Genomic DNA, 144,179 nt, shown 5'->3' with positions numbered 1-144,179 from the left:
TGCAGACTCCGCACAGACAGTGACCCAAGCCGGAATCGAACCTGGGACCCTGGAGCTGTGAAGCAATTGTGCTATCCACAATGCTACGTGCTGCCCTTGAGAACAAATAAATCTACACTATATCATTTTACCGTAATCCATGTACCTATCCAATAGCTGCTTGAAGGTCCCTAATGTTTCCGACTCAACTACTTCCACAGGCAGTGCATTCCATGCCCCCACTACTCTCTGGGTAAAGAACCAACTCTGATATCCCTCCTATATCTTCACCTTAAATTTATGTCCCCTTGTAATGGTTTGTTCCACCCGGGGAAAAAGTCTCTGACTGTCTACTCTATCTATTCCCCTGATCATCTTATAAACCTCTATCAAGTCGCCCCTCATCCTTCTCCGTTCTAATGAGAAAAGGCCTAGCACCCTCAACCTTTCCTCGTAAGACCTACTCTCCATTCCAGGCAACATCCTGGTAAATCTTCTTTGCACCTTTTCCAAAGCTTCCACATCCTTCCTAAAATGAGGCGACCAAAACTGTACACAATACTCCAAATGTGGCCTGACCAAAGTTTTGTACAGCTGCATCATCACCTCACGGCTCTTAAATCCAATGCCTCTGTTAATGAACGCGAGCACACCATAGGCCTTCTTCACAGCTCTATCCACTTGAGTGGCAACTTTCAAAGATGTATGAACATAGACCCCAAGATCTCTCTGCTCCTCCACATTGCCAAGAACTCTACCGTTAACCCTATATTCCGCATTCATATTTGTCCTTCCAAAATGGACAACCTCACACTTTTCAGGGTTAAACTCCATCTGCCACTTCTCAGCCCAGCTCTGCATCCTATCTATGTCTCTTTGCAGCCGACAACAGCCCTCCTTACTATCCACAACTCCACCAATCTTCGTATCGTCTGCAAATTTACTGACCCACCCTTCAACTCCCTCATCCAAGTCATTAATGAAAATCACAAACAGCAGAGGACCCAGAACTGATCCCTGCGGTACGCCACTGGTAACTGGGATCCAGGCTGAATATTTGCCATCCACCACCACTCTCTGACTTCTATCGGTTAGCCAGTTCGTTATCCAACTGGCCAAATTTCCAACTATCCCATGCCTCCTTGCCAAGTTTCCCTTTGGGATACTGCTGCCTCACGGCGCCGAGGCCCCAGGTTCAATCCCGGCCCCGGGTCACTGTCTGTGTGGAGTTTGCACATTCTCCCCGTGTTTGCGTGGGTTTCACCCCCACAACCCAAAGATGTGCAGGTTAGGTGGATTGACAACACTAAATTGCTCCTTAATTGGAAAAAAAATAAATTGGGTACTCTAAATTTTTTTTTTTTGAAGTTTCCCTTTATGATTTGATTAACACGGCAATTACCACCAGCCAGATCATAACAATAAGTGAACAGGATATGATGTGAGTAATGATGGGGGCAGTAGAGTTTTGGACAAGTTTGTGTTTATGGAAGGGACGGGAGACTGGTCAAGAGAGTATTGAGATAGTTGAGTTTTGACGTAACAAATGCATGAAAGAGAATTTCAGAAGCAGATGCATCAAGGCAGGACTGGAGACAGGTGACTTCTGCAAAGGAGGAAATGGCAGTCTTTGTGAGAAACATAGCTCAAGGTCGGTGAGAAAGTCAAGATCATAAACAGTATCAATAACTTAGATGAGAAGATCAATTGTAATATATCCAAGATTGTTGATCGATACAAAGTGGGAAAGTAAGCAATAAGAAGGATATAAAGAGGCAGAAAAATAAGGACCAGGTAGATAAGTGATTGGACAAAAAGGTGATAGATGGAGTATAAAGTGAGGAAGTGTGAAAGTATCCACTTGGAAGAATGGAAGGGCAGATTATTCTTTTTTCTTAATTTTTGTTTTTAAATTTAAAGTAGCCAATTATTTTTCTTTTTCCAATTAAGGGGCAATTTAGCGTGGCCAATCCACCTAACCAGCACATCTTTGGGTTGTGGGGGTGAAACCCACGCAGACATGGGGAGAATGTGCAAACTCCACAAGGACAGTGACCCAGGGCTGGGATTCGAACCTGGGTCCTCAGCGCCGCAGTCCCAGTGCTATCCACTGTAACACATGCCGCTCTTCAGATTATTCTTTTAAAGATGGGAGGCTGATAACTATTGGGATTCAGATGGATTTGGGGATAGAACATAGAACAATACAGCACAGAACTTTCATTAAAAATTAATCTTTATGGATTTGTTGGCCAGGCCAGCATTTGTTACCCATCCCTAATTGCCCTTGAGAAGATAGTGGCGAGCTGCCTTCTTGAACCACTGCAGTCCATGTGGTGTAGCTATGCCCACTGTGCTATTCGGAGGGAGTTCCAGGATTTTGACCCAGCGACAGTGAAGGAAGGGCAATATATTTCCAAGTTTTGTAAGGGCCACGAAGAATCCAGCACGAGTTTAAGGATACAAAGTAATAACATTTATTTACAATAACATATATAACAGCAGCAGCAACTTCCCTTGCTGCACACTCCTTCCTGCTGGTTCCTAAACTGGCCAGCTTTATTTATACTTGGAATTTACTAATGGTTTCTCCGCCCTCCTCATTGGGGAAGCTCATACCCCCACAGGATTGTGGGATTGTCATTAGTCCCCAGCCAATGGTAAGCAGGCAGGTTATAACACCAAGTTAGGGACTGCACGGTGGTGCAGTGGTTAGCACTGCTGCCTTACCGTGCCAAGGATCCGGGTTCGATCCTGGCCCTGGGTCACTGCCTGTGTGGACATTGCACATTCTCCCTGTGTCTGCCTGAATCTCACCCCCACATCCCAAAGATGTGCAGTGCAAGTGGTTAGCCATGCTGAATTGCCCCTTAATTGGAAAAATTTATATATATATATATATATATATATTTCCATGTCAGGATAGTGAGTGACTTGGAGGGGAACTTCCAGGCAGTGTTGTTCCCAAGAATCTACTGCCTTTTGACAAATCACAAAAAGTTAACATGTAGGTACAATTAGGCAGGGCAATGATATGTTAGCCTTTATTGCAAGGAGGGTTGAAGTATAAGAGTGAGGAAGTCAACTGCAACAATTTGCATTTATATAGCGCCAGGGACCGGGGTTCAATTCCGGCCTCGGGTGACTGTCTGTATGAAGTTTCCACTTTCTCCCCATTGATTTTGTCCCCCAGTCCAAAGATGTGCAGGTTCGGTGGATTAGCCACGATCAATTGCTCCTTAGTACCCCTTTGTGTCCAAACATTTAGGTTAGGTGGAGGTACTTCGTTAAGGGGATAGGATGGGGGCCTGAATCTAGTAGGGTACACTTTCAGAGGGTCGGTGCAGACTCGATGGGCCGAATGACCTCCTTCTGCACTGTAGTGATTCTATAGTAAGACGTCCCAAAGAGCTTCATAAGTGCGCTGTCAAACAAAATTTGACAATAAGCCTCTTAATGAGATATTAGAGCAGATGACCAAAGGTTTGGTCAAAGAGTTAACCCAATAATGAGCAGATGGAGAAAGAGAGATGGGAGCAGAGAGCTCAACGAATGATTTTTAATTTGTTTGAACTAAATGGATGCCATTGAAAGCCCCGGAGAGAAGCCTGAAGTGGTTGCAAAAACTGTGTGATGTGCCATAAACAAAATCAGCAGTGGACCCTGATGCTGTTGTATTTCTTAAATTGCAAATTTAGCAAAACCCTTCTGAAATAAAGACCACCCAGCACATACACAGAATAAATAGTTGTAGCATTATAGTTGTTAAATGCATTGTATGGACATTATAATGAGGTGCACACTCATTGTTCATAGTTTCAGTGTACAGAAGTATGAAATCAGATTAGATTTAGATTTATTGTCACATGTACTGAGGTACAGCAAAAAGTATTGTTCTGTGTTCAGTCCAGGCAGATTGTTCCATACATGAAAAACATAGGACATACGATAAATACACAATGTAAAGACATAGACATAGTCATTGGGTAAAGCATATGGAGTGCAGTGCTACGCAGTGGAGAAGATGCGTGGAGAGATCGGTTCAGCCCATAAGAGTGTCATTCAGGAGTCTGGTAACAGCAGGGAAGAAGCTGTTTTTGAATTTGTTAACAATAATCTTTATTAGTGTCACAAGTAGGCTTACATTAACACTGCAATGAAGTTACTGTGAAAATCCCCTAGTCGCCACAATCTGGCGCCTGTTCGGATACACTGAGGGAGAATTCAAAATGTCCAATTGGCCTAATAAACATGTCTTTCGGGACTTGTGGGAGGAAACCGGAGCACCCAGAGGAAACCCACGCAGACACGGGGAGAACGTGCAGTCTCCGCATAGACAGTGACACAAGCCGGGAATCCCTTGCGCTGTGAAGCAACAGTGATAACCACTGTGCTACCATGCCACCCATAGTCCGGGTTCTCAGACTTTTATACCTTCTGCCCGATGGAAGATGTTGGAAGCCAGAATAACCCGGGTGGGAGGGGTCTTTGGTTATGCTGCCCGATTTCCCAAGGCAGCGGGAGGTGTAGACAGAGTCAATGGATGGGAGGCGGTTTTGCGTGATAGACTGGGCTGTGTTCACGACTCTCTGTAGTTTCTTACGGTCTTGGGCCGAGCAGTTGCCATACCAGACTATGAAGCAGCCAGATAGAATGCTTTCTATGGTGCATCTTAAAGTGTTAGTGCGGGTTTACATGCAGTTATGTTTCTTCCTATCATAAGTCTGGCCTCTGTTTGCACAAAATAGAATTAATTTATTTTCAAAGCACAGATTATTGAGAAGTCCACCTGTGTTCAGCCTATGACGGTAAATGCTTCTTTTTATGAAAGCTTGAATGACACAATAAATAGGCATCTTTCACAAGTGTACTTTGGCTGATTTGCTCCTTGAGTAAACCTCTTTGATTTGCTCATGTTAGCTGCAGTGTTTAAGCAAGAGGCTGGGTTGAGGCAGAGCTATTTCATTACAGAAGGGTGTGTGCTGCAGCATTAAATTAGTTTGCATGACTTTACACAGGTGCCCTGTGATACACTACTTCGGCAGAAAGTCGTAAATAATTTCCGTCCATCGAACACTAGCTTTCTTTCACAACTGAGCACATTGGGAACCATATGTGAACAAATAGTGTGTCCATAAAGGCTGACTCAGTAACTGAAAAATTACCTATTAGGTTTCTTAGGAGTAATTTAAACTCATGAGGCATCTGGATGAGCAGGGACTGATTGTACACTTCCAGTTCATCCACCAAAGATCTAATTTCTTGTTCATCATCTGCTAATTTGTACCAGCTATTCCTCTTGGATTTTTAATCACCTTATAGATTTTCTGTCATTTACCTAATTAAATCAATATGTAGACCATCACGTAAATGACTTAAAACCTCTAAGCTGATTAAAAACCTGAGCAAAATAGCTGATGAGAGTTGGCAGATGATCAAAGCAGGACTGCTGTCTTTGGAACACTGACCAACAACAATAATTTGTATTTATATAGTGCCTTTAACACAGTTCCAATGCAATTCACAGGAATGTTATCAAACAGCGAGCCACAAAATGAGATATGAGGACAGGAGGCCGAAAACTTGATTGGCAGTGAAGCAAATAATTCTCTCCAATCATCTGGTTAATGCTTTTGTCGGGATCTGGTTCGGCCTGGATGAGACAAGATGGATAGGCACAAACAAATGCAGAGCTAAAAGCATTTGACCTTCTCAAAGCTGGTGGAAGCGGTTGCAATCATTCTTTCAAAAGAAGCTTGAATAGGTACTTGAGAGAAATAAACTGGAGAGAATGACTGAGCGAATTGCTCAACAGAGAGCTGTATGGACTGAATGGCCATAATGATTCTATGCATAGAATCTTCCCAATCCTTTTTTTTTAAATTTAGAGTACCCAATTCATTTTTTCCAACTAAGGGGCAATTTAGCGTGGCCAATCCACCTACCCTGCACATCTTTGGGTTGTGGAGGTGAAACCCATGCAGACACGGGGAGGATGTGCAAACCCCACACGGACAGTGACCCAGAGTCAAGATCCAAACTGGGACCTCGGCACCATGAGGCAGCAGTGCTAACCATTGCGCCACCGTGCTGCCTGAATCTGCCCAGTCCTGTGGAGGTGGGCCTCAAGGGAAGACTAGGAAGAGATTCACAAGTCTGGGTGTTGGGTCAATGGTAGGTAGTCAATTTGAATAGTTAAATCCACATTTGCGGGCTGATTAGCGACGCCGCTGAGCTCTAGCCAACAGTAGCAGCAGCACATCCCCAACATCCCATGCCCCCAGGCCAAAAACAAGTTTCTGAATTCTGAAGTGGTTCACCAAACCTGTGAGGTCTCCCGTTCTTATCCCCAAGGGAGCAGCATTTATCAGCGAGCGGACTTAAGCTGCAGCCACCGGCCATCCTATGGAGGGGTTTCCCTCTGCCTGCTGGCGGGCCAGTATGTGCAGGGTTAGGACCCAGAAATGGGCCAGCTGCTCGATCATTTAAAAGATATATATATTTTTATTCTCCTTTTTCACATTTTCTCCCAAATTTACACCCACCAACAATAAACAATAATCAGTAACAAATATGTCAATCCCCATATCAATAACAACGATCCCATCCTCCCACCAAACCCCAAACATTAGCCCGCATGTTCACACAAACAAATGACAAAAAGGAATTAGGGATCACCCATAGTCGCCATTAACACACACAGCCCCCCTCCCCCCAACCTTCCCACCCACATGCCCCCAACTAATGTTGGTTGTTATCCAGTTTTTGAAAGTGCATAATGAATAATGCCCATGAATTGTAGAACCCCTCCATCCTTCCCCTCAGTTCAAACTTAACCTTTTCAAGAGTCAAGAATTCCATCAGGTCCCCCCACCACGCCAGGGCACAGGGTGGAGAAGGTGCTCTCCAACCAATCAGGATCCGCCTTCGGGCGATCAACAAGGCGAAGGCTACAAACCTGCCTCCGCACCCGTTTCCAACACTGGCTAGTCCGACACCGCGAATATGGCCTCCCGGGAGCCCAGGTCCAGTTTCACATGCGCCACTTTAGAAATTACCCTAAAAACCTCCTCCCAGTAACCTTCTAGCTTTGGACAGCACCAAAACATATGAACGTGATTAGCTGCCCCCCCCCCCCCCGGCAACGTTCACACACATCTTCTACTCCTTTAAAGAATCAGCTCATCCTCGCCCTTGTGAGGTGTGCTCTGTATACCACCTTCAGCTGTATCAGCCCCAACCTCGCGCACGAGGTGGAGGCATTCACTCTCCGGATCACCTCACACCAAAACCCCTCCTCCATATCCTCTCCCAACTCTTCCTCCCACTTTGCTTTGATCCCTTCCAGTGGTGCCTTCTCCTCTTCCAAAACAGCTCCGTAAACCGCCGACACTGCCCCCTTCTCCAGCCCCTGTCGTCAGCACCTCCTCCAGCAATGTGGAGGCCGGCTCCACTGGGAAGCTCTGTATCTCCTTTCTGGCAAAATCTCAAACCTGCATGCATCTAAACATTTCCCCCTGCTCCAGCCCATACTTCGCTTCCAGCTCCTTCAATCCTGCAAACCGACCCCTAAGAAACAAATCTTTTAGTGTCTTAATCCCCTTCTCCTCCCATTTCCGAAAATTTCCATCCCACTTCCCTGGCTCAAATATGTGGTTCCCCCGAATCGGCATTTCCCTTGGCCCTGCCCCAACCCGAAGTGTTGGCGAAACTGCCTCCAAATTCGCAATGAAGCTATTAATGCCGGACTCCCTGAGTATTTCCCCGGGGCCATCGGGAGCGGTGCTGTTGCTAGCGCCTTATATCCCGACCCCCTCCACAAACTCTCCTCCATTCTGACCCACTGGGAATCAACCCCTCTGACCCAGCTCCGCACCTTCTCCACATTCGCCGCCCAGTAGTAGTACAACAGGTTCGGGTGACCCAAACCCCCTGCCTGCCTTCCCCTCTGTAGCAGCACCTTTCTCACTCTGGCCACCTTCCCTCCCCATATGAACGAGGTAATCCTTCCCTCAGTCTCTCTCAAAAAAGCCTTTGGCAGGAAAATCGGTAGGCATTGAAAAATAAACAGAAATCGTGGCAACACGTTCATTTTAACCGCCTGTACCCGACCCGCCAGTGACAGAGGAAGGCCATCCCACCTTGCCAGATCGGCTTTCACTCTCCCCACCAAACTAGAAATGTACCTGCGGAGACCCCCCACTCCCGGGCAACCTGCACCCCAGGTACCTAAAGTGAGTCCCTGCCCTACGGAATGGCAGCCTCCCCACCCCTGCCCCCACCCCCGGCCGAGACACCACAAAATACTCACTCTTGTCTAGATTTAGTTTGTACCCCGAGAAAGACCCAAACACTCGAAGCAGCTCCAATATTCCCCCTATCGACACACTCGGTTCTGGCATGTATAACAGCAAGTCATCGGCATATAAGGACACCCTATGCTCTATCTCCCCCTGCACTATTCCTTTCCATACCCCCGAACCTCTTAATGCGATGGCCAATGGCTCAATCGCGAGTGCAAACAGCAGGGGGGACATAGGACATTCCTGCCTAGTCCCACCGTGGAGAGAAATGTATCTCAAACTGATGTTGTTTGTGCGGACACTCACCCTCGGCTCCTTATATAGTAGCTTTACCCAGTTCACAAATCTTGGTCCAATGCCAAACCGCTCAGAACTGCCATCAAGTACCCCATTCTACCCGGTCAAACGCCTTCTCAGCATCCAATGCCACAACCACCTCTGTTTCCTTCCCCTCTGTGGTGCCATAACGACGTACTAGCGTTTCTAATATTTGAAAACAGCTGCCTCCCTCTCACGACCCCCATCTGATCTTCACCTATTACCTTTGGGAGGCATTCCTCCAGCCTACCCGCCTTCGCCAATACTTTTGCGTCCACATTCAGAAGTGATATGGGCCTATACGACCCGTCGGATCCTTATCTTTTTTTAGCAACAGGGAAATCGATGCCTGTCCCAAAGTTGGTGGCAACACCCCGTTCCCTATCGCCTCTTCAAACATCCCCACCATCAGGGGTGTCAGCTTACCCTTGAATTTTTAATAATATTCCACCGGAAACCCATCCGGCCCTGCCACCTTCCCCGACCTCATCCTCCCAATCGCATCCTTTATCACCTGCTCCATTATACGATCATTTTTAAAGGGGACAAGACTTTGCATTACGACTCTAAATAGTAGCTTACATGAAGCAGCAAAGTAGCTCTCCAGTAGGGAAAACAGACCTCTGTATTTCTTTACAGAGTGTGCAATCTAGAATGTCCATGCACTTGGCCTGACCAATCTGTACATTTGTAATGACAACCTCCAATGGAACCAGAAAGCTTTCTACATCAATTACACCTTGCAAACTGTGGAGAAGTCATACTTTAGAAAAGGTTTTCGTTATCAGTCCTTTGCCAATAATGGATATGCTAGGAACTGTCTACAAATTGAGCTTGGGCGCATGATAGCACAGTGGTTAGCACTATTGCTTCACAGCTCCAGGGTCCCAGGTTTGATTCCCGGCTTTGGTCACCGTCTGCACATTCTCCCCGAGTCTGTGTGTATTTCCTCCGGGTGCTCCAGTTTCCTCCCACAGTCCAAAGATGTGCAGGTTAGGTGGATTGGCCATGCTAAATTGCCCTTAGTGTCCAAAATTGCCCTTAGTGTTGGGTGGGGTTACTGGGTTATGGGGATAGGGTGGGGATGTTGACCTTGGGTAGGGTGCTCTTTCCAAGAGCCGGTGCAGACCCGACGGCCCGAAGGGCCTCCGTCTGCACTGTAAATTCTATGATCTATGACCAGGAGTGCACGGTAGAATTCTTCCAACGATTCCCCAGGGTTTGTCGCCTTGTTGCAAGCAGGTGCCGGGCGTAGACCTGGTTCATTGGGCGAATATAGTGTCCTTTTAGCAGCTCTATTGCTGCATCGAAGTCTTCCGCTTCCTCGATGAGGTGTAAATCTGAGGGCTCACCTTTGAGTGCAGGACTGACAGTTTTTGCTCTCCTGTGGGTGTGTTTTCGCCCGTCCCGAGATACCCTTTGAAGCACGCCAGCCAGTGCTTGAAGATTGCCGCTGAGTTCGCTGCGTGGGGGCTGAGTTGCAGGCACTCCGGCTTGATTTGGAACTCCATCCTTTCTTCTTAAAAAAAACTAGCTTATTAAATTGATGCACGATCAATGACCACTAAAGCGAGATTGTAATCCAACTGAAGGCTTTAATTTTTTTTCTTCAAAAAATATACTTTATTCATAAAATCTATCATAAACATTACAGAACATTTTGAATTGTCTTGACTGTATATTTCCATCAGAGTTACACATTCCCTTGACTTTCTTCCATTCAATTTTGATAACCTTACACACATATCGCTCTTTATGTTACAATTCCTTCTTAAACATTTACAATGTCATGTTTCTTTTATACATTGGAGTGTTCATGACCCAGATCGAGGGGGGTGGGGGGGTTTAACACTGTGTTTCCCTCAGCAGCTCAGGTACAGAATGAAGGCTGCAGGGGCGGCACGGGCTCTTATACTCCGCCTAGCAGGGCGGAGCTACCATACATCCTAACCAATAGATAGCATACAGTTTCCACCAATGGTGCTCCAGCCTATCAGGTACCGTAATACCTATAATACCACAGCCCCGTACCTATTATTTTTCACAGTGGCCGTTTAATTCTGGCCCTTGATTTCTCCGCCTATTACTTTTCTTCTTCCCCTTTCTGTCTTTAGTTCTTGTCTGTGTTTCCCTTGCATACAATGTTTTGCTGTTTATGCACAGTAAGGCCCCCAGGTTTTGCTCACCCTTTAATAGCAACTGCTCTGAGACACTGGTCCCACTCACTCGGTTACTTCAGCTCTAAGCTCTGCAGATATTTCTTCCATTTCTCATCTCCTTCTCATTGACTGATTGATTGATTTATTGTCACATGTACCAAAGTACAGTGAAAAGTATTTTTCTGCAGCCAAGGGAACGTACACAGTACGTACACCGTAGACAGAAAGAATAATCTACAAAGTACATTGACAAATAGTACATCGACAAATAAGTAATTGGTTACAGTGCGGAACATGGGCCAAACAAAGCAAATGCGACATGAGCAAAAGCAGCATAGGGCACTGTGAATAGTGTCTTACAGGGAACAGATCTGTCCAAGGAAAAGTTGTTGAGGAGTCTAGTAGCTGTGGGGAAGAAGCTGTGCCTATGTCTGGATGTGCGGGTCTTCAGACGTCTGTATCTTCTGCCTGATGGAAGGGTCTAGAAGAGACAAAGCCTGGGTGCGATGGGTTTCTGACAATGCTGTCTGCCTTCCTGAGGCATCGGGAGGTGTAGACAGAATCAATGGGAGGGTGGCAAGCTTGTGTGATGCATTGGGCTGAGTTCACCACACTCTGGAGTTTCTTGCGATCTTGGGCCGAGTAGTTGCCATAGCAAGCTGTGATGCAGCCGGATAAATGCTGTATGGCATGCCTGTAGAGGTTTGTGAGAGTTGATGCAGACATGCCAAATTTCTTTAGCATCTGAAGGAAGTAGAGATGTTGTTGGGCTTTCTTGACTGTTGCATCAACGTGAATGGGTCAGGACAGGCTGTTGGTGATAGTGACCTTTCAGGAACTTAAAGCTATTGACCATCTCCACTTCGGATATAGATGGGGGCATGTGTCATACAATGCTTCCTGAAGTCGATGATCAGTTTCTTGATTTTGCTGATATTTAGAGAGGTTGTTTTCAGTACACCATGCAACAAAGTGATCTATCTTCCTTCTGTAGTCTGACTTGTTGTTTGAGATACGACCCACCACAGTCGTATCATCCGCAAACCTATAGATCGAATTGGAGTTATATCTTGCCAGTCGTGTGTGTATGGGGAGTACAGTAGAGGACTGAACACATCTTTGTGGGGCCCTGGTGTTGAGGACTATTGTGGAGGAGGTGCTGTTACCTATCCTGACATATTGCGGTCTGTTGGTGAGGAAGTCAAGGATCCAGCTGCTCAGGGAAGGGTCAAGTCCAAGATTGCAGAGTTTGGTTATAAGTCTTATCGGGCTAATGGTGTTGAAGGCGGAGCTGTAGTCTATGAACAGCAGTCTGACGTAGGTGTCCTTGTTGTCAAGGTGTTCGAGTGTTTATTGTAGGGCCAGGGAGATAACATCTGCTGTGGACCGACTGCGAGTCCTTCATTATCTCTAGCCTTCATTCCTTGCTCTCCATTCAACCCTAGAGCCGTAACCCCATTCCCACTCTCCCCATGCAGTGATCCCCAAAGCCTGTTCTCCTTCTCGCCAATCCTCATCTCTCTGCTTTATTTCTGTCACCTTCCCCTACCATCTCTCTCTGCTCCAGTGCCCATTCTCACTCATCCCCATCCTCCATCATTCCCCAACATCCATTACCTAGTTTCCATTACGCTCATCTCCACAACCCCTAGTTTCTCTTTTTCCCCAACTCCGAAGCAGAATTGCAAATGTTTCTGCTACAACAGCCAGGGGTAATCCTACAACAAATGTTCTGGGTGGATGGACAGTCAGGGGTAGTTAATGGCACAACCAGAGAAGGGAGATACAGTGGCAAGAAATATGAAGCATAAGGACCTCCTGAGCTTCTCACAGTGGCTCCGAGGGGAGCTTCTCACAGTAGCCCAAACCTTATCCCTTCTGATTCTTGGAACCTCTGGCACAACAGCTACTGACATGAAACCACAAGAAAAGAAACTTGACTGTGGCTCAACCTTATACTGCAGCAACATTTGCAGATGGTCAGAACATCATGTGTGATCAGAAATGCTTCCAGCCAGGGCAGCACAGTGGTTAGTGCTGCTGCCTCATGGCACCGAGGTCCCAGGTTCGATTCTGGGTCACTGTCCGTGTGGAGTTTGCACAATCTCTCCGTGTTTGTGTGGGTTTCACCCCCACAACCCAAAAGATGTGCAGGGTAGGTGGATTGGTCATGCTAAATTGCCCCTTAATTGGAAAAAATGAATTGGATAATCGAAATTTTAAAAAAATAAATAGAAATGCTTCTATAATAGAATATAATGTAAAAGAATAGAAATGCCAGAGGGTGACCCTTAAATGAGTCAGGTTTTGCTGGTTTTTGAAACTGATGTTTATGGACGCCGCACTACTACTCGAAACCCAGCAATATCTTGAGAAGCCACTCAGCTGCTTTCGGTCACAAGTGTGGTATAGGCCATGTTTATTTTTTTAAAACAAAATAATTTCCACTTGATGAGATAATGAATGTTTATTTTCCTATACCTCTGTCTTGCTGTAATTGTTAATTTTTGAAAAAAATCTTTAACAGGCAACATTAGAGATGTGCAACAGTTTCCAATGGTGGAAAACATGAACATTATTCTGTTGTCTGCCGCAGACTTGGCAGCGAATTCGAATGAGAACGAGACGGAATCGCGGGTCCCCGTTGCCAGGGCAACTGCAGGTTGTAGGTTGTCCGGCCCGGGCTGCCGTCGGGCGGGAGCCACCGGCCCGCCGTTCGGATCGGCAGATTCGCCGACGGCGGCGGCCGTTTGTGTGGAGATTCAGGCAGAAATTAATATTGATAGCAATGATTTTACTTTGTCCTCCTCACTCCCCGATGATGTGTTGGAGGAGAGCGTGGATTTACCGGGGGGGGGGGGGGGGGGTTAAGTGGCGAATGTGCGGTTGTTGGGGGCGGCGGTAGTGAGCGGCCAGGCCCCGGGCTGCAGGGAGGAGGAGGAGGCGCGGCGCTCAGCTCGCAGCCGCCAAGCAACTCTTCCCGACGGCCGGTGGGACCGCTGAGTTGATCCAGGCGGGGAGGTTCCGCTCCCGGGTGATGCAGCAGCTGGAGCGGGGATGGAGGCGCCGTCGACGTGGGACCTCGGGCTCTTCTCCCTCCTCCTGGAGCGCCTCGTCTCCTTCTGCGGCGAGTTCGCCCAGGACTGGAGCAGCAACGACATGAGGGTGATCATCTTCAAAGTCCTCCTGATCTGGCTGCTCGGCAGCTTGGTGGCCATCCACATGGCCTGGAAGTTTTACGGCGCCACCGTCAATGACATGTACTACAGGCAAGGTGTGTGTTTGTGTGAACGCCTACGTGGGCAAGGGTTGCTAACCCTCCAGGATTGGCCTGGAGTCTCCAGGAATTGAACATCAATCCCCAGGATATTGTTCTGTGCAACCCCAGGGGGGGAGAAAAAAATCACCTGGCCATTAAAAGAAGATTGTTTTTTATGTCACTTTCTTTGATAATTTCTCTTTACCAATTATTAGAAATATCGAAAATAGGGAGGGGCTGGCTGATTGCACCATCCAATTGGGTAATGAGCCTTTTTGCTTTCCAATTGGCGGAGGAAGGCAGCGTGTCACAAGGATGGATATGTCGGCCGACTAATGACGAGGGTGGGAGCAAGTTATGATCATAAAATCCCTACAGTGCAGGATGCGGGCAGGTTGTTTCCATTGGTCGGGGAAAGCAGAACTAGGGGGCATAGCCTCAAAATAAGGGGAGGTAGATTTAGGACGGAGTGTAGGGGGAACCTCTTCACCCAAAGGGTTGTGAATCTCTGGAATTCCTTGCCCAGTGAAGCAGTTGAGGCTCCTTCTTTAAATGTTTTTAAGAAAAAGATAGATGCCTTTCTAATGAATAAAGGGATTTGGGGATATGGTGTACGGGCCGGAGAGTGGATCTGAGTCCACAAATATCAGCCATGATCTCATTAAATGGCGGAGCAGGCTCGAGGGGCCAGATGGCCTACTCCTGTTCCTAGTTCTTATGTTCTTATGCAGAAGGAGGCTATTCAGCCCATCGTGTCTGCACTGACCCTTTGAAAGACCACCCTACCTAGTCCCAATCCCTCGCCTTGTCCCTGGAACCCCACCCAACCTTTGGACACTAAGGGGCAATTTAGCATGGACAATCCGCTTAACCGGCACATCTTTGGACTGTGGGAGGAATCCGGAGCAACTGGAGGAAAGCTACTCAGACACTGGGAGTGTGGGCAAACCCCATACAGACAGTTACCTGAGGTCGGAATCAAACCCGGGACCCTGGTGCTATGAGGCGGCAGTGCGAACCACTGTGCCACCATGCTGCCTCTTAGTTTATGTGACAAACCCGCCAGGAATACATGTAATCACAGTTGATTACATGTCTGGTGGTGTTGAGGATGGGCGATGAGGGACATTTTCTAATTTTACCATGCTTGATCTGAGTCATCGCCCCTGGCATCAAGTTACTGCTCTGCAAATTAATGCCCAGGGCTTGTGCACTTTAAAGTACAGGTGACCGGAAACATCGACAAAACACAATGCTTAATGTACGTGTTCAAGAGGAGAGGCATATTGGACTCAGAATGTTAAATGATAGTGACTTGAGCTCAGTCCCAAGTGCATTGGTAGACTCTGTACAACTGGTCACTTCCCACAAATGTAGTTGGATAATGAAGAACAAAGAAAAGTACAGCACAGGAACAGGCCCTTCAATACTCCAAGCTTGCGCCGAACATGCTGCCTGTTTAAACTAAAATCTTCTACACTTCTGGGGTCCGTATCCCTCTGTTCTCATCCTATTCATATATTTGTCAAGACGCCCCTTATATGTCACTATCCTACCTGCTTCCACCACCTCTTCTGGCAGCGAGTTCCAGTATCCTCTGTGTAAAAAAACCTTACCTCGCACAACTGCTCTAAACTTTGTCCCACCTTAAACCTATGCCTCCTAGTAATTGAGCCCTCCACCCTGGGAAAAAGCTTCTGTCTATCCACTCTGTCCATGCCCCTAATAATTTTGTAGACTTCTATCAATTTGCCCCTTAACCTCTCTCACCTCAGCAGTAACAGACCAGGTTTATTCAACCTCTCCTCATAGCTGATGCCCTCTATACCAGATAACATCCTGGTAAACCTCCACTGCACCCTCTCCAAAGCCTCCACATCCTTTTGGTAGTGTGGTGACATTGTATGTTTCAGTGAGATCACCTCTCAATCGTCCAAACTCCAATGAAAATAGGCCCACCTTCCTCATAAGAGAACCCCTTCATCTCAGAAATCAATCCAGTGAACCTTCTCTGAACTGCCATCAATGTGAGTATATATATTGCTCCTTAAATAAGAGCAAAACTACATGGTACTTTAGGTGTTGTCTCACCAACACCCTGTGCAATTGTAGCAAGACCTCTGTACTTTGATACTCCAATCCCTTTGCAGTATAGGTCAATATTTAATTTGCCTTCCCAATTATTTCCCGTATCTGCATGCTAACTTTGTGTTTCATGTACGAGGCCATTAAGATCCCTCTATACTGCAGCATTCTCTAGTCTCTCTGCATTTCTTTCTACCAAAGTGGGTAACCTCATTTTCTCCCACATTCTGGAAAATTTTGCTAAGGTAGTAATGCAGAGGTTATTACACTTCTGGTTCTGCCTCTTAATTTAGCCCTTAGCGTGTGTCAGATGGGGAATACGCAGCTTCCTCCCAACAGGGAATCTGGTATGTTCAACTAGTAATCGGTGCAACCGACTCGTGCCGTCAAGGGGAAGAGGTAAGAGACACGCACGGGAACTGTGTGTGGCCCTTTATTTCTTCCTTTCATTGCCAGAGACTTTGTCAAGAGTCTCTTCCTTAATTCTACCAGTGATACTTACATGGACCACGGCAACTCTTCACAGGAAATGACCATCTCCGAAAAGAGAGAATCCATCTCCCCATGACATTCAATGTCCTTACCATCACTGACTCCCCCACTATCAACATCCTCGGGGTTACCCTTGACCAGAAACTGACTGGACTAGACATATAAATACCGTGGCTACAAGAGCAGGTCAGAGGCTAGGTATCCTGTGGTGAGTAACTCGCCTCCTGACTCCTTAAAGCCTGTCCACCACCATGAGTGTAATGGTATACTGTTGCTGGATGAGTGCAACTCCAGCAATACTTAAGCTCAACAACATCCAGCTGCTTGATTGACAACACTTCCATAAACATTCACTTCCTCCAACACTGATGAACAGTGGCAGCCATGTGTACCATCTACAAGATGCACTGCTGGAACTCACCAAGTCTCCTTCGAGAGCACCTTCCAAACCCAAAACCGCTACCATCCAAAGGACAAGGACAACAGATACATGGGAACACCACTGCCTGGAAGTTCCCCTCCAAGCCACTCATCACCCTGACTTGGCTATATATTGGCTATTCCTTCACTGTCGCTGGGTCATAATCTTGTACTCCCTCCCTAACAGCACTGTGGGTCCACCTACACCATATAGACTGGAGCAGTTCAAGAAGGCAGTTCCACCTTTTCAAGAGCAATTAGGGTTAGACAATGATAATTGTCTAGCCAACGAAGCCCACATCCCGTGAATGAATTAAAAAAAGTCCCTGCTCTTGTCCATACAAGCTCCAAGAAATATTTGTATTTGGAATTATAATTTAATTGTACATCTTGATCTTTTCATCTTGAATTTAGTGCACAAGCATTGAGCCAACCAGTGGTTAATTATATAGTTTTAAAAGTGCATTTGTATTGTCATGTGCTCAGGGTATCTTATAATGCTCATAATTAATTTTTTTTGGAGCATAGTCATTTTATAAGCAAATGCAGCAGCCATTTTGAGGACAGCAGGATCCCTGAAATAACAATGGGAGGAATGAGCAGGTAATATGTTTAGTTTGTGTAAATTGAGGTTATATTGGGCAGCACGGTAGCATTGTGGATAACACAATTGCTTCACAGCTCCAGGGTCCCAGGTTCGATTCCGGCTTGGGTCACTGTCTGTGTGGAGTCTGCACATCCTCCCCGTGTGTGCGTGGGTTTCCTCCGGGTGCTCCGGTTTCCTCCCACAGTCCAAAGATGTGCAGGTTAGGTGGACTGGCCATGTTAAAAATTGCCCTTAGTGTCCAAAATTGCCCTTAAGTGTTGGGTGGGGTTACTGGGTTATGGGGATAGGGTGGAGGTGTGGGCTAGGGTAGGGTGCTCTTTCCAAGAGCTGGTGCAGACTCGATGGGCCGAATGGCCTCCTTCTGCACTGTAAATTCTATGATATGTTGACTGGCACCCTATAGAATTCCCTGCACTTCAAGGCAGTGTCATGGGATCTTCCTTCAAACACCTGAACGAGGAGACTGTTTTAATTTGTAATCTAAAGGAACTAATTTGTAAAATAATGCAATACTCTTCCAGCCGTGCACTGAGAGTCAACCTGATTAGATGCACAGGTCCTGAAAGGAACTAGGGGGCATAGCCTCAAAATAAGGGCAAGTAGATTTAGGACTGAGTTTAGGAGGAACTTCTTCACCCAAAGGGTTGTGAATCTATGGAATTCCTTGCCCAGTGAAGCAGTAGAGGCTCCTTCATTAAATGTTTTTAAGATAGATAGTTTTTTGAAGAATAAAGGGATTAAGGGTTATGGTGTTCGGGCCAGAAAGTGAAGCTGAGTCCACAAAAGATCAGCCATGATCTCATTGAATGGCGGAGCAAGCTCGAGGGGCCAGATGGCCTACTCCTGCTCCTAGTTCTTATGTTCTTATGAAAGTAATATTTTGTGTCTACAATTTGTGAGCTTAGCACTGACAAATATGAAATAAATTATCACATTAATTATCTGAAAGCACCCAACTGACCATTGTCGGCTTATGTAGTAGGATCTCCATCAGATAAAAAACTTGGCATGCAAACAGAAAAGAACACTGCACAAACACCTATTTTCCCCTTCCAAAAATAAATGGGTGAAGAAAAAGTCTGTGAATCGGAAGAAAGCAAATACGGTGTAATTGAAGAGAGAGAAAACTCACCAGGAAAAGACAATACTTTGTCATTTGTAACACCTAGTGAGAGATATCTGCATAACTCTGAGAAGTTGAGCCAGGCTGTCTACCCCTGTCACTTGCTGAGTGAAGCATAGAAAAGCTTTTCATAAATTTAAATAACAAATTTGTAAGAGGAAACTGTTTCTCTCATCCTATTTAGGCACAATGAATGAGTATTTAGTGAATCTCCAGCTCCCCTCTGATATAGTTTCTGCAAAGAAATATAAACAGATTACGAGAGTGAAGAGCAAGATGGCAGATGGAGTATAATATCGAAAAGTGTGAAGTTATTCACTTTAGTCGGAAGAACAAAAATGCAGAATATTTTTTAAAAGATGAGAAATTTATAAGTGGTGTTGTTGAAAGAGACTTGTGTGTGTGCTTCACTCAAAGGGTTGTGAATCTTTTGAATTCTCTACCCGAGAGTGCTGTGTATGCTCTATCGCTGAATATATTTAGGCTGGGATAGATAGATTTTTGGTGTCTCAGCAAATTAAATTATATGGGGAGCAGGTAGGAAAATGGAGTTGAAGCCCAAGATCAGCCATGATCATGTTGAATGGCGGAGCAGGCTCGATGCACCGTGTGGTCTACCAATTTTTTATGTTCTTAGTTGGCAAAGGAGCTTTGTAACTAAACCATAAGAATCTTAGGCAGGTGTGCTGGTTTAGCCTTTCTCCAGGATAATATGTAAGGATCCTTCCTGTTTATTCCTTTATTTCCTATTTTATTTTTGCTGTTAAATTTTTGACTCATGGATGATTAATGAACATGTGTTTTTAAGGCAAGTGGCCTGTGCCTTTAATTCAAGCAGAGGATTTGAGCAGTAGGAGAGATCACTGTGTTATCCTGTGCTGGTTCAAACTGGAGCTGTAGTCTGACTGGCACCAACTGAGGTTGGCTGAGACTCTGCTTAAATGATTTCGTTGGTGGCTAATGAATTGGTCCAAAAGGCTGTGCTCTGCCTGGTAAGAGGTGTTGATTGGATCTGGTCCCACTGGAATGTTTTTCAAAGCTCCAAGGATTGAGTTTGGTTTCAGTTTTGATGCCTCTTCGATTTCCTCCAGAAAGACTGTATTTCTGAACTGGCAGAGAGACTGTCTGAATCTATGTACAAACCAAGTCCAGAACCAACCAACTCTCTCCTGAAAGGCAAAGGCCGAACCGACCAACTCTACAGGAAGATAAGAGGCCAGAATCCGAATCTGAAGCAAAGACTTATCTTTTGACCTTTGTCTTTATTTTATTTTACCCCTTTCCATCCCTCTGTGTTTGTCTGGCGTGCGTGGGTGGATCGTGGGACCGTTAAAGTAGGTAGTAGGTATTAGCTTGTCATTAACCAGTTGTATTTATTTCCTATTTCTTGATAATCCTTATAAATAAACAATAATTGTGTTTACATTTACAAAGCTGGTGACTGTAATTAGTAGGCAGCCAAGGGCCAAACCTTTGGGTATTTTTATCAGAATTATTGGTTAATTCACTTGTGTTGTGACTCCGGGATTGGAATTGACCACGCACTTGCCCAGGGTGTCATAAGAAACAGTAGAAGATCGTGCAGAGAGAGCAGGCAAAATCCACTGCTTTCCATCCATGATCCGTTCCTGGAAAATGAATGTACGTGGAACACAAAATGGAATTTAGCCTCTGAGAAATTGTGGACTTATTATGGACTTTTAATAATGGCTTTTATGGAAAATTAAAACAACAGACTTGGAAACCCTAGATTTGGATCTTTTTGATATCTTCTCTTGTTGGTTAAATAAGGACTATGGAACCTCATGTCAGGTTTAGGCTCACCTGGGAAACATGGGATGGTTAAAGGAATGGGCTTGGACAAAGGGCAGAATTTAATTCAACTTAGTTAAAATCAGAATGCATAATGGTTTGTGCTTAGTGTCTATGAAAGAAGCTACAAGGCAAGGGCAACAATCAATCTTTTCCATACTTCTGAAGGACAAGGAGAGATAAAGAAACATATCAAAAGACAGCTGCATCCACAAACTGAAAAGAGAGGGAAAAGAGACTTAAAAACAGCTATATTTATGTTTTCAAGGAAACTGAACCAGGAGCGGTTCAAAGAAAACTTCCTCCCATCTCTATCTCTAAAATCTGTCCCTTAATGCCATTAAAACCAATTGTTTAGAAATGTTTTCAGCCTAGTTATCCTTGCCTCCAGTACCACAGCATTTGTCTGTGTCGTCAGGAAAGGAGGAACAGAGAAAACTGCTTAAAAAGGACTATGGAAGAAATTGCATGTACAGTCTCATCTGAAGGTGACAGGCTGAGGTGTAGTACCATCAGCACTCGCAATCCTTCATTACTCATGTGGCTTTCCTCATGTGTGAGAATGACTGATTGTTGACTAGCTACACTTTTGTGGGGGAATCACAATGAGCTTGCTTCACATCTTGACGAATGTTCACACGAGCATTTTAAAGAAAGGAAAATGTTGAATTTCTATCACAACTTTCAGAACATCAGGTGATCCTAAAGTGGTTCTTGAGCAACTAAGTACTTTTGAAGTATACCTCCAGACTTAACTATTCCAACACTCTTGTGGCCAAGCTTCCATCTTCCACCATCCATAATCTTCAGCTCATCCAAAACTCTGCCTCTGATCCAACTTGCATCAAGACCATTACGCCCAGTGCTTGTTGACGTACTTCTGGTTCATCAATACCTACATTTTGAAATGCTTATCCTTGTTTGCAGATTCTCCTCGAAAATCTGTTGTGCTCCTCCAATTCTGGCCTCTGCCATTGGTGGTAGGCTTTCAGTTACCCGGGCCTAAACTCTGTAATTTGCTCCCTCAGTCTATCTGTCTCTCTCTCCTTTAAGATGCTCCTGAGTTCTCCCAGTGAGCCAGAGAAGACAGAGCCAGGAGTGAGACACAGCTAAGAGTGAGTTTGGGAATTTGAATCTAGGTGGGAATTGAATTAAATCAGTAAAGCAGCTCCTTTTAAATTTCAGGAGTTTAAATTAATTTAAATTAAGCTAGTATTGTGCAGTGTGGGTTAACAAGGGCTGCCCCACCCACTCACATAACTGGTTGGCAGTTAAGTGTCAGTCACTTAAATCTACCGTGATCTAAAAGCAGGTGGGGGAGGGGAGTCAATTCAGGACAGTTTAAAAAGAGAAACTTGTAAACTCACTCCCAGTGAGTTCTCCCAGAGAAGACAGAGCCAGGAGTGAGACACAGCTAAGAGTGAGTTTGGGAATTTGAATCTAGGTGGGAATTCGAAGCTGGGTGGGGAGGAAATGCTTTTTATCCCTGGTAAGTGACTGGTAAGTAGTGTTTCTGTTTTTCTGTTTCTTTTCATTGGTATATTTATTTTTTCTTTGTTATTTTTTTGTTGAAATTGTAGTTGTTGAAGTTAACCGAAGGTTTAAGGCATGGCAGGAGATCTCAGACCCGTGTCATGCTCCTCGTGTGCGATGTGGGAGCTCAGGGACACGTCCACTGTCCCTGGCTCCTTCACGTGCAAGAAGTGTGTCCAGTTGCAGCTCCTGTTAGACCGCTTGACGGCTCTGGAGCTGCGGATGGACTCACTTTGGAGCATCCGCGATGCTGAGGACGTTGTGGATAGCACGTTTAGCGAGTTGGTCACACCGCAGGTGAAAGGTACTGAGGGAGATAGAAAATGGGTGACCAAAATACAGAGCAAGAGTAGGAAGGCAGTGCAGGTGTCCTCTGCGGTCATCTCCCTGCAAAACCGATATACTGCTTTGGATACTGTTGAGGGAGATGGCTCACCAGGGGAAGGTAGCAGCAGCCAGGTTCATGGCAGCATGGCTGGCTCTGCTGCGCAGCTGGGCAGAAAGACGAATGGCAGGGCTATAGTGATAGGGGACTCAATTGTAAGGGGAATAGACAGGCGGTTCTGCGGACGCAATCGAGACTCCAGGATGGTATGTTGCCTCCCTGGTGCAAGGGTCAAGGATGTCTCGGAGCGGCTGCAGGACATTCTGGGGGGGGAGGGTGAACAGCCAGCTGTCGTGGTGCACATAGGCACCAACGATATAGGTAAACAACGGGACAAGGTCCTACAAGCTGAATTTAGGGAGCTAGGAGTTAAACTAAAAAGTAGGACCTCAAAGGTAGTAATCTCAGGATTGCTACTGGTGCCACGAGCTAGTCAGAGTAGGAATGTCAGGATAGAGAGGATGAATGCGTGGCTCGCGAGATGGTGCAACAGGGAGGGATTCAAATTCCTGGGATATTGGAACCGGTTCTGGGGGAGGTGGGACCAGTACAAACCGGACGGTCTGCACCTGGGCAGGACTGGAACCGATGTCCTAGGGGGGGTGTTTGCTAGAGCTGTTGGGGAGAGTTTAAACTAATTTGGCAGGGGGATGGGAACTGATGCAGGAAGTTGGAAGGTAGTAAAACAGGGACAGAAATAAAAGGCAGTAAGGAGGAAAGTGTAAGGCAGAGAAGCCATAGTCAAAAATCAAAAAGGGCAACAGTACAAGGTACAGTGACTGAGGGGAGCTCAGTGAATAGGACCAGGAATACTAAAAGAAATAAAACGGGAAGTGAAAACATTAATGGTAAGCGACGCGGCAGGTTGTTACATGAAGATATGGGTTCAATGTCAAGGAAAATTAGGAGAAAGGTTAAGAGGAAATATAACTTAGGAGAGGTTACTGATCGAGGTGTTAAGATTCAGAACAGAGGTAAAAAAAAAGCCAACATAAGTGTACTTTACCTGAATGCTCGTAGTATTCGGAATAAGGTAAATGAGTTGATGGCGCAAATCATCGTGAATGACTATGATTTAGTGGCCATTACTGAAACATGGTTAAAGGATGGTCACGACTGGGAGTTAAATATCCGAGGGTATCAAACTTTTCGGAAGGACAGTGGATGGTAAGGGAGGTGGTGTAGCTCTGTTATTTAAGGATGACATCCGGGCAACAGTAAGGGATGACATCGGTGCTATGGAGGATAAGGTTGAATCCATTTAGGTGGAAATCAGGAATAGTAAGGCGAAAAAGTCACTGATAGGAGTAATCTATAGGCCACCAAATAGTAACATTATGGTGGGGCAGGCAATAAACAAAGAAATAACTGATGCATGTAGAAATGGTACAGCAGTTATCATGGGGGATTTTAATCTACATGACGATTGGTTTAACCAGGTCGGTCAAGGCAGCCTTGAGGAGCAGTTTATAGAATGTATCCGCGATAATTTCCGAGAACAGTATGTAATGGAACCTACAAGGGAACAAGCGGTCCTAGATCTGGTCCTGTGTAATGAGACAGGATTGATTCAGGATCTCATAGTTAGGGATCCTCTCGGAAGAGCGATCACAATATGGTGGAATTTAAAATACAGATGGAGGGTGAGAAGGTAAAATCAAGCACTAGTATTTTGTACTTAAGCAAAGGAAATTACAATGGGATGTGAGAAGAACTAGCTAAGGTAGACTGGGAGCAAAGACTTTATGGTGAAACAGTTGAGGAACAGTGGAGAACCTTCCCAAGTGATTTTTCACAGTGCTCAGCAAAGGTTTATACCAACAAAAAGGAAGGACGGTAAAAAGAGGGAAAATCGACCGTGGATATCTAAAGAAATAAGGGAGAGTATCAAATTGAAGGAAAAAACATACAAAGTAGCAAAGATCAGTGGGAGACTAGAGGACTGGGAAATCTTTAGGGGGCAACAGAAAGCTACTAAAAAAGCTATAAAGAAGAGTAAGATAGATTATGAGAGTAAACGTGCTCAGAATATAAAAACAGATAGTAAAAGTTTCTACAAATACATAAAACAAAAAGACTGGCTACGGTAAATATTGGTCCTTTAGAGGATGAGAGGGGAGATTTAATAATGGGAGATGAGGAAATGGCTGAGGAACTGAACAGGTTTTTTGGGTCGGTCTTCACAGTGGAAGACACAAATAACATGCCAGTGACTGATGGAAATGAGGCTATGACAGGTGAGGACCTTGAGAGGATTGTTATCACCAAGGAGGTAGTGATGGGCAAGCTAATGGGGCTAAACGTAGACAAGTCTCCTGTCCCTTATGGAATGCATCCCAGAGTGCTAAAAGAGATGGCTAGGGAAATTACAAATGCACTAGTGATAATTTACCAAAATTCACTAGACTCTGGGGTGGTCCCGGCGGATTGGAAATTAGCAAACGTGACACCACTGATTAAAAAAAGAAGGTAGGCAGAAAGTGGGTAATTATAGGCCAGTTATCTTAACTTCGGTAGTAGGGAAGATGGTCGAATCTATCATCAAGGAAGAAATAGCGAGGCATCGGATTGAAATTGTCCCATTGGGCAGACGCAGCATGGGTTCATAAAGGGCAGGTCATGCCTAACTTATTTAGTGGAATTTTGTGAGGACATTAACAGTGTGGTAGATAACGGGGAGCCAATGGATGTGGTATATCTGGATTTCCAGAAAGCCTTTGACAAGGTGCCACACAAAAGGTTGCTGCATAAGATAAAGATGCATGGCATTAAGGGGAAAGTAGTAGCATGGATAGAGGATTGATTAATTAATAGAAAGCAAAGAGTGGGGATTAATGGGTGTTTCTCTGGTTGGCAATCAGTAGCTAGTGGTGTCCCTCAGGGATCAGTGTTAGGCCCACAACTGTTCACAATTTACATAGATGATTTGGAGTTGGGGACCAAGGGCAATGTGTCCAAGTTTGCAGACGACACTAAGATAAGTGGTAAAGCAAAAAGTGCAGAGGATACTGGAAGTCTGCAGAGGGATTTGGATAGGCTAAGTGAATGGGCTAGGGTCTGGCAGATGGAATACAATGTTGACAAATGTGAGGTTATCCATTTTGGTAGGAATAACAGCAAAAGGGATCATTATTTAAATGATAAAATATTAAAACATGCTGCTGTGCAGAGAGACCTGGGTGTGCTAGTGCATGAGTCACAAAAAGTTGGTTTACAGGTGCAACAGGTGATTAAGAAGGCAAATGGAATTTTGTCCTTCATTGCTAGAGGGATGGAGTTTAAGACTAGAGAGGCTCTGCTGCAATTGTATAAGGTGTTAGTGAGACCACACCTGGAGTATTGTGTTCAGTTTTGGTCTCCTTACTTGAGAAAGGACGTACTGGCACTGGAGGGTGTGCAGAGGAGATTCACTAGGTTAATCCCAGAGCTGAAGGGGTTGGATTATGAGGAGAGGTTGAGTAGACTGGGACTGTACTCGTTGGAATGTAGAAGGATGAGGGGGGATCTTATAGAAACATATAAGATTATGAAGGGAATAGACAGGATAGATGCGGGCAGGTTGTTTCCACTGGCGGGTGAAAGCAGAACTAGGGGGCATAGCCTCAAAATAAGGGGAAGTAGATTTAGGACTGAGTTTAGGAGAAACTTCTTCACCAAAGGGTTGTGAATCTATGGAATTCCTTGCCCAGTGAAGCAGTAGAGGCTCCTTCATTAAATGTTTTTAAGATAAAGATCAATAGTTTTTTGAAGAATTAAGGGTTATGGTGTTCGGGCCGGAAAGTGGAGCTGAGTCCACAAAAGATCAGCCATGATCTCATTGAATGGTGGAGCAGGCTCGAGGGGCCAGATGGCCTACTCCTTCTCCTAGTTCTTATGTTCCTCAAAACCGATCTCTCTGACAAAACCTTTGGCTATTTGCTCTAATGACTCCTTTTGTGGCTGGTATCAAATTGATCGGACAACCATTCCTTAGAAGTGCTATGGCGGGCAGCACGGTGGTGCAATGGTTAGCTCTGCTGCCTCCCGGCACCGAGGACCCAGGTTCGATCCCGGCCCCGGGTCACTGTCCGTGTGGAGTTTGCACATTCTCCCCGTCTGCATGGGTCTCACCCCCACAACGCAAAGATGTGCAGGGTAGGTGGTTTAGCCTGGCTAAATTGCCCCTTTATTGGAAAAATTAAATATAAAAAAGAGTGCTGTGGGGCATTCTACTCTTGAAGGCACTATAAAAATGCGAGGTGTGTAATTCCTGTTGCAATTTAAGGCCACTGAATAATCAGTAGTGGAGCTCTATAAATTCCTTGTAGTTTACCCCCAAAGCAAAAGCAGATGTGCTAAACACAGTATCCCCAGTGCTGCCTTGGTGGCGATCAGCTAACTCAGTTCAGGCCTCATTGGACTGATTACAGTTAAATGTAGGAAGGGGACAATGCAGTTGCTTTGACTAGTTTGTGAGTATTGGATTGATGTTGGTTGAAACATGAAACAACACTGAACTCTGTATAGTGAGGAAAGGGTGAGCAATTATTAAAAATCATGAGGGGTTTGAACAGAGTAGATAGCGAAAACTGTTCCCATTAGTGGAAGGATCAAGAACAAGAGGGCGCAAATTTAAAATACTTGGCAAAAAAAGTAATGGCGACGCGGGAAAAAACATTTTCACACCGCAAGTGGTTAAGATCTGGAATGCTCTGCCCGAGAGTATGATGGGGACAGGTTCAATCAAAACATTCAAGATTATAATCTGAAAAGAAAGAAGGTGTAGGGCCATGAGGAGAAGGCAGAGAGTGGCACTAGGTGAATTCTTTGGAGAGCCATCGCAGACACAATGGACCAAATGGCCATCTCTTGCTCTGTAATTGTGATTTTGTGAATTATGTGAGAAGTGGGAAGGATGAACTGAGGCTAAATTTGAAACTCTCACTGTGTAACTATGATTCAGATTGTTCCCATTAATTATGTGGTAAATGTGTTCTGTAATGTACCTCTGGGATCTATAGCTATGAATATTGTATTGAGAGAATAGATACATTATAATACTTAATATGGCTTAGGCTAGTAATGCTGCCACAGATGTGTGGCTACCACAGATGTGTGGCTACCACAGATTTGTGGCTGCCCCTTTTGTACAAAATACAATTGATCAGAAGAACTGAATCAAATATTTCCTCAGGTTGGGGTATCCAGGGCTTTGAGTTTGGATCATGTAAGAATTAAATCGGAAGCAGTTCTTCACAAGGTAGATAATAGAAATCTCAAGCACTTATTCTCTTTACCGACCAACTCTTTCCTCCCCCAAATCTTGCTAAAAAGAAGGCTGGGGATGCTGGGCCAATCGTCTCTTTCGAGACTGAGATAAATAGTTTTTTGTTGAGTAAGTAGAGCAAAGGGTGAAGGTTAATATAAGTTCAAGTACAGATCGGCCATGATCTAATCGAATGGTAGATCAAACTTGAGGGGCTGAGCCACCTACTTGTGTTCCAATGTGCTTAATAGTGACTATACTTTAAAAAGTAATTAATTAGCTGTAACGAACTTTGGGACATTATGTTGACTTGCAAAGCAAGATTGAACTTTGGCAGCAATATTTCAGTCATCAGCATTAGATTCCCTTGCCTTTCTCTATAAACAAAAGCAGCTACTAATCAAAACTCATTGCCAAACATTTGGAATGTATAACATAAAGTTAAATTTTCACTTTTCTTATCAGTATGTCATTGAACCCGTCTCAGATGGTGTAATATCAATGATGTTCACAGAATTGATTGTGACATACATAGGGACTGGATAGTAATGTTGTAATATTTCATAAGTTTTTTTCGTTTTAATTTAACAGACCACTAAAAGTGCTCAGAAACTATTAGGGATCCAGTGTAGAATAAAGTAATCTGGAACCTTTTAGAGTTTAAAAAAATAAATTTTGAGTACGCAATTCATTTTTTCCAATTAAGGGGCAATTTAGCGTGGCCAATCTACCTAGCCTGCACATCTTTGGGTTGTGGGGGCGAAACCCACGCACACACGGGGAGAATGTGCAAACTCCACACGGACAGTGACCCAGAGCCAGGATCGAACCTGGGACCTTGGCGCCGTGAGGCAGCAGGGCTAATCCACTGCGCCACCGTGCTGCCCTGGAACCTTTTAGAGTTATGTAGTATAGACCAGTGTTTGTCTTCATAACCAAGGCTGATACTTGGCATATTACAGATCGCATTTTACCATGTTGTTCTGTTCTGTTGGTTCAGGCTGGATGGTAAACGATCCTGTGGCATTATTCGAAGAAGAGCGGAATGTTGTCCATGCCAACGTTTTCCCTTACCTCCACCAATAATTCATCTCATTGGCTTTTGTGTGATAATTGTTGACACTGAATGCCTTGGTTAACTAATATATTGGTCACATTGTCTGATGCATGCTGTGATGCCACAAAGTAGTGGGAAAATGGGGAAAGTGTTCAGGGAGTGGGGAAGTAATATAATCGGAGAAGGTGGGGAGAGGAATGGAATCAGTGTCTTCCCAATGTTTGTCGGAGCAAATTGTGGATAACCCAAGACTGGATGTCAGAGAAGCAGTCTGATGGTACAAGCAGTGGAGGGGTCAAGGTGATAGAGAGGTACAGCTTGGTGTCATCAATATCCATTTGGAATATGAAGCAATTATCATTTGCTGCATAAAAGGAAAAGTTCTACCTCACTCTTCTTTCCTCCACCCACCACCCCCCCATTATTTTGCCCAAACCCTTAAATCTGTTTCCTTTTTATCTACAGCCGATGGGCACAGCTTTTCTTCATCTGTCCAGTCTGAACCTTTCATAGTCTTTATACCTCTCAGTCTTGTTTTGTTCCAAGGAGAACAATAGACTGCTTCTTGATTCTAAATTTGTTGCTAAATTCCCTCATCCCTGGATTAATTTTGGTGAATCGTCCTCTGCACCTTCTGGCAAGTAGAACTGGATACAGTACTCTTGCTGTGAGATAGAGCTTTATAAAAGTTCAGCATAAATTCCCTGCTTTTGTACTCGATACCTCCTATTTATAAAGTAAGAAGTCTTACAACACCAGGTTAAAGTCCAACAGGTTTGTTTCAAATCACTAGCTTTCGGAGCACTGCTCCACATCATGCCTATTTATAAAACCCAAGGTCCTGTATGATTTGCTCACTACTCTTTAAAAAGAAAAGGGGCGGCACAGTGGTTAGCACTGTTGCCTCACGGCGCCGAGTACCCAGGTTCGATCCCAGTCCTGGGTCACTGTCCATGTGAAGCTTGCATATTCTCCCCGTGTCTGCGTGGGTCTTACCCCTACAACCCAAAAAGATGTGCAGAGTCGGTGAATTGGCCACACTAATTGCCCCTTAATTGGAAAAAAAAGAATAGGGTACTCCAAATTTATTTTTAAAAATTACTCTCTCAAAATATCCTGGCACCTTCAAAGATGTATGTGCATGAATGAATCGGAACGTAACTGTTAGAAGTAAAATTTTTGCTATACACACCACGAATTGTTAATAAAGTAAAGAATGAGAAATATCACAGGATATTGTTATTGACCCATTACTGATTTATTTTGTTTGTGAAATAGTTCATTAGATACATAAACATAATTGAGAATATTCTCCAAACTTCTGAACATGATAATTTTGTATTTCTTTTGTATGTTTTATTCCTCTTTTCCACAAGTCATTATTTGCTATCCCTCGATATGAGGATGACATCTACTTAGGGTCATAAGTTTTTGCCATGGGTCTTAAAGTAAACAGGCTAATTCTCAACCCAGAATCTTTGGACACATGGGGCAGTACATCCAGCAAGCTAGTGGGATCCAGAGTGCAGGATTTGCGTCCTTTTCTTTCCTTCTTTGCCTCATCATTAAGCTAGTCCCAGTAATGGTGACCGCAGAAGTAATAGAATGAAGTCTTATTTGAAGTGGCTCACTAATGTCCTTTAGCGAAGGAAATCTGTCGTCCTTACTCAGTTTGGCTTATGTGTGATTCCAAATCCACAGCAATCTGGTTGACTCTGTATTGTACTCGGAATGGTTTGCAAGGCCATTTCAGTTATATAGAGTTGGGCAATATTGCTGGCCTTGCAGGTGATACCTGCATCCTGTGAATGACTTTTTCTTCTGGGAATAAAGTATCTCCCTGTAAAGTGAATGGAAGAGGGAAATTGTATGAGAGGCCCCTGGAGATGCTCTTGTGCATTCCAACCACATAAAACGGGAGTTGTGAATTTTTTTTTCTTTGTGTGGTGGAACAAGCTGTTTGAATTTGAGTTTATTTTCCAGGTAGCGGAGGTCAAAATGGAGGCACTCCAGATGGCTCTTCAAACTTTACTAGTTGGTATGTTTCCTTTTAATGAAACAATTGGAGATGCAATACATCGTGCATTATAAAATGCTGATTAGATGGACATTTTTACAAAATAACTAATGTGCAATTTTTGCATTAAACGAAAAGCTAATTTTCTTAAAGATCCTAATATGTTCCTTCAGAATTTCTACCTAGGTACACACGTAAAGTAGACCAGCTAGCCTGAAGATGCTAGTGCATTCAGGAACTTTATTAAAGATGTCTTCTTCTATGAGGGTCTATTTTAAGCACTTGAGCTCCTCAGGGGCACATTGTGGGCGTCTGGAAAATAGTCACAAATGTGAACCCTCATTGATTTATTTTATCTCCCTTCCAAACCAGTAAAGCTAAGCCCAATTGTATTGCCTCTACTAACTCTCAAGTTGAAATCATCCAATTGGACAGAGTCTAGAGATTGAATCATGGACTTTGCTCAGTGGTACTCTATTTTAAGTGATGGCCATTGGCAGAGTTCTCCCCTAGACTTGATGGGTTACTGTTCCACAAGTGCAACCAGTCTTCCAGTATTTCATCTAAATTGGCATTCTTTGTTTAGTGAGTATACAGGTAATTGGATAAAAGAGCATGCATAATGATGCCTGATCATGTTACACTCCCAGCAAATGCAGATGCACTGTGCAGCAGGGTCACTTGACAGCATCAGGAGTGGCTTTACTCTCCCCACTCTACCCCAGAAATGATGAGGCCAGTTGTAATTTCACCATCTGAGATTAACACAAACAAATGAATGAATGTGAAATCTGCAAGCTCTTTGTAGTGCAGTTCCAAGCTAAGTAGCAAAGTTACCAATGAACCATCAGTGGAGCAATGATCTCATGTTTTGATTTGCTTTCTTCAGCAATTTTTTGACCTCTGTCTTTCATAAAGATTTTCACTGCTTGCAACTGCAGCAGTCCCTTTTGCTCACCCAAACCCCACTCCATCCTTATTGACACTTTTGATAAATACAAGGGTAGCATTATTGAGTGACATAAATCAAGACACTCCAAGGTTTGCTCCTTGATATGTCATGAGGTAACTGGTGCAGACTAAGCTGCAGTGGGGACTGCAACAAATAGTTGTAGTGTAATTCAATTGAGGAGAGAAAAATTGGGCAGGATTTCTGTTCCTGGTCACTCTTTAAAAATGTCTCTGTGGGGAATTTGGATGGTGGAACCGTGGTTCTACTTCAGGAAAGAAGGCTGAAAGTAGAAACTTGAGAGAAGAAGCAGTGACTTATTACACTTTTTTAAATAATGCAATTGTCTAATGAAATTCTACCAATTTTAACTCCTAAAATATTTTTATTTATTCCTGCAGGGAAAATGCCAGCGGCGAGTCAATTAAAAGTCACAGAGAGTGAGTGACGAAAATGTGTGAAGTCTGCAGCCGAGACATGCGGTGATTTGCTGTGTGGAGTAAAGTTGTTGTGAACTCGGAATGTTTGAACTGGTGTTGGATGCTAGACTCTTCAAAGTTTCGAGTGTTGCTGCCTGATAACTTGAAATGTGCCATTGTGACTTAGTGCCCATTAATTTGTTTTTACTTTTTAATATTCTTTGGCTTTGCCGAGTATCTGGGGACGTTTATATTGGCACGCGTGTTGGTTATAAAGTACCAGTAATTAAATTACCAGTAGCTGATTTGAACCGAGATGTGCTGGGCTCCTCAGGACTCCTTGGGATTCAGAGCAGTAGTTGAAAATGGATTTTATCTGAAGGAGAAAAAGAATCAATCCGATTCTGGTGGACAAGAGTAAATTCAAGTTTGTTTTCAAATGGGGTGTGGGCTTCGCTGGCTAGTCCAGCATTTATTGTCCATCCCTAATTGCCCTTGAGAAGTGGTAGTGGGTGTCATTATGAGCCCAGCAATAGATTATCAAAGAACTCGCAAGTGTTTAATCGACTGTTCCTCATGTCACAATGTTGTCCAATAGCAACTTGTCAAGGGTGTGCTAATTTGGATTGGAAAACTCCAATCCAGACCATTTAGGTAGAATGGTTGTATGCTAATCCTTAAAGGCCATCAAACTGCTTCCAAACTGATGCCAAAGTGCAACAGGACAGTTTGTAGATCTGAAGGGTATTGTTAAGGATTAACTTGTAAAACAGAGCAGTTTCAGATTTTGATATCCCACATATTTTGCTTTATACTTTGTCATCTGTGTACTTGCAAATATTGGCCGGACCCAAATTTGTTTGTGTCTAGATCTGGTCAGCAAAGTTTAACCTCAGCATCATTAATAGGAAGTTGGACTGACCTTTGAGGGAATTAAATAAAGTAAAACGTTGTTGCCTGAGGCAGTTGTTCAGCGTCCCTATGACGCTCCCAGCAGGGAGCATTTTTTAGCAACCTTACGTACTGAGTGAAGCTAATGGCCTATAACCTGATGGTAATCTACAGCTTGAATTTCAATTTAAATAATTAAATTGATAAATTCAGGAACAAATTTTACTTGGTGTTCATAATTATTGCGTAGCACATTAGTATGCCAATATGATGTGCCATGATAGTAGAATTGTGGGTTCATGTTGGGAACCTCCCCTGTGAGCTAAATTACTAATCTTGATCTTGCCGTCAGGAAAGATTTTGGGGAAAACTTTCAACTGGTGGCGACCTGTTTCTCACCTGAAAATCAGACGACTAGCTGTTGGCAGTGCATCTTGTGCACCCATTTTACTGCCTTGAGTCAACTCCGCAGGCATGCCATTAAATAAGTGCTTGCACAATGACCTAAAACAAGTGGGAGGTAGTTTACACATTCAAATCAGGATCCCACGCCTGTTGTAGAACGCAGCTTTCAAAGAGAAATGAAGCAGAGCTCCCACAGTGCACTAATTCTATTTGTCTATGCTTTGGGGAGCCTAACTGATTATTCTTAAGGAAGCCCTTTCCAAAAATGTAATTTTTAAAATAGTGTAGTGGACCAGGAGAAGCAGGAATGCACCATTGAGTCTTACAAAAATGATGTAGTGTAGCCCACTGCTGGCCTGTTTCACTGCCAATCACACGTCCTTCCCATTGGTCATCAAAGGCAGCACATTTTACTTGCCATTCAGATTTTTTTTGCCACAGTAAACCAGTGAGCTGAAGTGGACCCTCTGTTTGTTAGCCATGGTTTACTGACAGAATGTCACTGAATCACAAAATCTTCACAGTGCAGAAGGAGGCCATTTGGCCCATCATGTGTGCTGGCTCTCTGAAAGAGCATTTTACCTAGTCCTGTTTTCCCTTCCTTATCCCCAAAAGTTTATCCTTACCTGAGATCCAAACCAGGAAGGAGGTCTTTTGAGCCTCCTAACCGCCACATTGGGAGCACTGTGCGAGGAGCATCACCAATATTGGGCCTGTTTGGAACCCAAACTGAAACTCTACTCCAATTTGGTGACAGTCAACATTGCTTTCCCAGAAGGAGATAAACCATTAGCTTGGGTTTGTCAAACATTTTGACAGCCGGTTCAGGAATTGGATTCGATGAGACCTTGGATCAACTCACCCTCTTCCCCAAGGTTTAATGTAACACTTCCCAATCAGCTGACTAGATTTTCATGCACTTGACTACCAGGTTTAGCATTCTCTGGGTGATATTAACTTTATAGTGTCTGTGAGACAGGTGTGCCATGAAAGTAACCTATCTTGAATACAGCGAGAGCCTGAACTGCTAGAAGTCCACAGTATTCTACATTGAGAAATGCTCAACTTTATGTGGATAATCAGGAATAGGAATCCACAACTACAATTAACTTTCATTCATTTTTTAAAAATCAGTTAGGAGTGATAATTAAGAAAATTGTCCTAGCCTAAATAGATAGGTGTTGGTGGACTGTTAATCACCATTAATCTTGATCTCTGTGTTTCCACTTCAATCACAGGTTGCAGTTTACATTTTTCTGTTTTTGGCAATCTGTCTCCAGTTGTCACACTTTTCTACCGGGCTTCATAAAACGATTACGGAAATTGTGACACAAAATGCTGTTATGTGGCAGTATAACAGAATAATACGGTTACCTTGCACCAGAGTGGGTATCCAAATCCGTCCAATTGGGGTAATGCAATACTGTGTTTTTAGAACATGTTTCTTGGCAGTCATGGTAAATTGTATATTTTCAAAACAAAAATTCTTGAAGGAAAATTCAAACTTTCGTCCAAACAAAAGCTTATCCAGGTTGAGCGCAGCTAATGAAGTATGCTAAGAGATTCAGCTTTGTGTTTAAACCAGTCTGTCGAAATAAGGATTGAAGTTTGGGATGTATACAGGCAACTTCTGCTTACATGTTGCTGGAAAGAATTGTTAGTTAAAATATCCAACAGCAAATACAAGATACCAAAATTTAATTTTTAATTTCTTTTAAAAAAATTACATTTAGAGGACCCAATTCATTTTTTCCAATTAAGGGGCAATTTAGCGTGGCCAATCCACCTACCCTGCACATCTTTGTGTTGTGGGGGTGAAACCGACGCAAACAAGGGGAGAATGTGCAAACTCCACATGAGACAGTGACCCAGAGCCGGGATCCAACCTGGGACCTCGGCACCGTGAGACAGCAGTGCTAACCACTGCGCCACCATGCTGCCTAAATGTTTAATTTCATGGTGCTCAGTATGAGCCTTGGCATTTTTTACATTATAATTGCAATTGTATTGTGCTACCTTCTTTCCAATAAGATCCAGGAAAAGGAAGCAATATGGTTTGATTCTAAGTTTACCCGATAGCTCAGCATTCAGGAAAATGATCATTATTCAGGAGGAGGTTGATCATTCCAATGGAGATTTTGAAATATATAAATATTTATGGGAGTCTTGTCAATTAATTATACTCCAACTTAATTTATTCCCTCTTTCACATATATAGGTGGCACAGTGGTTAGCACCACTGCCTCACAGCTCCAGGGAGTCAGGTTCAATTCAGGTGATTGTGTGGAGTTTGCACTTTCTCCCCGTATCTGCATGGGTTTCCTCCGGGTGCTCCGGTTTCCTCCCACAGTCCAAAGATGTGCAGGTTAGGTGGATTGGCCATACTAAATTGCCCCTTTGTGTCCAAAAGGTTAGGTTGGGTTATGGGGATAGGGTGGAGGAGTGGGCTTAAGTTGAGTGCTCTTTCCAAGGTCTGTGCATGGCCTCCTTCTGTACTGTAAATTCTATGATTCTAAACCGGAGTACTTTTACAGTGTCACTAATTAAGTGCATGTGCATTATTAAATCCCAAAGAGGACATGTGGAATCCCTTCTTTCTGCTGTCTGAACGTGTGAAACTCCAAGGTCCATATCCAGGCCTTTATTGAAGTTCTGTGCATATAGGTGCATGTACAAATAGCCATTTCTTGATTCAAAGACCTTTGGTATCCTTAAATTGATGTGTTTGACAACAACCAGCTTTCGGTAGAATATAAGTGCTTCATTTCCGAGTTTAAAAGATAATTTGGGAAATGGTACTAAGATAATTTCTTCTATTTTCTGAACCTGCTGGGTTCCAATGCTAGCATCTGCCAATATTAAAGGACCTGGATTCTGTGCCTCCATTGACATCCAAGAACTGAGTGTCTGTTTATGGTAAACATACCACCAGCAGAAGACGTACACACCCTTGTTCTATGTCATAGCAATTAGGTGTGGTGAAAGCAGGGAGAGATTTTTATTGCCTAGTATTGTGAAGGTATTTTGTTTCCTTTTTCCTACTCCCTTTTTAAAATCTTTTTCTAATTTCTTTCGTGCTTTTTCTACCCTGAAAATGATGACTAATGCTGTGTTTGGCCATCAGCAGCACCTGGTATTTTGCCAGAGTGAGGTTGGTGAGTGCTAATCCTCACAGAAATCGGAGTGGGGGAGAGAATGGCCTAACCATCATGCCTTATCCTGTCCTTACCTATTGTTCTCTCACTTGCATTTTCCTCAGGATGGCAGTCAACAACATAACAACCACCCCCTCCCCTTCCCCGCTCCAGAGGGCTTTGTAAAGCTCCCACTAACTGAGATGAAACTTGTGTTATTCTGTCCTATTATTCCGTTGATACAGGAAAGCACTCCACCACCACATAGATATCTTGTTTTTTCATTTCCTCTCCCTCCTTTCCTAGGTTCCTTTTAGCTATGCATCTCAACAGGCCCAAGAGGTTAACATGTTTGTTTGCACTTTTATCAAAGCCTTTGTTAAACTGGATACCAGCTCACCAGCTCTGTGCAGATATATACCTCTCCACTCTGGAAGTACTTGGCCTCTGCTTGTCAATATCCTACGCAGCAGAGGCAAGATAAATCACCCAATGCCTGCGTGTGTTATTGTGATTATTGTGCTACCATATTGCATAGGTTTTTGGGGGTCTTTTCCCACTGCCAACACTTTGCAGATGCACCTCAGTAAACATTGGTCACAAAAATGGCTGAAACAGAAATGGCGGGGCGGGACGGTGGTGCAGTGGTTAGCACTGCTGTCTTACGGCGCCGAAGACCCGGGCTCGACCCTGGCACCGGGTCACTGTCAGTGTGGAGTTTATACATTCTTCCCGTGTCTGCGTGGGTCTGACCCCCACAACCCAAAGATGTGCAGGGTAGGTGGATTGGCCATGCTAAATTGCCCCTTCATTGGAAAAAATAATTGGGTACTCTAAAAAATGTTTAAAAAGAAACAAATAAAAAATGCGCCCTTTGGATTTAAGGCACAAAGAGCCATGTTTTGTCACAGTCTTATAATGTAACATTTTACACAAACGCAAGGATAATTTATTTGTTTTAGTGTCCTTTTTGTACTGTAACATTGCTACACCCTCACTCTAATACAGTAAAAATAATAGAACTTTGGATTTGGACAGCAGTATGCCAAAAGTTGATTTCAAGTCTCGCAGAGCCTGGGTTGATTGTACTGAAGTAATGTATATTCTACTGAAATACATTTTTCTAATAGAAATGTTTTGTACTTAAACAGTACCATTTTGTAAATCACTGTAATCCATAAATTGGACAACCTCTGTAAACTTGTGCCCCTGCAGTTGATTAACTTATATTTATGTTTGGAAATGGAAAGGTTTTCTTGACTGCTGTACATTGGAAGAACTGCTGTATGGGTGTATATATGTATATTTAGCCTTAATTTTGTTTTGGGAGGGACTGTATTTGATTAAGTTTTTAAACTGTATTAAAGGAGATGCAGAAACAAAAAATGACTTTGTACTAGATTCTTCTGTTACTGAAGGTCACTACCTGCGCAGTTTACTAAAATGCCAAATCACACCACTTACAAATTACAATGACTCTAATCACCTCCAACATAAAAAAGACAAGCTAGTGTAAATGATCTAGAACATCAAGCTCCTACTTCCATCAGGGGCTTGATCATTTGTTTCTGATGGGCTTACCCCACTGGATGCTGGCTATGTAGGTGGTTTGACTGGATTAGTGAGCTGTAGTAAGGAGTGAGACTTATTGAATACTGCTGATTTTAAAAGCATGAGAAGTTGGTCCCTGAGGGAGAAAAAGCCAAGAAACTTTGGCAAGCACTGCAAAATAAGGAGACTAGCAGCCGGATCTTTGTAACTCACCCTCTTTAAGCTAGTTTGAACTTTCTTCCTTGAGGATGAACTGCTTTGGTTTTTAAAATCATCAATGTGCTTCTTATTGCAAAATTGTAGTTTTATGATTGGTATTTGTTCTAATGAGAATTCCACACATTCAAAACTTTTAAAAAAATGTTCTTTGAAAATTTTCATTCTAAACAAAATAATATAAAACAATCAACCCAAGTTACAATATCAACGAACAAGACAGACAAGCAAAAGCTGAAAATAACTTAATCCCCAAAACTAAATGCCTCAACAACTGACGGTGACTAGCTCTTTGAAAAAGGAAATGAATGGCTGCCATCTCAGGTAGAACCCTTCTACCCACCTGTTACGGGCCAGGGTTTAGAAACTCCAAAGTATATTATGAAGTCCACCTGACTGACAACCTTTATGTTGAATTTGGCTAGGCAGAGCACAAGAGTCTTCCCTTCAGGTGTGATTGAACAGTTTTCCCAGACACTTTAATCAAACAAACTTTATTCTAATAACTTAGTTAACATTTATATAAACACACAGCAAGAATTTGTTTTATCAATTACAAACATAAAGACACCACCCAGCTACAGTAATCTATGTAGAACACTTAATGAATTCCCCCTTAACTGTTCCAATTCAAAAACAAAATCCCATAAACCAAAAACCCCTTTTCAAGGACGTGGCCCAGCACTCTGCATTCTCACTTGAATAAGAGTGACTTTCCCTGAGATTCTGACCCCGTCTCACCAGCAGGTTTAAATCCTTCCGGAAAGCAAATTATATCTTTTAAGTTACCAAAACAGGTAGCTATAATCAATGGGGTTTTTTCTGGAAGAACTCTTTAAAATGAAAGTAGAGAGAGACAGGCCAAAACACTTATTTTCTCTGTAGTCTACAGCAGTCAAAACTGAAAGCAAAAGTAAAACAACCCTTCCAGCCACAGCTCAGCTCCACCCACAAAATGACATCACTGAAGCCATGTGATAAGATAAAAACCTTTCTTAAAGGGACACTCCCATGACACCATCCGAATGGTGTACTTAACCTCCAAATGTATGAAAAACATGAGGTGGGCAGCACGGTAGCACAACGGATAGCACAGTTGGTTCACAGATCCAGGGTCCCAGGTTTGATTCCCGGCTTAGGGCACTGTCTGTGCGGAGTCTGCACGTTCTCCCCGTGTCTGCGTGGGTTTCCTCCGGGTGCTCCGGTTTCCTCCCACGGTCCAAAGATGTGCAGGTTAGGTGGATTGGCACGCTAAATTGCCCTTGGTGTCCAAAAAGGTTAGATGGGGTTACGGGGATAGGTTGGAGGTGTGGGCTAAGGTAGGGTGATCTTTCCATGGGCCTGTGCAGACTCGATAAGCCGAATGGCCTCTTTCTGCACTGTAAAGTTTATGTCTATGAGGTCACCCAACCATGCTGAGGCACTGGATGGAGTAAGATTCCTCCACCCAAGCAAAACTCACCTCTGGGCTTTTAACAAAGGTGAGGACATCTGCCTTCACTCCAGTCTGGAGAACCGGCGAGTCTGACACCCTGAAAATGGCCACCAGCGGACATGGCTCCAAATCAACGTTGAGTATCTCTGACATAAAGAAACTCAAAATCTTACTAACTTGGGACAAGACCAGAACAGTCGTTAGCCAGCTCCCAAGAACTACCTGTCCTCCACCCCATGGACGAATCTGCTCATCCTCACTGTAGTCCGATGCGCCCTGTGCACCACCTTGAATTGGATCAAACTAAGCCAAGCACATGAGGACGTGGAGTAGACCCTGTGAAGAGCCTCACTCCATACTTCATCCAGAATAGGACCCAATTCACCCTCCCATTTCACCTTTACCTCATTCAACGGAGCCGACTCCACTGATAGGATCTGGCCGAAAATGCACAAAATAATCCCCCCCCACCAGACCCGGCCAAAGACAAAATCACCTTCAATGGAGGAGGGTAGTGCCAACGAGAAATAGGAAAAAGCCTTCCGCGAAAAATTGCAAATCCGAAAGTATCTGAACAGAGTTGAAATTTTTCCCGACAGCTCCTTAAAGCTGGCAAACCTTCCCTCCACGAATAGGACCTCAAAACTCTCCAACCCCCAACCCCCCCCACCCCCGTCCAATGATCTAAACGTTGAGTCCAATTCCACGGGCAACAAAAAGGTGATTATTGCAGATAGGGGCCAGCTAAGACATGGAACTAAGTTTAAAATGCTGTCTGAATTGCTTCTAAACTAGGTAGAGCCAAGCCGCCGGATTACCTATCTCTCTGAAGGAAAGACCCTCGGATCCTTGGGGTCATCCCTGCCCAAATAAATACGGACTCTAATTTATTAGCTTTGACAAAAAAGGACTTGGGGAGAAAAGTGGGGAAGAAAAGTGAAACGAAATGAAAATCTCAGGAGTACATTCATTTTAATAGTCTGCACCCTGCCTGCCGAGGACAGGGGGAGGTTGTCCCACTTCAGCAAGTCAGATGTGACACCATTAACCAGACTAATATAATTTAGTTTATGAAGCGAGGCCCAATCGTGGGCCACCCAGATTCTCAGATAACGAAAGCTAGATCTGGCCAGGCGAAAAGGAAACATCCCCAGATAGGCTCCCTGGAGTTTAACCGGGAAGTGTTCACTCTTATCCAAGTTCATCATATACCCAGAGATATACCTTCACTCACCATCTGGGAGCAGAGACAGCCTGACTTGCGAGGGACAGCTATAAGAAGCTGCTGTTAGGGATTGTGTTTAAATAATTTAAATTAGTAAAAGGGAGTGTGTTTAAATATCTTAAACTAGAAAAACGTAACATTTAAAAAGAAGTAGCTCCTTGGATTTCATAAAGGAACACTGGCAATAGGGAAGTAAAGTTAAATCAAGTCAAAGTGAAACAAAGTAATAAAATAAACAAAGTAAGATATATTTAGCGTAAATGTAGTAAAGTTACCCAGTAATTTGTTTTACTCATTGTATTTACGCTAAGTGTAATAAATAGTTTTTAGAGTTACAGAATGGCAGGTCAGCTCGGACAAGTGGAGTGTACATCCTGTGGTATGTGTGCAGTCGTGGAGGCAGAGGACTATGTGGATAGCATGCTTAGAGAAGTGGTTACACCGCAGGGCAGAAGTGTGCAGCCAGAGAGGAAATGAGTGACCGCCATGCAGACTAAGACAACCAGGTAGGCAATGCAGGAGTCCCCTGAGTATCCTGCTTGTGAATTGGTTTTCCATTTTGGAAGCTGATAAGGGCGATGATTCCTCAGAGGAATGTAGCTAGAGAGCCAAACCTGTGGCACCATGGGCGGTTCAGTTGTACAGTGGAGGAGGAAGAAAGGAATGGCAATAGCGATAGGGGATTCCATAGTCGAGGACAGACAGATGTTTCTGCCGCAGCAAACGTGACTCCAGGATGATGTGTTGCCTCCCTGGTGCCAGGGTCAAGAATATCATGGTGCGGCTACAGGACATCCTTCCGTGGGGGGGGCATCCTTCCAGGGGTGGGGAGGGGGGGGCGGAACAGCCAGAAGTTATGGTCCACATTGGTAGGAAGAGGAACAGGAGTAGGCCATTCAGCCCCTCGGGCCTGTCCCGCCACTCTGATCTGTGGCCTAACTCCATATACCTGCCTTTGACCCATATTCCGTAATATCTTTGCTGAACAAAAATCTATCTATCTCGATTTAAATTTAACTTTTCTTGTTTCAACTGATGTTTGTGGGAGAGAGTTCCAAACCTCTACCACCCTTTGAGTGAAGAAGTGCTTCTTAACATCTCTCCCGAACGATTTCACCCTAATCTTTAAGACTATGCCCCCCAGTTTTAGAATCTCCAACCTGTGGAAATAGTTTATCTTTATCTACCCTACCTTTCCCTGTTAATATCTTAAACACTTTGATCAGAGTATACAGGGTTGGGATGAGGTCCTGAAAGCAGATTTCAGGGGAATTAGAAAGCAGGACCTCAAGTGGTAACCTCAGGATTACTTCCAGTTCCACTTGCTGGTGAGCATTGGAATGGGAGGATTGATCAGTTGAATATGTGGCTGGAGAAATGATGTAGGAGGGAGGTCTTCAGATTTCTGAGGCACTGGACAGGTTCTTGGGAGGTTGGGGCCTGTACAGGTTACATCTTAACAGGCTGGCACTATTACACTCGCAGGGAGAACATAGAACATATAGTGCAGAAGGAGGCCATTCGGCCCATCAAGTGTGCACCGACCCACTTAAGCCCTCACTTCCACCCTATCCCCGTAACCCAATAACCTCTCCTAACCTTTTTGGTCACTAAGGGCAATTTAGCATGGCCAATCCACCTAACCTGCCCGTCTTTGGACTGTGGAGGAAACCGGAAAACCCGGAGGAAACCCACGCAGACACTGGGAGAACGTGCAGACTCCGCACAGACAGTGACCCAGCGGGGAATTGAACCTGAGACCCTGGGGCTGTGAAGCCACAGTGCTAGCCACTTGTGCTACCATGCTGCCCAACTAGATTTGCTCATGCTTTTGAGATGGGTTTAAATTAGCTAGTCAGGGAGGTGGGAATCTGAAGGATGGCCCAAATTGTAAAGTTGGTAACAGGAAGCAGTAGTGAGGCTAGAAGACAGAAGAAATAGAGCAAAGCATCGTGTATGCGTCAAATGCGGAATGACGTCAAAAAGATAAACCTAAATGTGCACGGCCTTCATAACAAGATAGATGACCGAAAAGTACAAATAGAGGTAAATGGATATGATAAAATTGCCATTGTGGTAACATGGCTGTATGGTGACCAGAACTGGAAACTGAATATTCAAGAATATTCGACTTTTAGGAAGGATAGACAAGAAGGGAAAGGAGGTGGAGTTGGGTTGATGAGGTCATTGCAGTCGTAAGGGAGGATCTCAGATTGGAACGACAATGTGTGGAATCTGTTTGGACAGAGCTAAGAAACAGCATTAGAGAAATTAATGGGACTGAAAGTTTTTTAAAATAAATTTAGAGTACCCAATTCTTTTTTTTCCAATTAAGGGGTAGTTTAGCGTGGCCAATCCACCTACCCTGCACATCTTTGGGTTGTGGGGGTGAGACCCACGCAAACACAGGGAAAATGTGCAAACTCCACACGGACAGTGACCCAGAGTCGAACCTGGGTCCTCGGCACCGTATTTCCAATTTGTTTTTGCCAGTCCCAAACCACTTCAACCCAAATCCAGATAAAGCTATCTGCTCCATGAATAATTGCTGGTTAATGTAAATGTGTAACATTTTATTGGACATTTGAGTAGCATTTTTACATATTGTGATTGAAAAATGCATACAAAATGCAATGATACCGTTAACTTACAAAAGCAGCTCCAACACTGTGGTTACCTGGCAGTGGAAAATTGCCCCGATATATCCTGCACCACTGTGCCACCCAATGGGACTGAAAGTTGATAAATCCCCAGGACCTGATATGATGATCCAAAAGTTGAAGGAGGTTGCTACCATGCACATCTTTTTGGGATCCACGCAGACACAAGGAGAATGTGCAAATTCCACATGGACAGTGATCCGGGGCCGTGATCGAACCTGGGTCCTCGGTGCCAATATGATATACTTGGGCATAGTCAGCATGGGAAATCATGTTTGATGAACTTGTTGGAGTTTTTTGAGTATGTTACTGACAAAATTGATAAAAGGAGTGTCGATGGATGTAGTATATTTTGGTTTTCAGGAGGCTTTAGATAAAATCCCCCACAGGAGGTTGATTAGCAAAATAAAGCACATAGGAAAGGGGTCAATATACAGGCATGGATTAAGGATTGGCTAACAGGCAGAAAACAGAGGGTAGGAATTAATGGGTCATTCTTGCGTTGGCAGGCTACGAGTGGGGTACCACAAGGATTAGTGCTTAGGCCCCAGTTGTTCACAATATATGTCAATGATTTGGATGTTGGAAACAAATGTAATATTTACAAGTTCGCGGATGATACAAAGGTAGGCAGGAATGTGTGTTGTGAGGAAGATGCAAAGCAGCTAAAGGAGATTTAGCCAGATTTAGTGAGTGGTCAAGAACATGGCAGATGGAATATAATATGGAAAATGTGAGGTAATCCACTTTGGTAGAAGGAACAGATGTGCAGTGTATTTCCTAACTGGTAAGAAATTAGAACGTGTAGATGTACAAAGGGACCTGGGTGCCTTTGACCGTAAGTCACTGAAGGATAACGTGCAGGTGCAGCAAGCAATTAGGAAGACGATTGGAATGTTAGCCTTCATTGCAAGGGGTTTTGAATACAGAAGTAAAGTCTTGCTTCCAATTGTATATTAACTTGGTTAGAGTACTTTGTGCAGTTTTGATCCCATTACCTTAGTAAGAATGTTATTGTCCCGTGGAAGTGCAACAAAAGTTCACCAGACTCGTTCTGGGGATGGTGGGAGTGACTTCAGAAGAGAGATTGTGCAAACTGGGCCTGTATTATCTCGAGTTTCAAAGAATGAGAGGTGACCTCATTGAAACCTACAAAATATTTAAAGGAAAAGACAGGGTGGATGTTTCCCTTGGTTGGGGAGTCTGGAACCAGAAAGAACCATTTCAAAATAATTGGGAAGCCTCTGAGGACTTAGATGAGGAGAAATTTCTTCAAATAGAAGGTTGTGAACCTTTGGAATTCTCCAGTCCAGATTGTGTTGGAAACTCAGTCATTGAGTATGTCGAGTAAGGTAGAGATTGATAGATTTCTGATTAACGTAAAGGGTTACGGGGATCTGTGTTGGTAAAAGGCATTGAAGTAGCCAATCAGCCTTGATCGTGTTGAATGGCAGAGCAGGCTCGGTGGGCTGAATGGCCTACTCCTGTTCCGAAAGATTCAGACCAACATTTCATTTGATTACCTTCGACCCCCAACAACTTCCTTAAGGTATGAGCAGGTAAAAATCAGCTCTCAGGTGTCAGCTAATGCCATTTTTAATCCCTTCACAGAAAGTGAACAAGCAAAGCTTGGGTAACTCAGTCACTGATTTGTACTTGACAGTCCCTCACCTGTCTGAAAATTCCTGATGTCGAGTCAAAGCTTCCCCAAAGTGACATGGCTAAGATTGGAAGCCGAGGAGTGCATTCCTCTCCACAAATAAAACTATCCTCATGACATAATATTTTTGTTAGTGATAGGATTACAAATTTCAGACTAAACATTAGGCTTCAATCCAGCTCATTTATCATATGTTCTTGGGAACCTTTCGACCAAATGGAAAAAGGTACTGCATTTGCTTCTCAAAATCTGTCTTGTAGATTTCTGCTCTGGATCCTTGCAAGTATATTTGCCATCTGGGAATTGGGATACATTTAAGACTGATTCCAGGTTTGTATCCTTTTTCCCCTCAATTCTAATATTTCTTTAAATTAAAAGGCACGATTTCTGGAATTGCAGACCTGACAAAAATTGGAAACCTCATTGTGCAAGGTACAATGGATGATTGTGGATTACGAGCGATGTTGCCTCTTTTCTGCATGGTGAAATTCACATGTTATAAATTGTACAGGTTTTTTGTGGCCTGCCGATCTTGAGTTGTGGCATATGCACTGGGGTGAGTGAACCTTGCATGTCCATTGCAACCTCTGCGCGTTATTTGCCATAAATGCCTTGTTCAGCAAATGTTGGCAAGAGCGTGCATTTTGTGCCACTGTAGATTTAGCTCAGCATTCAATGTTAGCTTCATGTCATTGTTTAAACTCAGTGAACTTTGCTTATGTCTCAGGTGCTGAATTTAGTCACGGGTTTGGAGCCCTTTCAAAACAGAAAGATCTACGTGCAAAGTTAGGTTCTCAGGATATGTCTTTGTTGGAAATCTTTGCTGTGAATGGGTTTTGGCACTTGTGTGTGGGGTTGAAGGAATATCACAAGAATTGTGTCAACTATTAATTCCGCACAGTAGGATACTATACATTTGTTTTGATAATTTGTGCAGAACTAATAAACTTTTATGCATGTTGAGTATTTTCTGGGTAAACACCCTAGACGCGATTCTCCACTCCCACGCCGGTTGGGAGAATCGCCTGGGCTGCCAAAATTTCCGAGGACACCGGTCCGACGCCCTCCCGCGATTCTCCCAAGCGGCGGGAACGGCCCGGTCGAGTTTCGCAGGCCGCAGAACCACCGGAGACACCCAAAATGGCGACTCTACGGCACCCCCGCTATTCTGAGGCCCGGATGGGCCGAGCGGCCAGGCCAAAACGGCGGGTTCCCTCCGGCGCTGTCCACACCTGGTCGCTGCAGTCGTGGGCGGTGCGTGAACGCTGGGGGGCGGCGTGTGGGGGGAGGGGGGGGGGGGAGGGGGGGATCCTGCACCGGGCTTCACCTGGAATGTGGGGTGGCCCGCGATCGGTGTCCACCGATCGTTGGGCCGTCCTCTCTGAAGGAGGACCTCCTTCCTTCCGCGGCCCCGCAAGATCCGTCCCCCATCTTCTTGCGGGGCGGTTGACGTCCGTTATGCGGCGCTGGCCGCGTCATCTATGCGGCGCCGCTTTTACGCGGGCGACAAGGCCTGGCGGGTGTAGGTGACGTGGTCCCGATACTGGCCCATTGTCAGGGCCTGAATCGGGTGGGACCGGGGCCGTTCCGCGCCGTCGTGAACCTCGACGGCATTCACGACAGCGCGGCCACTTCGGCGTGGGAGTGGAGAATCCCGCCCCCTGGCTCTGTATTAATCATATGCATTTTAAGATCAGACAGGAACCTACTTTTAAACCTTAGCAAATGGTGGTTTGAATTATCCATTTGACAGTGGCCAAGAAATGATGCTCCATCAACATTTTTTGCTTTGAGTATTCTGGGAGGATTACACCCACATGGGTCGCACTTTCTCATTGCAACATGGCAGAGATGAGGAATCAAGTAGTTTGGGTGGTAGAAAACACTGTCAGATTATATTGCTATTAATTTTAAATTTAGCATGGGTGTCATCACACATTGATATGGCACTCGCTAACTGTTGGTGTGGGCATAATAACTGATCACAATTTTATGGCATAAGGTATTTCAAGATTGTAATCTTGTCTCAGGATTCAAGAGACACTTATAAACTGGCAGCTGCTCTATACTTTTCGATTCTGTTTTTGACTCCTGTAGCCACCTTGGTTGGCCAAGTCCCGATTTAAAATGAAGAACAGCAAAGGCTGAAGGGAAATTCAGCCAACACAGGCTGAAACCAGCAGGTGCAAGTTACTGTGTATTAAACTCTGCAAAAGCCCAGACAGCATTGATACCAGCAGCCATCTGCATAATAATGTAGCAGCCATCTACATACTAATGCACGATCCCCGGGAACAATTGCAACATTTGGGACAAACAAAGCTAAGCCAGACTCCCCGGCGCCAGCAGGAGCCAACACAAAAGAGGTTAACGGACACCTCAAGACCGCTCATCGATCAGGGAACCGCTCCAGTATTGGAGAAATCGAACCAAGCGATTGGAACGAAGTCCAATCACCTGGAACCAGGTACAGGGTCCGTCTCGAAAGGCAGGAAGTCCCTGGGGACTATAAAGTTAAGCCCCCAAGTTCAAATCGTTCTTCTTGACCGGGTCACTCAGCAACGCGAACCAACCCTTGACCGTGACCGGTGCAGCTGCCGCCGATATCCAGTAAGTCTTAAGTCAATGCTCGCTACGAGATAGGTGCTCCTAGCTACCAGTCCGTACCAACTTCGAATCCCGCAGACTCAGAACCCGAACGAAAGGCCATTTGTTCCCCTGACCTGGTGGGCCAGTCCGAAGCTAAGTATAGGCCTGTTAGTTGTAGAAGTAGCTTGGAAGTAGAATTTGTGCATGAGTAGCGATTACTGTGTATAATAAATGTGCTTTGATTTGAATCTTATTAATCGGTGTATTGAGTTATTGATCATTACTTGAACTTGAACCTCGTGGCGGTATCATAAAGATACCTGGCGACTCGAGAGCAAAGGTTATAAAACAGAGCAGTTGAACCAACCAAAAGTTAGCAACACTCCACTCCCAAATCAAAAGGAAGAACAAATATCTTGTGCGTCATATCTACTGAAGATACACATCCCGATCTGGGGGAACCTAGAACTGGAGGGCATAATGTAACAATATCAACCTCCCATTTAAGACGGAGATGAGGAATATTTGTTTTCTCTGAGGGTGTTTGGATTTAGAATTCTCTTCCACAGAGCAGGATGGGTCATTGAATACATTCAAAGCTAAATTAGATTTCTGATCGACAGAGGAACCAAGGGTAATGGTGGACAGGCAGGAAAGTAGAGTGGAAGCCACAACAGATCATTGTGGTCAATGGCGGAGCGGACTGGAGGGGCCAAATGGCCTACTCATAGAACAATTTCGTAAGAACATCACCAGCTAACAATGGAGTAAAATGCAAAACATTTGATCCCTGTGTTCAGAAGAAATATTTTTAAAAATTTGGTGGGGAGAAACGTAAGCAATTTTTCAAAAGAATCAGCCCTCTTCATAAATGTAAAACAAAGATATAATTGGGGGGGAATTTACTCAGATGCCTGCCTTTATATTTTAAGTCTATTATACTGTGAACCAAGCTGAAACGCATTTGATTAATGAAAAATAATTTCAATTGATTCTTAATATATACTTTTCTCCTGAATATTTTTGGGTCCAGATTCCCAGTCAAGATGAGCTGGATGAACCCTCGGGTGCCCACGCTCTCACAACACGGGAATTGCCCGAGAAGCTTGGACTTCCGAAGGGCAATTATTCTGCGGTTGGAACCCTCTGGAAAAGTCGATTTTGGATGGTGCCAATTTACTAAGCAGAATAGCTACCTAGGTAAAGTTAGAACGACTAAAACCCGTTTGAACTCCGGCTGAACCTGCCCACTCACTCAGCCTGTCCAAATCTCGCTGAAGCATCTCTGCATCCTTCCCATAGCTCATCCTCCCATGCAACTTTGTATCATTTGCAAATTTGTATCATTTGCAAATTTGGAGATAATACATTTAGTTCCAAATCATTAATACATAATGTGAAGAGTTGGGGTCCTCGCACAGATCCCTGCAGCACCCCACTAGTCACTTCCTGCCAATCGTAAGAAGACCCATTTATTCCAAATTTTTGCTTCCTGTCTGCCAAGCAGCTTTCTTTCTTTTAATTTAGACTAATTATTTTAATTTAGAATACTCCATCTTTTTTTCCAATTAAGGGGCAATTTAGCATGGCCAATCCGCCTAGCCTGCACATCTTTGGGTTATCGGGGTGAGACCCATACAGACACATGGAGAATGTGCAAACTCCACACGGCCAGTGACCCGGGGCCGATATCGAACCCGGGTCCTCAGCATCGTGAGGCAGCAGTGCTAATCACAGTGCCGCCCGTTGACAATCAGCTTTCTATCCATCTCAAGACACCACCCGTAATCGCATGCGCTTTAACTTTATACAAGGCACTTCCGGGTGTGGCGATGACCAGCTGAGTCGCACATTTCGGCAGCTCCCAGTGAAACGGACTTTTGGGCTCTTGATAGGAGCCCCAACGGCAATTTTGACGGCTAAAAACACTGCGGTAAACCAGAGGGAATCTCCCCTGGATACGGATGAGAAAAGGAGAAAGTAGCCGGTTTGCAGTGGATCCTTTAGAACAGCGGCAAGGAAGGCAAGCAAAAACCAAGATGGCGTCGGAAGGTGGCAGTTTAACATGGGGCCCTGAACAACAAGAGTTCTTGAAATGCTGTGTGGAAGAGATAAAAAAGGAAATGAAGAAAGAGCTGTTGGCCCCGATACTACAGGCGATCGAAGGGCTAAAGGAGGAACAAAAGACCCAGGAGCGGGAGCTTCGGGTCGTGAAGGCAAAGGCAGCCGAGAATGAGGATGACATACAGGGCCTGGTGGTGAAGACGGAGACGCATGAGGCACATCAGAAACGATGTGTGGAAAGGTTGGAGGCACTGGAGAACAACGCAAGGAGGAACAACCTGAGGATTCTTGGTCTTCCTGAAGGTGTGGAGGGAGCGGACGTCGGGGCATATGTGAGCACGATGCTGCACTCGTTAATGGGAGCGGAGGCCCCGGCGGGTCCGTTGGAGGTGGAGGGAGCATACCGAGTGATGGCACGAGGACCGAGAGCAGGAGAAATTCCCAGAGCCATAGTGGTGAGATTCCTCCGTTTTAAGGATAGAGAAATGGTCCTTAGATGGGCAAAGAAAACTCGGAGCAGTAAATGGGAGAACGCGGTGATCCGCGTTTATCAAGACTGGAGTGCGGAGGTGGCGAGAAGGAGGGCGAGCTTTAATCGGGCCAAGGCGGTGCTTCATAAAAAGAAGATAAAATTTGGAATGCTGCAACCGGCAAGACTGTGGGTCACATATCGAGGGAGGCACCACTACTTTGAGACGGCGGATGAAGCGTGGACTTTTATTGTGGAAGAAAAACTGGAATGAGCGGGTTATTAAAAAGAACGTTTGAACAAAGTGGTGGGGCGAATGTGGGGGGCAAAGAGGGGGGTTAAAAAGGGGGGAAAGAGGAGTTTTATGTACTAATCCTGCGATGTGGTAACTTTTCTCTCTCCCACAGGTGGTGATGGGGGGAGGAGGGGAGGTGGAGGAGATGGGGCGTTGGCCATTGGGGGCGGGGCCAAGGGAGAAGCGCGGGCTTGGTTCCCGCGCTATGATAATCATGGCGGGAATAGAGAAGCAGGAAGGAGGGGGCGTCGCACGGTGCGAGCCGAGGTCACGGGGGGAAGCCGAGGTCGGCCAGAGTTTGCTGACTTCTGGGAGCAACATTGGGGGAGTAATTACGCTAGCGGGGGATCCAGCGGGGGGGGGGTGGGAGGGGGGAATTACTGGGTTGCTGCTGCTGGGGAGAGGGGGGAGCTGGTATGGGAGAGGATGGGCGGGGGGGCACCGCCTGGGGGAGATACAGCTGCGTGGGAACCGGGTGAGGAGCTGGAAAAAGGTGATGGCTAATCGACAAGGGGGGGGGTTAGGAAGCCCCCCAACCCGGCTGATCACGTGGAACGTGAGAGGGCTGAACGGGCCGATAAAGAGGGCACAGGTACTCGCACACCTTAAGAAACTTAAGGCAGATGTGGTTATGTTACAGGAAACGCACCTGAAACTGATAGACCAGGTTAGGCTACGCAAAGGCTGGGTGGGGCAGGTGTTCCATTCGGGGCTAGATGCGAAAAACAGGGGGGTGGCTATATTAGTGGGGAAGCGGGTAATGTTCGAGGCAAAGACTATAGTGGCGGATAACGGGGGCAGATACGTGATGGTGAGTGGCAAACTACAGGGGGAGACGGTGGTTTTGGTAAACGTATATGCCCCGAACTGGGATGATGCCAATTTTATGAGGCGGATGCTAGGACGCATTCCGGACCTAGAGATGGGAAAGCTGATAATGAGGGGAGATTTTAATACGGTGTTGGAACCAGGACTGGAAGGAGGCCGGCAGCAGCCAAGGTACTTAAAGATTTTATGGAGCAGATGGGAGGTGTAGACCCGTGGAGATTTAGCAGACCTAGGAGTAAGGAGTTCTCGTTTTTCTCCTATGTCCATAAAGTCTACTCGCGAATAGACTTTTTTGTGCTGGGAAGGGCATTGATCCCGAAGGTGAGGGGAACGGAGTATATGGCTATAGCCATTTCGGATCACGCTCCACACTGGGTGGACTTGGAGATAGGGGAGGAAACAGGAGGGCGCCCACCCTGGAGAATGGACATGGGACTAATGGCAGATGAGGGGGTGTGTCTAAGGGTGAGGGGGTGCATTGAAAAGTACTTGGAACTCAATGATAATGGGGAGGTCCAGGTGGGAGTGGTCTGGGAGGCGTTGAAGGCGGTGGTTAGAGGGGAGCTGATATCAATAAGGGCACATAAAGGGAAGCAGGAGAGTAAGGAATGGGAGCGGTTGCTGCAAGAACTTTTGAGGGTGGACAGACAATATGCGGAAGCACCGGAGGAGGGACTGTACAGGGAAAGGCAAAGGCTACATGTAGAATTTGACTTGCTGACTACGGGCACTGCAGAGGCGCAATGGAGGAAGGCACAGGGTGTACAGTACGAATATGGGGAGAAGGCGAGCAGGTTGCTGGCACACCAATTGAGGAAAAGGGGAGCAGCGAGGGAAATAGGGGGAGTGAGGGATGAGGAAGGAGAGATGGAGCGGGGAGCGGAGAGAGTGAATGGAGTGTTCAAGACATTTTATAAAAAATTATATGAAGCTCAACCCCCGGATGGGAGGGAGAGAATGATGGGCTTCTTGGATCGGCTGGAATTTCCCAAGGTGGAAGAGCAGGAAAGGGTGGGACTGGGAGCACAGATCGAGGTAGAAGAAGTGGTGAAAGGAATTAGGAGCATGCAGGCGGGAAAGGCCCCGGGACCGGATGGATTCCCAGTCGAATTCTATAGAAAATATGTGGACTTGCTCGCCCCGGTACTGACGAGGACCTTTAATGAGGCAAAGGAAAGGGGACAACTGCCCCCGACTATGTCTGAAGCAACGATATCTCTTCTCTTAAAGAAGGAAAAGGACCCGCTACAATGCGGGTCCTATAGACCTATTTCCCTCCTAAATGTAGATGCCAAGATCCTGGCCAAGGTAATGGCAATGAGAATAGAGGAATGTGTCCCGGGGGTGGTCCACGAGGACCAAACTGGGTTTGTGAAGGGGAGACAGCTGAACACGAATATACGGAGGTTGTTAGGGGTAATGATGATGGCCCCACCAGAGGGGGAAACGGAGATAGTAGTGGCATGGATGCCGAGAAAGCATTTGATAGAGTGGAGTGGGATTATTTGTGGGAGGTGTTGAGGAGATTTGGTTTTGGAGAGGGGTATGTTAGATGGGTGCAGCTGTTGTATAGGGCCCCAGTGGCGAGCGTGGTCACGAATGGACGGGGATCTGCATATTTTCGGCTCCATAGAGGGACAAGGCAGGGATGCCCTCTGTCCCCATTATTGTTTGCACTGGCGATTGAGCCCCTGGCGATAGCGTTGAGGGGTTCCAAGAAGTGGAGGGGAGTACTTAGAGGAGGAGAAGAACACCGGGTATCTTTGTATGCGGACGATTTGCTACTATACGTGGCAGACCTGGCGGAGGGGATGCCAGAAATAATGCGGATACTTGGGGAGTTTGGGGATTTTTCAGGGTATAAATTGAACATGGGGAAAAGTGAGTTGTTTGTGGTGCATCCAGGGGAGCAGAGTAGAGAAATAGAGGACCTACCGTTGAGGAAGGTAACAAGGGACTTTCGTTACCTGGGGATCCAGAGAGCCAAGAATTGGGGCACATTGCATAGGTTAAATTTAACGCGGTTGGTGGAACAAATGGAGGAGGATTTCAAGAGATGGGATATGGTATCCCTGTCACTGGCAGGGAGGGTGCAGGCGGTTAAGATGGTGGTCCTCCCGAGATTCCTCTTTGTGTTTCAGTGTCTCCCGGTGGTGATCACGAAGGCTTTTTTAAAAAGGATTGAAAAGAGCATCATGGGTTTTGTGTGGGCCGGGAAGACCCCGAGAGTGAGGAAGGGATTCTTACAGCGTAGCAGGGATAGGGGGGGGGCTGGCACTACCGAGCCTCAGTGAGTATTATTGGGCCGCTAATATTTCAATGGTGAGTAAGTGGATGGGAGAGGAGGAGGGAGCGGCGTGGAAGAGATTAGAGAGGGCGTCCTGTAGGGGGACTAGCCTACAGGCTATGGTGACAGCCCCATTGCCGTTCTCACCGAGGAACTACACCACAAGCCCGGTGGTGGTGGCTACACTGAAGATTTGGGGACAGTGGAGACGGCATAGGGGAAAGACTGGAGCCTTGGGGGGGGTCCCCGATAAGAAACAACCATAGGTTTGCCCCGGGGGGAATGGATGGGGGATATGGAATGTGGCAAAGAGCAGGAATAACGCAACTGAAAGATCTGTTTGTGGATGGGAAGTTCGCGAGTCTGGGAGCGCTGACCGAGAAATATGGGTTGCCCCAAGGGAATGCATTCAGGTATATGCAACTGAGGGCTTTTGCGAGGCAACAGGTGAGGGAATTCCCGCAGCTCCCGACACAAGAGGTGCAGGACAGAGTGATCTCAAAGACATGGGTGGGGGATGGTAAGGTGTCGGATATATATAGGGAAATGAGGGACGAAGGGGAGACTATGGTAGATGAACTAAAAGGGAAATGGGAAGAAGAGCTGGGGGAGGAGATCGAGGAGGGGCTGTGGGCAGATGCCCTAAGCAGGGTAAACTCGTCGTCCTCGTGTGCCAGGCTAAGCCTGATTCAGTTTAAGGTATTACACAGGGCGCATATGACTGGAGCACGGCTCAGTAAATTTTTTGGGGTGGAGGATAGGTGTGCGAGGTGCTCGAGAAGCCCAGCGAATCATACCCATATGTTTTGGTCATGCCCGGCACTACAGGGGTTTTGGATAGGGGTGACAAAGGTGCTTTCAAAAGTAGTAGGGGTCCGGGTCGAACCAAGCTGGGGGTTGGCTATATTTGGGGTTGCACAAGAGCCGGGAGTGCAGGAGGCGAGAGAGGCCGATGTTTTGGCCTTTGCGTCCCTAGTAGCCCGGCGCAGGATATTGCTAATGTGGAAAGAAGCCAAGCCCCCGGGGGTGGAGACCTGGATAAATGACATGGCGGGGTTTATAAAGCTAGAGCGGATTAAGTTCGTCCTAAGGGGGTCAAGGGTTCACCAGGCGGTGGCAACCGTTCGTCGAATACCTCGCAGAAAGATAGACGGAATGGAAAAAAGAAGGCAGCAGCAGCAGCCCAGGATCGGGGGGCGGGGGGGGGGGGGCGGGGAGGAGGAGGAACCAGAAGGACTCTCAGGGTTGTTAATATATACTGTATAATATGTATAGGTCGTTGCTACAGATAATTATATATTGGACTGTTAAATTATATTTTTGGAGAGTGTTACTTGTGACAAAGCAGTTGCCAATTAGGGCTAGTTTTCATTTTTGTTATTTATTATTTATTCATTTTTTGTTTATAAAATAGGTCATTGTTATTTGTGTTGGTATAATATTGTGTAAAGGATGCACAATGTACTGTGTTGGTTGACCAAAAATTTTCAATAAAATATTTATTAAAAAAACTTTATATAAGGCAGCACGATGGTGCAGTGGTTAGCACTGCTGTCTCACGGCGCCGAGGTCCCAAGTTCAATCCCGGCTCTGGGTCACTGACCGTGTGGAGTTTGCACATTCTCCCCGTGTTTGCGTGGGTTTCGCTCCCACAACCCAAAGATGTGCAGGGTAGGTGGATTGGCCACACTAAATTGCCCCTTAATTGGAAAAAATGAATTGGGTACTCTAAATTTATTTTTAAAAAACTTTACACAGTAATCTGCCATGTGAGACCTTGTCGAAAGCCTTCTGGCAGTCTAAATAAATCACATCCACCAGTTCTCCCTGGTCAATTCTACTAGTACGTCGTCAAAGAATTCTAGTAGATTTGTAATGTAATGTAAAATTGTAATGTAAAAAAAACTATAAAATTCTCAATTTTATAAAAATTAAATGCTCAAAATAATTTCACCATATTTTGTGACATCAGCATTTCTAATTCATACCTACACATTATTTACATAACCTAAATTACCGATAAATACCTGCATATCCTTTTATATGGCAGCTATTTCTCTGTATATTTGTGAACTCCATCTTCTCATCGATTTATATCAGATTTGGAAGAATAGGTCATTTGTTCATTTACAATTACTTTAAAGTTTGGTTTTAATTCCAGACTTCAGGTGGTTTTGATAATTGGTGAACTGTGAAATCTGCTCGACAAAGATTGTTTGTGCACTAACTTTAGATAATTTGCCGCTGTTGAGTTAAATTTCACAGTAGTAAACCTTGCAAGACTGATTGCCTTTGGTAAATAGAGAGTTCAATGCTGTGCTCGCATATTTTGGTGCTGCAAATTTATTTATTTATTTTCTAAAAACATTTTAGAGTACCCAATTATTATTTTCCAATTAAGGGGCAATTTATAGTGGCCAATCCACCTACCCTGCATATCTTTGGGTTGTGGGGGCGAAACCCACGCAGACACGGGGAGAATGTGCAAACTCCACATGGACAGTGACCCAGAATCGAACCTGGGACCTCGGCGTGGTGAGGCAGCAGGGCTAACCCACAGCGCCACCATGCTGCCCCTGCAAATTTATTTTCATGAAATCATGAAAAACACATTATAAATGTTTTTATGGTGCAAATATATAACATAAACACGCTTGGATTTGGGGTATAATATTAAGTTGAGGCACATGAACAGATATATGTCATAGAATCCCTACAGTGCAAGAGGAGGCCAGTCAGCCCAGTGAGTCTACACCAACCCTCCGAAAGAGCACTCTAACTAGGCCCACTCCTCCACCCACCCAGCCATATCGCCCGTAACCTAACTTTGACACTAAGGGGACAATTTAGCTTGGCCAATTCACCTAACCTGTACATATGGGTGGCACGGTTATCACTGTTGCTTCACAGCGCCATGGTCCCAGGTTCGATTCCCGCTTGGGTCACTGTCTGTGTGGAGTCTGCACGTTCTCCCAGTGTCTGCGTGGGTTTCCTCCGGGTACTACGGTTTCCTCCCACAAGTCCCGAGAGACGTGCTGTTAGTTGAATTGGACATTCTCCCTCTGTGTACCCGAACAGGCGCCGGAGTGTGGTGACTAGGGGCTTTTCGCAATAACTTCATTGCAGTGTCAATATAAGCCTACTTGTGACAATAATAAAGGTTATTATTATTATGTTTGAGCTGTGGGCAGAAACTGGAACACCCGGAGGAAATCCATGCAGACACTGGGGAAAAAGTGCAAACTCCACAGTCACCCAAGGCCGAAATCGAACCTGGGTCCCTGATGCTGGGAGGCAGACATGCTAACCACTGTGCCACCTCAATATATGGTTTGAAAAACTGAAGACATCAGAGTTGCAGAGCTGCGTGCTTCGTTTGATGAACCAACTAAACCAATATCAGAGCTGTGCGCTTCTTTTTGCTACCCAAATAAACAAGGTAGCATAGTGGTTAGCACAGTTGCTTCACAGCGCCAGGGTCCCAGGTTCCATTCCCGGCTTGGGTCACTGTCTGTGTGGAGTCTGCACGTTCTCCTCATGTGTGCGTGGGTTTCCTCCGGGTGCTCCAGTTTCCTCCCACAGTCCAAAGATGTGCAGGTTAGGTGGATTGGCTATTCTAAATTGCCCTTAGTGTCCAAAAAGGTTAGGTGGGGTTAATGGGTTACAGGGGTAAAAGGGGAATATGGTGGAGGTGTGGGACTTAAGTGGGGTGCACTTTCCAAGGGCCGGTGCAGACTTGAATGGCTGAATAGCGTCCCTCTGCGCTGTAAATTCTATGATCTAAGAATCTGTGGGATAAACTAAGAATGCAATTCTGAAAGAGGTACGGCACCAAAGTAGACAGAATTCCAAAGGAAACTTAAAACACCAAAACAAAACGTGATTGAAGGGATTGATAAAGCACCCCAGACCCCACAGTGCCCATGAGGCATGGAAGGCCTCAAGGGTTCTGGCATATATTGCATAGAACTTGGGGTATATATGCACAAATTGTGGAGGTTGAGAAAGTGGTTAATGGCACATCGGATTCTGGGCTTCATAAACGTACAGAGTACAAAAACAAGGAAACTATGATGAATCTTTACAAACCGCTGGTTTGGTCTCAACAGGAGGAATGTGTCCAATCCTAGATACTCCGACACTTAAGGAAGGATGTGAAAGCATTAAAGAGGGCGCTGAAAAGATTTATGAGAATGGTTTGAGCAATGAGACTTCAATTAAGATTGGTCTCGAGAGAGTAGATAGAGAGAAACTGTTTCCATTGGCGGAAGGATGAGAACCAGAAGACACTGATTTTGGGTGACTGGCAAAATAACAAAAAGTAACAAGAGGAAAAACATTTTAGGCAGGGGGTGGTTAGGAACATGAATGCACTGCCTGAGAGTGTGATGGAGGCAGATTCAATTGTGACTTTCAGAAGAGAATTGGACAATTATCTGAAGACAACATTTTGGCAGAGCTATAGGGAAAAAGGCAAGGGAGGATGGGATTAATAGCACAGTATTACGATCTCAGACCAGACCTCCAACAGTGGCCAGAATACTGTGCCGAAACCCTAATATTTGAGTTAATTTATGACTGTGCAGAAAGAATGATTCATTCCAGGAGTCATTGCATGAAGAAATAAGGCATTGATATTTCTAAAACAAAACTTTATTACCAATAAAATATTAAACTTTTTAACTTCACACGTAAAGATTTACAATTACTCCTTACCACTACTACTCAATTTCACATTAAACAATAAAAGAAACATGGGCAGCACGGTAGCCTTGTGGATAGCACAATTGCTTCACAGCTCCAGGGTCCCAGGTTCGATTCCAGCTTGGGTCACTGTCTGTGCGGAGTCTGCACATCCTCCCCGTGTGTGAGTGGGTTTCCTCCGGGTGCTCCGGTTTCCTCCCACAGTCCAAAGATGTGCGGGTTAGGTGGATTGGCCATACTAAAATTGCCCATAGTGTCCAAAATTGCCCTTAGTGTTGGGTGGGGTTACTGGGTTATGGGGATAGGGTGGCGGTGTTGACCTTGGGTAGGGTGCTCTTTCCAAGAGCCGGTGCAGACTCGATGGGCCGAATGGCCTCCTTCTGCACTGTAACTTCTATGATAATCTAACTTCTATGATACAGCTCTCAATCTATCTTAAAATCAGCAGGGCATAGAGTAATACTTGCTTTATAAAACAGATTTGGATCCTGTTAGAACTCCTTCAGACTCTGGCTGAATATCTTCAAAAAACTGGTTCACCTGGTGTGTTTTAGCTTCTTCTTTGCCCCCAGACAAGACTGATCTGCTTTACATGTTATTAGTCTTTTGTAACTATCCTACCGTGAGAGAATTGTGGACTCAGGGGCAGGCAGATTAGAATTCACCTCTCTCTCCCAAAGCCTTCTCCAAAAAAGAACTGCTTCTCTGCATTCCTTGGTTCCACCCAGCAATGACCTAATCTCTCCAAGCCGAAAAACAAATGATCTCTGCAGGCTGCAAAACACATTAACTCCCCAGGGACTTACCCAGTCAAACAACATTCATTTCACCTTCTGCTTCCTGGAAGCTCCCAGGCCTTTGCAAAACAAATCCGTTTTAAAACCATGACCACTGCAGTCACACTATAACCCCAGGCTTTTAACTATTAAATTGTCCCAATATTTAGACACCCATATTCCTAAAATTATCCATTAGTCACAACAGGCAGAATAGCCTTTTCTGAAATTCTGTTTCTACTTCTGTCACATGGGGATTACCCATTCATACAAGTGGGCCAGCATTATTAACAATTACTGGACAGCGGGCAGCACGGTGGCGCATGTGGTTAGCACGGTTGCCTCACGCCGCCGAGGTCCCAGGTTCGATCCCGGCTCTGGTACTGAAAATCTTGAAAGGTTTGGACAGAATAGGCTTCAACTTTCTTTCCATCCCATTGGCTGGCCAGGGGTCTCCTGTGCTCTTACCATATGCCACTGGTGTGTGTTGGAAGAATTTACAGCTTAACCCTCCACCTATTTGGCTGTGTTATGAACACAACTTCCTTAGCCGGAAGGAACTGCTGGAGCTTCTGGTTCGGAGGCAGAGATGGTACCTCTGCATCACAAGACCTCACCTGTTTAATTGCAGCTGTGTAAATAAATTTATATTATAAATAGAGTGGTAATGTTTACTGGTGTGATGTTGCTGTATAAATATTGTCTTTACCAAAAGTTTAAAATTGTGATTTATAGTTTGTGCAGTTTTACTTTTTTCAATCTAAATTTGTATTGTTTAGCATTTAAATTTTGTTTTTTTATTTCAGTTGCATTTTTTCAATTCTACTTTACTGTTATTTATTAGTCCTCTCCCTTAATCATCCTCTGCTGAAGTTAGTGTCCTCACAAAATTATAATGTCCTAGGAGGATGCCGTTAGAATCATAGAATCTCTATGGTACAGAAGTAGGCCATTCGGTCCATCGAGTCTGCACTGACCCTCCGAAAGAGCACCCTACCTGATCCCACTCCCCTTCCCTATCTCTGTTTCCCCACCTAATTTTTGGACTCGTCGGGGCAATTGATCATGGCTAATCCACCTATGCATTTGACAAGGTCCCTCATGGCAGGCTGGTGCAAAAGATCAAATCACATGGGATCAGGGGTGAACTAGCTGGATGGATTCAGAACTGGCTTGGCCATAGAAGACAGAGGGTAGCAGTGGAAGGGTGTTTCGAGTATAAAAGCTCACAAATTATGTTACAGTTATATAGAACGTTGGTTAGGCCCATTTGGAATACTGTGTCCAATTCTGGTCACCACACTACCAGAAGGACGTGGAGGCTTTGGAGAGAGTACAGAAAAGGTTTACCAGGATGTAATAATAACTTATTGTCACAAGTAGGCTTCAATGAAGTTACTGTGAAAAGCCCCTAGTCGCCACATTCTGCCGCTCGTTCGGGGAGGCTGGAATGGGAATTGAACCCGCACTTGCCTGATATGGGGGGGTATTAGCTAGGAGAGATTGAATAAACTGGGATTGATCTCCCTAGAAAGACGGAGGCTGAGGGGTGACCTGATAGAAGTTTATAAAATTATGAGGGGTATAGATAGGGTGAACAATTGGAGGTTTTTCCCCCAGAGCGGAAATGACAATTACAAGGGGGCACAAGTTCAAAGTGAGAGGGGATAGGTTCAGTGGAGATGTGCGGGGGAGGTTTTTTTACACAGAGGGTGGTGGTGGCCTGGAATGCACTGCCAAGTGAGGTGGTTGAGGCAGATCCATTAGCAACCTTTAAGATTTATCTGGATAGACACATGAACAGATGTGGTATAGAAGGATACAAGCGTTTGGTCTAGATAGCACACGTGATCAGCAGATGCTTGGACGGCCGAAGGGCCTGTTCCTGTGCAGTATTGTTCTTCGTTTAACGTGCACATCTTTGGACTGTGGGAGGAAACCAGAGCACCCGGAGGCACGGGGTCAATGTGTAAACTCCACAGTCACCCGAGGATGGAATTGAACCCAGGTTCCTGGTGTTGTGAGGCAGCAGTGCTAACCACTGTGCCACCATTAGGCTCATCCTATCTGTACCAGCTCTCCAAATGAATAATTAACCTGTTGCCATTACCTCACCTTCTCCCCATAACCTTGCACATTCATTATTTTCAGAATACAGTCTAATTCCCTCATGGCACTTGCCTTCACCAGACTGTGAGGCAGCACATCCCAGACCAACACTGGCGGCATCAAGTTGTTACTGCTTCCCTGGAGAGAAAGTCCTGTAAAGGGACGAGTTTAGAGGCGCTGGTGACGGCGCCGCTACCGATCTCACCTAAAAAGTTTACCACGAACCCGGTGGTGGCGGCAACATTGAATATCTGGGGACAGTGGAGGCGACAGAGAGGGATGCGGGGAGCCCTGGTGGGATCCCCAATCAGGAACAACCATAGGTTCGCCCCAGGAAGAATGGATGGAGGATTTCAGAGCTGGTTCCAGTTGGGAATTAGGAGGGTGGGAGATTTATTTATAGATGGGACTTTTGCGAGCTTGGGAGCATTGGAGGAAAAGTATAAGTTGCCCCGGGGAAATTTCTTGAGATATATGCAGGTGAGGGCATTTACTAGACAACAGGTGAGGGAATTTCCATTGCTCCCGACACAGGGGATACAGGACAGGGTGCTTTCAGGGGTGTGGGTCGGAGAGGGCAAGGTGTCAGAGATTTACCGAGAGATGAGGGAAGAGGGGGAGGAGTCGGTGGGCGAACTAAAAGGAAAGTGGGAAGAAGAACTAGGGGAGGAGATAGAGGAGGGTATGTGGGCTGATGCCCTAAGCAGGGTAAATTCCTCTTCCTCATGCGCCAGGCTTAGCCTGATTCAATTTAAGGTGCTACATAGAGCACACATAACGGGAGCAAGATTGAGCAGGTTCTTTGGAGTGGAGGACAAATGTGGGAGGTGTGGCGGGAGCCCGGCAAACCACGCACATATGTTTTGGGCATGCCCGGCACTGGAAGGGTATTGGAAGGGAGTGACGGGAGTGATTTCGCGGGTGGTGAAGGCCCGGGTCAAACCAGGCTGGGGGTTAGCTCTATTTGGAGTTGCGGAAGAGCCGGGAGTGCAGGAGGCGAAAGAGGCCGACGTTGTGGCCTTTGCGTCCCTAGTAGCCCGGCGCAGGATCCTACTCATGTGGAAGGAGGCGAAACCCCCCGGACTGGAGGCCTGGGTAAATGATATGGCGGGGTTCATTAAACTGGAGCAGATAAAGTTTGCCCTGAGAGGATCGGCTCAAGGGTTCACCAGGCGGTGGCAGCCATTTCTCGACTACCTAGGGGAACGTTAGAGGGAAGACAGATGACCAGCAGCAGCAACCCAGGGGGAGGGGGGGGGGGGGGGGGTTAGTTTAGGTCAAAGATAAAGGGGTTTTGTTACTTGTGTATTGTTTAAAATTTCTGTATTGTTATTGTTGCGTTTGCTTTGTAAGAGGGGAAAAATTGTTGTTTGGGAAAAAATTTTCAATAAAACATTTATAAAAAAAAAGTTGTTACTGCTTCTTTTGCCAAGTGAATCACTTCAAATTTCTCCCCGTTGAACTTCACCTGCCACTTGTCCGCCCACCTTTCCAACGTGTCAATGACTTAAAAGTTGTGCTGATATATGGTTTCAGCTGCAGCAGTAGACATGTGGCCAGTGTTTACATGTAAAGAGGAAAATTAGGTCGAGTGGGCTCTCCTTTCATACTGGGCCACCCGTATCCAGTCTACAACGCATGCACTTTCAGAAAGGGTTATTGATGGCAATTAAGGGTGGGAAAAGAATCTAAGGCACCTATCGCAATTCTAGTTAGATAGTCTCAGCTGAAGGACTACATTAAAACACGAAAATAAATTAGTCCTTCTTGTTCTATCCATGTATTATCACATGACAAGAGCGTATTCATTCCCCATTCTGCAAATGAGTGTATTGCTGGCTAAGGGGCTCCAAAATCCTATGTCCCAAGAATGACTAACGGATAGTTTGCTTTTCAGCTTCTATTGTACACATTGTATGTTAATTGCAAATATAAAATACACATCCATTCTTGTTTTCCATTCATCCATTTCCATTTCCCATTCCATCCATTCAGAGTTAGATAGGTTCTTGATTAATAAGGGGATTAGGGGTTGTGGGGAGAAGGCAGGAAACAAGTTGGAAGGCAGGAGAATGGGGATGAGAAAATATCAGCAATGATTGAATGGCGGAGCAGACTCGATGGGCCGAGTGGCCTAATTCTGCTCCTATGTCTTACGGTTTTGTGTTACCAGGGATCAATGCCTGTAATGTACAAACACCCATAATTACAAAAAAATGTTTTTTTTATCCTTTGATGGCATGTGGGTGTTACTGGCATGGCCAGCTCTTATTGCCCATCCCGCATTGCTTTTTAATTGAATGGCTTGCTAGACTATTTCAGAGGGCAGTTAAGATGTTGCTGTGGCTCTGGAGTCAGGTAAGGTCTCGAAAGGACATTAGTGAATCAGGTTTTTAAAACAATTGAAGATTTTTTCATGGTCACAAATACTGATACTAACTTTCAATTCCAGTTTTATTCATTGAATTTAAGTTTTTATAAAATTAATTCATGGGATGTGGGCTTTGCTGCCCTGGTGGGATTTGAACCCATATCTCCAGAGCAGTAGCCTGGGTCTCTGGATTACCACCACATCATCATCTCCTCAAAATCCCAATCATGTTTTCTGTTACAAAATGTTGGCTAGCTCCTAAACCATTGAGGAGAGGAATGCTTACTTCTTTGTTTGAAGAATAGGCCCCCAAATGTTGCTAGTTTATGGCACTTCTCATCCAAAGGTTGTCTGCATCAATTTATAATGTCAGAGCTCAACATATCAAAATCATACATACATCCTTGTTCCTTTTGCTGACACACTAATGATTGACAAGGAATAGAGCAGTGTTTATTCTAATCTATTAGTTTCACATACAGTAGCAGTAATAGGACTGACAAAAGAACAACATTCTGTCTCTTGTTTATAGATCCCTAGAAATTAGAGAAATAAAATTTGCTGTATTTGTTGTCCCCTAGCTAAAGGCTTAAATTTCCTTGGGTTGAATAATAATTGCCTGCACATCCATGACATTAGTATTTGTCAGGCCTGTCACAATTAGATCAGCTCCATTATTGAACTTGCTAAAGAAGGTAAAGGAGTCATTGTTATTTATGAAGTCCTCCGTGTTGAGCCCTTCACCAAAGGCCTTGTCAACCAGTTCAGTGTAAGCGAATGCACCAGCTGCTTCAGTAGGTCCATCTTGTCCATCGGTCCCGCCACTAAGAAAAACAACTTCATGCTTTGTAAGTGGGTCCTGCGGAACCTCTGATTTCACACCGTGTAGCTCCAAGGCTACATGCAGGGCCAGCTCCTGATTTCGACCCCCTTTACCTTTGCCCTGGAGCTGAACTGTAGTTTCACCCCCTGCCAGAAAGCATATTGGCCTTCTGAAACTCTGTGCCTCCTCCAACAGCTCCAAACAGCCGTCCAGTTGGAAGTCAGGAAGCCCCATGTTGCCAACCATCTGCAGGATCTCATCTTTCAGTTTGCTTGCATGTACATTTTTTGAATTGGCAGCTGCCAGAACGGAGCACACATATCGAATCAAAAGACTGTACAATTTGGCCACAGTCCTGACATCTCCACTGACTACAGTAGACAGGACAGAAGTGTTGTAACCCAAGCTTTCTGATTTACGTTTTGCTTCCTCCAAGGCAATTGCATTTGACCCCACAATAAAATTACATACATGGGCAAAATCCTCCTCTCGGTCCATTTTGATACCGGGCTGAGACAGAACAACTTTGACAGATTCTGGCAGGGATAATGCCAGGTTATATTTTGACAGTATCTTGTGACAGTCTTCTTTACTTTGTGAATTAGGTACAGTTGGGCCACTGGCTACAAACTCCAAATCATCTCCGACAACATCAGACATGATGAGACTCACCACCTGCCAAATAAAGAATCATGCTTTATATTGCTCTATATTTCAACCTCTTGTACAGTTGAACCTGATTACAAGGGTTCGAATTTAATAATTTTAATAAACTTGTATTTAGAGTCCCAACTCCAAAGATGATCCCAATTATTAATACAACCACTGATCATAACGGCATTATCACATCATTAGCTTTTTATCAACAGCATTTCACTGTATATGATTAAAGAGATTAGATTCAGGGCAATATTCTCACTCATTTTGCCAAGATAACATATTTACAAAATCTATATATAAATATTGTTTGTTTACTAAACTTGCTGTGATTAAATTAGTTCATAATCCATCAACAGAGACATCCTTAAGCTAAGCTAAGCGGGTGAGCACAATACATGCTGTGGCACTGCATCATACATCCCAGCACATCGGCTTTGTTCCCTGAGTTAGTTGATGTCAGTAAAATGGTACAAGCGCTAGAAATGAACTCAGCAACGTTTAAGCTACAAAGGTGTAAATTTGATCCCTGCTCTTGACTGCCACCTAGGTGGCTCTTACTGGAATTACCACCCAGTGATTGCAATGAACTGCAAGATTTTCACAGTTACCTTGATTCACCTGATGAATAAGACAAATATAATCTGTCAGTTTCTACTCCTTAATAATATCAACGCAGTGAGAGGGAAAACAAATAAATGTTCAACTTGTACAGTTGAGTTGATTTTAAAACACTGTAAAACTGTTAACGTTTGCACTTGATTAAGTGTGCCCAGCTTGGCCTCTCTGTACACAGTGAAGGAAATTAAGCTCCTGGATAAGTGCCCCGAAATGGTAACTAAGCTAAGGGCTCTTAGTTATGGGATTGTTTTTACGGCCCTGCCATGGCGTGTCTCCTCGGCTGGAGTGGGCCATTTGAATTACAATTTACTTCGGCGGGACTGTAATATCCTGCTGGGCAGGAGGGGTCGTAAGACCCTGGCCCATGAGTTTGGGCTATCACTTAGACATAAGCAAAATCACAGGAGGTACATGGTAAATATTTTTATGGTTCGGGTTGAATAGCTTCCTTGAAATGGTGGAACTAAGGGACATGTATCTCTAAATAAAGGTAAAGAATCAAGTTAAAAAACAAAAAGTTTTTATTTTCGCAAGAAATCATTGCTCTAGTGGTGACTTTCTGAACATGCAGTGCTTTAATGGAAAACTAAAGTGAGGTTATGTTCAGTGATTGGAGATTTAAGGTGCTGGCAGAGATTGTGAGGACTTGGGAATGAAGGAAAAGTTCCTACTCGTCATTATTTTCCTGCTGTGAAATTCATATGTTTAGACATCAGCTGACAATGAGTTCAGGCATTTTTATGTTTTAAATAAATTTAGAGAATCCAATTCATTTTTTCCAATTAAGGGGCAATTTAGCGTGGCCAATCCACCTACCCTGCACATCTTTGGGTTGTGGGGGGGCGAAACCCACGCAAACACGGGGAGAATGTGCAAACTCCACACGGTCGGTGACCCAGAACCGGGATCGAACCTGGGACCTCGGTGCCGTGAGGCAGCAATGCTAACCACTGCACCACCGTGCTGCCCTGAGTTCAGGCAGAATGCCCCCACCGTGCCTCCCTCCTCCTTATAATTCAGTTGCCTGCTGACACTCATGGCCGTGACTTACAAATGGCCAATGTTTGGAGAAGGGCCTTTGTGCAATGTGGCTTCTGATATCATCCTTTGTGTCTAAAGGCAATAGGGCAGAAGCAATTTGATCCACTATTTGGAACAGACAAGCGACTGGAACTATGACATTGCATGAAGGAACGTCATCGGTGAGGGTCAGGGGGGGTGGGGTTTGGATTCTTCACCATGGTAACAAAAGAAGAACAACTTTAGTAAGTGCCTTTCACCACATCAGGGCATCTCAAAATGCTTTGCAGCCAATGAAATAATATTGAACTGTAAGCTTTGTTGTAGGAAATGCTGCAGCCAATTGCACAAACATGATGAGATAATCTGTTGTAGTGATGCTGGGTTAGAGATAAATGTTGGTTAGTATTTTGGGAGACGCCCTTGCTCCTCTTTGAAAAGTGTCATAGGGACTTTCACGTCTCCTTTTTGTGTGAAAGGCAGGACTCCTGACAATGCAACACTTACTCAGTACTGCACTGGGGTATGTACTCAGGACTTGATTTCATAACCTTCTGGAGAGGTGGAAGCGCTGCCACTGAGTCAGATGTGACATGTTGATTAACACTAGTGTGGATGAAGGCCAATTGATTGCAATCTCATTTAAAGTATCACGATCAACAAAGTCTCAGTCAAGAAACAGAAAGCGGATACAGACCTGAGCAGGACGGGCAGCTCTAGCCAATCCTCCACCCTTCAACAGGGAGAGTGTTTTGCGGACTGTGTTGAGCTCCTGAATTGTCGCCCCTTTAGCAGCAAGTTGTTTGGTCAGGCATTGTTTCTCCTCCAAAGTGATGGGGGGGATCGGAGCTGGCAATAAAGCTGACCCCCCTCCTAAAGAAACAATTGTAAAAAATTGTTATAGGCATTGTTCGATCCCAGCCCCAGGTCACAGTCCATGTGGAGTCTGCACATTCTCCCATGTCTGCTTGGTTCTCATCCCCACAACCCACAGAAATGCCAGTTAGTTGTTAACAACAAGAAAAATATTCATTAAACATGAAAAGTTTGACTGCAATACATAATAAGAAATGAACCCAAAGATGTGCAGGTTAGGTGGATTGGCCACGCTAAATTGCCCCTTAATTGGAAAAAAATAATAATTGGGTACTCTAAATTTTATTTAAAATAAGATATCAAGAAACCTTTCCCTTAGTAGAGGGCCAATAACTAGGTGCATAGATTTACGCTAAGGAGCAGGAGATTTGGAGGGGATTTGAGGAAAACCCTTTCCACACAGAGGGTGGTGGGAATCTGGAACTCAGCTTGAAATGGTGGTCGAGGTGGGAACCCTCACAACATTTAAGAAGCATTTAGATGAACACTTGAAACGCCATAGCACACAAGGCTGAGGACCAAGTGCTGGAAAATGGGATGAGAATAGTACATAAGAACATAAGAACTAGGAGCATGAGTAGGCCCCCCGAGCCTGCTCCACCATTCACGAAGATCATGGCTAATAGATAGGTGTTTGGTGGCCAGCACAGACACGATGGGTCGGAGGGCCTCTTTCTGTGCTGTCAAATTCTAAACCAAAAATCCCCATGCATACAAACACCTTTGTTTAACATGAATCCAACTAGCTTTACCCTTCTTACCCAGAAACACTAAATTAAACTCACTAAATCTATACCTTATTTATAAATCCCAACAATGCTTCCTGACAAATGTTTCAGAAGGTGATCACTCCGTAGCTGTACAGAGATCAGGGGAGAGAGGGTAGGTGACCACCACATAAACCAGACAGAAAAAGCAGGAATGCAGGATTCCTCTGTAAGCGTGGCACTCAAAAGACAGTATTCAGTGTTGAATGCCAGTGCAGGTGACAATACCTTACGAGAATGCAGTCAGAAGCAAGCACCCACATCATTTTGAAAGATGCAGCTGCACGTGGAGCACAAGGAAGTGCTGAATACAATGTTGAGTCCTGAAGGCTGTAAAGTTCTCAAGGAGCAGCAGCTCATCTTTCGAATTAGCACTTTACAGCTTTCCGGATTCATGGGGAGATGGTCGCATAGTGATGATGTCACTAAGTTCCCACAAGGTACAGGATATGCATGAATCTAGAGACTCTGTCTCTTGTTCAGACAGAGTTAACGTTCCCTGGTTCATAAGTTGGAATTGGAGTTTTAATTGGTTAATAGATTGCACCAATATATAAAGAGGATAAAGGAGGGTGATGCAATGGTTAGCCCTGCTGTCTCACGGCACCGAGGTCCCTGGTTCGATCCCGGCTCTGGGTCACTGTCCATGTGGAGTGATGCACGATCAATGATCACTAAAGCGAGGTTGTAGTCCAACTGAAGGCTTTAATAAGCCAGATGTTTCCCCCAGCAGCTCAGGTACAGAATGAAGGCTGCTGGGGCGGCACGGGCTCTTATACCCCACCTAGCAGGGCGGAGTTACCATACAGCTTGACCAATAGGAAGCATACAATATCTACCAATGGTGTTCCGGCATTACCAGGTACCGTAATACCTCTACACAGACTACCACATTCACCCCCTGTTAAAAAGGAGTCCGGCGGGGGTGGTGGCCTGATACTACAACATGGTAACATGGTAGATTATAGTTATGGAGGTACCGTAATACCTCCGTACAGCGTTTTGTAACTATTTACAATTCTATTAACTATTTACAATTTATGATTCATAATTAGCTATACATTTTAAAATGAAGCAGTCACTCGATCGGGGGCCCTGGCCGTCCTCTGTGATCGTCAAAGCTTTGGTGGTGACTCCAGTGGAGGCTCGGGCGTCTGTAACTCCGGGAGCGTGGCCTCGATCTCTGTGGCAGCTTTGACACCCCTAGACGGCGCTGGTGGGGAAAACGGTTGACCTGGGAAGGGAGCATCTGCGGGGTGTGTCGGTGGGTGGGGGGGCCTAGACGGGGCCGGCGGGTGGACCGATCCTCCTGTAAGGTGCACTGGTGGAAGGGAGGGTGGGACTGGTGGCTGGGGTGTGCGTGGGGCTCCGGTGGGCGCCAGGTCTCGTAGGGAGACCGTATCTTGACGGACGTCGGGGTACGCCACGTAGGCATACTGGGGGTTAGCGTGGAGAAGATGGACCCTCTTGACCAACGGGTCCGACTTGTGCACCCGCATGTGTTTTCGGAGCAGGATGAGTCCGGGAGCTGCCAGCCAGGTCGGGAGCGATGTCCCAGAGGAGGACTTCCTGGGGAAGACAAGGAGACGTTTGTGAGGGGTCTGATTGTTTGTGGTACAAAGCAGTGACCGGATGGAGTGGAGGGCATCTGGAAGGACTTCCTGCCGTAGGGCCAGTAGGACGGTCTTCCAGACCGTTCCGTTCTCCCTCTCTACCTGTCCATTACCCCAGGGGTTGTAACTGGTCGTCCTGCTCGAGGCGATGCCCTTGCTGAGCAGGAATTGACGCAGTTCGTCGCTCATAAAGGAGGACCCCCTATCACTATGTATGTAAGTGGGCAACCTGAACAGTGCAAAGATGCTAAGGGGGGCCTTGATGACGGTGGTTGCGGTCATGTCAGGGCAGGAGATGGCGTATGGGAACCGGGAGTACTTGTCAATCACGTTCAGGAAGTACGTGTTGCGGTCGGTGGAGGGCCTTTGAAGTCCATGCTGAGGCGTTCAAAGGGACGGGAAGCCTTTATCAGGTGCGCTTTCTCTGGCCGGTAGAAGTGCGGTTTGCACTCCGCGCAGATTTGTCAGTCCCTGGTGGCTGTCCTGACCTCCTCGATGGAGTAGGGCAGGTTGCGGGTCTTGATAAAGTGGAAAAAGCAGGTGACCCCCGGGTGGCAGAGGTCCTTGTGGAGGACTCGGAGGCGGTCTACTTGTGCGGTGGCACATATGCCGCAGGACAGGGCATCAGGAGGCTCGTTTAGCTTCCCGGGATGATACAAGATCTCGTAGTTGTAGGTGGAGTGTTCGATCCTCCACCGCAAGATCTTATCGTTTTTTTTTATCTTGCCCCGCTGTGCATTATCAAACATGAAAGCAACCGACCGTTGGTCAGTGAGGAGAGTGAATCTCCTGCCGACCAGGTAATGCCTCCAATATCACACAGCTTCTACTATGGCCTGGGCCTACTTTTCTACTGAGGAGTGGCGGATTTGGGAAGCATGGTGGGTATGTGAGAAGAAGGCCACAGGTCTGCCCGCTTGGTTGAGGGTGGCCGCCAGAGCTACGTCAGACGCGTCGCTTTCGACCTGGAAGGGGAGGGACTTGTCGATGGCGTGCATCGTGGCCTTTGCAATGTCTGCTTTGATGCGGCTGAAGGCCTGACGGGCCTCAATCGACAGGGGAAAAGCTGTGGATTGGATCAGGGGATGGGCCTTGTCCGCACAGTTGGGGACCCACTGGGCATAGTAACTGAAAAACCCTAGGCAGCGCTTCAGGGCCTTGGAGCAGTGAGGGAGGGGGAACTCCATAAAGGGGGTGCATGCGCTCAGGGTTGGGGCCTATAACTCTATTTTGCACTACGTAGACGAGGATGGCTAGGCGGTCAGTGCTAAACACGCATTTGTCCTTGTTGTATGCAAGGTTAAGGATCTTTGCGGTCTGGAGGAATTTTCGGAGGTTGGTGTCGTGGTCCTGCTGGTCGTGGCTGCAGATGGTGACATTATCGAGATACAGGAATGTTGCCCGTAAACCGTATCGGTCAACCATTCAGTCCATCTCGCGCTGAAAGACCGAGACCCCATTGGTGACACCAAAGGGAACCCTTAAGAAGTTATAGAGCCGCCCATCTGCTTCGAAGGCAGTGTATTTGCGGTCACTAGTGCAGATGGGGAGCTGGTGGTAGGCGGACTTAAGATCCACCGTGGAGAAGACCTTGTAATGCGCGATCCTGTTTACCAGGTCGGATATGCAGGGGAGAGGGTACGCGTCCAGCTGCATAAACCTGTTGATGGTCTGACTGTAGTCGATGACCATCCTATGCTTCTCCCCGGTCTTTACCACCACTACTTGAGCTCTCCAGGGACTGTTGCTAGCTCCAATGACCCCTTCCCTCAGTAGCCTTTGGACTTCTGACCTAATAAAGATCCGATCCTGGGCACTGTACCGTCTGCTCCTGGTGGCGACGGGTTTGCAATCCGGGGTGAGGTTCGCAAACAAGGAAGGCAGATCGACCTGGAGGGTCTCGAGGCTGCAGACAGTGAGGGGGGTACAGGGCTGCCGAATTTAAAAGTTAGATTTTGGAGATTACACTGGAAGTCTAAACCTAGGAGTGTGGCCGCGCAGAGGTGGGGAAGGACATTGAGCCGGTAATTTTTAAACTCCCTTCCCTGGACTGTGAGTTTTGCTACACAAAACCCCTTTATCTCTACTGAGTGGGAACCGGAGGCAAGGGAGATTTTTTGATTAACGGGGTGGATGAGGAGAGAACAGCGCCTTACCGTGTCGGGGTGTATGAAGCTCTCCGTGCTCCCAGAGTCGATTAAGCAGGACGTCTAGTGCCCGCTGATTAGTACTGTCGTTGTAGCAGTTGAGAGTGTTCGAGTCCGGGACTGATCCAGAGTCGTCGAGGCTAATCGCAGCAGTTGAGTGTTCTCTTCGGGCGGTGTGTGGTCAGCCGAGCTGGGGTCCTGGGAATCCATCCAAGATGGCGGCTCCCATTGGTCGCACATGGCTGGGGGTGCACAAAATGGCAGCGCCGATCCATCGAACGTGGTGTCCGCCGGACAAGATGGCGGCGCCCGGAGGCCGCATGTGGCCCTGGAGTAGGAAGATGGCGGCGCCCGCTGGCCGCACGGGGACAGTGGAGAGGTTTGTGGTGGCGGTCCGCATTCGCCGCCGGAGACCGCACGGGCCTGGCATACCACCACGAACTGGCCCTTTTAACTGCATCCCTTGCAGATGGATGCGCGGGCCAGGCAGCGCTGGCGGGGTGCTTGGCCTGCCCGCAAAAGTAGCAGCGGGGCCCCCCGGGGTTGCCAGGCCGCCTTGCAGCACAAGCTTGTGGGGGATGGGGGATGTCTTGGGGTTGGCTGCGGAGGGGTTCCATGCTGTCCGAGGGCTGCCGCGCGGTCGGGAACGTAAGCGCGGGCGTTTCTGGAGGCCACGTCCAGGGAGCAGGCAAAGCCCGTGCCTCCTTGAGGCCTAGGGTGTCTTTTTCCAGCAATCGCTGGCGGATCTGGGAGGACAGCATACCTGCCACGAAAGCGTCCCGGATCAAGAGTTGTGTGTGGTCGCTCGCCGAAACCTGCGGGCAGCTGCAGTTTCTCCCCAACACCAGGAGTGCACGGTAGAATTCCTCCAGCGATTCCCCAGGGATTTGCCGCCTCGTTGCTAGCAGATGTCGGGCGTAGACCTGGTTTACTGGGCAGATACAATGTCCTTTTAGCAGCTCTATTGCCGCATCGAAGTCTTCCGCGTCCTCGATGAGGTTGTAAATTTCCGGGCTCACCCTCGAGTGCAGGACTTGCATTTTTTGTTCTCCTGTGGGTGTGTTTTTGGCCGTTCCGAGATATCCTTTAAAACATGGCAGCCAGTGCTTGAAGATTGCCGCAGAGTTCGCCGCGAGCGGGCTGAGTTGCAGAGACTCCGGCTTGATTCGGAGCTCCATCTTTTTAAATCTAGCTTATTAAATTGATGCACGATCAATGACCACTAAAGCGAGGTTGTAGTCCAACTGAAGGCTATAATAAGCTAGATGTTTCCCCAGCAGCTCAGGTACAGAATGAAGACTGCTGGGGCGGCATGGGCTCTTATACCCCGCCTAGCAGGGCGGAGCGGCCATACAGCTTGACCAATAGGAAGCATACAATATCTACCAATGGTGTTCCAGCATTACCAGATACTGTAATACTTCTACACAGATTACCACATGGAGTTTGTACATTCTCCCTGTATTTGCGTGAGTTTCGCCCCCACAACCCAAAGATGTGGGTTAGGTGGATTGGTCATGCTAAATTGCCCCTTAATTGGAAAAAATGAATTGGGTACTCTAAATTCATTTTTTTTTTAAATAAAGAGGATACAGATGGTGCTGTTTTGTTGTGTAGAAGTGATTACTGAAAACAATAAACTTGGAGTTGAAGAAGTCAAGACTTACTTCCTCGTTTTATCCTAGACTTATCATTGAAGCTTAACACGAGATATTGCTCTGGGGATATTGATTTAAGTCCCGCCAGATAGCTGGTGGAATGTAAATTCAGTAATTAATATCGGGAATATAAAGCTCGCCTCAGTGATGGCAACCATGAAACTATCCTGGATTTTCCTAAAATCCCATCTGGTTCACTAATGCCCTTTAGGAGAGTAAATCTGCCGCCCTTACCCGGACTAGCTGACATGTAACTCCAGACCCAGAGCAGACTCTTAACCACCCTTTGAAACGGTCTAGCGAGCCACTCAGTTCAAGGACAATGCATGTTGGGCAACAAAAGCTGGCCTCACTGGCAACGCCACCATTCTTTGAAATAACTTTTAAAAATGAACACCGAGTTCAACCACTGCAGATCATAACCATTTTGCTTTGAACAGCAGTTGAATTTAGAATCCCTGCAGTGCAGTAGGCGGCTCTTCGGCCTATAGAGTTTGCACCAGCCTTTGGAACGAGTCCGCGCCTCCACCCTATCCCCATAACCCAGTAACCCAAGTCTACCCTTTTGGACACTAAGGGCAATTTAGCATGGCCAATCCACTTTACCTGCACATCTTTGGACTGTGGGAGGAAACCGGAGCACTCGGAGGAAACCCTCGTAGGCACGGGGAGAACGTGCAGACTCCACACAGAGTCACCCGAGGTCGGAATTGAACCCGGGTCCCTAGCGCTGTGAGGCAGTAGTGCTAACCACTGTGCCTCCGCGTCTCCCTTTCCTATTTACATCTTCTCTAGTTGCATCTTTTGGTTCTTCACTTGTGTGAATACCATGTATTTGCCCCAATCATCCCTTTTGTCATTCCCGTGCCTTCCACTCTGATCTTTGCCACCGCAGATGCTGCCACACCTGCTGAGTATTATCAGCATTTCCTGCATTTCCGCAGTACTTTACTCTTGTACCAGCTGAGATCAAATCTGACGCCAGCACCACACATGGCACTGCAAGTAACCCCAAAAGTGCCAATGGCCATCAAACAGCCAATTTCATTTATTTCAGTGAATATTTTAAAACTTTTACAATGGCAGTGCAGTCAACCTTCAGATTAGCGGATATTGATCTGTGCTAAACCGGAGACGCTGAATTATTCCCACAGCAGATTTTCAATGATTATTAGACAAATAATTTCTATACCTGAGATGAGCACAAAAAGCAGGTCATCTGTGGTAAGTCCTTCCACTAAATGATGGATATTGTTGGCTGCCTTTAAAGCATTCTCATCAGGGAGGTTATGTCTGGCTCCTTCCATTGCTTGAATTTTTGTCTGGGGCCTTAAAAGCATGTCCCTGCGGAGTTGTCAGGAGTAAAGCAGTTAAGCAATGGAGACAATATGGAATGCATTGACAAACTGCAACATTTCTATTAATTTACATGTTGAATCACGGAGGGCATCAAAGTAATGACTAATTTTGCTCCAATCTGATGTCCAGACACATGTGCTTCAAGTAGGGGGCAACTCAACATCAACTACACGTGGTGACTGTGGTAATACCAGGTATTGCAGTACCTGAGAGGTGGATGACCACTGGCTAGACCCAGGAGTCTACCATTGGCTAATGTACATAGCCCCGCCCTGAGAGGCGGGGTATAAGAACAGATGCCGTCCCAGCAGCCTTCACTTTCTGTATCGAAGCTGCTGGGAACAGTTCTAGCTGATTAAAGCCTATGATTAGTTATGACTCACCTTGTCGCGAGAGTAATTGATTGCGCATCAGTGACCCTAGTTGATTTATGCCCTAACTAACTCAGGTACACCTGCGCAAATTGTGACACCCCAGTACTGGTATAATTGAGATCATCTAACTCAGCACAGAATGGGATCAAACCCAAATGGTAAAGTCTGTATAACTTGACGAATGAGCTATTGGGGAAGCCTCATGCTGCTATTCTTCATTACGTTGGGCAAATCCCATACATTAGGAGGGAAGTCAGAGTACATTTTGCTCCTATATAACTATATAAAGTATAAACAATTCTTGGAAAGTATTTTTATTCATTAATGGGAATGTGGGCATTACACATACAGTCAGTACTTATTGCTCTTGAGAAGTGCTGGTGAGCAATGTTCCTGGAAGATATTGTACAGGCCTTGTTCCATGCTAACTAAGCCTTGTTTCATGCTGACTAATGCACATAAAATGCTGTGCAAAAGAAAAATATAAAAGAGCTGTGCAGTGAAAAACAAAAACAAATTTTAAAGGGAACTTTGGCAGTGAGCCGATACGGGAGTGGCTTGTTAGGTCACTTCAGCAGACAGTCAATAGACAACCACATTGAAAGCATGTCCTGTGGAATTGTCAGGAATGAAGCAATTAAGCAGTGGCGGCAATAGAGAATTCTTTGGCCAACTGCAACTTTTCAATTCATTTACAAGTGGGTCATTTGAAATGCGAATCCATTTGTGGATTGTTTTTCATCAACCTATTTCCTGGGTCTGAATTCACCTGTAGGTCAGACCAGGTAAGAATGGCAGATTTTCTAATTTGGGGCTGCACAGTGGCTAGCACTGCCACCTCCAAGCGCTAGGGACCCAGGTTCAAGTCTGACCGTGGGCGACTGTGTGGAGTCTGCACATTTTCCCAATGTCTGCACGGGTGCTCCGGTTTCTTCCCACATTCCAAAGATGTGCAGCTTATGTGGATTGGCCATGCTAAATTGTCCCTTAATGTCCAATGGCAAGGTGGATTACGTGGATGGGGGAGTTGTCCTGGGTGGGGTGCTCTTTCAGAGGGTCGTTGGGGACTCGATGGGCTGAATGGCCTCCTTTTACACTGTAGGTATTCTATGATTCCCTCACTAAAGGTCGTTAAGAGTTTTCCCAACAATCCGATAGTTTCATGGTTACTATTACTGATGCTAGCTTGTTATTCCAGACTTTGTTTTAAATAATTGAATTTAAATTCCCCAGCTGTTGTGGTGGGATGTGAACCAGCCAGGCTGCTGGTTTACAAGTTCAGTAAAATAACTGCCATACTATCACACTGTACATAAATGTTTTAACATTTGTAGTTTCCAACACTTCATTGTACAGTACATTTAAACTATAGCAGCAGTGTCAGTGTGAAAAGTTTTCACTTTGCAACAGTATTCCAGTTATTGCTGATAAAGAGGCCCATTAAATCTTTTTGTCTCGCTGTTGTGGTAAACCACTGTGTTCTGGTATTAGAGGTTGTACGGTAGAACCTGCACTACAGGTTCACCTGTGGCCCCTGCATGCTAGCTCCGCCCAGGAGGCAGGTTATAAATATGCGTGGCCTCCAACTCGCAGCCATTTTGTCAGCTGCTGTGGGATGCCACACATCTGATACTAATAAAGCCTCAGTTTGGATTCAACTTCGTCTCCAGACAAATTGATCGTGCCTCAATTTATTAGTATCAGATTCAGAAGAAGGTGGACCTCCGGATTAAACCAGGTCGCCTGCAGCTGGATCCACATGCAAACGACGCCAGAAAGGACTTCTAGCACTGGCTAGCTTGTTTTGAAGCATATATCAACGCGGCACAGACCCCTGTTCCAGAGGCTCAGAAGATTCACATATTGTACTCCAGACTCAGCTCCAAAGTCTTCCCGCTGATCCAGGATGCGCCCAATTACGCTGATGCCATGACTCGACTCAAAGAAAATTATGAACAGAAGACGAACATGCTCTTCGCCAGACACGCGCTCGCAACGCGTACTCAACTACCTGGTGAGTCAATCGAGGACTTCTGGTGGGCCCTGATAACACTAGTTCGTGACTGTGACTGCCAGGACGTTACAGCTAAGGAGCACTCAGATCTCCTTATGTGGGACGCTTTTGTAACTGGGATTGGTTCTGATGTTGTCAGGCAGCGGCTCCTAGAAGGGGCCACGCGCGACCTTGCAGAGACTAAAACGCTAGCGCTCTCCATGACTGTCGCCCTGCGCAATGTCCAGTCCTACGCCCCCAACCGCGCAGCCCACTCCTCCTACGCTTCATGGGCCCCACATGAAGCCGCCCCAGCGGGGGCGCTACCCACCCAATACGCCTCGCTACGCACCAGACAGTGATCTCCGGGGGGGCACTGATGCTATTTTTGCGGCCAGCAAAAACACCTCCGCCAACGCTGCCCGGCCCGCACTGCCCTTTGTAAGGCCTGCGGGAAGAAGGGCCACTTCGCTGCGGTGTGCCAGGCCCCTCAGCGGTCGCGGTCTCCCCCACCCCCCCGCCGGTAACGGACAATGGGCGCCGCCATCCTCCTCTCCTCCCCAGGCCATGTGCGACCAATGGGCGCCGCCATCTTCTCCCCCGCACAACACGTGCGTTTCCTGGGCGCCACCATCTTGCTCCACCCCCGCAACGTGCGTTCCATGGGCGCCTCCATTTTGTAATCTCCAGGATCTCCGTGCGCCGCCATCTTGTCCACCCCACAACACATGGATACCAACGGCGTTTCAGGACCTCAACTCAACGGCCGCCTCACTACCCGACGATCAACCACGGCTCGCCTCCATGGCAATCGACCAGTCCCGACCACATAATCTGACCAACGCAGCCACCAGCGTGAAAGTCAACGGCCATGTGACCTCTTGCCTACTGGTCTCCGGGAGCACCGAGAGCTTTGTACACCCGAATACGGTAAAGCGGTGCTCCCTTAAGGTACACCTGTTGCTCTTATTAGCCTTAGTTTTATTAGCTCTAATTCTGTCACCTTTGCTCACGAGTCGCCAGGTATCTTTCTGATACCGCCACGTGGTTCAAACACAAGTAATGATTAATAATGCAGCACACCGCTTAGTAAATGTTAAATCAACGATCATTTATTATATACTGCAATACTTATACAATAATCCTACTTCTAGACTATTACCTACCACTAAAGGCCAATACTTAATTTTGGTGATGGCCCACCAGGTCAGGGAAACGAATGGTCTCTCGAATTGGGTCTGGCCTGCGGGATTCAAAAAGGCTGGTACGGGTCGATAGCCTGGAACGCCTATCTGGTAGCGATCGCTGGAGTAAGACTTACTTGTTTCTTCGTCGAAGGGTCTCGAAGGTTGCGAGTAGGAGAAGAAGGGCCGATCAGAACTTGGCCCCTATTTTTATAGTCCCTAGGGGCTTCCCGCCTCTCGGGGCGGACCTTGACCCTGGTCCCAAATGATTGGACTTGGTTCCAATCACTGGGTTCGATATGCTCCAATAATGGGGCGATTCCTTGATCGGGGGGGGTGGTCGTCCACCTTTCTTTGTCTCAGCCACTGCTGGCACCGAAAGGTCTAGATCGGCTTTCAATTGCTAATTTGTAGCAATTGTTCCCGGGGATGGCCGATTAAAATGCAGATGGCTGGGTTGATGTGCTGTTAATGGTTGCAGGTATCGGTCTGGGCCGACTTCCCCAGAGCCGAATACACTGTTCTGCCTGCAGCTGTCCGTTTCATGAGTCCTGTTGGCTGATTTTCCCATCAGCCTCTTTCATTCGCCATTTTAGATCGGGGTTTGACCAAATACTCGGGAATCAGCCATTTTAGGTGGCTACACACCCTACCAATCAAAGTATCTCCCTGGCCTCTGGATCCCATCGCGTAGCGATCCGGGGGTACTGCACGGTCACGCTCACAGTCCAAGGCGTAGAGTTCCACGGCTTTCGCCTCTACGTCCTCCCGAACCTCTGCGCTGTGCTTATCCTCGGCCTGGACTTCCAGTGCAATCTCCAGAGCCTGACCCTTAAATCCGGCGGCCCCTTACCACCCCTCACTGTGTGCGGCCTTGTGACCCTAAAGGTCGATCCTCCTTCCCTCTTTGCCAATCTAACTCCAGATTGCAAACCCGTCGCCACCAGGAGCAGACGGTACAGCACCCTGGATAAGGCCTTCATCAGGTCCGAGGTCCAGCGGTTGCTTCGGGAGGGAGTCATTGAGGCCCTGGAGAGCTCAAGTGGTAGTGGTTAAGTCTGGGGAGAAAAACCAAATGGTCGTGGACTACAGCCAGACCATCAACAGGTGCATGCAGCTCGACGCGTACCCCCTCCCACGCATATCTGACATGGTTAACCAGATTGCACAGTACCGGGTCTTCTCAACGGTGGACCTGAAATTCACTTACCATCAGCTCCCCATCCGTAAATCGGATCGGCCATTCGCCGCCTTCGAGGCAGACGGCCGGCTATATCATTTCCTTAGGGTCCCCTTTGGCGTCACCAATGGGGTTTCGGTCTTCCAAAGGGAGATGGACTGAATGGTCGACCGGTACGGCTTGCGGGCCACGTTTCTGTACCTAGACAATGTGACCATCTGCGGCCATGATCAGCAGGACCACGACGCCAACCTCGCTAAATTTCTCCGCACCGCCACTCTCCTCAACCTCACGTATAACAAGAAGTGTGTGTTCCGTACAAACCGCTTAGCCATCCTCGGCTGCGTGGTCCAGAACGGAGTTCTGGGGCCCGATCCCGACCGCCTGCACCCCCTCATGGAGCTCCCCCTCCCCCACTGCCCCAAGGCCCTCAAACGCTGCCTGGGGTTCTTCTCATATTATGCGCAGTGGGTCCCAAACTATGCGGACAAGGCCCGCTCACTCATACAGTCCACTCATTTCCCCCTGACGGCCGAGGCCCAACAGGATCAGAGCTGATATTGCCAAAGCTGGAATACACGCTGTAGATGAAATACTTCCTTTCCAAGTAGAAAGCGACGCATCGGACTACACCCTTGCCGTCACCCTCAACCAGGCAGGCAGGCCCGTGGCATTCTTTTCCTGCATCCTCCATGCCTCCGAAATTCGGCACTCATCCATCGAAAAAGAGGCCCAGGCTATCGTTGAGGCTGTGCGACATTGGAGGCATTACCTGGCCGGCAGGAGATTCACTCTCCTCACTGATCAACGGTCGGTAGCCTTCATGTTCAACAACACACAGTGGGGCAAGATCAAAAATGATAAAACTTGCGGTGGAGAATCAACCTCTCCACCTGTAATTACGAGATTAAGTATTGCCCTGGCAAACTCAACGAGCCCCCAGACGCCCTATCCCGAGGTACATGTGCCAGCGCACAAGTAGACCAACTCCGGGCCCTGCACGACAGCCTTTGTCACCCAGGGGTCACTCGGTTGTACCATTTCATTAAGGCACAAAATTTGCTCTACTCCGTCGAGGAAGTAAGGATGATCACCAAGGACTGCCATGTCTGTGCGGAGTGCAAGCCGCACTTCTACCGGCCAGACCGCGCGCACCTGAAGGCCTCCCGCCCCTTTGAACGCCTCAGCGTGGATTTCAAAGGCCCCCTCCCCTCCTCCGACCGACACACGTATTTCCTCAGTGTGATCGATGAATACTCCTGTTTTCCCTTCGCCATCTCATGCCCGTCATGACGTCTGCCACCGTCATTAAAGCCCTTAATTCTATCTTCACTCTGTTCGGCTTCCCCACCTACATCCACAGTGACAGGGGATCCTCATTCATGAGTGATGAGCTACGTCAGTTCCTGCTCAGCAGGGGTATCACCTCCAGCAGCACGACGAGCTACAACCCCCGGGGAAACGGACAGGTAGAAAGGGAGAATGGGACGGTATAGAGGGCCGTCCAGCTGGCCCAGAAATCTCCCGGCCTCCCGTTGGCAAGAGGTCCTCCCTGATGCACTACATTCCATTCGCTCATTACTCTGCACTGCTACTAACAGGACACCGCATGAACGTCTTTTTGCCTTCCCCAGGAAGTCCACATCCGGAGTATTGCTCCCAACTTGGCTCCCAGCTCCGGGAACCGTGCTTCTCCGTAAACATGTGCGGCTCCACAAGGCGGATCCGTTGGTGGAAAGGGTGCACCTCCTCCACGCAAACCCACAGTACGCCTACGTGGCGTTCCCCAACGGCCGCCAGGATACCATCTCCCTCAGGGACCTGGCACCAGCAGTTTCCACCCCCACACCACCCCCGTCCCCTCCCCCGCCACCCCATCACCCCCCCTAGAACCGTCCGTCCCTCCCCTGCCCACCCCCGTTGATGAAGAGGATTTCGGCAAGCTCCCGGAGTCAACTTCGACCACGACAGCGCTAACACCGCCGTCACCACTTCGTCGAGCTCAAAGGACCATCAAGGCGCCGGATTGGCTGAACCTCTGACCGGGCTGCCGGATGACCAGAGACATTTTTTTTACTGCTCTGTAAATATTTAAAATTGCTAATTGTATATAGTTATCCACCACCCCCGCCGGACCCAATTTTAACAGGGGGTGAATGTGGTAAACCACTGTGTTCTGATATTAGAGGTTGTACGGTAGAACCTGCACTACAGGTTCACCTGTGCCCCTGCATGCTAGCTCCACCCAGGACTGAGGCCTCCAGCTCACAGCCATTTCGTCAGCTGCTGTGGGAGGCCACACATCTGATACTAATAAAGCCTCAGTCTGGATTCAACTTCGTCTCCAGTCAAATTGATCGTGCCTTATCCTGGTATTCCTCCTTATCCTGGTATTCTTGTGAAGTGTCCTGATAAGTGAGACGGAAAGCTTCAACAAGTCTCTTTATTCCAGCAATATTCAAGTTTTGAACTATCAAATGACCATTTCAGTTATAGTGTAAATCAGGTGTAAATCAAACCTGACTACAAAGAAAGTCCCTCCAGAGCCTTAGCACCCAATTTACTTATATATACTTTTAATCTGAACACCTAATTTATGCTGCACAAATTTAACATTGATGTAAATCTAAAACAGCTGCACACAATTTTTTTTAAAAATTGTTTCTCGGGATGTGAGAGTCGCTGGCCTGCATTTATTGACCATGAGGGGGCATTTAGGAATCAGCCACATTGCTGTGGATCTGGAGTCACATGTCAGCCAGACCAGGTAAGGATGACAATTTCCTTCCCTCAAGGACACTAATGGACCAGATAGAACATAGAACATTACAGCGCAGTACAGGCCCTTCGGCCCTCGATGTTGCGCCGACCTGTGAAACCACTCTAAAGCCCATGTACACTATTCCCTTATCGTCCATATGTCTATCCAATGACCATTTGAATGCCCTTAGTGTTGGCGAGTCCACTACTGTTGCAGGCAGGGCATTCCACGCCCATACTACTCTCTAAGTAAAGAACCTACCTCTGACATCTGTCTTATATCTATCTCCCCTCAATTTAAAGCTAAGTCCACTCGTGCTAGACATCACCATCTGAGGAAAAAGGCTCTCACTGTCCACTCTATCCAATCCTCTGATCATCTTGTATGCCTCAATTAAGTCACCTCTTAACCTTCTTCTCTCCAACGAAAACAGCCTCAAGTCCCTCAGCCTTTCCTCATAAGATCTTCCCTCCTTACCAGGCAACATTCTGGTAAATCTCCTCTGCACCCTTTCCAATGCTTCCACATACTTCCTATAATGCGGCGACCAGAATTGCACACAATACTCCAAATGCGGCCACACCAGAGTTTTGTACAGCTGCAACATGACCTCATGGCGCCGAAACTCAATCCCTCTACCAATAAAAGCTAACAGACCGTACGCCTTCTTAACAACCCTCTCAACCTGGGGGGCAACTTTCAGGGATGTATGTACATGGACACCGAGATCTCTCTGCTCATCCACACTGCCAAGAATCTTACCATTAGCCCAGTACTGTGTTCCTGTTACTCCTTCCAAAATGAATCACCTCACACTTTTCTGCATTAAACTCCACTTGCCACCTCTCAGCCCAGCGCTGCAGCTTATCTATGTCCCTCTGTAACTTGTAACATCCTTCCGCACTGTCCACAACTCCACCGACTTTAGTGTCATCTGCAAATTTACTCACCCATCCTTCTACGCCCTCCTCCAGATCATTTATAAAAATGACAAACAGCAGTGGCCCCAAAACAGATCCTTGTGGTACACCACTAGTAGCTGGACTCCAGTCTGAACATTTCCCATCAACCACCACCCTTTGTCTTCTTCCAGCTAGACAATTTCTGATCCAAACTGCTAAATCACCCTGAATCCCATGCCTCTGTATTTTCTGCAGTAGCCTACCGTGGGGAACCTTGTCAAACGCTTTACTGAAATCCATATACACCACATCAACTGCTTTACCCTCATCCACCTGTTTGGTCACCTTCTCAAAGAACTCAATAAGGTTTGTGAGGCACGACCTACCCTTCACAAAATCGTGTTGACTATCTCTAATCAAATTATTCCTTTCCAGATGATTGTACATCCTATCTCTTATAAACCTTTCCAAGATTTTGCCCACAACAGAAGTAAGGTTCACTGGTCTATAGTTACCGGGGTTGTCTCTGCTCCCCTTCTTGAACAAGGGAACAACATTTGCTATCCTCCAGTCTTCTGGCACTATTCCTGAAGACAAAGATGACTTAAAGATCAAAGCCAAAGGCTCAGCAATCTCCTCCCTAGCTTCCCAGAGAATCCTAGGATAAATCCCATCTGGCCCAGGGGACTTATCTATTTTCACACTTTCCAGAATTGCTAACACCTCCTCCTTATGAACCTCAAGCCCTTCTAGTCTAGTAGCCTGAATCTCAGTATTCTCCTCGACAACATTGTCTTTTTCCTGTGTGAATACTGATGAAAAATATTCATTTAGCACCTCTCCTATCTCCTCGGACTCCAGGCACAACTTCCCACTACTGTCCTTGATTGGCCCTACTCTTACCCTAGTCATTCCTTTATTCCTGACATATCTATAGAAAGCTTTAGGGTTATCCTTGATCCTACCTGCCAAAGACTTCTCATGTCCCCTCCTGGCTCTTCTTAGCTCTCTCTTTAGGTCCTTCCTCGCTAACTTGTAACTCTCGAGCGGCCTAATTGAACCTTCATGTCTCATCTTTACATAAGCATTCTTCTTCCTCTTGACAAGTGTTTTGACTGCTTTAGTAAACCACGGTTCCCTTGCTCGACCACTTCCTCCCTGCCTGACAGGTACATACTTATCAAGGACACGCAGTAGCTGTTCCTTGAACAAGCTCCACATTTCCATTGTGCCCATCTCCTTCTCCATCCGATGCATCCTAACTCTTGCCTCATCGCATCATAATTGCCTTTCCCCCAGATATAACTCTTGGCCTGCGGTATATATCTATCCCTTTCCATCACTAAAGTAAACGTAATTGAATTGTGGTCACTATCACCAAACTGCTCACCTACCTCCAAATCTAACACCTGTCCTGGTTCATTACCCAGTACCAAATCCAATATGGCCTCGCCTCTCGTTGGCCTATCTAGATACTGTGTCAGGAAACCCTCCTGCACACATTGGACAAAAACAGACTCATCTAAAGTACCTGAACTATAGCGTTTCCAGTCAATATTTGGAAAGTTAAGGTCCTCCATAACAACTACCCTTTGCTTTCGCTCCTATCCAGAATCATCTTTGTAATCCTTTCCTCTACATCTCTGGAACTTTTCGGAGGCCTATAGAAAACCCCTAACAGGGTGACCTCTCCTTTCCTGTTTCGAACCTCAACCCATACTACCTCAGTAGACGAGTCCTCATCAAACGTCCTTTCTGCCACCGTAATACTGTCCTTGACTAACAATGCCACCCCTCCCCCTCTTTTACCACCTTCCCTGAGCTTACTGAAATATCTAAACCCCGGCACCGGCAACAACCATTCCTGTCCCTGCTCTATCCATGTCTCCAATATGGCCACAACATCGAAGTCCCAGGTACCAACCCATGTCGCAAGTTCACCCACCTTATTCCGGATGCTGCTGGCATTGAAGACAACACACTTTAAACCACCTTCCTGCCTGCCGGTATACTCCTGCAACTTTGAAACCTTACTCATGACCTCACTACTCTCAACCTCCTGTATACTGGAGCTACAATTCAGGTTCCCAAGTCCCTGCTGAACTAGTTTAAACCCTCCCGAAGAGCATTAGCTAATTTCCCCCCCAGGATATTGGTACCCCTCTGGTCCAGGTGTAGACAATCCCGTTTGTAGAGGTCCCACCGACCCCAGAATGAGCCGCAATTATCCAGAAATCTGAAACCCTCCCTCCTGCACCATCCCTGTAGCCACGTGTTCAACTCCTCTCTCTCCCTATTCCTCGTCTCGCTATCACGTGGCACGGGTAACAACCCAGAGATAATAACTCTGTTTGTCCTAGATCTAAGTTTCCACCTTAGCTCCTTGAATTCCTGCCTTACATCCCTATCCCTTTTCCTTCCTATGTCGTTGGTACCTATGTGGACCACGACTTGTGGCTGCTCCCCCTCCCCCTTAAGGATCCCGAAAACACGATCCGAGACATCACGCACCCCGGCACCTGGGAGGCAACACACCAACCGCGAGTCTCTCTTGTTCCCACAGAATCTCCTATCCCCCTAACTATGGAGTCTCCAATGACTAATGCTCTACTCCTCTCCCCCTTCCCTTCTGAGCAACAGGGACAGACTCTGTGCCAGAGACCTGTACCCCATGGCTTACCCCTGATAAGTCTCCCCCCCCCCCCCAACAGTATCCAAAGCGGTATACTTGTTACCAAGGGGAACGACCACAGGGGATCCCTGTACTGACTGCTTCCTCCCAGTCCCTCTCACCGTCACCCATCTATCTTTATTCTTCGGAGTAACTACATTCCTGAAGCTTCTATCTATGACCACCTCTGCCTCCCGAATGATCCAAAGTTCATCCAGCTCCAGCTCCAGTTCCCTAACGTGGTTTCTGAGGAGCTGGAGATGGGTGCACTTTCCACAGATGAAATCAGCAGGGACACTGACGGCGTCCCTCACCTCAAACATTCTGCAGGAGGAACATTGCACTACCTTCCCTGTCATCCTCTCTAGATAAAAAAAGAAAAAGAGCTTACCTGTTATTCACTCCCCTTCTCAGCAAGCACTGACTCAGCAACCTCTGCGCCCCGCACGATAACACCCGATGGAAAATAAAATAAAAACTACTTACCAGTCACCAGCCAATCCCTTACCTGCAGGCTGTGACGTCACTTCTTTCGACTTCTACCTTCCCTCGAGCCTTCCTCTTGATCTTTACAGCGGTTGGGGTTTTTTTGGTTAGAGGAGGGAAACACTGAAGAAGTGTTTCGGGTTTAAGTGTCACTTGACGACAGCTCCTCCACAAACCACCTTCAAGTTAGGGTGAGCACACGGATGTATGCAAATTTCCCCACAACAGCCAATCAGCAGCTCCGCTCTACTGCCCTCTGCTGGATGCTTGTCTTCACTTGAACAGCGAGGGTCTCTTGCTCAAGTACACCTTCAAGTTAGGGTGAGCACACGGACGTACGCAAATTTCTCCGCAACAGCGGTTTTATTTTATAAATGTTTTTATTCTCCATTTTCACATTGTCCTTCAAAATTTACACCCCACCCACAGACAGTAAACGGTAACAAATACAAAATCAATCCCCTTAACAATAACAACGATCTCATCCTCCCACCACCCGATACAACGGCCCACCTGTCAATATATGCATCCAACAAAACAAACCCTCCCACGGTGGAAACAAAGGAGAAAAAGAAAAAGTCCAGGACCGCCCATGGTCACCATTGATCTATAGAGTCCACTCCCCCCCCCCCCCCCCCACACTCAACACCATCCAACCTCTGAAAGAGTGCCGTACATGATACCCAAGAGTTGTAACACCCATGCCCCTCTCCTACTCCTCCTGTCCACTGCCTCTTGTAAAACTCCTTCCCCCAACCTCTGTTCCTTCCCCCCAACTTTCCACCCTGGCTAGACCACTCGGTTCTGCCAGGCTCCGATGGCCGCAGCTCCTCTCCCCACCTCACTCTCGGTCACTGGCCGGCTTAAACCGGCCAGCGTGGAGGCCACCGCCCAGGTCCCTTTCCCCCTTGCCCGGCCCTCGGAAAGCCCAGAAATCCCCTTTTAGCACACAAACCCCGCATATCCGTCTACACCCCAAAGAGCCCACATTTCGAGTGAAAGTCCCATCACTTCCCTTGTCCAAATATATACAACGTTGGCTCCTTTAGCCCATACACCTGCACGCAGTGAAACAAGAAAGAAGAAAATACAGTCATGAGGTTACATCAGCACATGGCCAGTTCTCAATTTCTCAGTTCTGCCACAGTCCTTCTGCCTTCGCAAACTCCTCCGCTGCTTCCGCCGTTCCAAAATAAAAGCCCTTGAGCTTGTAAGTCACCCTCAGCTTCGCTGGATATACAATGCCGCACTGCACCTAGCTAATGTACAGTGCCCTCTTCACCCGGTTGAAGGCAGCCCGCCTCCTCGCCAGCTCCACCGTAAAGTCCTGGTATACATGTATACCAGCTCCAGCCCACTGCACCACCCGCTTCTGCTTGGCCCAGCACAGGACCTTCTCCTTCTCACTGCACCTCCGGAAGCACAGAGTCACTACCCTTGGCGGCTCACTTGCCTTTGGTACAGGCCTCCACGACCGGTGAGCCCGATCCAGCTCATATCGTGAGGGATCGTCCCCCTCCCCCAATAGTTTCGCCAGCATCGCGGCAAAATACTCAGTCGGCCTCGGTCCTTCAACTCCTTCGGGCAGCCCCACATTCCTCCAATTCTGTCGCCTGGATCTGTTTTCCAGGTCCTCCATTTTTCCTCGCAGATCCTTGTTAATCTCCATCACCTTCCGCATCTCCTTCCCCACTGAGGTAAGTTGATCACCGTGCTGCAATAATGTCTCCTCCACTTCCTTCAGCGCCTCCCGTTGCTCCCGCACCTCTGCCACTGCGCTCGTCACCGCCGTCGTCACCGGGGAAATCGCCTCCTCCACCAACACACTCAAAACCTCCCTCATCTCCTTCCTCATTATCTCCATGTATTTTGTAAACTGCCTTTCGAATTCCGCAGCTATCACCTTAGTTATTCCTTCAGCCGTAAGCACTGCGGCCTCCCCTGGTGCTCCAGCCTCCATTTTCCTTGGTGACTTTTCCACTCTCCGACGGACCTTCAGCTGTTTTTTTTACGGCCTTTTTTTTTGCTCACCCTCAACATTTTTCTTTACTGTGCCTCCTCCCTGCTTTTGCCGCCTCTGTGGACCCTGGGACTGGGCTTAAAGCCCCCAAAATGCCGTTCCCGAACGGGAGCCCTACATTGTGCGGCAGTCTCCCACCCGCCGTCACCGGAAGTCCGGACCAGATAGGTTTTAACGACAATCGACAATGGTTTCATGGTCATCATTAGACATTTAATTAGATTCCAGGGCAGCACGGTAGCATAGTGGTCAGCACAGTTGCTTCACAGCTCCAGGGTCCCAGGTTTGATTCCCGGCGTGGGTCACTGTCTGCATGGGTTTCCTCTGGGTGCTCCGGTTTCCTCTCACAGTCCAAAGATGTGCAGGTTAGGTGGATTGGCCATGATAAATTGCCTTTAGTGTCCAAAAAAGGTGAGGTGGGGTACAGGGATAGGTTGGAGGCATGGGCTTAAGTAGAGTGCTCTTTCCGGGAGCTGGTGCAGACTTGATGGGCCGAATGGCCTCCTTCTGCACTGTAAATTCTATGATTCTATATTCAATTCAAATTCCACTATCTGCTGATTCGAACCAGGGAGCATTAGCCCCACCAGGGGCTTTTCACAGTAACTTCATTGAAGTCTACTTGTGACAATAAGCAATTACTATTATTACCCTGGATCTCTGGATTGCTAGTCCTCTGACAATTCAACTAAACCTAACTTTCTCCTTATACTTGGATTGCAGATATAACACTCGAGTCAGATTGAGGATAAGACACAAGAATAAACTGGAGGAATTATGTCCTTTGGTGCTTGATACTATGAATATAATAATACTATATTCTAGAATAATAAGCAGTTGAATTCATTGGTTGAAAGGTACTTTCAACAGGTATATATTTACCTGGAATCAACTAGAAATTTGAAAAGATATTTGACGATTTTACTCACTCAAAACCCATTCACTTACCCAGTTAAATCTGAGCTCATGCCTCTTCAGTTGTAGTCCATTTTTTCTTTACAGTTTTGAAGAGTATTAATAGCAAATATTAAGATCTTCTGCAAAGTGATGTTTTAGGTTTCTGTTTATGTTAAGGTCATGGTAGAGAACAGACTTAAAACCTGCTTGACAAGGTGACCGTGCCATTTCCACAGAATTGTTAAGGGGGCCATTTGGCCCATCAGTCTGCATGGGCTCCCGGAATGAGCAACTCACCGAGTGCCATTCACTTTCTCCCCTGGACATTCTCTCTTTTCAGATAACAGTCTAATTCTCTTTCGAACCTGCCTCCCCCACACTCTCAGCCAGTGCATTCCAGACCTTTACCACCTGCTGCGTAAAAAAGGTTTCTCCTCGTATCCCTTTTGTTTCTTCTTTTACCAATTATTTTAAATCTGTGCCTCTTGTTCTTGACCCTTTCATTAGTGGGAACGGTTTCTCTTTATCTATTCTGTCAAGGCCCCTCATGATTGTGAATGCCTGCATCTAATCTCAGCTCAGCCTTATTTTCTCAAAGGAAAACAGTCCTAACTTCTTTCATGCTTGGGATCATTCTTGTGAATATTTTCTGCAGCTTCTTCAAACCTTCCTAAAATGCAGCTCCCAGAACTGGATGCAATATGCAAAACTGGAGGCCAAATTAGAGACTTAAACAAATTCAACATAACCTCCTTGCTCTTGCATTCCATGCCCCTATTAACAAAGCTCAGGAGACTGTATGCCTTATTAACCACACTCCCAACCAATAATTTATGCACACATACACCCAGGTCGCTCTGCTCTTGCACCCTTTTTAGAGTTATACCCTTTATTTTATATTGTTTAAGTTCTTCTTACCAAAATGAATCACTTCACATTTCTCTGCATTGAATTTCATCTGCCACCTGTCTGCCCATTACACCAACTTGCCTAAGTCTCTTTGATGTTCCACACTAACCCACTCACAGTTCACACTGCTTCCAGGTTTTGTATCATCTCCAGTGGAGTTTGAACAATGAGAGCTTATGGACAAATAAGAAATAGGAGCATAAGAGGCCCTTTAGTCCCTTGAGCCTACACTCCCATTAAATAATGGTTGGTCTGATTGTGACCTTAACTCCACGTTCCTTCCTGCCTGCATCCATACAATCCCCCACCCACCCCCATAAACTTTCATTCCGTTGACAATTAAAATCTGTCTAACTCAGCCTGTAATATATTAAATGGCCCAGCCTCGCTGGGGAAAAGAATTCCTAACACTAATGGCTCCTTAAGAGAAGAAATTCCTCCTTCTCCATCTTAAATTAGAGGCCCCTTATACTGAAGCGGTTGTTCCAGATTCCCTCATGGGGGGGAAACAATCCTCTCGGCATCTATCCTGTCAAATACCTTCAGAATCTTATGTTTTAATAAGGTCACCTTCCTCTCCTGAAGGTGGTGGCTCGTGCATTATAAGGTTCGGTGAGTAACGAGCAGCCTCAGTATCATCAATTTCTCATCTCTCTGCATTGAGGACGGCACGGTGGGGCAGTGGTCAGCACTGCTGCCTCACAGCGCTGAGGACCCAGGTTCGATCCTGTCCCTGGGTCACTGTCCGTGTGGAGTATGCACATTCTCCCAGTGTCTGATTGGGTCTCACCCCCACAAAAAAAAAATGTGCAGGATAGACGTACAGGAAAGAGGGGCAGCACGGTAGCATAGTGGTTACCACAATTGCTTCACTGCTCCAGGGTCCCAGGTTCGATTCCCGGCTTGGGTCACTGTCTGGGCGGAGTCTGCACGTTCTCCCCGTGTGTGCATGGGTTTCCTCTGGGTGCTCCAGTTTCCTCCCACAGTCCAAAGATGTGCAGGTTAGGTGCATTGGCCATGCTGAATTGCCCTTAGTATCCAAAATTGCCCTTAGTGTTGGGTGGGGTTACTGGGTTATGGGGATAGGGTGGGGGTGTGGGTGCTCTTTCCAAGAGCCGGTGCAGACTCGATGGGCCGAATGGCCTCCTTCTGCACTGTAAATTCTATGATGGATAGGTGGATTAGCGATGCTAAATTGCCCCTTAATTTAAAAAAAATCTGAGAGCATTAATGAGTGTTGGTAAATTATTCAACAATGTCAACTCTGTCCTCACTCAATACCCCCCACATCAGCATTTTTAGCCTGGGTCACTGGCTAAGAATCAAGAGCCAAGACACCAGCTCGGTTTTCATCTCCTTAACACAGGAGCACCAAGACCAACTGTACCTCCTACATTTCTCCCCCATATTGAAATTAATTGATTCAGCAAGGCCAGAAATTGAATCTGCCAAACTATTGGTCAGTATAATTCCATTTTGCACTGGACCACAAATTTACCAACTGGGCTATTCAGGCAGCCCATACTGTTTGATGCTGTCTGATCCTCCAGTTTGATGACCTTGGTTGGGTTTGTTAGGAAAGGGTCAGAAAAACTCATTGGAACCACTGGTTAATAGAAAAGAAAAATAGACTGAGCATCATACTCTTTTCCAGCCAGCTGAAGAATCCTCTGAATTCCAACAGGGATGCTGATCACTCCTTGGAGCAGGTGGTCTCCCAGAATCTCTTCCATAGCAGCTGCCATTCCCAACACAGCCTTTCCAAATCCAACCAGGTAAACATTCTTGTGGACAGGGAAGCACTGATTTTGTACCATCAGCCTGTCTCCTTCTATTTGAATATTGTTCTTGATCATGTTTTGAGGCAAAACAGCATTGATTGCTGCCTGAAAGATCTGCAGACCGTGCTGCCGAAGGCACATTTTTTTGTTCATTACAGAGGCAATTCGATGAAGCCTCCTTGGCTGCCAGTTCTTGTAAATGAGTCGGCGGTTAGAATGAAGTTGGAAGTATCTTCCAAATGCAGTGACCATCTTAATTACTGCAGTTCATTGATTGCTCTGAACAACTTCATCCTGCCAGAGAATAAACGAAGATTAGTAAGAAGTCAATCCAATTCTGCACTGCAGCAAGCACAAATTCAGCTCCATAATTAAACCTGTAGAGCAAATATCATCATCAGAGATGTCATTCGGTGGTTATATATGCAATCCTTCACAAGTCAAGTTACCTTATCTTCTACTTTCCATACTTTTACTCCAGATTTTTTTCTGCCCAAATCTGTACTCCCAGATGTCATAATTGTTATTTCATTTTTCATAGAGCTTCAATAAGTGTTAGTAAATTATAAATTAGGGTGTGACTGACAACAGAGGTTTTGTTTGGACCTGTTCGCCATTTTAAATAGAGACGTGAAGTAATTTTGGTTTCAGTCTTGACTCTTTTATCTTGAATTGTAACATTATTTCAGCTTTAGGGTGGGATTTTCCAACCCCCCCTCCTCCCCGGCGTGTTTTCCAGGGCGGAGGAGGCTCGCAATTAGCCACCGGCAGAATCTTCCGGTCCTGTCGATACCTATGCTGTTAAGCTTGGATTCCCCCTCCTGTTAGTAGGGAATCTGCTGTGGGGACCGCCTTCTACCCGCTGGCGGAAAGGGCTGGAAAATCCCACCCTTAGTCTTGACAAGGGACTGACATTAAGTTTACATTAACAGTAACCTTTCAACCAAACCCAATCTTTCAAGCTGAAGTGACCAGCAGATGCGTGTAAATTAAATTATTTTCTAAAATTGCAATAAAATGATCGATGATAACGTTCCTGCTTGATTAATGATAATTTATTTAATTTACAATGCTGTTGTTGAAGTAATTACATTTTCCAAAGCATTGCAACAAACAATTAACCAACAGCTTGAATTGTTAATATAATTTTAATATGTTAAAAAAAAGACACGTGTTTATATCGTGCCTTTTATGATCTCAGGACATCCCAAAGCACCTTACAGCCAATTCAGTACTTCTGAAGTGTCACTGTTGCAATTTAGTTTTCCCCAGTGCAAGTTGCTGTTGTTAACTAACCCCACCTCTTCCTTCAGGCACCATTCCCGAAGAGGGTTGGCGACCATGGATTTTCATTGGATTGGTCCATGATTTTACTTGGCAAAGTACTGCAGGGGTTTGCCATTGCCTTCTGCGGTATGATTACCAGGACACTCTCCTGCTTTTGGCAATTCTATTGTGCATGCTGGGAGTATTCACAAGCTGATAATAAGCCCATTTGGCCATGTAATGAATGCACCTTCCAGGGCCATCAAATCCTGAACCCAGAGCTTCAGGCCCAGAGGTAGGGATGTACCACTGCTGTTTTCATAGAATTTACAGTGCAGAAGGAGGCCATTCGGCCCATCGAGTCTGCACTGTATCTTAGAAAGAGCACCCTACCCAAGCCCACACCTCCACCCTATCCCCATTACCCAGTAACCCCACCTATCCCCATTACCCAGTAACCCCACCCACCACGAAGGGCAATTTTGGACACTAAGGACAATTTAGCATGGCCAATCCACCTAACCCGCACATCTTTGGACTGTGGGAGGAAACCGGAGCACCCGGAGGAAACCCACGCACACACGGGGAGAACGTGCAGACTCCACACAGACAGTGACCCAAGCCAGGAATCGAACCTGGGACCCTGGAGCTGTGAAGCAATTGTGCTAACCACAATGCTACCGTGCTGTTGGGCACAAGTTACTTTATATTATGTTGCAGGGGAACACAAAGGAGAAAGGATGTAACTGATGCAAATCTAAACACATTTATCCTTTGGCATATTTAATCTTTATCCTGCTAAATTATTTTATTAATGAAACATGTGTACAGTAAGACAACAATCCAGCCGAGGTGATCTAATTTGCTGAACTATGGTAATGTAGAGTAGGGTCCACCACACACCACTGCAAGCTTACTGCTCATTATTCACTGAGCATTATAAGCAAGGACTTACATTTATACAGAACTTTTAATGTAAAACATTACAGGGCATTTTATAAGGCGTACAGTGGTCATCAATAAAATACATTTAGAAACACAAGACTGAGAACCTGATCACAAAGATTTTTTGAAGGAGGCCCTGCACTGGAGTATGAAGCTGTGTGTCCATTAGAGAGATTATCATAGAATTTACAGTGCAGAAGGAGGCCATTCGGCCCATCGAGTCTGCACCAGCTCTTGAAAAGAGCACCCTACCCAAGGTCAACACCTCCACCCTATCCCCATAACCCAGTAACCCCACCCAACACTAAGGGAAATTTTGGACACTAAGGGCAATTTAGCATGGCCAATCCACCTAACCTGCACATCTTTGGACTGTGGGAGGAAACCGGAGCACCCGGAGGAAACCCATGCACACACGGGGAGGATGTTCAGACTCCGCACAGCCAGTGACCCAAGCCGGAATCGAACCTGGGACCCTGGAGCTGTGAAGCAATTGTGCTATCCACAATGCTACCGTGCTGCCCCTATTACTATAGATTAGAATAATGGAATGGCCCCAACGTGTCAAAGACAGTTGAGATAGCAAATAACAATAGTGCCTGATTGACCTCTTTATTTTACTATTGCCTTTTCAGTGAAAAATGTAGTCCACATCTACATTAACAGGCCGTACAATCTGACCAATGCTAGTGTTTTAAGTTTGAGGCTCCTTCAGGCTCTGTGGGCATATGCACCATGTGGTTCCTTTAGAGGATAAATGCCCTAGGTGGTGGGACACGGAGGCACACAGACCATGAAGGTCCCATGATTGATTTCGAAGCTGGGCTAAGCTAATTGGTCTCCACATCTCTCAGCTGGGGGAGAGGAAACATCAATGTGGGATTTTGCTCCTGATTGCTAACCAGCAACCTGATGCAGGTATGTGAATCTGGATTCAGACTGGTTACCCTATCCTGTTGAATAGTTTGCAAATACTCATTGTCCAGGCTTACATACAGAATTTTGGAACAGGAAGAGACCATTCAGCTCAAGCACGTTGCTACATTCAATGTGATCATGACTGATCTACATCTTCAGGGCAGCACGGTGGCCCAGTGGTTAACACTGCTGCCTCACGGCACCGAGGTCCCAGGTTCGATCCTGGCTCTGGGTCACTGTCCGTATGGAGTTTGCACATTCTCCCCGTGTTTGCGCGAGTTTCGCCCCCACAACGCAAAGATGTGCAGGGCAGGTGGATTGGCCACACTAAATTGCCCCTTAACTGGTAAAAATGAATTGGGTACTCTAAATTTTCATTTTAAATGACTGACCTACATCTTAACTACTACCCATCTCGCTTCTGTAAACTTTTACAAACATGCCTGACAAAAATCAGTCATCAACAGCAACAGCTACCTCAGCACAAGGCATTGCCTTTGGGAGATGTGGGGAGAAGAAAAAAAGTTGTTGGGAAGCGGAGGAGCAAAATTAAACATTGAAAGGAAAGTTTTGTAAACCATTGGCCATCTTCCTTCACCTCCTCCCTTTAGCTTGTTTTGGGAGGGGAAAACACAAATAAAACTGCCTAAAAACAATTAAATCAAATTTTCCCGAAAATAAATTCAGAGATGCTTCCAACAATATATTTGATTTTATTATTTAACATTAGTTCAAGGATGCAGCAGATTAAGGGGGGACAGTAGTTACAAAATAGCCAGGCACAAATCTCCAGTGATAATCTCTTGCCAAAGCAACTGTTAATTATTAATCGAGCACAGGTCACCACATGAAATGTTACTTCTAAAAAGAAACGCTGACCCAAATTTGTCCAAACTTATTCTACACAGTCAGGACTGCAAACTGGACTTTAAAAAAGTAGCCAGCGTTCCCCCAAATAACTGTAGATCCTTTATGGTTAAGGGGCAGCGGGCAATTTGGCTCGTCGGCTCAGTTAAGGGGTGAATTCGTGATACTCGATTGGGTCAGCACTTTCACTCCTGTCTGTGTCCCAGTTATAGCATAATGCGCTCCCTGTCTGCTGCTGCGCGTACGGTTTGGACATTGGGTTAAACGCCGTGTTGATATGTAGGACAATCTGCAAGCGCTTTGCACTCTTACCTTTCAGGCCATGGCTGCTGTCAGCGAAAACTAAACCTCGACCGCAAATGCAATGCACGGCAGTGAGCCTATCGCCTGATGAATAACTGTGGGCGTTGTAGATCCACCCCCTGCTCCTTCTCAGCCCACCACCATTTCTCTCCTCCCTACCACCGCTTCACAAATGCCTCCTCTGTCCCACCACCTTCTCTTCCTCTACTTCCCCCGAGGATGAAAGGAGTTTTCCAACTTCAATTGTTTATTTACATGTTTTCGAGATGTTTCTACTTATGGGGGTTGGTAGGGGACAAAATGCGGAGCCTCAAGCATACAGTACTCACTCATAAATCCCATTGGATGGAAGGATTGATAAGCAGAGGACACAGATTTAATTAAGGTAATTGGCAAAAGCAATAGCGACATGAAGAATTACTTTTTCACCCTGCAAGTTGTTAGGATCTGGATTGCACTGCCTGAGCCTGTATTGCCTTCTTTGGTACACAGTCCTCGACACACTTACTGATGAAGTCAGCGACGGTGATTGCTTACTCATTGGGTTGTCCAGTACTTCTGGGTGTCCCAGTTATAGCATAATGCGCTAATAGTTATGGGAGTAAGTTAGTGATGTGTGCTGTGATGTAACAGTGACACCAGCTGTCACATTCCAGACACTGTGTAGAAAGATGGAAGTCTGTACACAAGAAGCTTACTTAGAAGCTTATTTACATAGTGTAAATAAAGTAGTTTTCATAGAAATGAATTATAGAATCCCTGTACAGATGGCAATTCGGCCCATCAATTTTGCACCAACTCTCTGTAGAGAGAAAATGGAATTATAGACCAGTAAGCCTAACATCGGTAGCGGGGAAAATTCTTGAATCCATTATCAAGGGCTTTATAGGGGAACATTTAGAAAGCAGTGGCAGGATCAGTCAGAGTCAGCATGGATCTATGAAGGGGAAATTAAGCTTGACAAATCTCTTGGAATTCTTTGAAGATGTAACCAGCACAGTTGACAAGTGGGAGCCAGTCGATGTGGTATATTTGGACTTTCAGAAGGCGTTTGACAAAGTCCCGCATAAGAGATTATTGTGCAAAATTAAACGCATGGGATTGGGGGAAGTGTATTGAGGAGGATAGAAAACTGGCTGGCAGAGAGGAAACAAAGAGTAAGAATTAATCGGTCCTTTTCAAATTGGCAGGCAGTAACTAAAGGGGTGCCACAGGGATCGGAGCTGGGACCCCAGCTATTCACAATATATATTGATGATTTGGATGAGGGAACAAAATGTAACATTTCAAAGTTTGCATACCGGATTAGGCTATTGAGTTGGATGATCAGCCATGATCATGATAAATGTAGAGCAGCATCGAAGGGCCAAAAGGACCTCCCCCTGCTCCTATCTTCTATGTATCTATAAGAGCAGTAGCTAGGCCCACACCCCCGCCCTATCCCGTAACCGTACCTAGCCTTTGGACACCAAGGGGCAAATTAGCATGGCCAATCTACCTAACCTGCACATTTTTGGACTGTGGGAGGAAACCAGAGCTCCCGGAGGAAACCCATGCAGATACGGGGAGAAAGTTCAAATTCCACACAACCACCCAAGGTCGGAACTGAACCAGGGTCCCTGGCACTGTGAGGCAGAAGTGCTAACCACTGTGCCGCTCCTAAGAAATGTAACTGAGTTAGACCCGAGTCACTCATGAATAGAGGGAAATCATCCCATTATTTTGATTGGATTGGATTTGTTTATTGTCACATGTACCAAGGTACAGGGAAAAGTATTGTTCTGCGTACAGTTCAGACAGATCATTCCATACTTGACAAAAATACATAAGGCAACATAAATACACAATGTAAATACACAGACATAGTCATCGGGTGAAGCATTCAGAGTGCGGTACTACTCAGTAGAGAAGACGTGTGAAGAGATCAGGTCAGTCCACAAGAGGGTTGTTTAACAACAGGAATTTGAAGCTGTCAACCATCTCCACCTCGGCCCCATTGATGCAGACAGGGGTGTGTACGACACTTTGCTTCCCGAATTCAATGATCAGCTCTTATAGTTTTGCTGACAATGAAGGAGATATTTTTGTCGTTACACCACTCCACTAGGTTCTCTATCTCCCTCCTGTATTCTGACTTATCGTTGATTAGGTCACTACCCAGAGATATCCAAATACTATTTATTCAGTGTGGAGGCCAAATCACAAGCCACCCAGTCTTCTAAATGACCAGTTTCTGTACTGTAAACTCAATGTAAAAATAAGTGTTGAGATTCAAGGTGCGGAGGGGTTTTGATAGAATAGATAGAGAAAAATTATTCTCTTGTGAGTCATTACATAAGAACAAGGAACAGGAGTAGGCCATCTGGCCCCTCGAGCCTGCTCCACCATTCAATGAGATCATGGCTGATCTTTGTGGACTCAGCTCCACTCTCCGGCCCGAACACAATATCCCTGAATCCCTTTATTCTTTAGAAAGGTATCTATCTTTTTCTTAAAAACGTTTAAAGAAGGAGCCTCAGCTGCTTCACTGGGCAAGGAATTCCAGAGATACACAACCCTTTGGGTGAAGACGTTCCTCCTAAACTCGGTCCTAAATCTACTTCCCCTTATTTTGAGGCTATGCCCCCTTGTTCTGCTTTCCCTGACCAGTGGAAATAACCTGCCCGCATCTATCCTATCTATTCCCTTCATAATTTTATATGTTTCAGTAAGATCCCCCCGCATCCTTCTAAACTCCAATGAGTACAGTCCCAGTCTACTCAACCTCTCGTCATAATCTAATCCCCTCAACTCTGGGATCAACCTAGTGAATCTCCTCTGCACTCCCTCCAGTGCCAATATGTCCTTTCTCAGGTAAGGAGACCAAAACTGAACACAATACTCACCAACACCTTATACAATTGCAGCAGAACCTCCCTAGTCTTGAACTCCATTCCTCTAGCAATGAAAGACAAAACTCGATTAGCCTTCTTAATCACCTGCTGCACCTGCAAACCAACATTTTGCGACTCGTGCACCAGCACACCCAGGTCCCTCTGCACAGCAGCATGTTTTAACATCTTACCGTTTAAATAATAATCCATTCTGCTGTCATTCCTCCCAAAATGGATAGCCTCACACTTGGCAACATTGAGTTCCATCTGCCACACCCTAGCCCATTCACCTAACCTATCCAAATCCTTCTGCAGACTTCCGGTATTCTCTGCACTTTTTGCTTTACCACTCATCTTAGTGTCGTCTGCAAACTTGGACACATTGCCCTTGGTCCCCAACTCCAAATCATCTATGTAAATTGTGAACAACTGCGGGCCCAACACTGATCCTTGAGGGACCCCACTAGTTACAGGTTGCCAACCAGAGAAACACCCATTTATCCCCACTCTCTGCTTTCTGTTAGTTAACCAATCCTCTACCCATGCTACCACTTTACCCTCAATGCCATGCATCTTTAGTTTATGCAGCAACCTTTTGTGTGGCACCTTGTCAAAAGCTTTCTGGAAATCCAGATATACCACATCCATTGGCTCCCCGTTATCTACTGCACTGGTAACATCCTCAAAAAATTCTACCAAATTAGTCAGACACGACCTACCCTTTATGAACCCATGCTGCGTCTGCCCAATGGGACAATTTCCCTCCAGGTGCCCCGCTATTTCCTCCTTAAATGATAGATTCCAGCATTTTCCCTACAACCGAAGTTAACTATAATTACCCGCTTTCTGCCGACCTCCTTTTTTAAACAGTGGTGTCACGTTTGCTGCTTTCCAATCCTCTGGGACCACCCCAGAGTCTAGTGAATTTTGATAAATTATCACTAGTGTGTTTACAATTTCCCTAGCCATCTCTTTTAACACTCTGGGATGCTTCCCATCAGGGCCAGGAGACTTGTCTACCGTTAGCCCCATTAGCTTGCCCAATACTGCCTCCTTAGTGATTACAATCATCTCAAGGTCCTCACCTATCATATCTTTATTTCCATCAGTCACTGGCATGTTATTTGTGTCTTCCACTGTGAAGACTGACCCAAAAAACCTGTTCAGCTCCTCAGCCATTTCCCCGTCTCCTATTATTAAATCTCCATTCTCATCTTCCAAAGGACCAATATTTATCTTAGCCACTCTTTTTTGTCTTATATATTTGTAGAAGCTTTTACTATCTGCTTTTATGTTCTGAGCAAGTTTACTTTCATAGTCTACCTTACTCTTCTTTATAGCTTTTTAGTAGCTTTCTGTTGTCCCTTAAAGACTTCCCAGTCCTCTAGTCTCCCACTAATTTTTGCCACTTTGTATGTTTTTTCCTTCAATTTGATACTCTCCCTCACCTCCTTAGATATCCACGGTCGATTTTTTCCCCTTTCTACCATCTTTCTTTTTTGTCGGTATGAACCTTTCCTGAACACTGTGAAAGATCGCTTCAGCAAAGTTCATAGATTTTGAATCATTGACAAAGATCTAGACAGATGACGAGGAGAACATTTCTCACTCAGATCATTGGTAGGCTCTGCTGATTTCAACAATAAGTTTAAAGAGGTGTTGGTCAGATACTTGACGATGAAGAATTAGCAGGACAGACAAAAAACAGGGGCTGGGGTGGGAGGGAACTAAGTAGAGCTGTTCTTTCAAAGAGCCAGAACAAGCATGATGGGCTGAAGGCCTTACGTGCTGTACGTTTCTATGATTATATGAAGCACCAAGTGCAGTAAAACAGAAAATGGAAATACTCAGCAGGACAGGAATATTCTGTGGAGAAGGAAACAGAATTAATGTTTGAAGTTGGTGTCTTTTCATAAGAACTTGAAAAAATTAGTTGTGCCGGTTTTGAGCAATCATAAAGGGGAGGAGAGGAAAGAACTAAAACAAAGGTTTTTGATCAGGTGGCAGGCAAGAGAGATTAAATGACAAAAGAGATCACAATGCCAGGCAAAAGGGTGCAAATGGGCCAAGTAAAGACACAATATATGGAAATAAAAGCAAATGACTGCAGATACCGGAATCTGAAACAAAACCAGAAAATACTGAGCAATCTGAGCAGGTGTGTCAGCATCTGTGGAGAGGTGGGACCTAACGTTTCAAGTCTGGATGACTCAAGTCAGGATGACTCGACTCTTTGACAAAGAGTCACCCAGACTCTCAACTTCACAGATGCTATCAAACAATAGATGTATGTAGAGGAGCTTAAATAGGAAAATCTAGAACCATCATGATGGCAGAACTATCACCAACAGATGCTATCTAAAAACAATGAGGCCGAGGTTATAATCTTAAATCAGTATTCAATCCTGAAGGCAGTAAAGTACCTAACAGAACGATGAGATTTTGTACCTCTAGTTTACATTAATCTTCAATGAAAGAAAAAACAAAATACTTGCCTTTTAGAGTCAAAGGATTTTGAAGGATTGCCACTGGTGCAATGTGGGAAATGGAAGTGTAGGAAGCGGAGTTCAGAATGGGATTGGAGAATTTAAACAAAAAGGCATTCACTGCCTAAACTGGCAGTCAAGGCCGAAACGCTCAACTCATTTAAAAGGCACCGGGATCTGCATCCGAATTGCTGTAATTTTCAAGGTCAGGTGCTGGAAAGTGGGATTAAACCACACGGCTGGTTTCCTTTCTGGCTGGCGGGGACACGGTGGGCTAAATGGCCTCTTTCTGCACCAGAACCAGAAAATTAGGCCAAATGCAAGAATGCCAAATTTCAAACCATCTCAACAGGAGAAAAAGATGCTGATTGGTCGGTAGGTCGACTGTGTTGCTGCGGTAAATGCAACAGGGAATGGACAATTAAACGAATGATGACATAAAACAAATACTAAAACAATTAAAATAGCAAAAATAGATGTGGTGATGAGGGAAGTTGGAAAAAAATGGATGCAGAAGAGGTATAAAATGGAAAAGCAGAATTATCACCCACACAGCTCGGGAGTTAACCCCTCAGCAAGATGGCGGCGCAGTCAGCACCAGCGGGGTCAATGCGCATACTCATTAGCCTCGCTCATTCCTGTCCATGACAACTACGTGGTTAGTATTATGGGTAATGGCCGACAGACGTCTCATTCGGTTGCAGAGAAAGACGACGACGCCAGAGACCGCGCCTCCACCGTCTCCCTGACAACCGGCGGGGGGGAGGTGGCAGGGCGCCAAGAACTATGGGTAATGGTTGAACAGCCAACCACGGAGCCAAGTAGACGGACGCCGAGGGCGAGAAGCTGCGCCCCCTTCCGTCTCCCTGACAACCAGCGGTCTAGTATTATGGGTAATGGCGGCTTCCCGCCAACCTCGGTCTTGGATCCACAATGCTTCACGATGGTGGGGGAGGAGAAAGTGATTGCAGCGTCTGTGCCCGGCCCGTGCGCCGCCATTTTAACCGCTGCCGTCGGCTCGCCGCCTGCTTCCCGATATTGATCGGAGGGAAAAGAAAACCCCCGAGAGCGGGGAGACGCCTCTCGACCGGCGTTTTAACCGTCCGATTCTCTTTCTCTGTCGTTCCCCCCCGCCACCGGGTACGGCGAGGCGATGAAGCTGACGGATAACGTGCTGCGCAGCTTCCGAGTGGCCAAGGTGTTCCGGGAGAACACGGACAAGATCAACTGCTTCGACTTCTCGCCCAACGGGGAGACGCTCATCTCCAGCAGCGACGACGACTCCATCGTCCTGTACGACTGCCAGGAGGGCAAGTGAGTGAAGTAACCGCGCGCCTCCCCTTTTCTCCAGTTTAAACACCAGCCTACGGGGTCGGTGAGGCCTACAAAAGCCCCGGCCTCGATTTTCACAACGCCCACCACCCCCATCCGTTCCCGGGACCGGCTGGTGGTGGAGGAGGAAGAGGCCAGGGTCTGGCGAGACGAGAGTGAAAGATTGGGAGATTAGAATCTGTTCCCTTTTATTTAGCGATTTTTTTTAAAAAAAGAAGGGGCAGTCCCTCGTTAGACGCAAGGCGGGAAATAGTGAAAGGCCGGGGCTTCAATGTCACTTTTTTTTTGCTCTTTCATTTTTTTCTGGCATGCAATAATCTTCAAATTTGTTCATGATCCTGTAAAGTGCAGCATCTGGCTGGCTGCAGGATTCATTTTCCAGCATTTTCTCTTTCGTGCAGAATTAATTTCTGCAAACGAGGGGAAGCTGAAAATCATGTAAACCAAGCCGTTAAAAGACGCTGACCTTTTATCCTGATGGTGGAGCACATGAACTGGACACCCTTGTATGTGTCCAATGTCGAGAATGTCCCCTGTGTACTTTAAAAAGTGCACCCAGATAATAGATTAACGAAGAACTAAACGACGAACCCTTAAAGGGGTGTTTCAGGACATGGAGCTGGGCCTTAAAGGGAGTGAGAGGTTTATGGAGGACATTCCAGAGTTGAGGGCCGAGATGACTGAAGGCACTGCCCCCCCGCGCCCCCCCCCTCCCCCCCCCCCCCCCCCCCTCCCCCCCCCCCCCTCCCCCTCCCCCGTGATGAGGGGAGTGGGTTTTGTACACGAGGTCAGTGTGGGAGGAAAGCTGATCGTCGAGGGTTGTGTAGCTGGAATAGATTATGGAGGTGGAAGAGATAAGACCATTGAATGCTATCTGCCCATAGTGCGTTAGATTTAAATGCATTTAGATCATATGTGCCCCTCCTTTATAAGATTTTTTTAAAAAGCGTCTTTAAAGGGGATTGGCTTTTTTCCCTTACCAGTTTTCTTCCCGTTGAATTCACTTGCACAGTTCTATTATCACTAGTTGTCATTCATGCATAAATCTTGGCAGTAGGTACTGGCAGATTATTCCACAATTGCAAGGGGTACCCACAGTTGCACCTCTTATCGCTACCTGCAGATTTCCAGTCTTTGCTACAGCTGATTATGTAGTGAGGGCAGCATGGTGGCGCAGTGGTTGGCACTGCTGCTGCACTGTAAATTCTATGATTCTATGACCCGGGTTCGATTGTGGCCCCGTGGAGTTTGCACATTCTCCTCGTGTCTGCGTGGGTCTCACCCCCACAACCCAAAGATGTGCAGGGTAGGTAGATTGGCCATGCTAAATTGCCCCTTAAATTGGAAAAAAAATGAATTGGGCACTTTTAATTCAAATAAAAAATTATGTAAAGTGAATATGCAGCTCTATAGGTCGGGTATCTCAATTCACAAAATAACGTTACTCCAACAGTACTCCTAGAGTACTGAATGTTATCAGAATATCTGAACTTGATTTTAAAATGCAGTGTTGAAATGGTTGATCCCCTAATAAGGCAGTGGACGGGGCAGCACGGTGGCGGAGTGGGTTAGCACTGCGGCCTCACGGCACTGAGGTCCCAGGTTCGATCCCGGCTCTGGGTCACTGTCCGCGTGGAGTTTGCACATTCTCCCCGTGTTTGTGTGGGTTTCGCCCCCGCAACCCTAAAATGGGCAAGCTAGGTGGATTGGACACGCTAAATTGCCCCTTAATTGGAAAAAATGAATTGGGTACCCTAAATTTATTTTTAAAAAATAAGGTAGTGAACCTCCGTCTTGCTTCCGTATCTCTTGTTATGGTGTGCAGTGGCCATACACGCCAAGCGAGTGGTACTTGGAATTCTTTAGTTTCGGGTGATGCATGTGCTTTGTGATTTTCATTTGGCATCTCCATTGTTGCAAGTAAGTTTGGCCAGTAAATCATAAGATGTCACTGTAGCAGCGTTAGTTGGTGCTTTTTAGTTGACATAGCATATTTTCTTGCGGCCATAAGGAAATGCTTGACTGCTTTAATAAAGGACCGCACTATATGGCAGTAGCTAAATTGGTGACATGCAAATTCCTCCTTGCAAACATGTAGTACTTAGTTAAATAGTGCGTAGAGATGGTTTTGTTAATGTTCCTTCTGATTAGGGGAGTCTTCAAAGTAGATGCAATAATAAACCAGTGAGGGTAGGCTCTGATATCTGATGGACCACTGCCCACTCCATTGTTCTTTTGCATTCTTGTGTTGAAGTTAAATTTAGTATCTTTTCTGATAAAACTCCTTGTAAGTTGTGTGTTTATATTAATACTATCAAGTCTGTCAAATTTTCTTCCTCGTTAACCTTTTTCCCTCCCCATTCTAATTGGTTATGTTTTTGTTTTCCACTTGTTTCAGTATTTTTGCATTCTTGTTTGAGGTAGTGAAAGGGAACACTGGCTGATGAAGTCTTGACAAACCACAATATATTCGCTCCTTCCGTAGTCATAATTATTATGCCTGCTGACAGGGTCGTTAGCCCTTCACAGCATGGGGGTGGGGGGTTCCTGAGATCATCAGATATTTTCCAGCTGGATGTCAACCCAAAATTCAGAGGTACAGCCCCACTCGCAGCGACAACCAAAACAAGTTTCAAACTCTGCACCTTTTGACTAAGAGGAGGGTATGGTACCACTCAGTTAAAGGCTCACCCCCATTATCCAGTAAAATGCACAATTTCCCCCAGTTTAAATTTTAAAGGAGGCTGATGCACTTGTTTGATCTTGGAGAGTTGTAGAAAGACAGATGGAAGAAACAACTGGAAAAATACTCACTTGTGTAGCTGTTTGGGGGTGAGGAGGGGAAGAAACAAAAAGAATGAAAGCCTTAATTGGGAATGAATAGAGAGTCCCATGTCTGGAATGAGAGACTGTTTTTGGCAATGGAGAAGGGAATGTGGTAGTCACCACTGATGTATATATTGTGTATATATAGGATGTTGATATAAGTGCTTTACGGAGAAGGGAATATATTGTTTAGGACTGGAGACACCGTTGAGGCTGAAAAGAGAAACTTTGCATGGACTGGGGGAGCATCTGGCTCGCTGGGCGCAGGAGAGTCGACTTTTGTCTCGATCTTACCGGGCCCATGCAAACACCCTATTTTCCGATTCACTGTGATCGATGCCTTGGAAAATCTGTCAGTACTCCTGCGCCAAGAAAGCCAGATGCTCCCCCAGTCTGTGCAAGGTTTTCTTCTGTCTCAACAGTGTCTCTAGTCCTAAACAAGGTATTCCACTCTGCATCGCCAATCCATACAAAAAAGTCTCACTCCACACAAGGAACAGTAAATCTTCATTCCAATCAAGGTTTTAATTATTTTTGTTGTCTCCCTTTCCCACCCCGACATGTGTTCAACTTAATTATTCAGTTTGAATCCTTACCAAAGGAGCAGGTGTTGAGAGAATTCTCAGAATTTGGTTGATGACCCTTCTTTGGAATTTGTATTTAAGCTTGCACTTAACATCACTTAATATAAATCTTTCTTATCTGTCAGACCAAAGAGAACACTGTACAGTAAGAAGTATGGGGTAGACCTGATCAGATACACACATGCAGCAAACACAGTGGTTTACAGCTCTAACAAAATTGATGGTAAGTTAGCTGCTGTCATGCAATTCTCTGGTGGTTTAGTTTCTCTTTCTGTGAACTTGAGGACTGGGGCATCAAAATCTATTGTCATAGTATACAGTTAGTATTTATCTGCTGTAAATATATTAAATATGTTTAGTAGAATTTATGTATTGCATGTTCAACTCAATCATATTTAAGAAAAACTTTAGTTTGTGATTTTGTTGCTTGGAACTCACACCAACTCTACACGTTAAATAGTTTTGTTTCATTTTCCCATAATCATGGATAGTTTTACAGCGTTGTCATTATGTGGTCTTGTGATTGTTATTTTTGAACTAAATCAAATTATCCACTAAATTTTTAATTTAACTTCAGAAACAAGATGGAAATTTAAAATGCTGATTCGCAGATGTCTGTTGAGGAGGAATAAGTTACTGTATTTTTTGTTTTTATAAATTTAGAGTACCCCATTCTTTTTTTTCCAATTAAGGGGCAATTTAGCATGGCCAATCCACCTAGCCTGCACATCTTTGGGTTGTGGGGGTGAAACCCACGCAACACTGGGAGAATGTGCAAACTCCACACACACTGACCCAGAACCGGGATCGAACCTGGGACCTCGGCGCCGTGGCAGCAGGGCTAACCCACTACTTCACCATGCTGCCCATAAGTTACTGTATTAAGAAATAAGAGGGATAGTGGAATTTTTGGGCAACATTTTTTTCCCCTTCATTCTGGAGGGCGTGAGTCAATCTGTTTGTACCTCACCCAGTTGTGTATTTTTACATAGGCCACACCCAGGCGTGTAGTTTTTACATAGGCCATGTTACTGAGCTGTTTGACATGCTTTGGAGGCTAGGGAGGTGTAGCAGAGATTGAGATAGTCGCAGCTGAACCTGATCAGTTTAGCTATTTTTCTCCTTGCTGGCTAAACATTGACGCATTCAACAAAGGTGACTAACTTGGTGCTGAGTAGAAATGGAGCCAGATTTTATTCTTCCTTTTTGTATCTCTTGTCTAGACCTCCCACTTCAAGGGATGGCAGCCAGTTGTGCATCCTCATGTCTCACTGGCTGGGATTGGCTTCCTCAGCAAAGACGGGGAATAGAATCACACACTTTAGTGAAAGATATTGTTCAAAAGTTTGTTTACAACCATTGATATAGAAGTTCTGAAAAAAGGCAGGAAAATCAAGATGGTAAATGGGTATTAAGGTGAAATGTACAAATGTTTTGGAGAGTGAAATTCGCTCTGCTTCCACCTTTCTACTAATTGCAAGTGTTTTTCATATTCATTTTAGAGCAGAAAAAAATGATAAATCTAAACGTTTTGTTTTCCTTGGCATTGTGCATATTTTGTTTAACTGAATTGTAATCCGATAATAAAGTACTGCTTCAGATAAGTTACTGAGCCCAACCATGTAAGAAATGGGATGTCACTTGAAGCTGAAACACCTTGGATGATTGGCAAGTGAATGATGTTGGTTGCTTCTTGTTGTGCCGTTGAAGGCATACAGTGGAAAATACCTCCGCAAATCTGTTACAATTGTTGAAATAAATGGCGTTTATGGTATATCAATTTCTAGTACAGCAACATCATGGTGTTTGAAATTGAGTGGAATTCCCTGCATGCAACTGACTTTGGCAACATGCTCTTAGCATTGATCATTGGAATTGTTTTGAAACATAAAATGTACTGCTTTATTATTTCTTTAAGTAATTTAGTTTTTTAAAAATAAATTTAGAGTACCCAATTCATTTTTTTCCAATTAAGGGGCAATTTAGTGTGGCCAATCGACCTACCCTGCACATCTTTGGGTTGTGGAGATGAAACCCACACAGACACGAGGAGAATGTGCTACACACGGACAGTGACCCAGAGCCAGGATCAAACCTGGGACCTCTGCGCTGTGAGGCAGCAGGACTAACCCACTGCGCCACCGTGCTGCCTAAGTAATTTAGTTTTAATTGCTTGCATGCCTTGCCTTCCGTGCTCAAATGTTTCCAATAATAATTGCAGTAGCAATGTACCAATGAGTGGTCTATAAGGGAGGCTGGAGAGTAGACTAGCTCATTGTGGGCGGCACAGTAGTACTGGTTAGCACTGTTGCTTCACAGCACCAGGGTCCCAGGTTCTATTTCCTGTTTGAATCACTGTGCGGAGTCTGCACGTTCTCCGCATGTCTCGTGGGTTTCCTACGGGCGCGCTCCAGTTTCCTCCCGCAAGTCCCGCTTGTTAGGTGAATTGGACGTTCTGAATTAGCCCTCGGTGTACCTATACGGGTGCCAGAGTGTAGCGACTAGGGGCTTTTCACTAACTTCATTGCAGTGTTAATGTAAGCCTGCTTGTGACACTAATAAAGATTATGAATGATGAAGCTGCACTGCACCATACCAGACGTTCCGCTCAGTGGGCTAGACAGCTGGTTTGTGATGCAGAACAAGGCCAGCAGCGCAGGTTAAATTTCCGTACCAGCTGAGAATTCGGAATTCTCCCTCCGTGTACCTGAACAGGCACCGGAATGTGGCAACTAGGGGCTTTTCACAGTAACTTCATTGCAGTGTAAGCCTAATTGTGACAATAAAGATTATTTATCTTTTATCTTATTTTATCTTCAGTGCTTGGAAATTAAAAATATCGAACACGAGGTATTCATTGGCCTCTGAACATCCATATATTTTTTTTTTTATAAATGTTTTATTGAAATTTTTTTTCCCAAACAACAATTTTTCCCCTCTTACAAAGCAAACGCAACAATAACAATACAGAAATTTTAAACAATACACAAGTAACAAACCCCCTTTATCTTTGACCTAAACTAAACCCCCCCCCCCCTCCCCCTGGGTTGCTGCTGCTGGTCATCTGTCTTCCCTCTAACGTTCCCCGAGGTAGTCGAGAAATGGCTGCCACCGCCTGGTGAACCCTTGAGCCGATCCTCTCAGGGCAAACTTTATCTGCTCCAGTTTAATGAACCCCGCCATATCATTTACCCAGGCCTCCAGTCCGGGGGGTTTCGCCTCCTTCCACATGAGTAGGATCCTGCGCCGGGCTACTAGGGACGCAAAGGCCACAACGTCGGCCTCTTTCGCCTCCTGCACTCCCGGCTCTTCCGCAACTCCAAATAGAGCTAACCCCCAGCCTGGTTTGACCCGGGCCTTCACCACCCGCGAAATCACTCCCGTCACTCCCTTCCAATACCCTTCCAGTGCCGGGCATGCCCAAAACATATGTGCGTGGTTTGCCGGGCTCCCGCCACACCTCCCACATTTGTCCTCCACTCCAAAGAACCTGCTCAATCTTGCTCCCGTTATGTGTGCTCTATGTAGCACCTTAAATTGAATCAGGCTAGAACATCCATATATTAAAGCAGTTTTATTTCCAATTTTAAAAAAAAATAAATTTAGAGTAGCAAATTATTTTTTTCCAATTAAGGGACAATGTAGCATGGCCAATCCACCTAACCTGCACATCTTTGGGTTGTGAGGGTGAAACAGTTAGTGACCCGGGGCTGGGATCGAACCCCGGTCCCTCAGCGCCGTATTTCCAATTTGTTTTTGCCAGCCCCAAACCACTTCAACCCAAATCCAGATAAAGCTATCTGCTTCATGAATAATTACTGGTTAATGTAAATGTGTACATTTTATTGGACATGAGTAGCATTTTTACATTTTGTGATTGCAAAATGCAATGATGCCATTAACTGACAAAAGCAGCTCCAACACTGGTTACCTGGCAGTGGAAAATTGTCCCGATATATCCTGTTCCCATGAAGCAGTACGAACCTTATCCAAACAGTTAGCCCCTCAATAGTCTACTCTCAGTTATCAGCAAAGATGGGCATTGTCAGTACTGTCAGGAAGTACATACTCACCAATAATCTGTGTCCAGTTTGGGTTCTACCACTCCACAGCTGAACATGGACAAAAGAGTAGAATTCCAAAGGTTCCTCTGTCATCAACGCAACATTTGACCTTGTGTGGCATGAAGGAATCCTAGTAAAATTAAAGTCGGTGTGAATTGTTATTGGAGCGATATCAAAACATTGTTCTGCCTTTTGAAGCTGATAACTTGGTCAATCGACTCAATAAAAGCAACTTTGTGACCCATGAGCATTATTGGGTTTAATTTTTGAAAATGGTTTAGAAACCAGTTGTAGCTGTTTTGTGTTTGCAGTCCAGTGTGGTGGCATTCATCCCCTTGTCCCTGTGCGATCAGCGAGGTGCAGCCGACGTCCATGTACTGTTGTGCCCGTGCAGAGGTAGTTGTTTGTACAGTTTGAGGGTTTGTGACACCACCCGGTTGATGGAGATAACTGTACAAGCCACTGCCTTGCCTGGGCCAGCGACCAACATCACCAAGAAGGTATCAAGAGCTACTGCTTGGATGAATCCACTATCTTCAGAAGATTAAAGAATTCACTCATGATAATGTTGTACATAATTATTTTCTGGATTAGGAGCTTGCTTGATTTTAAATTGTAAATAAAATGTTGTATTATGGAAAGATCAGTTGTTGAATTCTGCAAAGCTGGTATTCCTTTTATGAAGCTATGGTTTAATAGTTTACAATTTGGGGCTCTATTTCCTTCAGAAACATGCAATAAAAAGTTGATTTAACTGTGGAGTAGATAATTAATTAGTCTTGCTCTGAAGGCTGGTGGCCAAACTGGAGTCTTGAAATTACAGTATCTGAATTTGGGAGGTTCATGATTCTTAAAAACATACATTTGACTGCAAATCAAAATGCCTCAAGAAAGGGAGATTGATTTATGAAAGCTGTGCCTTCGGCCTGGATGTGCTATCCCTGTATAATCTGCAGTTGTAATTTGGAATCTGAGATTTTCTATCTACTTTCATCCAAATGTAAACAAAAAGGCCTACTACACTTGTGGGGCCCAGGAAAAGGTCGCAGAGCTTAGAAACTCTCCTAAGTAGCAACACTGACTCTTCAGGGTCCAGTGTGCCTTTTCATTTCCTATCTAACCAATCACTGCACTTACAAAAGTAATTGTGTGAACCACTTTGGATGTTTTGACATTACTGTCTAAATGCAATGATTAATCTCCTCAATCATAATGAAGAATTTAAAAAATAAATTTAGAATTAATTTTTTCCAATTAAGGGGAAATTTACTGTGTCCAATCCATCTACCCTGCACATCTTTGGGTTGTGGGGGTGAGACCCACACAGAAATGAGGAGAATGTGCCAATTCCATACTGACAGTGACCTGGGGCTGGAATTGAACCTGGGTCCTCGGCGCCGTGAGGCAGCAGTGCTGACCACCGTGCCACCCAACCATAATTAAGATTGCCCAGAAATTGTTTGCTTCAAGTGGTTTCAGTGATTGGCTGTTTTACAAAGACCAAATTGCATTTTGCAAATAACCCCACCTAGCCCAATATAACATGTGCTACCACTTCTAGGTTAAATGCTGCCTCTTGGATCAAGCAACGTTGTAAACTCCAAGGCAACTAGGCATTATTGTGAACCCAGACCCATGATCTATGATAGACCCAGCAGTCACAGCCATCGTCCTTTGTATCAATACGTTCTGATATCACAACCTAAAAGCCACATTGTGATCCAGGAATGACACTTGGAATGTTAGATAATGGAGAAAGAATGGCAAGCAAGACCGAGGCATGCTTTCGTAACTACAACTCTCAGCAAAATGAGCACAGGCTGAATAAGTTTGCACACAGCACCACTCCATTAAAGTCCTCTCCTAATGTCTCATGTACCGAAGGATACGCCTGAGAGTAAACTGCATTGTGTTGAACTTAATGAAATTGGAGCGGTAGTTTCCATTCGGCCGTATCGAACAAATACAGAATGCTGTGCTCTCAATGTAAAAAGTTAGCAAATTTCCCAATAAAGTTTAAAAATGCACAGGCTAGAATATAAAGTGAATGTTTTTTTCTTGTTTCTTTTTAGATACTATCCGGTACTTGTCACTTCATGACAATAAGTACATTAGATACTTCCATGGTCACAGCAAGAGGTAAGTGAAATATTTCTATTTGTCAGCTCTGTTTCGATTAAAGGCATTTTCTATGGGCTACACTTCAATCGTGGTTGAATCAAATATGTTCTGATCTGAATATGTGTGCCTAATAATGAAATGTAATCTCCACTTAGAGCTCCGATTGTCCTTCACAAACATGATAATAAATGAACATGCCCCAAAACATTGTGTGGTTGGATTGTACTGTAACACGTTGAATGTATAGGATGTCTTTTTTGTATCTCCCTTGGGTGAGGAGTTTTTTCCCCAAAAAGTTCTGACAACCTTTAGATACTTTTCCCGTTCTTTACTCGTGAACCTGGGTGCTCAGTTCTATCAGTGTTTGTCCATAGAGCCAACACTGCCGAGCTGGGTTCCATTCTCATGAATATCCATGCACTTGTGCTTTCCTTCAGTGAGGACCAGTCCCCTCTACTGTCAACTGCAACAGAATCCTTTTTATGACTGAAATGTTTGCACATTGCAGCACTGTTCATAGCCAATACTTCAAGATATATTTTGCAATAGAGTAAATGTTACATTGCACAGAATTGAGATGTGAAAAATTGTTCTGAAGCTCTTAATGTTGTGCTTTTTTTCTTTTGCATGCTTTATAGAGTTGTAGCATTATGTATGTCTCCTGTGGATGACACCTTCATGTCCAGTTCCTTGGATAAAACCATCAGACTGTGGGACCTCCGATCACCCAATTGTCAAGTATGTTTCGCTTGTCTCCTATCTAAATGATGTGAATGATAGTTGTCAGCTTTAGTGGGGGTGGAAAAGTAGTAATTGTGAATTTATAGTGTCATCTTGGATCTGGAGGTAATTGGTTCAAACTTTGCTCAAGGTTTGAGCAGTGGTCTAGTCTGATGTTTCAGTGCAGTATTGCTTTTAAAACCGTGCTTCATCTCTGTTCAGTTGGATTGCGGTTACCTGGCACTATGTGAAGAGCCTTTTTATCAATTCAGTATTTGAGAATTGCCGAAAAAGACACAATGTTGGCAAAGCTTTCGGCTTGCACTCATCAGGAAAATTTGCAAGAATACCAAATGAAAAGACAAAACAATTTATACTTCATAAGCGAGTGCTGATTAGTTGGCAAGTGGACTCGTTGGAGGCAGTGCCATGGAGAATACGCCAGTTAGCTGATAACAGTTAACTATTAAGCTTTGTTTAAATTCAAACCAGGCAGGTTGACACTGGAACGGTCTGCAAATTCGCCCACTTTTAGACCTTCCTGTCAATCGGGATTGTCGATGGGCCGAATGGCCTTCTGCACTGCAAATTCTATGATAATTGAGGGAGAATAAATTGATGAATTGGAAAATATGTTTCGCTCAACCAGAACGCTCTCCATGGCAATATCCTCAATTAGAAACATCACACTAACGTTGTTCCTGTCATCTTCAATCAAAAGCACCTTGCATTGGGAGATCAAAGGATCTATTTGAACCCATGCAATATAGTTTTTTTTATTTTGAAAAGTATCTGTTAAGTTTGTAACATTTTATACATGAGAACAAAAACAACCCCCACCCCCAGCAGCTGCCTTGACGAAGTATGGAGTGAGTGGGCACCATCATTTGTAGAACCCCTTGATTGTGCCTCTCAAGGCGAACCTAACTTTTTCAAGGTATAGGAATTCCATGAAGTCCCCCAGCCATACTGAGGCACAGTGTAGAGAAGCTGACCTCCACCCTAACCGAACCCGCCTGCGAGCAATCAGCGAGGCAAAGGCTAATACATCCGCCTCTATCTATAGATCCTACGGGATTGGGTTCCAAATCCATTTGCAAGATTGCTGACGTGGTGCTGAAGAAAGAGGCACAAAACCTCCCCAACTCGGGACATAACCAAAACATGTGAACATGATTGGCCAGGCCCCTCCTACACCGCTCACACTTATGCTCCACTCCTACAAGCAACTGCCTCATTCTCGACCTGGTCAGATGTGCACATTTAATTGTATTCACCCTAGTCTTGCACAAGGTTGTGGCACCCATCGCAGCACTTCACACCACACCCCCTCCAGTGCCATCCCCAGCTCCTCCCGCGATGCCATATCCTTCTCCAAAATCCTCCCCCTCCATTCCCGCCACCGACAACACTCCCTAACAGCGAGGTGGGCGGCACTAACAGAAAAGTCGGAAAGACCCTACCCATGCAATAATAGTGATGCATTTTCTGCTATTAATACAGGAAAAAATGCATTTAACAACAGCAACACGCCTTGCACCTTGGATACAGTAAATAACCTGAATCCAAACAAACTAAAATGACTAGCTGAGAAAGACAGTCTGCCCACGTAGTCATGATGCTTGAAGAATTGTGACCAATTGTGTGATTTCCTGGATCTGGCCATCGGTACCATGGTATGCAGCCTTGTCATGTGGACTACCTACAATTTAAATACATTCTAAGCTACAACCCAACAAATTTGAGAGTTTTCAGTCCCTGTCAACTTAAAGGAATAGCTTGTCACGGCCCCACGATAACAGTGGCCGGATTTTCTCAAGATAATCCTTTACAGCTAGTAGAACAGGGCTCTAACGAGCCTTTGTTACTGCGAGATGCCATATACGTTAGATGATATTCTAACGTTGTAAAACAAATCTCCCAATGTGTTAATGCCAATAGAAGGTTGTCTGATGGTATGGAAATTTCACATGCCTGTTAGCAACAGCACCGATTTGCTTTTTAACTTTGCCTATTTCTTCCTTAATTTTTAGTAAACAGGGAATCTTCACTTGCAGCTGTTTACTCACAATGTTAGCCTGGCAGTGCTGTGCTTGCCTTTTTCCTGTAGACTGAATGAGTGGCATGGTGGCACAGCAGTTAGCACTGCTGCCTCACAGCGCCAGAGATCCGATTCGACTCTGACCTTGGGTGACCGTGGAGTTTGCACGTTCTCCCCGTGTCTGCGTGGGTTTCCTCCCACAGTCCCAACGGTGTGCAGGTTGGGTGGGGCTGCGGGATTGGGAGGGGATGGGTACAGGCAAGGTGCTCTTTCGGGGGTGGTGGGGGTGGGGGGGGGGGGGGGGGGGGGTGGTGAGTGCAGACTCGTCGGCCAAATGGTCTTCTGTGCTGTTGGGATTGTATTAAGAAAAAGGAGGAAATGTGAAGTCTCTATTCCTCCTTTTACTTCCCTCCCTTGCACAAAACATTCTTTCAAGCATGAGCATTTACTTTTGGTTAATAGGTTTTGGGCTTGGCTTGAGATTCTATCAACAACTACAAATCGCTTTGAAAGTGTTTTGCATGTAAAATAAAATGTATTTATTTAAAGTAAATAGTACTGAATAGCCTGGTGGAGTGTTTGCCCTGGCAGTTCTGCCACACAACAGGTTTAGCAAAACTGCAATGAGAGAGGTAGCGTCAAGGATTGCATGGAGCAGCCTCCTCCACACCCACCACACCTGCCCCCAGTGTCTGGTTTTAGAAAGAGGCATGGCAGCCTATCTGCAGCTCACTTGACACGTGTGAAAATAGATTTTAAAAATAAAATGGGGAAGATGACAAAATACAACTTTATGGACAGCACAGTGTTAGCATTGCTGCCTCACAGAGCCAGGGACCTGGGTTCGATTTCGGCCTTGGGTGACTGTTTAGGGTTTGCACATTCTCCCCGTGTTTGTGTGAATTTCCTCCGGGTGCTCCAATTTCCCCCCACAATCCAAAGATGTGCAGGTTAGGTTGACTTATGGGGATAGGGCAGGAGAGTGGGTCTAGGTAGGGTGCCCTTTTGGAGGGTCAGTGCAGACTCGATGGGCCAAATGGCCTTCCCCTGCACTGTAGGGACTTTATAGATTCTGTGACCTTTAATGGGAGGAGTAAAGCACTTGTTCATAATTGTTCACTTTTAATCTTATCTGCTAGTACTCATTTGCTGCTTTTATCATTTGCCAGGGCTTAATGCATCTTCAGGGGAGGCCAACGTGTTCTTTTGATCCCGAGGGACTTATATTTGCAGCTGGTGTGAATTCTGAAATAATTAAACTTTATGATCTACGTTCGTTCGACAAGGTAGAACTTCTTAATCAAATTTTGCTTTTGAGTTCAGCAATTCCTGTGGTGCAGCATCGTCTAAGAGTGTTCAAATGTATATAACCACACAGGCAGATAATGTATTGTATGTTGCTGCTTACATGGAGGGAATCCAAGTTGCTTCAAGCTACACTTTTTGTAATTTTTAAAATTTACTTGGCACCTCCTTGGAAGGAATTGTGAAGTATGTGCGACTTGACTGGGAAATGATTTATGAACTGAGCGAAAATGATGGGCAGGATCACTGTGGCCTAAAACCTATCAAAGTTACACTTTTATCTTTGAGAGGTATGTGGCAGATGACTGCTTTTAAGGAAGTAAGTCTTGGATAGAGAGTGTAGCTGATCTGCTTCAGACCTTTGTTGGCACTAAACATACATTCCAATTCTCCTTGAATCCAGTTTGCTATTAGAGATGCTGAGCGGAAGCCAAGTAGAAAGGCAACATATAGTCCTGCATCATGTAAAAATTAAGGTACTACTTTGCTGTCAACTTCATCCTAGTTCCTCCAACAAAATGTGGCATCCTTTCAATTACATTTGGCTATACCATGTCATCACTGACCTGAGAAATGTAATTGGCAGTAGATTATTGGTGTGCTATGTTTGGAGTTATGGGACATGCACCAGTTATTTCCTCAGGGTGCCCATTCATTTGGACGGGCGAGGATGATGAAGAGTTGATAACACATACTGCTCCATGGGTAGAAGATGCTTCAGTTTTTGCTGAGTCAATAATATGCACTTGTCAGTGACAAAACAGCTTGGGAGTTAGGTGTACTTTACTCTAGCAGATGGGAAAGACGGGTGATAATGAACGTAAGATTAAATAAATTGTGAAGTTTCTTAGATTAAACTAGAAAATGAAAGGATTTTCCAACTTGTTTTGCTAGGGTCCTTTTGCCACATTTAAGATGCAGTACGAGCGGACCTGTGAGTGGACAGGATTGAAATTCAGCAACGACGGAAAACTGATGCTGGTGTCTACCAATGGTGGCATGGTCAGACTCATTGATGCGTTTAAAGGAGCAGTACTGCAAACATTTGGGGTAGGTGGAATTCTTGTGAGCAGCAAATGAAGCTTTTGCTTCATTAAAGGTTTTTTTTTAAAAAGGCATTTAGCAGAACATGAAATAAATACCAACAGCAGACCTTAAGAACTCAAGAAATTTACATCTTCCCATCTTTTTGAAATAAATTTAAGAGTACCCAATTCTTTTTTTTTTCCAATTAAGGGGCAATTTAGCATGGCCAATTCATCTACCCTGCACATCTTTGGGTTGTGGGGGTGAGACCCATGCAGACAAAGAGAGAATGCAAACTCTACACAGACATTGACCCAAGGCCGGGATCGAACCTGGGTCCTCAGCGCTGCCGTGCTGACCACTGTGCCACCATTTTGCCTTATCTTCCTAAATCTGTGGCAAAGCATTCCTTGCTCTTAAGAATCTGGCGTAAAGAAATTTCTCCTACTGGTGACCATTTGTCACCTACACATCAAACAGGAAATAGTCTTTCCCTTTTCACATTGTAAAACCCTACATCATTTAAAAAAAACATTAAAATTCCTTTTGATTCCCCCTGTTCCAGTCAACATTACCCCAGTTTCTCAAATCCTTACACCTCGGCATCTCCTAAAAATATATCTTGCACTCTTTTATCTGTGCCTATTTTATAAAACTCAAAAAATAATATTGGCTTTTCTTTTACAGCTCTACTCATACTTTCAGGGACTTGTGCACTTGTACACCAACTTTTCTGCTCATCCCGCAATCTCAGCATTTTCCCACAATCCTTGTTTTTCACCAAAATGTATTGCTTTACATTTATTCGCATTAAATTATACACTCTGTCCTACAAGCATTTTACAGGGGCGGGTTTAGCACAGTGTGCTAAACAGCTGGCTTGTAATGAAGAACAAGGCAGCAGTGCGGGTTCAATTCCCGTACCGGCCTCCCCGAACAGGCAACGGAATGTGGTGACTAGGGGCTTTTCACAGTAAATTCATTGAAGCCTACTTGTGACAATAAGCGATTATTATTATTGTTCCTTGCTCTCCTAATTTTGTCACCAAATTTCAAATTGTGCTGTTTATACCAAGAACCCATATCATCTGTACCAAGAATCATAATGGACCCAGCACTGACCCTCTGATGCATTGCTTCCAGATTGTTCCCAAAGAAAAGCCCATTAGACCTAGCCCTTCATTCCTAACTGTTAGACTGGAGCTTTTGGAACAAGCCTCCTGTAAGGCAGTTTTCCAATTGGATGCTTTTTAGTAAAAATCTGTTAACTCGGTGTCAAGCGCTATACATATAACCAATAGCTGTCTTTGTTTATCTGTACATTTCTAAATGCTCATCAATTCTGTTTTTAATTATGTATTTTGAGAGTTTACCCATAATTGCCTGATGGCCATTAGCTTAATTTGATCTGTAGTTACCCAGGTTATTTTTCTTTTCCCTTGGAGCACAAGAATTTCAATGAAAATGGATGTGTGAAAACAGCATAGTGACTTTTGCAGTTGTAAGAGGTGGAGGACAGCAAAGTGTATTCGTTGGATGCTGCTCTGAAGAGGATTGCACTAGTTTAAAACTAAATACGCTGCTTTCATTTCTTAGTTGACAGAATGTTGACTTGGTGCTGAACTATCTTGCTTGATGTTTTAGGGATACAACAACAACAAAGGTATTAGTTTGGAAGCATCATTCACACCAGATTCTCAATTTGTGATGATAGGTAAGTCTGAGAATTCTGGTTCAAACAGTTTGGTTATGTATTTTTCTCTAAAATGCTCCAGTATTTATTTATATTGAGGGCTTTGACATTTTGTTAAATTGGTTCTTCCCTAGAAAACTAAATTATATTGTGTATGCTCATTGAAATTCACTGGAGTTGCTGCTATTCCAATTTAATCAAATGTAACTGCATCACCTCGTGAACACTTGTTAATTTATTTTATAGACAATGGCCTAGGCTGTTTAGCCAAAGAGGCATCCAACCTTGTAACATGGGTTGGGAGGTAGAAGACAAACTAAGGATAAATAGTTAGTCAGATTGGGGTGTAATGGGTGGTGCCTCACGGGGACAGTACTTTTCACCATATGTATCAATGGTTTAGGTGAAGGAAGTGTGCACATCCAAGTTTATGATGGCACAATGTTAGGAGACAAAGTGAGTTACAATATTTGTATTCCCTTTAGACAGTTGAGGTGTCATCTAATTTGAAGAGTTATAGAATATCATAGAATTTACAGTGCAGAAGGAGGTCATTCGGCCCATCGAGTCTGCACCGGCTCTTGGAAAATTAAAAGTGATAAACTGATTTGGTAGACTAGGTACAGGTAAGCTGTGTTCTCTGGTGTGGAAATCCGAAACAAGGAAGCAGTCTTAAAACAATGCAGGAATCAAATCAAATAATGGGGAGTGTTTCTTTTTGAGTACTCCCCTACGGCCGTATTGGTCTGAACGCCCAATCTCGTCTGATCTCCGAAGCTAAGCAGACTCAGGCCTGGTTAGTACTTGGATGAGAGACCTTCTGGGAATAACTGGTGCAGTAGGCTCTTGCGGCCAGCAGAGACTGCTCACACCACCCACTCTCCAAAGCTCTGCACAAATGCTATTCATGTAGTACAATTGTGGCAATAACTGCTGGCTGTTAGGATTGCTACCTCACAACCACTTCTGCAGATATGAACAACAATCTGTTGGACCACAGTGGCCCACTCCGCATTCCATAGATTCTGAATAGCACGCATGTCATCTCCTGACGTCTTATTTACACTCTTAAGACCTATGTATCATCTGTAACAGATATCATTTTGTCCTGATGGAACCATTCACTTTGGCTCACCTGTCAAATAAAGTGCATGCATCCCACCTGCACTACAGTAATTTTGAACTTGGTGCAATGTCGTTAGTCGTATTTCCTTGAAATAGAAATGGTTTTATTAAAAATTCAGAAATTAGGTTCCCTGTTCCAGAGGTTTCACTAACATGGAGACAAATTGCTTTTCTCTTTTTATGTGAGATGGGGGAGGGATGAAAGGGGCAAATCAAGACCAATGTATTTTTTCACAATGGCAATGGTGACCTCGTCCTTGGATAGTCATATGTGTTGTTATGTGATTGAAGGTAATTAGCTCTTTCGGTTGCCCTTTTTTGGGGAGGCAACGGGGTCCTCCATGCAAGACTATTGTGTAATGGCACCGTTGATAGAGAATGGCCCTGCGCAATTAAACTATCTGTTGCTGATGAGTGTTTAACCAAACTCAATTTTTCTCCAAATCCTTCTTGATTAAATGTGAAATTTGGGAGATTTTTAGTTTTGAATTTAGTTAAAAAAAATTCTCTAACTTTTCCTCTCCTGTCAGTATGAAATTAATGAAACATTAAATTGTCCAAATCTGTTTTGGTTTGCAGGATCGGAGGATGGTAAAGTTCATGTTTGGAATGCAGAAAGTGGGTTAAAGGTGGCTGTTTTGGATGGGAAACATACAGGTCCTGTCTCCTGCCTTCAGTTTAATCCCAAGTTCATGACATTTGCCAGTGCATGTTCTAACATGGTAAGTACGCACGGCCATTTGGGAGAAAACAATTCTGTTGCCGCAACTACTTCTGTGCATTTTTAGGATTATCCAGGACAGTTCCTCAGTTGCTGACCCATCAGCCAACTCTGCAATTATACCTGGATTTTGAATATAAATGAGTTTCACACTGGGGAGTGTGTTGGCTGAATTGACCAGGTGACAAATCGGTGCAAGAAAAGTGCTCTTAGCTGTGTCTTGCCTATCGTTTTTTAAGTGTTGTCAACCACAGAAAATTGTAATGAACAGGCTGCCCTCCAACCATCAGTAAATTTGCATTTTAACAGCCGTTATGTATTATTGTATACATTATTTTCTTGTTGCTGTATGCCAGAAGGAAAGTCAGTTTGCAAACAAAATGAATGATTATATTTAAGTTAACTGTTTTATGTAATAAACCATTTGCACAGAACTGTTTTGTCATAAAATTAACCAGTCAAATGACGATTGATACAGAAAATTGGTTTTGAGTCTAGGGGCTACTACCCCAGAGGGAGTTTGCTGCGGTGTTTCTATTTTTTATATCCATGCCTTTAATCTTCTGTTTTATTAATTGTTCAACGGTTTCCTGGTATCTTTTCTGTTGTACACTAAACTCATTTTCTGCCCAATAATTTGCTTTCCCTCGCTGTATAAGGCAATGATTTGAATAAGGGGTCTGGATGTGTCAATAGTTGTTGAGACCCACAGACAAAGTTTGAAATCCCTGTACAGTAGCATTATTCGGCAAAGGATTAGACTGGAGTCCAGTGCATAACTTTAATGTTTTAGTCATTGGAAGGTTTTTAAGTGTTTTAATTTCTTCACAGGCATTTTGGCTACCTACGATTGATGACTGAAGAAAAGGAATTTGGATAATTTTTAATTGACTGAAATCAGTGACGGACTGAATGCAGAAAGCTGGACCTCCAGGTTTTTCTGGGTTTCTGCAGAGATTGATTTGAACTTGATTACAGGCTGATGAGTCAAATCTTTATGCTTGGGCATCATATCAGTCATGGTGATGGTTACAGTTATTTTCTATGGAAGTTTTCATAGAGGAAGTAAAAGTGAAGACAGTCGTTTCTTTTTTTTTTTTTGGCCCACTCTTCCTACTCATCGACACAAGGGCTTCAGATTTTGGACTTGTCCCTCTCTTGGGCAGGTGTCAACTCCATTTAAAACTCTAATTGAATGTGTTGGGATTTCTTTTCAGTGGGACTGTGCAAGCTGCCCAGGAATGTGAGCGCACAGCTAACCATGAGATATTGGGGCCCAGTGCCAATGTGGCTGTGATTTCCTTTCATATCCCAGCCAAAAATGATGCTATTTACTCAGTTTGTAAAAACTGAAGATACAATTCAGTATTTTCATTGTGATGGATGCCAGTATAGGAAGAAAATCTCCTTGATTGGATCAGATGGGTAGCTTTACAAATGAACTGGTCAGAAAAAATGAAAATGGTGGAAACCGCCCAGCTGCATCAGGCAACATCTGTGAAGAGGGTGACGGGCACATTTCAGGCCGCAGAATTTTCGTCAAAACTGTCATGAACCTGAAACGTTAACTCTGTCTTTCTCGTTTTCCAGAGAATTCCAGCAACTGATTGATTTTACTTTTGAGAACTGAGCTGATTGATGTACTGTGGTAACCAAAACCGCATTCTTTCTTTTGTTCAAGTCTTGAACTGAAATTTATCCCTGTTACTATATTGTATATTTGTACAGTTCAAAACCTAGTTTTAATTCCGAACTAAGTTTACTTTCTTCAAAATGTTCGAGATGTACTTTATGTAAATACAGTGGGGTGGTTCTGTTTTTTTTACATTTTCTTTCACTATTCTGACAAGGTGGTATCTGAATTTGCCAACTTCTGAAATCGCACTCGGTTCACACACTTGTAGAATTGAAATGATCCTGTTTTTCTTCCTGTCCCCCTTTCCTCCGTAGCCATTTTGAAGTATGAAATTGTTCTGCAATTTATATTAAAAAACCTCTCGAATATGTTGTGGTGAGCCATGTCTGAAGCTTAGATCAAGTCTGCTTCTGTGGTTTGAGTGTTTTAATGTGCCAAAGATGCATTTCTGCCACAGCCAGGGAAGTATTGTTTACTATGCAAAAGTTGAGAATCTCCGATTCATAGTGTTAAGTAGGTGAAGCAACTTTAGTCCCCAAGGAGGTGGATGTTTTGGGGTGGAGGTTAAAACAGATTAAATTTCAACTTTCATCTTTTGCAACTTGGCCCTCCCTTCTAGGCCCCCTGGGGGGAAAAAAGGCACCACGGTTCTGAAGCTGCAGTGGGGATCAGAATCTCGCATTAAATATCATCCATATTCCATTCTTCCAGGAGTAAAGTAGGAAGGGGACAGAGGAAGGAAAAAATGTTCTTGTTCGATTAGACCTTTTGGCGAGTTGGCCATGAAATTAAGTTGGCAGCTCCATAGAAATATTAATGGGCTGGTGAAATACAGCTTCCTAATCGATCTCTCGGGCGTGGATTTCCTTTTATGTGGGTATTGGAAAAATGTCAATCTTTGAAGGGAATTGTTCTTGGCATTATTTAACAAATACAATTTTACCCCCAGTAATAATTTTAAAAATGCTATGTTTTCTATTGCCCGTCGCAAGTGTAGCTGCTGCACCGAAACTATTCCTGTTGCTTTCAGACCACACAATTTTCAACTCTGTTTCAAGTGAGTGCCTCAATTTTGACCATTGGTCCTGATGGAGTATAGAATTAGACTTTCAAGTTCAAAAATCACCACCTGCTCTTTGTGAATTGAGCTTTTAATTTGAGAGTTATGGGCTACAGCACAATCTTGTGGCGGACATGGCATCATGTTGACAAAGCTCTTGAACATAACTCGTGAGGTTGTGATGTTTCCTAAGCTTTTTAACACACCACCTTGTAAATACAGCATTTCTGCCCAGGCGGAAAATAAATATTGTGCAAAGGATATAATTAAAGGGAACTGATAATTTGTGAGGTCTGGAGATTTTTCATTTATCAAGCCATTCATGGATATGATTGTGACACCGGAAGTACCAACCAGCCTTTTTATCTAATATTCGCCTGTTAACTTTGCTTATTTGTGGATAGACGCTCTGCCAATGTGATGTGAAATTAACTGTTGTTTTTGTTTTGTACTGCCTTGGTTTCTTAAATTCAAAATTTTTAAGTTGTGTTTTGTTCAGTTCATGGACATTTGAACGGTCAAAGAAATAAGAGCATTTCTTCTCTTCCCTAACTCCTCCAAGGCACAGTAAAATTCAAATGGCTTGCGGCATAAAGTAAGTCTTTAACTGATCCACAGTCTTGACCAACAAAAGTGCAACTGTGCAATTACTCTAGCTTAAGTAATATAATAATAGTATTGGAGTTCATGTTGATCTGGGCAGCTGAGGCAGATATAGAATCTACAAGGGTATTTAGAAATTATCTTCCTGACTTGAATCCTGAGAATATTCTGACTCTTATTCTGCTTGCAAACTGCAGCATTTGCTATTGAAGCTCTTGGACCACACACTAACCAGAGTGGCAGCTAATCATGTACAACTTCAAACCCCTGAAATAGATTAGGAATCTCTTACGGGATATTCTTTGTATCGTTAATACTAAATAATTGAGGCATATCATGTAAGTTCTAATGTGCAGCAGTACTTGGATCCTGGCACTGCCTGAACAGCAGGAATTGATTTCTGGCACATTAAATGTGATATTTCGCATGTCCTTGCAATAAATTATATTTAATGTATATAGTACCTATAGTAATTAAATGAAGGTCAGTGTTAATGTGTGATATTTAATCTCGGGTCATTTCAGAGTTAATTGTATCTCCATAAATACTGTAGCCAGCAAGCTTCCGTAGTTTAATTCCCTCCCTGCAGTATCATTATTTTGTATGCTTGTGGTATATTTAACATTTTATACGACTCCATAAGAACAACAGTGTATTTTTTTTTTAAAGGAAAAAAGACCAAGTAGCAGTGCATTGTGCCATTTTGAATGTGATAGTGTAGTTTCATGTTGGTAGAGAATCTGGTGCTTCCCCATCTGCATTAAAGAAACATTGACAGGCACATCCTCCTCACATCTTCCTGTCCTGTCAAGTTCTTGGCAATAGTTATCATTCTACTCTTGGCACGGAGGGATATTCACAAAGAGGCAAAGGAATTGAGCACAGCAAATAATTTTAAACCGTGACTATTGTACTTGTTCATCGATATGCTGAAGTTGTCCTCATTAACTATAAAAGCTGTGGATTGCAAAATTTTGTATAAAGCTGTTGCATATTGCTTGTGTATAGATGAGAGAAGACTTGCTTGGAAATTCTCTGTAAACTGTGGTAAAATAAATTGTTGACATTTCATCAGCACAGATGCAAACTGTTCAAATTTTAAAATATCAATCAATGTAAACAAGCAGAAGTGTTTCAAGTGAATGGCTGATTACAGAAAAATGGCAAAGAAATTGTAAACTCTGCTCCCATAACAGGTGAATGTAAATACCGATGTACGTGCTTTTTAAAAACAAACCTCCTGGGTCACCTGATGCCTCTGCCCTGCAGAATCTGTCCCAGGTGTTCTTGTTCAGGGTCAGTTTTGGCAATAACACTTACATCATTGAGCTGTGAGAATTTTCACCTCTTTGGCTTGATTCAGTGTCTGGACTCCAGCTGGATTGGGTGCAGGAGTAGGATTGCAAACCCATGTTCGCTGCCATAACATGGTGCTAGAATAGAGCCAAACCACACAAAGGCCCATCGTGAGACCTATCCTAATCTGTTTTTCCAGCATTTGGGTCCTTGCTTTGTATGTTGTGATGTTAAGGGTTCCTGCCTCTATCACCCTTTCAGGCAGAGTTCCAGATTCACACCACCCTCTGGGTAGAAAAGTCTTTCCTCAAATTTCCTCTAAATCTCCTGCCCATTACTGTAAATCTATGCCCCCTATTGGCACCTTTATTGGAAAAACGGGATTAGATTTGACACTTCTGCTAAGGGTTGATATGAAGAATTGTTGCCCCCCTATGTTCTTACAAAATGACAGTAGGCGACCCAGCCCTTCAAGTCTGCTCTGCCATTTGTAATGACCTCTACCCTTATTTTTAACCTTTTTTAAACCTGTCATTTGTTCCATTTTAAACCTGTCATTTGTTCCAATGTGTAACACAACCACTGGCTGTCCTGTAAGCTGCTCTTCTATTGAAAAATATTTTATTAAGGCATTTGTAAATACATTAAGCACCAACCAACACAAGAGTAAGAACAAACCGAAAACCTCGAACAAATAATTAACTACCCGAACGCCCCAACCTCCCTTCCATTCCCCTCCTCCTGTCCTACCTTCCCCGTTTTAACCCCTTTATCCCCACCCCCTCCCAGCTGATGCCTCAATTTTTCTGAAGTGGATGAACGGCTTGCATCTCCTGGCAAACCCGTCAACTGACCCTTTTACGCCGAACTTCATTTTCTCCAGCCTTAGGGACTCCGCTAGTTCGCTCATCCACACGCTGGCTTCGGTGGCTCCGAGTCCCTCCAGCAAAATCTGTCTCCGGGCTATCACTTTTGACACCAAATATTGCCACTTCTGGACTCCGGGCCACCTTGGATATTATGTCCGCGAACCCCTGCCAGAACCCCTTCTGCGTTGGACATGCCCAAAACATGTACACATGGTTTGTGGGCCTCCCCGCGCATCGCCCACACCTATCCTCCCTCCAAGAACCCTCATCCTTGCACTACCATAAACTGAATAAGGCTAAGCCTAGCACGAAACAAAGATGCTTTCAGCCTCCTCCCACAACCCAGCCTCCATTTCTCCCACCCCCCATGCTCCTCCTTCCACTTCCCATTGTTGCTAACTTTCCGTTGGTTCAATTGCTCTGTTTCATTACCTTTGCTCCCAAGTCGCCAGGTATCTTTATGACACCGCCACGAGGTTCAAGTCCGAGTAATGATCAATAACCCAATACACCGATTAGTAAGATTCAAATCAATTATACACCGTAATCGCTACTCATGCACAACAGGCCTATACTTAACTTCGGACTGGCCCACCAGGTCAGGGGAACACATGGCCTTTCGTTCGGGTTCTGAGTCTGCGGGATTCGAAGTTGGTACGGATTGGTAGCTAGGAGCGCCTATCTCGTAGCGAGCGTTGAATTAAGACTTACTTCTGTCGGTCACTGCACCGGTCACGGTCAATGTTGGTTCGTGTTGCTGGGTGACCCGGGCAGGACGGAAAGAGAGCAATTTGAACTTGGGTCTTAACTCTTATAGTCCCCAGGGGCTTCCCACCTTTCGGGGCGGACCCTGTACCTAGTCCCAAGTGATTGGACTTTGTCCCAATCGCTTGGTTCGATTTCTCCAATACTGGAGCGGTTCCCTGATGGGCGGTTTTGAGGTGTTCGTTCACCTCCTTTGTGTTGGCTCCAGCACCTGCTGGTTTCTGTCTATGTTGGCTGACTTTCCCATCAGCCTTTGCCGTTTGCCATTTTAAATCGGGAGTTGGCAAATTTAGGTGGCTACACCATATAAATGCTCCCTCTCAGTCCATTAGCTCCTTGTAAATCTGTCACCTTACCCTCCCTCATTCCTGTACCTGTAAATACCGGAACCCATTCCTGTTGTTCCGCTCACTCCTCCAATTCCTCAACTCAAAAAGCTTTTGGAGAACGGCAGAGGCCGTCAACAATGCCCCTAAGCCCGTGCCCTGCAAAAGGCCACCTCCATCCGCTCCCACGCCGACCCCTCACCCACTTCCTCGCCATAGCAATGTTTGCTGCCAGTAATAATTCATTATATTTGCCTTCCGTGTCCCTGTTCGACAGCACCTTCTTTACCTGGGGGGATTTCCCCGCCCACAAGAACCCCAAGATCAACATTAACTTGCCTGAAAAATGATTTTGGGATGAAGATCGGGAGTTGCTGAGAAACAAAAGAGCCTCGGGTGTACCGTCATTTTCACTATGCAGCCACCCCGCCAGTGAAAGTGGGAGCACATCCCACGTCTTGAATTCCGCCCTCATCTGTTCCACCAACCGTGCCAGATTCAATTTATGCAGTTCCCATCCCCGTGCCTGGTTGTCCAAATATCTGAAGCTCACCCCACCACCTTAAAACGGCAGCTCGCCCAACCTCCACTCCTGCCCCTGGATCGGGAACACCTCACTCTTGCTCATGTTTAACTTGTATCCAGATATCCGACCATACTAAAATATTCATAATTTCCCCCAATATCTCCCAGTGGGTCCGCATATAGCGAGACCCTGTGCTTTCTCTCCCCACCCCCATCCTTCTCCAATTCCTTGATGCTCAAAAGTGCCATTGCCAGGGCTCTATTGCCAAGGAAAAAAGCAACAAGGAGCATAGGTACCCCTGCCTTGTCCCACAGTGTAGCCTGAAGTACCCTAGATTCTTCTGATTTGGCCGTACGCTCGCTACCGGCGCCCCATACAACAGTCTGGCCCAGTCCACTAGCCCCTGCCCGAACCAGAACCGTTCCAACACTTCCCACAGATATTCACACACTACGCGATTGAACGCCTTCTCAGCATCTGTTGCGATCGCCACGTCCTGTCCCTCTGGGGGCATCATTATCACTTTAGTAATTGCCCAACATTCGCCGACCGATGCCTCCCATTACAAACTCCCTGTGGTCTTCCTCTATCACCCCCGGCACACCGTCCTCAATTCACGAGGCCAAGATCTTGACATCCAGTAATTTGGCATCCACATTTAGCAATGATATAGGGCAATAGGATCCACACTGCTCCAGACCTTTCTTCTTTAATATTCGGAATATGGAGCCTGTGATAATGTAGGGGGGAGTTCCCCGTTATCCCTCTCCTCGTATGCCCTTAACAGCAGGGGCCCCAGATCCCCAGAAAACGTCTTACAAAATTCTACAGGGGGCCCCATCTGGGGCATTCCCCGCGTATATATCCCCCCCCATCACCTCCACCCCCACCAGTCCAAATGGGCCCCAGCCCCTCCGCAAGGTCCTCATCCACCTGGGGGTGCTCCAACCCATCTAGGAATCCCTGCAGTTGTCCTCCCCCCATCCCCCGGGACGGGGTCTCTGATTCATAGAGCCTCTTGTAAAACTCAAAAACCCCATTGACCCTCCCACTCTTCCTCTCCCCTTTTCACTCTTCTGATCTCCCTCGCCGCCACCTGCTTCCTAAGTTGGTGAGCCAGCATCCTACTTGACTTCTCCACATACCCTGCCTCTGGGACCTATGAGTACCTCTTATCCACCCACAGAATATCATCCACCAGCTTTGTCATCTCTGCTCGTTCCACACTATGCGCCCAGATCCATATAAACTTCCCCCTGACCACTGCCTTGGGCACCTCACAAAGTGTGGCGGCCGAGATCTCACCTGTATCGTTTAGTTCCATATACCCATGGATGGCCGCCCTCACCCGCTCACACACTTCATCCGCTACTAGCCCCACATCCAGTCTCCACTGTGGGCGCTGAGTACCCCGAGTCAACCCCCCCCCCCACCAACAGCATCTTGTCCACCACAAAATATCAATCGTGAGTACGCCTGTGCATATGGGAGAAGTATGAAAATTCGTTCACCCCCGGCCTCACAAAGCTCCACGGGTCCCCCCACCCCCCATGCACTCCATGAACCCCTTAAACCCCCTCGCCACCACCAACGCCCTCCCCGACCGTAGACTCAACCGATCCAAGCCTGGTCAATGACCGTGTTAAAGTCTGCAAACCCCCCCCCCAATAATTAACATGTGCGAGTCCAGGTGTGTCTTCCCCAGCACCTGCCTAATGAACTTAACATCGTCCCAGTTTGGGAATAGGCATTCAGCAAGACCACTGGCATCCCCTCGTATTCCCACTCACCATCACAAACTTTCATCCTGAATCTGCCACGACATTCCCCCACCTTGCACGCTACCCGCTTGTTTATCAGCACTGCCACTCCCCTGCATCTTCATATCTAACCCTGAATGAAAGAACCACCCTTTCCTTAACCTAGTCTGATCTTCAAGTGCGTTTCTTGCAAAAAGGCCTCTTCTGCCTTCAAGCTCCTCAGATGCGTGAACCCATTCAGCCCCCTCGCGTTCCATGTGACTAGCCTGGTTGGGAGGCATCCTGCCGATGAATAATATCCCTTTGTGGGCCAACTCTCGGCCCTTGTCACGTGACCCTCCAGGCCCACCCTCGGCTGTCCACCGTCATCACCTCCTTTCTTGTTGCACCTCAACAGCTACACCTTTTCAAGCAGCCCCCCCTCCACCAAATAAAAAAACCAAACACCCCTCTGTTACACTAACCATCTGCTCAACCCCCACTGTGCTCCCGTTAACTAGCCTGCCCAGCTAGGCTGGCATCTCCCGCCCATGATGCCTAAACCTCCTACACCCCCAGTTTAGCACACTGGGCTAAATCGCTGGCTTTTAAAGCAGACCAAGGCAGGCCAGCAGCATGGTTCAATTCCCTTACCAGCCTCCCCGAATAGGCGCCGGAATGTGGCGACTAGGGGTTTTTCACAGTAACTTCATTTGAAGCCTACTTGTGACAATAAGCGATTTTCATTTCATTCATGCATCTCCATAGTGCAAACAACAATGGAATAAGAAAAAGGTGCACTCATTCTCCACGTTCCCCAAACGTCATGGTTAGTCATGGCACAAATCAACTCCAGCCTCCCGGGTTGCCTTGATCCACTACAGTTCGCCTACCGCTGCAACAGGTCCACAGCAGACGCCATCTCCATGGCCCTGCACCCTACCCTGGAACACCTAGATAACAAAGACACCTATGTCAGACTCCTATTTATCGACTACAGCTCCGCTTTCAACACCATCATTCCTACAAAACTCATCTCCAAACTCCATGGCCTTGGCCTCGGCTCCTCCCTCTGCGACTGGATCCTAAACTTTCTGACCCACAGGCCACAATCAGTAAAGATAGGCAATAACACCTCCTCCACGAGCATCTTCAACACTGATGTCCCACAAGGCTCTGTCCTCAGCCCCCTACTATACTTGTACACCTACGACTATGGCCAAATTCCCCTCCAACTCGATTTTCAAATTTTCTGATGACACCACCAGAGTGAGTCGGATTTCAAACACTGATGAGACAGAGTACAGGAATGAGATAGAGAATCTGGTGCGATGACAATCTCTCCCTCAATGTTAACAAAACAAAGGGATTGTCATCGACTTCCGGAAGCGTAGTGGAGAACATGCCCCTGTCTACATCAATGGGAATGAAGTAGAAAGGGTCGAGAGCTTCAAGTTTTTAGGTGTCCAGATCACCAACAACCGGTCCTGGTCCCCCCATGCCGACACTATAGTTAAGAAAGCCCACCAACGACGACTTTCTCAGAAGACTAAAGAAATTTAGCATGTCAGCTACGAGCCTCACCAACTTCTGCAGATGCACCATGGAAAGTATTCTTTCTTGTTGTATCATAGCTTGGTATGGAGCCTGCTCTGCCCAAGACCGCAGAAAACTACAAAAGGACGTGAATGTAGCCCAGTCCATCACACAAACCAGCCTCCCATCAATTTATATAATGCCCGCTGCCTCGGAAAGGCAGCCAGCATAATTAAGGACCATGCAACCCGGACCTACTCTCTTCCCCCTTCTTCCGTCAGGAAAACGATACCAAAGTTTGAGGTCACGTACCAACCAACTCAAGAACAGCTTCCCTACTGCCATTAGACTTTTGAATGGACCTACCTCGTATTAAGTTGGCATTTTCTCTACACCTTGCTATAACTAACATATTCTGCAGTCCCTCCTTCCTTCCCTGTGTATGGTATGCATTGTTTGTACAGCATGCAAGAAACAATACTTTTCACTGTATACCAATACATGTGACAATAATAAATCAAATCAAAACAAATCCCACCACAGAACCCAACAAAACATCTCCAAAAGCAGTAAAGCGAAAAGGCAGAGGGAACCAACATCTCCTCACTCCTAGCACAGTTCAATGTCCTCCCTCTCCTGCAAGGCCATTGTCTCTTAGAAACTCCATTGCCTCCTCTGGTGTCCCAAAATAATGCTCTCGGCCATTGTAAGTCACGGAACGGGTACAGCATCCTGAACTTCAGTCTCCTTAAAGAGGGCAGAAGTCACTCGATTAAACTTAACTCTCTTACCAGATCTGCGTCCAGGTCCAGGTACACTTAGAGCTCATTACCTTTCCAGGTGCACCTCCTAGTCTGCATGGTCCACCGCAAAATCTTCTCGTCGAGGAATAGGTGGAGCCGCACCACCATTGCCCTCGGCGGCTCGTTCGCCTGCGGCTTCCTCATCGGCGTCCTATATGCCTGGTCGACCTCCAGGGGCCGGTCAAAGGCCCCCTCTCCCATCAGCTGCTCCAGCATCTTGGCTACATATGAACCAGCGTCTGCTCCCTCGATGCCCTCTGGCATCCCAACAAGTTTTGTCTCCGGGCGTGGTTCTCCAGATCCTCCACCTTTAGCTGCTTCTGGGTCTCCCACATCATCCAGGTCTCTGCTGCCAATGAGGTAAGCTGCTCCCCCACCTCCTCCACTCTCTGGATTGCCTGGCCCTGGGGTCTTCAGCCTCTGCTCCACCCTATCATTCCCCGCGTTCAGTGGTTCCACCACCTTGGCCAGGTCCTCCTGGCCATCCTTCCTCTGCTGGCTGTATTTCTGATTTAAGGGGCGAAATTCTCCGTAATCAGCGCGACGTCCGCCGACCGGCGCCAAAAACGGCACAAATCAGTCCGGCATCGCGCCGCCCCAAAGGTGCGGAATCCTCTGCATCTTGAGCGGCCGAGCCCTAGCCTTGAGGGGCTAGGCCCACGCCGGACTGATTTCCGCCCCGGCAGCTGGCGGGAAAGGCCTTTGGTGCCCCGCCAGCTGGCGCGGGAGCGTCAGCGGCCGCTCACGGCATCCCCGCGCATGCGCAGTGGAGGGGGTCTCTTCCGCCTCCGCCTTGGTAGAGACCATGGCGAAGGCGGAAGGAAAAAAGTGCCCCCACGGCACAGGCCCGCCCGCGGATCGGTGGGCCCTGATCGCGGGCCAGGCCACCATGGGGGCACCCCCCGGGGCCAGATCGCCCCGCGCACCCCCCTCCCCAGGACCCCGGAGCCCGCCCGCGCCGCCTTGTCCCACCGGTAAGAGAGGTGGTTTAATCCACGCTGGCGGGACAGGCATTCCAGCAGTGGGACTTCGGCCCATCCGTGCCGGAGAATCGCCGGGGGGGGGGGGGGGGGGGGCGCCAACCGGCGCGGCGCGATTCCCGCCCCCGCCGAATCTCCGGTGCCGGAGAATTCGGCAACCGGTGGGGGCGGGATTCACGCCAGCCCCCGGCGATTCTCCGACCCGGCGGGGGGGGGGGTCGGAGAATCCCGCCCAAGAAGTCCACCAGCTGCTCCATTGACCATTGGGCTGGTCGGGCCGACTCTTTACTCTCTGCCAGAATTTCTTGCTCCAACAGCTCCTTCATTCTGGACCCACTTCTAGTCAGTGGATCCATCCACTGACATCACAAGTGGAGTTTAACTTTCTTCCACCACCTTTTTCCATCGAAACATCTGCCCAGCAAACTGGAAAAAGGACCAAAAAAGCTGCCTCGAGCGGGAGCTGCCAATTGTGCGACCACTCAGTCCATGGCCACCACCGCAAGTCCTTGTCCTGTCGCTGATCTGAGACATCCTTGTCCCGAGCATCATGGAGGAAACCTGACATCCTGGAATCTAGTTTGCAGCCACACAAACGCTGATCTATTTGCCTTAAAGTTGAATCCCCTACGTCTATTGCATTCCCACACTCCCCTGCGCAGCAGAGCCAACTGTGGCGCAATTAATTTGGCTGTTGTTGCTTTTCCCTGAGAGGCCATTCCACACCCCCTCCCCCCCCCCCCCAACAGTATCCAAGTTGACGTATCTGTTTTGCATATCTATTTTACAGAGCAATAGCCAGAGGAAATTCCTACACTGCTTGCCTTAGTCACCTTTGCTCTGGTGGTCACTCGTTTCCTTCCTGCGGTGTCACCACTTATTTATACCTGCTATCAACGATACTCTGCTTTGCAGATGCTCCACTGTGCCCCCAGCCACTGCTTCAGCTCCGAAACCCAAGCTTCAGTTGCACACATGCTGGCCGAGGGCACTGGAAATGTTCCTAGCTCCCACATAGAGCAGGAGGAACACACCACGGCTTTGCACTGTTTTCATTACTTACCGCATTAGACCTTTTGGAAGATACTTAATATCAATTACTCTTGGCTATGCATGGTTTTTTAAAGTGGGTTGCGTCATTCCCATGGTGGTCCCGATCACAGGAGAAGCACCCAACTGCTGCTGCCGCCTTGTAAATGAAAGTAAATGAGTCGAACGTGATAATGAACAGTTGCCATGAACATCCTTCATCCCCCTCAGCTCAAATTTCACCTTGTCGAGAGTCAGAAATTCAAGTAGGTCCCCACCCCCCTGCCATGCCAAGGCACAAGGTGGAGAAACTGACCTCCACCCCAACAGGACCCGCCTCTGGGCAATCAGCGAGGCGAGGGCTAAAATGGCCCAACACCCCAAAAATGGTTTCCAGGGGCCCTGGTTCCACGTTCACGTGTAGTGCCCCCGAGATGATACTGAAAACCTTCTTCCAATACCTCTCCAGCTTCGGACAGGACCAAAACATATGTACATGGTTTGGGGGACCCCTCCCAAACAGCTCACGTTGCCTCCCAGGTGCCAGGGTCCGTGATGTCTCGGATCGTGTTTTTGGAATCCTTAAGGGGGAGGGGGAGCAGCCCCAAGTCGTGGGATCTAGGACAAACAGAGTTATTATCTATGTGTTGTTACCCGTGCCACGTGCTAGCGAGATGAGGAATAGGGAGAGAGAGGAGTTGAACACGTGGCTACAGGGATGGTGCAGGAGGGAGGGTTTCAGATTTCTGGATAATTGGGGCTCATTCTGGGGTCGGTGGGACCTCTACAAACGGGATGGTCTACACCTGGACCAGAGGGGTACCAATATCGTGGGGGGGAAATTTGCTAATGCTCTACGGGAGGGTTTAAACTAGTTCAGCAGGGGCTTGGGAATCTGAATTGTAGCTCCAGTATACAGGAGGTTGAGAGTAGTGAGGTCATGAGTAAGGTTTCAAAGTTGCAGGAGTGCACCGGCAGGCAGGAAGGTGATTTAAAGTGTGTCTTCTTCAATGCCAGGAGCATCCGGAATAAGGTGGGTGAATTGTGGCATAGTTTGGTACATGGGACTTCGATGTTGTGGCCATTTCGGAGACATGGATAGAGCAGGGACAGGACTGGTTGTTGCAGGTGCCGGGGTTTAGATATTTCAGTAAGCTCAGGAAAGGTGGTAAAAGAGGGGGAGGGGTGGCATTGTTCGTCAAGGACAGTATTACAGTGGCAGAAAGGACGTTTGATGAGGACCCGTCTACTGAGATAGTATGGGCTGAGGTCAGAAACAGGAAAGGAGAGGTCACCCTGTTAGGGGTTTTCTATCCGCCTCCGAAAAGTTCCAGAGATGTAGAGGAAAGGATTGCAAAGATGCTTCTGGATAGGAGCAAAAGCAACTGGGTAGTTGTTATGGGGGACTTTAACTTTCCAAATATTGACTGGAAACGCTATAGTTCGTGAACTTTAGATGGGTCCGTTTTTGTCAAATGTGTGCAGGAGGGTTTCCTGACACAGTATGTAGATAGGCCAACGAGAGGCGAGGCCATATTGGATTTGGTACTGGGTAATGAACCAGGACAGGTGTTTGATTTGGAGGCAGATGAGCACTTTGGTGATAGTGACCACAATTCCATTACGTTTACTTTAGTGGTGGAAGGGGATAGGTATAAAACGCAGGGCAAGAGTTATATCTGGGGGAAAGACAATTATGATGAGGCAAGACTTAGGATGAATCGGATGGAGAGGAAAACTGCAGGGGATGGGCACAATGGAAATATGGAGGTTGTTCAAGGAACAGCTACTGCGTGTCCTTGATAGTATGTACCTGTCAGGCAGGGAGGAAGTGGTCGAGCAAGGGAACCGTGGTTTACTAAAGCAGTCAAAACACTTGTCAAGAGGAAGAAGGTGGCTTATGTAAAGATGAGACATGAAGGTTCAGTTAGGGCGCTCGAGAGTTACAAGTTAGCTAGGAAGGACCTAAAGAGAGAGCTAAGAAGAGCCAGGAGGGGACATGAGAAGTCTTTGGCAGGTAGGATCGAGGATGACCCTAAAGCTTTCTATAGATATGTCAGGAATAAAAGAATGGCTAGGGTAAGAGTAGGGCCAGTCAAGGACAGTAGCGGGAAGTTGTGCGTGGAGTCCGAGGAGATAGGAGAGGTGCTAAATTGGATTGGATTGGATTGGATTTGTTTATTGTCACGTGTACCGAGGTACAGTGAAAAGTATTTTTCTGCGAGCAGCTCAACAAATTATTAAGTACATGAGAAGAAAAGGGAATAAAAGAAAATACAGAATAGGGCAACACAACATATACAATGTAATTACAAAAGCACTGGCATCGGATGAAGCATACAGGGTGTAGTGTTAATGAAATCAGTCCATAAGAGGGTCATTTAGGAGTCTGGTGACACTGGGGAAGAAGCTGTTTTTTAGTCTGTTTGTGCGTGTTCTCAGACTTCTGTATCTCCTGCCCGATGTAAGAAGTCGGAAGAGTGAGGATCTTTGATTATGCTGCCCACTTTCCCCAGGCAGCGGGAGGTGTAGATGGAGTCAATGGATGGGAGTCAGGTTCGTGTGATGGACTGGGCGGTGTTCACGACTCTCTGAAGTTTCTTGCGGTCCTGGGCCGAGCAGTTGCCTTACCAGGCTGTGATGCAGCCAGATAGGAAGCTTTCTATGGTGCATCTGTAAAGGTTGGTAAGAGTCAATGTGGACATGCCGAATTTCCTTAGTTTCCTGAGGAAGTATAGGCGCTGTTGTGCTTTCTTGGTGGTAGCGTCGACGGGGGTGGACCAGGACAGATTTTTGGAGATGTGCACCCCTAGGAGTTTGAAACTGCTCACCATCTCCACCTCGGCCCCGTTGATGCTGACAGGGGTGTGTACAGTACTTTGCTCCCTGAAGTCAATTACCAGCTCTTTAGTTTTGCTGGCATTGAGGGAGAGATTGTTGTCGCTACACCACTCCACTAGGTTCTCTATCTCCCTCCTGTATTCGGACTCATCGTTATTCGAGATCTGGCCCACTACGGTCGTATCGTCAGCAAACTTGTAGATGGAGTTGGAACCAAGTTTTGCCACGCAGTCGTGTGTGTACAGGGAGTAGAGTAGGGGGCTAAGTACGCAGCCTTGCGGGGCGCCGGTGTTGAGGACTATTGTGGAGGAGGTGTTGTTCATTCTTACTGATTGTGGTCTGTTGGTCAGAAAATCGAGGATCCAGTTGCAGAGTGGGGAGCCAAGTCCTAGGTTTTGGAGCTTTGATATGAGCTTGGCTGGGATTATGGTGTTGAAGGCGGAGCTGTAGTCAATAAATAGGAGTCTAATGTAGGAGTCCTTGTTTTCGAGATGCTCTAGGGATGAATGTAGGGCCAGGGAAATGGTGTCTGATGTGGACCGGTTGCTGAATATTTTTGTCAGTATTCACACAGGAAAAATATAGTGTTGTCGAGGAGAATACTGAGATTCAGGCTACTAGACTAGAAGGAGGAGGTGTTAGCAATTCTGGAATGTGTGAAAATAGATAAGTCCCCTGGGCCGGATGGAATTTATCCTAGGATTCTCTGGGAAGCTAGGGAGGAGATTGCTGAGCCTTTGGCTTTGATCTTTAAGTCATCTTTGTCTACAGGAATAGCACCAGAAGACTGGAGGATAGCAAATGTTGTCCCCTTGTTCAAGAATTGAAGTAGAGACAACCCCGGTAACTATAGACCAGCGAGTCTTACTTCTGTTTTGGGCAAAATCTTGGAAAGGTTTATAAGAGATAGGATGTATAATCATCTGGAAAGGAATAATTTGATTAGAGATAGTCAACACGGTTTTGTGAAGTGCCTCACAAACCTTATTGAGTTCTTTGAGAAGGTGACCAAACAGGTGGATGAGGGTAAAGCAGTTGATGTGGTGTATATGGATTTCAGTAAAGCATTTGATAAGGTTCCCCACGGCAGGCTACTGCAGAAAATACGGAGGCATGGGATTCAGGGTGATTTAGCGGTTTGGATCAGAAATTGGCTAGCTGGAAGAAGACAAAGAGTGGTGGTTGATGGGAAATGTTCAGACTGGAGTCCAGTTACTAGTGGTGTACCACAAGGATCTGTTTTGGGGCCACTGCTGTTTGTCATTTTTATAAATGACCTGGAGGAGGGCGTAGAAGGATGGGTGAGTAAATTTGCAGATGACACTAAAGTCGGTGGAGTTGTGGACCGTGTGGAAGGATGTTACAAGTTACAGAGGGACATAGATATGCTGCAGCGCTGGGCTGAGAGGTGGCAAATGGAGTTTAATGCAGAAAAGTGTGAGGTGATTCATTTTGGAAGGAATAACAGGAAGACAGAGTACTGGGCCAATGGTAAGATTCTTGGCAGTGTGGATGAGCCGAGAGATCTCGGTGTCCATGTACATAGATCCCTGAAAGTTGCTACCCAGGTTGAGATGGTTGTTAAGAAGGTGTATGGTGTGTTAGCTTTTATTGGTAGAGGGATTGAGTTTCGGAGCCATGAGGTCATGTTGCAGCTGTACAAAACTCTGGTGCGGCCGCATTTGGAGTATTACGTGCAATTCTGGTCGCCGCATTATAGAAAGGATGTGGAAGCATTGGAAAGGGTGCAGAGGAGATTTACCAGGATGTTGCCTGGTAAGGAGGGAAGATCTTATGAGGAAAGGCTGAGGGACTTGAGGCTGTTTTCGTTAGAGAGAAGAAGGTTAAGAGGTGACTTAATTGAGGCATACAAGATGATCAGAGGATTGGATAGAGTGGACAGTGAGAGCCTTCTTCCTCGGATGGTGATGTCCAGCACGAGGGGACATAGCTTTAAATTGAGGGGAGATAGATATAGGTTCTTTACTCAGAGAGTAGTAAGGGCGTGGAATGCCCTGCCTGCAACAGTAGTGGACTCGCCAACACTAAGGTCATTCAGATGGTCATTAGATAGACATATGGACGATAAGGGAATAGTGTAGATGGGATTTAGAGTTGTTTCACAGGTCAGCGCAACATCGAGGGCTGAAGGGCCTGTACTGCGCTGTAATGTTCTATGTTATTCCACTCCCTCAAAGAGCCTGCTCATCCTCGCCCTCGTGACGTGTGCCCTATACACAACCTTCAGCTATATCAGCCCCGACCTCGCACATGAGGGTGAGGCGTTCACCCTCCGGAGCACCTCACACTACAGACCTTCTTCCATAACCTCCCCAACTCTTTCTCCCACTTGACCTTAATCGCCTCCATGGACAACCTGTCCTCCCCCAAAATCCTCCCGTGGATCGCTGACAACAACCCCTTCTCCATTCCCCATGCCGTCAATACTTCTCCCAACAGTGAGGAGATCGGCGCTATCGGGAAGCTCTGAACCTCCTTCCTAGCAAAGTCTCAGAGCTGCAGGTACCTAAACCCTTTCCCTTGCGCCAGTCCATATTTCTCCCCCAACTCTTCCAACCTCGCAAATCGTAATCCCCAGAAACAGATGTTTTAATACCCTGATCTCCCCTCTCCTCCCATCTCCGAAACCTCCCATCCAGCCTCCCTGGCTCAAACCTAATCGGCATCTCCCCTGACCCAGCTTAAAGTGCCTCTACTGCCTCCAAATCTTCAGTTTCGCCACCACCAGAGGACTCGCAGAGTATTTATAATGGGCCATCGGGAGCGGCACTGTTGCCAGTACCCTCAACCCCGACCTCCAACACAGACCCTTCTCCATCCTAACCCACCGGTACACCAAAAAATAGTTGAACGTATGTTTGAAATGCAATGAATGAATGCTGAGAAGAATGCAAAGGGATGAAGATGAATCGGGTGGTTGGCTAAAGATGTCCCCTCAGACCACTGTTTAATCCACCCCTGCTGCTCAGGCTGTTGGCACTGCTGAAAAGGTCAGCCTTTAATTACCATCCCGACTTGCCATTGAGAAGGTGAGCTGCTGCCTGCAGCCACTGCAGTTTACTCGCAGTGAAATCACGGCGACACAAAATGATGGTTATGTTGAAGTCGTCAGCCATTCCCACCAGCAGAATACCAAATCCCATAGAACAGTGCCCATGATCAGAAATGGACAATAACCTAGAAATTAGAAAGAGTGAGTAAATTGGGGAAATTAATGTCAGCGGAGATGAAGCATTGGGAAACCTGAATGACTAAAATGTGTTACATTTCCAGGAAATTATCACCTACACGTGACTACAGTGGTGAGGAGAGAGCTGCAGAAATATGTGCTAGCTACAATTTTCCAAAATTTGTTTGTTTCAGGAAAGGCCCCACCAGATTGGAAGTTAGCTAATGTTACACCACTTCCAGAAAGGGGGGAGATAGAAACCAGTGAACTACGGGGCAGGTAGCCTAACGCCAATTGCCGGGAAAATGCTGGAATATATTATTAAGGAAGTGTTCATAATGCACTTAATAAAGCATAGTATGATCAGACAAAGTCGACAAGGTTTTACTAAAGGGAAATAGGTTTTTGAGGACAGAGGGTAGATAAAGGGAAAGAGTAGATGTAGTTCACCTGGATTTCCAAAAGGTGAATGGGCAAAATAAGGGCTCGTGGAGTTGGAGGTAATATATTAGCAAAGATAGAGGCTTGTTAATGAATAGAAAACAGAGTGGGCATAAACAGGGACTTTTCAAATTGTCAGGCAGTGAATAATGGAGTGCTGGAAAAATCCGTACTGCTGCCTCAGCTATTCACAATCTATTGTTGTGACGAGGTGAAGAGATGGAGCAATGTACCCAAGTTTGCTGATGATACCAAGCTACGTGGGTAAGCTGTGGGGAGGACACGGCTGTGAAACTTGCAAGTGTTGGTGTTCAAAAGAGACTTGGATGTGCTTGTACAAGGAACACAAAGTTAGAACGTGGGTGCAGGAAGCATTTAGAAAGGCAAACACCATGTTGGCCTTAATTGCAAGGGAATTGGAGTGCAAAGATAAAGCAGTCTTGCTACAGTTGTGCAAGGTTTTATGACACCACATCTGGAATACTGTCTGCAGTATTGTGCGTGGCTTCGTCACCACATTTAAGAAAGGATATATATGGAGGTGATGCACTGAAGGTTCAGTAAATTGGTCCCTGGGGTGAGGGGGTTGGGTTGTGACGAGAAGAATGAGAGGTGAGCTCATTGAAGCCTACAAAATTCTGAAGGGTCTGGATAGGGTGGACGCTGAGAGATTGTTTCTGCTGTCGGGGTATCTGAAACACAGGGACAGAGTCTCAGGGTAATGGGCCGATCATTTTTATCAGAGAATCCCTGACAGTGCAGAAGGAGGCCATTTGGCCCATTGAGTCTGCACTGACCTTCTGAAAGAGCACTCCACCCAGGTCCACTCATGCGTCCATCCTGCCCTCTAGTTCTGGCACTCTGACCCTCGCTAAGACATTTCAGATGTTGGCTAAGAATCAGCCACATTCGGGCAGCACGGTGGCACAGTGGTTAGCCCTGCTGCCTGACAGCGCTGAGGACCAGGTTTCGATCCTGGCCTCAGATCACTGTCCGTGTGGAGTTTGCACATTCTCCCTGTGTCTGCATGGGTCTCATCCCCACAACCCAAAGATGTGCAGGTTAGGTGGATTGGCCATGCTAAATTGCCCCTTAATTGGAAAAAAATAATTGGGTACTCTAAATTTATTTTAAAAAGGATCAGCCATATTATTGTGAGCCTGGAATACCGATGATAACAAAGACACCTATGTCAGACTCCTATTTATCGACTACAGCTCAGCCTTCAACACCATCATTCCTACGAAATTCATCTCCAAACTCCGTGGCCTTGCCCTCGGCTCCTCCCTCTGTGACTGGATCCTGAACTTTCTAACCCACAGACCACAATCAGTAAAGATAGGCAACAACGCCCCCTCCACGATCATCCTCAACGCCGGTTCCCCACAAGGCTGTGTCCTCAGCCCCTACTATACTCCTTATACACCTATGACTGTGTGGCCAAATTCCCCTCCAACTCGATTTTCAAATTTGCTGATGACACCACCGTAGTGGGTCGGATTTCGAACAATGACGAGACAGAGTACAGGAATGAGATAGAGAATCTGGTGAACTGGTGCGACGACAATAATCTCTCCCTCAATGTCAACAAAATGAAGGAGATTGTCATCGACTTCAGGAAGCGTAGTGGAGAACATGCCCCTGTCTACATCAATGGAAACGAAGTAGAAAGGGTCGAGAGCTTCAAGTTTAAAAAATATATATTTCTTTATTCGCCTCCTTTTTTGTATTTTCTCCCAAATTTACACCCACTCACAATAAACAATAATCAGTGATAAACAATAATCAGTAATAAACAATAATCAGTAACAAATATGTCAATCCCCATATCGATAACAACGATCCCATCCTCCCACCAAAACCAAAACATTCGCCCACATGTTCCCATAAACAACTGACAAAAAAGAATCAGGAATCACCCATGGCCCCCATTAACACCCCCCCCCCCCCCACTAATGTTCGATGTTATCCAGTACTTGAAATTGCATGATGAATAATGCCCATGAATTGCAGAACCCCTCCATCCTTCCCCTCAGTTCAAACTTAACCTTCTCAAGAGCCAAGAATTCCAACTGAATTCGCCACTCCCCCGCCACACTAGGGCACTGAGTGGAGAGGCTGCCCTCCAACCCATTAGGATCCGCCTTCGGGCAATCAACGAGGCGAAGGCTACAACATGTGCCTCTGCACCCGTTTCCAACCCTGGCTGGTCCGATACCCCGAATATGGCCTCCCGGGGGCCCGGATCCAGTTTCACGTAAATTGGGGCCATATACACTTAACAGCGCCACTAACCTCCCTTCCAGCGCCCCTGTCACAATCACATATCTACCCCCCTGATCTGCCACCACCTTCTCCATCTGGAAGCGTACTCTTTTGCTGACTATTACCGCTACCCCTCGAGCCCTTCCATCAAGTCCAGAGTGAAACACCTGACTAACGGAGCCCTTTTTAAGTCTCACCTGGTCCTTCACCCTCAGGTGAGTCTCCTGCAGCATTGCTACATCTGCTTCAAACTTTTAAGATGCGCAAGCACCCTTGACCTCTTGACTGGACCTCCTAACCCCCTCACGTTTCATGTGACTATCCTAACTGGGGGTCTCTCACCCCCCCCCACCCTTCTTATCCACCATCATCATACCACCGCCCCTGCCCCATAAGCCAGATCCGCCCCTATCCATTATTAACATCGACCCCCCCCCCCCCGCAAAAAAAGTTTCCTCGAAAAAACATCTCCCAGCATCAATCCCTTCCCCCACCTCGCTCACCTCGGAGGCCCTTCGAAACCTGCCA

At 45.7% G+C, this 144,179-nt stretch overlaps 3 protein-coding genes and 1 pseudogene across 8 annotated transcripts; 3 read left to right on the top strand and 1 right to left on the bottom strand.

The window, feature by feature from the left end:
* The first annotated feature begins 13,638 nt into the window (after positions 1-13,638).
* Positions 13,639-37,978, top strand: tcta (T cell leukemia translocation altered). Its single transcript, XM_072472955.1, has 3 exons — positions 13,639-14,033; positions 30,761-30,815; positions 36,899-37,978. The coding sequence occupies exons 1-3, from the start codon at positions 13,817-13,819 to the stop codon at positions 37,074-37,076; spliced, it is 450 nt and encodes a 149-aa protein (XP_072329056.1). The 5' UTR covers positions 13,639-13,816; the 3' UTR covers positions 37,077-37,978.
* Positions 37,979-64,262: 26,284 nt separating this feature from the next.
* On the bottom strand, positions 64,263-104,005 carry glyctk (glycerate kinase). Of its 5 annotated transcripts, none has more exons than XM_072472951.1 (5): positions 103,987-104,005; positions 92,394-92,824; positions 75,206-75,357; positions 67,650-67,825; positions 64,263-65,329 (listed from the first exon to the last, which is right to left on the bottom strand). In XM_072472951.1, the coding sequence occupies exons 2-5, from the start codon at positions 92,780-92,782 to the stop codon at positions 64,421-64,423; spliced, it is 1,626 nt and encodes a 541-aa protein (XP_072329052.1). In that variant the 5' UTR covers positions 92,783-92,824; positions 103,987-104,005; the 3' UTR covers positions 64,263-64,420. The 5 variants fall into 5 exon arrangements, with proteins under 5 accessions (XP_072329052.1, XP_072329048.1, XP_072329053.1 ...); XM_072472947.1 differs by lacking the exon at positions 103,987-104,005 and adding an exon at positions 102,198-102,941; XM_072472952.1 differs by lacking the exon at positions 103,987-104,005 and adding an exon at positions 99,715-99,729.
* On the top strand, positions 103,133-126,122 carry wdr82 (WD repeat domain 82). Of its 2 annotated transcripts, XM_072472953.1 has the most exons (9): positions 103,136-103,502; positions 107,056-107,153; positions 113,067-113,133; positions 113,754-113,853; positions 117,046-117,162; positions 118,076-118,231; positions 119,852-119,921; positions 121,605-121,747; positions 122,578-126,122. In XM_072472953.1, exons 1-9 carry the CDS (start codon positions 103,342-103,344, stop codon positions 122,605-122,607), a joined length of 942 nt encoding a protein of 313 aa, XP_072329054.1. In that variant the 5' UTR covers positions 103,136-103,341; the 3' UTR covers positions 122,608-126,122. The 2 variants fall into 2 exon arrangements, with proteins under 2 accessions (XP_072329055.1, XP_072329054.1); XM_072472954.1 differs by lacking the exon at positions 117,046-117,162 and having other exon boundaries at positions 103,133-103,502.
* Positions 120,629-120,745, top strand: LOC140388689 (5S ribosomal RNA; annotated as a pseudogene).
* Positions 126,123-144,179: the final 18,057 nt, after the last annotated feature.

This window comes from Scyliorhinus torazame, chromosome 13 (assembly GCF_047496885.1).
Source record: "Scyliorhinus torazame isolate Kashiwa2021f chromosome 13, sScyTor2.1, whole genome shotgun sequence".
Classification (NCBI taxonomy): Eukaryota; Metazoa; Chordata; class Chondrichthyes; order Carcharhiniformes; family Scyliorhinidae; genus Scyliorhinus; species Scyliorhinus torazame.
Note: the sequence above shows the minus strand (reverse complement) of the source record. Positions and strands in the feature narration are given on the sequence as shown.

Bases quoted from the DNA above. Each gene is read 5' to 3' on its own strand.
- glyctk (XM_072472951.1), bottom strand. From the start codon at position 92,782: ATGGTCACTGCATTTGGAAGATACTTCCAACTTCATTCTAACCGCCGA. The intron at 75,358-92,393 runs GTATGATGCTCA...ACAACTCCGCAG, and splicing joins CTTCAGCTGGCTGGAAAAGA to GGACATGCTTTTAAGGCCCC. The intron at 67,826-75,205 runs GTATAGAAATTA...TTGTTTCTTTAG, and splicing joins GCTTTTTGTGCTCATCTCAG to GAGGGGGGTCAGCTTTATTG.
- wdr82 (XM_072472953.1), top strand. From the start codon at position 103,342: ATGAAGCTGACGGATAACGTGCTGCGCAGCTTCCGAGTGGCCAAGGTG. The intron at 117,163-118,075 runs GTAGAACTTCTT...TTGTTTTGCTAG, and splicing joins ATCTACGTTCGTTCGACAAG to GGTCCTTTTGCCACATTTAA. The intron at 119,922-121,604 runs GTAAGTCTGAGA...TTTGGTTTGCAG, and splicing joins TTCTCAATTTGTGATGATAG to GATCGGAGGATGGTAAAGTT.
- tcta (XM_072472955.1), top strand. From the start codon at position 13,817: ATGGAGGCGCCGTCGACGTGGGACCTCGGGCTCTTCTCCCTCCTCCTG. The intron at 14,034-30,760 runs GTGTGTGTTTGT...TTTATTTTCCAG, and splicing joins TGACATGTACTACAGGCAAG to GTAGCGGAGGTCAAAATGGA. The intron at 30,816-36,898 runs GTATGTTTCCTT...CTCCTTTCCTAG, and splicing joins TCTTCAAACTTTACTAGTTG to GTTCCTTTTAGCTATGCATC.